This window comes from Leucopleurus acutus (assembly GCF_964270905.1).
Source record: "Leucopleurus acutus genome assembly, chromosome: 7".
Lineage (NCBI taxonomy): Eukaryota > Metazoa > Chordata > Mammalia > Artiodactyla > Delphinidae > Leucopleurus > Leucopleurus acutus.
Window position 1 is genome coordinate 8,894,087 of NC_139150.1, and position 142,921 is coordinate 9,037,007.

Sequence of the window (142,921 nt, forward strand, 5' to 3'; positions counted from 1 at the left end):
GAGAAAGTAAAAATGAGAAAGGGCCCAACAGATGGAGACAGAAACTGACAAAAAGGATAGGAGGGGACCAGAGACAGAGGCAGGAGGGAAGACAGAAGAAGAGAGGCAGAGGCAAACTTTGCATATTGAGGATGATTTGCTGTCTGCTGGGAGGCTGCCACCAGCGGGTGGCAGACTCCCCCTCCAGTGGGAACTATCCTCCCCCTCCCCCCCATGCCACTGCAGGCAGAACGCTCCCCCCCCCAACCTCCACCCCCGGTACCAACTAGAAATCAAAGGCTGAGGTATTTGGTGCAAGTATTCCTCATTCAGAACAGAACCATTAATGTATTCTAAAAAGCTTTTTAGCTGTGGCCTGCTCTGCATGTTATTAATTTCTTTATTACAGATCTTGTTATTTTCAGAGTTCCCCAGGGACCCATTAACAACGGATTTTTATGGGAAAGAAGTCGGTTAAAGTGGTGGGAATAACTGCTCCTCAGCTCTGAGTCAGTAATCGGAGTTGCACCGAGGATAATGTAGACTGTTTTAATTTCCAAAATAGCAACAGTTCAGACATTTAATTGCAGATTTATGCCCTTTTTTTCATGCTGCCGAGTGTAAAATATGTGACCAGTAATATATAACGGCTAACCACTGAGCCATAGACTGACCAGGCTGCCACATCTCTCCTGAAAAGGGGAACAGAGAGGAAGGAAGGAAGAAAGGAAGGAAGGAAAGATGGAAAAGGGGAAGGAAAGGAGGGAGAGAGGGGAAAAAAAGAAGACCCTGGGTACGTTTCGCTGAGCTCAAACCACTGTACTGGTTCAGTCCTCCTCACCTCGCCCTGTTTCACATTCTCCAGCTCTGTATGGTAAATTTGAAAACTTCATTTTTCCCTCCCCTTTTTCCTGTTGCCTCAACGACCCCCACAAACATGCTGTGAGCACCGGCTCAGGGGACCACAGGGGACCAAGGGCTCCAGGGTGATAAATTCGGGCCTCCATCACAAGTTCCGCCTCCTTCCCATTCTTCCCTGACCAATGGAATGGGCGTAATGAATGCACCAATGAAAACGCACGCAACATTCAATCGCACCAATGAAATCCCCTGGCGCCATTTCTCGCGTGTGCCTCCACCCCCTCCCCAGATAAAGGCACTTGTCTCGGGTTCTCGCTCGAGCTGTGCTACCTCGGCGCTCCTCCAGCGTGACCCGTCTACCCGTGCAGTGACTTTGTCTCTCGAGGACCTCTGGATATAAGAAACTTTGTTTTCCTGAGCCGCCCCCGTGTCCCCTCTTGTGGCCGCGCCTAACCATCGCCTAAAAGAACCCAGAACAATTTCCTAGCGTGGCAGCTATCTCGGAAATCTTTTCCGAGGGAACGCGCGAGCCCCTCCCGTGACGATGGGCGTGTGGGGCCGAGGGGTCTCAGCACGCCGCTGGGAACCGTTGGGTCTGTGGAGTTGGAAAGCTGCTTGTCCCGGTCAACAGAGGCCACCTGAGCCCAGCAGGCCGTCTTTTTTGGAGCTGCCCGTGACCTGCAGGGCACTCCTGCTGCCGAGCGGGGACGGTCATTGGAGTCCGACGCCTTGTCCCCACCCCGCCCCCTCCCGCCCCCTCGTGCCGGGAAGGCACCCAGGGCCTCTGCGGGAGGCAGCTTCCCAGGTGTCTCTCCTCAGCCGACTAACAGGCCCAGCCGGGGATGGCAAAGCCAAGGCGTTGCGTGAGCTGTGGCTTCAGGAAAACAGGTAACTGTGTGGAAGGGGGGTGGACCTTGGCCTCGCGGCGTGGCCTCCAGAAGTCCCCGCTCGTGGCCCAGTCTGCTTCTCCAAGGCCTGGAGCCGGGGCCCATCCCAGGGTGGCCCTCAGGCCCCGGGCCCTCCTGGCCTGCGGGATAGGCCTGCCCTCGCCGCCGGCCCGTCCTCCTGGGGCTGCGGGAGCCCTCAGTGCGCCGGTGATGAGGAGGTTTGAAGGGGGCTGACTGTCAGGCCCCATGTGGGCCTGCTGTTCCTATGGGACTAGCGGCCTGACAAGCCTTTTGTTCGAAATCCACAGGTAAAAGTAATTCTTTGCTTGTGAGGTAGAATTGATTGTAAGATACTTTGTTAACGTGAGAATAGATTTTTGGGGACAGGACAGAATGCAGGTCTCTCTGGTGGTAGCTCTATTCCAGGAAGAGGCCCTCTATCTACATTCTTTTATGCAGTTAGTGGGGAGGTCAAAGTTTCTTCCTGAGTCTTTTGGGCCTTGATTGTTTTCAGCTGGAAGTAATTTGCATCCCAAGAGACATTTTGGGGTGACAGATTTTGTTCCCCTGCAACCTCATTGTAGTAGTTCCCCTGAATGAAGTCTACCTTACCGTCAAAACAAACAGACAGACAAAAGCTACTTGTCCCTTGGGCATCACCAGCCTCCATTTCTTTTCCAGTCCCTTCTTCCTGGGGGTGCCAGGCCCCAACCACTTAAAACCTTCTAATCTGTAAGCACCAGGAGAGCTGATAAGGCACTAGTTCCCAAGCCTAATACAGTGTCTGGCACATGGTGAAAATTGCTTGGGTGGATGACAAGGGTTTTCATTTTTCTCTTTGGTTCCTGCCATCTTGGCACCCAAGGATGGAGTGGAAGCTCCTCCCATGGACACAGCTGTACCCTCTCTGTGAGCAGGTTACCTGCAACTCCCCAGTGTTCTCGATTTTACACGGTACCAGTTGAAGCAGTTTGTGCCTGGGCTATGCATGAGCTCCCTTCTCTGAGGACTGCCTCTTGACGCCCAGCGGAGGGCCCCCAGCCATGCTCTCCTGTGTGACTTGTGCCCCTAGGCATAGCTATTGGACCAGGGATGGACACACGACCCAAGCTGAGCCAGTCAGAGTCTCTTTTCATGCCATTTGGAGGTTTGACAGCAAATCAGTCTCCATCGATGGCTGAAATGATAACTTGTGTATTTGTGAACCGTAGAGCCATTCTATTCCCTGTGTTAGAAAATTGTATTGTTAACTTGGTTAAGCTGTGAACACCTCTCCTAGAATCTCCTTCCAGGGTAGAGTTGACTAAAAGAATTGGGAAGTGGAGGTGCAGTAGCTGCCATTATTGTCTGATGGTCTTTGTGGCTAAAAATGGTGACAGACAGATGCTGAGGTATCCAGTGGGTCCCAGTCTGTCCTTCTTCTTCTTTGCTCCACAACCTGTGTTTGTTCCCGTTCACCACGAGCAATTCCAGGTTCACCATGAGATGCTTAGCAATGGACTCATAGGGGAGGTAGCCACCCAGAGGCAACAGTATCCCATAGACCTCCCTACAAGCCCCACTTGGGAATCCCACTTCAGTGGCTCCATATGCTTGGCCTCCAAGATTCCACCTGAACCAAAGCTTCAGGCATATTGTTTAGTGACTTTGCCTCTGACCCTCTAATTCCCTCTCTGGACCTGTACTTCCCTAGCTCCGTCCACAGTTGTGTCAGGCCTAATCCCTATAATAAATCCATATCCTGTAACACTCACAGTGGCTTTGCTTCCCTGACTGAACCCTGACTGACGCAGTTATTAGTAGTGGTGATGCTTCCAGGGGAGCAGAACTGTAAGGATGGGAATCTGACATTGGTTCTCTGAGTAGAATTAGAGGCATTAAGGACACTGTTTTCAGGAGTAAAGGGGATACCGGTGGTCCATAGCATGTGCTGGTGAAGCCGTTATTAAATTATCACCTTTAGACCCCTGGAGTCAAGACCTATAGAAAGTGAGACTGACCAAATAGCTACTACCAAGGAACATTTCAGTGGCAATAAAGGGTATTAGGACTGTGAGGTGGGTTGGTTGCTTCTTAGTGCACTGGAAAATTTGGATAAAAAAGGTGATGAGCTTAGGGCTTTAAATTCCCAAATCAAGATTTGGGTCAAGATCCAGAAAGCATTTATGTCTGCCCTGAAAGAACCTTATCTCCTGGAGCTGCAGGTTGAGATTTCTGAAAGCCAAACCCAAAGTCTATTCGTGTGGATGGCTGAAGGACAGTTCCAACTGAATTCACACCTTGGAAGGTCTCTTATTAAAGTTAGAGGGCTTTGACTGAGAAGGAGTGGGACCCTAAAAACTGGGATGGAGACACCTGAGCAGACTCTGATGAAGATGAGTATCATGAACTCCCAAATCTTACCAATCTTTTTGCCAGTAGAAGCATCCCATCCTCCCCTTCTGAGGAGGTTACTCTCTTGGTACCTGGAGAAACTCTAGTGGCCTCTTGAGGTGATGTTCTTGTTGGGGAAAGGTGATCTTCATCAAGACCTGCCCCCCACCTCTCATTGCTGCTAGATCTTTTACTAGACTCAAAACATGGCAAGCTTCAGGGGGTCAGGTACAAAGTGTGATCATGAAGAGGCATCATTACACCAAAGAATTGCAAGATGTCTCCAACTTGTATCAATGTAGGATGGACCCAAAGGGTGTTGGCTCATGGTGGAAGGAATATAATGTTGGAGCTGGCTGAATTGATTGATATGAATGTACTAAGGGATTCTAGATTAGTTATGGTAATTTGAGTGGCTTTGTATTGGTCAGGGTTCCCCAGAGAAACAGAACCTTTAGGATATAGATAGATTTAGATAAGAGGAAATTTAGTATAGGAATTGGCTCACCCAGCTATGGAGACACAGAGTCCCGCAGTCTGCTGTGTGCAGGCTGGAGAACCAGGAAAACCAGTGGTATAATTCAGTCCAACTCTGAAGGCCTGGAAATCTGGGGGGCCTGATGATGTCAGTCCCCATCTGAGTCCAATAGCCCAAGAACCAGGAGTGCTGAGGTCCAATGGATGTCTCAACTCAAGCAGAGTGAATTTACCCTTCCTCTGCCTTTTTGTTTTGTTTGGGCCCTAAATAGATCAGATGGTGTCTGCCCACATTGGGGAGGGATATCTGCTTTACTTAGTTCACCAATTCAAATGTTAATCTCTTCCAAAAATTCTCTCACAGACACACCCAGAAATAATAAATGACCAGCTATCTGGACATCCCTTAGCCCAGTCAAGCTGACACATAAAATTAACCATCAGAGGCTAGGGTGGCTAATAGTTTGCTCAGTTGGTTGGTTGAAACCTGGACCCAAATATGAACTCCCCTGAGCCTAAATGAATAAGGCTGAGATTTCAACTTCCCAGATATACTATAGAGGGAGGCATCCAAAAGCTTAGGAAAAGCAGAATGCTAGGATGGATTTATTATATAAGACCTGCTCACCTACCCCCTCACTGTGTCTCCTAGGAGGGTCCAGAGGACTGCTCACCAAGGCTTTGAGAAATACATTGGTGAGGGGAGTTCCCAGCATTCTGAAGAGCTCTGTAATGTTGATTCTCTGGAGGACAGGAATTACAGTGGGAAATGACGCCATGAAACTGAGCTCCTTGAATTCAGTGGGGACGATGGGATCCCAGGGAGGCACTTAACTGACAGAGACAAGGTGGGTGTGACTACCATAATTCAGAATAGTCTGACCTGAAGAATGTTTTAGCTGTGGCTGTTTGACTGTGGTGTCCCTAGGATTGAAATAGATGGGCAGCCTACTAAAGTCTTACTTGATTTGTATAAACCAAAAGCTCTAGATCTGGTGAACAGAAGTCTGGCCTGAATCAACACAATTGAGAGGTGCATTCTCCAAACCTGTTCCTAGATTTGAGCCATTTCATACACCCCAAACCCTTTGAATAATGGGGAGACACTTAAGGAAGGAATGCTACACTGACAAAAATGTATACTGTAGCTCTTTTTTATCTTTATTATTATTGAAGTATAGTTGATTTACAATGTTGTGTTAGTTTCTGGTGTACAGCAAAGTGATTCAGTGATTATACAGATATAATCTCCCGAACTCCCAATTTATCCCTCAATCCGCCATAACTCTTCTTTAACATACTGGAACTCTACCTCCTAGCATTCCCTAAAGGGACCAGCAGCCATTTACCAGGGTGACTGTGCATGGGGGAATGGGAAATAGCCAGACTTTTGGGGATCACTGTATGCGAAGGAACCCAAAATGACATTGTGGCCTACCAGCCGTAAAGGGGATTATGGTAATTGGGTGATTAATGGAGTTTTGGCTTGAGTCAGTTTCCATGTGGACTCAGTGGTCTCCAAAACAATGCTGTGGTTATCCACATCATCGTATCACATCACTTCATCATCCAGTGGAAGTAGTTTATGCTAGATTGGGCTTGATGGGTCTGGAAGGCACAAGTAAGTTGGATGAGTATGTAGCTCTTCTGCTGTTTTGCTTTCTCCCTTTTAGTCTATACCTACATTCTTATGAGAAGTTTCCCAATGACCAATTAACAGAGGAAGAAAATATTGAGGATTTGAAAATGATTACGCATGACATGCAGGAACCACCTAAAAGTGGACCAGTGTGGCACTAAGGCCCTACTGTGGGGTGGTTCTGAAGAGCAGTGGTGACACAGAAACCTTCCAGTGGGCAGTTGAACAGTACACTTCATTGTTCATCTTGCCTGGAAGGAGAAATGGCAAGAGGCACAGGTTTACAGCGATTAATAAAAGTTAATTGCAGGAAGTGGCAAACGGTTTGGCTAGATGGTCAGGGACTTGGAAATAACAGAATTGGAAAATTGGTGACAAAGAGATCTTGGAAAGAGCTATGTGAATAAACTTCTCCAAACTGTCACACTGTGTGAAGATATCTGTGTCCCATGTAAATGCTCATTAAAGAGCAACCTTAGTAGAGAAGGACCTTTATACTCAGATGGACAAGATGACCCATTCTCTGGATTCCAGTTAGCCTCTTTCCCCAGCCACTTTTGTCCTTGCTCAATGGACTCGTGAACAGAGTAGCAATGGAGCAGGAATGGAGGTTATGCATGGGCTCAGTAACATAGACTTCCACTGAACAAAACTGATTTGGCTACAGTTGCCACTAACTGCCCAGTCTGCCAACAGCAGAGACCAACACTGAGCCCTTATATGACAGCATTCCTCAGGGGAGCAGCCAGCCATGTGGTGATAGGGTGGTTACGGTAGACCACTTCCAACATGGAAGGGGCAGCACTTCGTCCTCACTAGAGTAGACACTGGTTGTGGATTGGCCTTCCCTGCTCACAATGCTTCTTTCACAACCACCATTACTGCCTTATCTGCCATCATGGTATATATACCACACAGCATTGCTTCTGACCAGAGAAGCACTGGTAAGGTAAATAAAGTAAGGTGGCAATAGGCTAATGACTCATGGTATCCGTTGGTCTTATCATGTTCCCCATTACCCTCTAGCAGCTGGCTTGATAAAACAATGAAATGGCCTTTTGAAGACTCAATTACGACACCAGATGAGTGGTAATACCTGTGGGCCCAAGGCAGAGTCTTCCAGGTTGTGGTATATGCTCTGAATCATTGTGACCAATATGTGGTATCATTTATTCCATGAAGAGGATTCAAGGTCCTGGAATAAAAGCGTGGACATGGGATTGGTTCCTCTCACTGTTATCCCAATGGTCCAATAACCATTAAGATGGTCACGTGTGGGCTTCCCTGGTGGCGCAGTGGTTGAGAGTCTGCCTGCTGATGCAGGGGACATGGGTTCGTGCCCCGGTCCGGGAAGATTCCCACATGCCGCAGAGCAGCTGGGCCCGTGAGCCATGGCCGCTGAGCCTGCGCGACTGGAGCCTGTGCTCCGCAAGGGGAGAGGGCGCAACAGTGAGAGGCCCGCGTACCACAAAAAAAAAAAAAAAAAAAAAGATGGTCATGTGGCTTTTGTCCTTTATTCTATTAATATGGTGTATTACATTGTTTGGTTTTCTTATGTTGAACCAACCTTCCACTCCCACAATAAATCCCACTTGGTCATGGTGTATAATCCTTTTTAAGTTGATATTTGCTGGTATTTTTACATGTATATTCATAAGGGATATTGGCCTATAGATTTCTGTGTCGGTTTTGGTATCAAGATAATACAGGCTTTATAGAATGAGTGGGAAGTGTTTCCTCCTCTTTTATGTTTTGGATGAATTTGTGAAGGATTTGTGTTAATTATTCTTTAAACACTTGGTAGAATTCACCAGTGAGGCCATCTGGTCCTAGGTTTTTCTTTGCAGAAAGTTTTTGATTACTAATTTAGCCTCTTTACTTGTTGCAAGGTCTATTCAGATATTCAGCTTTTTAAAAAAGAGCCAATTTCAGTAGTTTGTGTCTTTTTAGGAGTTTGTCCATTTCATGTAGATTAATTTGTTCATAGTATTCCCTTATAATCCTTTTTATTTCTATAAGGTCAGTGGTACTCTCTCCTCTTTAATTTCCGATTTTAGTAATTTGAGTTTTCTCTGGGAATGGGACTTTGAAGGGGCACCAACCCATTCTGCCCCTTCCAGTAGCTGCCAGCCTGCTGGTTTTTACTGTAATTGCAGTGAAAGGGCAACTGCAGAGCCAGGGAGGGGGAGATGAGAATAGTGAAAGTTAAAATGCCATAAAGGTTGCTGTTATTACTGATACTCAGCTATTGGTTTTTTAAAAAAAATAATAAATGCTCCCCAGATTGCTACAAGCCTTTGGTTAATTTCCAGAGTTCTGAAAAAGTTGTTCCTGACAATTTTTGCTGGTGTTTTCACTACTTTTATGGAGAAGGGAATTTTCAGAGGTCCTTACATTGTCATTTTTGCTGATGTCACCCCTCTTTTTTCTTAGAGGTACATAAAGTAATAGTGTTTCTTACAATTGATGACATCTTAGATTTGATAAAATATTGTTAATTCTTAGCTGTAAAACACAACTAACTGCGTAATGGGAGAGTTAAAAGTAAGGTGACACTAAATGCTAGGCAATAAAAATAAATAGATTATGGGCTGATATATTAAATATCTTAGTCCTTATATAATTATGGAAAATGATAGAGATCTTGATTATTAATTCCTGACTTTGTCACATCAGTTATTTATGTTAAGATGTAAGGGTAATTATTCAGATAAGGTAAACAGAATATGTAACTTATAACCAGTAAAAGGGAAAAGGAAAATTATTAATTTAGTGGAAAGTAGGAAAGGACAAAGGAAAACAGTGAAGAGACATACAGACACAAAATAGATGTTATAAATAATCTTAAAATAATAATCACAATAAATGTAAATAAATTCACCCATTGAAAGATGGAATTTTTCAGATTGGTTTAAAAATTCAGCTATATATCTTATTTATAAGAGTTACACCTAAAGGAATGAAACGGGTTGTAGTAAATGTATAGAAAGACATATACAGTAATAAGTAGATACTAACCAAAAGAAAGCTGGTATACCAATGTTAGTACTAAACAAAATAAACTTTAAAGAGCAATATTAAGAAAAGTGGGTGATAATTAATGATGAAAAGAACAATTTCCCAGGAAAATATAACACTGAACTTTATGTAGCCTAGAAGGCATTAAGCAAAAATAGACAAATCCCCAGTAATACTAGGAGATTTAACACATTTCAGATGGAATAAAAAGAGAGAAAACTAGTAAGGATAAAGAAGATATAGAAGACTAGATAACAGAATTTACAAACAATATAAAGAATTAACAGACAATAAACATGTAGAATTCTCAGTGTAGCAAATGGAGAATATACATTCTCTTCATGCATATGTGGAATGTTTATAAATATCAACCATGCTATCACATAAAAGAAGACTCAAGGGCTTCTCTGGTGGTGCAGTGGTTGAGAGTCCGCCTGCCAATGCAGGGGACACGGGTTCGTGCCCCAGTCCGGGAGGATCCCACATGCCGCGGAGCGGCTGGGCCCGTGAGCCATGGCCACTGAGCCTGCGCGTCCAGAGCCTCTGCTCCGCAACGGGAGAGGCCACAGTGGGGAGAGGCCCACGTACCGCAAAAAAAAAAAAAAAAAAGAAGACGACAAAAAATAACAAAGAAGCACTATCTAAAAGACCTCATGAAATTAGAATTTAATAATAAAAGGCTAGCCAGAGTGGGAAAGCATTCCTAAATAACTAATGGATTAAAGAAGAGATTATAACATGAATTACAAATATTTAAAACTGAATAATTAAAACTCTACATGTCAAAAGTTGTGGGTTGCTGCCAAAGTGGAACTTTAAAAATTATAGCCTTAAAATAACTTTATTAGAAAAACCAAAATGACTAAAAACAATTGAACCACATTTTCAATTTAAGAATAGAAAAGTGAACTAGAAGATAAAAGAACAGAAATTAACAACAAAATCAAAAGTTAATTCTTTGAAAAGACTAATAAAATAGACAACTTCTGGCAAGGTTGATGAAGGGAAAAAAGAATTATTTTAAAGGGACATAAGTACAGACACTGTAGAGAAGAAAAGGGTCACAAGGGAATATTTTCAATGCCTCTATGCTAGTGCATTTAGAAACTTGTATGACATAGATACATTGTTTAGAAATCTAAAAAATGATCAGCTTCAGAAAAAAGTAGAAAACTCAAATAGACCTATAACCATTTAAAAATCTGACCTACAATGAAAACATCAGAATTTGGATATTTTTCAGGTGAATTTTACCAAAATTTCAATGAATAGGTAACTGCTGTCTTATTTAAGCTCTTGCATGAATAGAAAGAGAAACAAATCCTCACCTCCATCTCTTTTCTTGTGACTGAGATAACCATGATACCAGAATTGGAAAAAACAGTGTGAGGAAGAAAAATGATAGACCAATCTCATTTTGGAACACGGATACAAAATTCCTTTTAAAATGGCAAAATGCATCTTAAATTTCATACTAAAAATACACCAAGACTAAGTTGAATTTATCTCAGGAAAACAAGGATGGCTGAATATTAGTAAATCTATTGGTGCAATTCACCACATTAATAGATTAAAAAATAAGATCATTTTAAATCTCAATAGATGAGAAATAAAAATAAAATATTTAAACTCTTAGAAAACTATGAATATAAAAAAAACTTTTAAACCTGATATAGTGAACTTACCAGAAATCTACAAAGATTATAAGTGGTGAAATATTAGAAGCTATCCCTTTGATTTTATACTGAAAAGAAATATGTGCAACACCAAAGACATGATGGAAATAATTGATAAGCTGGACTTCATTAAACTGAAAACTTTTGCTCTGCAAAGAAAATATCAAGAGAATTAGAAGACAAGCCACAGACTGGGAGAAAATATTTGCAAAAGATACAGCTGATAAAGGACTATTATCCAAAAATATACAAAGATCCCTTAAAACTCAAAAATAAGAAAACAACTTGATTTTAAAGATGGGCAGAAGACAACAAAAACAAAAAGGGCTTCCCTGGTGGCGCAGTGGTTGAGAGTCCGCCTGCCGATGCAGGGGACGCTGGTTCGTGCCCCGGTCCGGGAAGATCCCACATGCCGCGGAGCAGCTGGGCCCGTGAGCCACGGCCACTGAGCCTGTGCGTCTGGAGCCTGTGCTCCGCAACGGGAGAGGCCACAACAGTGAGAGGCCCACATACTGCAAAAAAATAAAGTAAAATAAAGATGGGCAAAGACCTTAATACAGACCTCCCCAAAGAAGATATACACATGGCCAGTCAGTATATGAAAAGATGTTCCGCATCATATGTCACTGGGAAAATACAAATTTAAAAAATGAGATACTACTAGACACCTGTTAGAGTGGCCCAAATCCAGAACAGTGATAACATCAAATGCTGATGAGGATGTGGAGCAACAGGAACTTTTATTCATTGCTGGTGGGCATGCAAAATGGTACAGCTACTTTGGACGACAGTTTGGTGGTTTCTTACAAAACTAAATGTGGTCTTGCCATACGACACCGTAGTCACATTCCTTAGTATTTAGTCAAAGGAGTTGAAAACTTATGTCCACACAAAAACCTGCACACAGATGTTTATAGCAGCTTTATTCATAATTTCCAAGACGTGGAAGCAACCATGATGTCTTTCAGTAGGTGAATAGATAAATAAATTGTGGTATTTATGGAATAGAATATTATTAAGTATTAAAAAGAAATGAGCTATCAAACTATAAAAAGACACAATGCATATTGCTAGGTAAAAGAATCCAGTTTTAAAAGACTATGTACTGTATGATTCTAACTATATGACATTCTGGGAAAAAGCAAAACTGTGGAGACAATAAAAAGATCAGTGGTTGTCAGGGGTAAAGAGAGGGAGAGATATTTTTCTTAAGGCATTGAAAATACTCTGCATGATATTATATTTATGGACATAGGTCATTATACATTTGTCCAAATCCATAGAATGTACAACAAGGGTGAACCCTAAGGTGAACTATAGACTTTGGGTGATTTTGACATGTCAGTGTAGGCTTATCCTTGTTAAAAAAACACGTGTCATTCTGGTGACTGATGTTGATAATGGGGGGGCTATCCATGTGTAGGGGCAAGGAGTATATGGGAAATCTCTGTACTTTCTTCCCAATTTTGTGGTAAACCTAAAACTGCTCCAAAAAAATAAAATCTCTTAAAAAACAAAAGAAATACGAGGCATAGGGAAAAAAGGAAGAACTTTGACACTTTTGTAAGAAAAATCTATTGAGCTATGTACTGGGGGATACAGAAGTAAGCAAAACAGTTTCTATTCTTACAGAGTTTACATCCCAGTGGAGGAGGCCGACAAAAACAAACCAATTTATAGTATGTCAATTCTAAAAAGCAAAAAGGGGGGAGAAAGAAAGAGCACTGTGTGTGTGCATGTGTGCACACAGTGGTCAGGGAAGGCCTGACTGATTAGATATTTGAGCAAAGACCTGAGGCTGTGAAGGAGTAAACCAGGTGGGATAAGGGAGTTCCAGGCAGAGGGAATAGAAAATGGCAAGTGGAGGCAACTTTTATATGTTGTATATCCAAAGTATGCACATTATCAGAACTAATAAGAGAATTTAACAAGGTTGCCAGATACAAGATAAATATTCAAAAACCACTCGGGTTCCTATATAGCAGCACCCAATTTGGACATAGAATGTGAAAAGGAAAAAGATTTCATTCACAATGGCAACAAAATCAACATAACTATGACTAAAAGTAACAGAAGATACATGAGACCTATGTATAAAATAAATTATATATCTTTATTGATCTAATAAAATCTAAATAATATCTAAATATATGGATTATGTTTATGAATGGAAAAACTCAATATTGTAAAGATGGTAAGCCTCCACAAATTAATGTAGAAATTAATTGGAATTCCACACAACATTGTAAATCAACTATACTTTAATAAAAAAGAAAGAAAGAAATGAAATGGAATTCCAACCAAAGACACAGCAAGGTTTTTAAAAGGAACTTGGTAAACTGATCTTTTTGGATAAGGGCCCAAAATAGCTAAGACAGTTTTGAGGAGGAAGAACAAGGATACAGGGAGGTACTTAGCCATACAGTATTAGGATGGCACTAGCTGCTGAAACAAACCTCAACATGTTTAAGGCTCAAATGTGATAAAACTTTATTTCTAGCTTGTTTAAAATCCAGATCTGATGTTCCTGATCAGTGGGCAGCTCTCCTTCAAGCAGCCATTCATAGACCCAGGCTTCTTCCATTTTAGGCTCCCATTTTTCAAGGTCATCATGCATATTTGCATCAAACTGGCAGAAGGGGAAAGAGAAGGATCATGCATGGGAGGTTTTATAAGCAATGCCTAGAAATAGTGTACATTGTTTCCATTCACATCATTGGTCAGAATTCACCCGCCTACTTGCAAGGGGGGCTTGCAAGGGGGTGCTGTGAGATGGAGCCCAGCGGTCATCCTAAGAACAAGAAAAAAGAGGTGTAGCAAAGAGTGAACCAGTCTTTGTCACATCTGCCATGTATCCAGATTTCTTATAATCCCACTATTGGGCATATATACCCTAAGAAAACCATAATTCAAAAAGAGTCATGTACCAAAATGTTCATTGCAGCTCTATTTACAATAGCCAGGACATGGAAGCAACCTCAGTGTCCATCATCAGATGAATGGATAAAGAAGATGTGGCACATATATACAATGGAATATTACTCAACCATAAAAAGAAACGAAATTGAGTTATTTGTAGTGAGGTGGATGGACCTAGAGTCTGTCATACAGAGTGAAGTAAGTCAGAAAGAGAAAGACAAATACCGTATGCTAACACATATATATGGAATCTAAGAAAAAAAAAAAAAAAAGGGTCACGAAGAACCTGGAGGTAAGATGGGAATAAAGACACAGACCTACTAGAGAGTGGACTTGAGGATATGGGGAGGGGGAAGGGTAAGCTGTGACAACGTGAGAGAGTGGCATGGACATATATACACTACCAAACATAAAATAGATAGCTAGTGGGAAGCAGCTGCATAGCACAGGGAGATCAGCTCAGTGCTTTGTGACCACCTAGAGGGGTTGGATAGGGAGGGTGGGAGGGAGGGAGATGCAAGAGGGAAGAGATATGGTAACATATGTATATGTATAACTGATTCACTTTGTTATAAAGCAGAAACTAACACACCATTGTAAAGCAATTATACTCCAATAAAGATGTTAAAAAAAAGATTTCTTATATATAAATATAATCATCAAAACTGTAGTGGCACAGGGATAAATGAATAGATCAACAGAACAGAAAGCAGAACCCAGAAACTGACTTACTCATGTATAGGAAGTTTGTATATGACAGTGCTCACTTCACAAATCAGTGGGGAAATGGGAAACCATGTAACACAGGGTGCTTGAACAACTGGCCATCTATATAGAAGACAATAGAAAATAATATATAAATAATAATAAATATATGGAAGGCCATATATTAAAATCTAGGTGACTTGAAGGCTAAATGTAAAAAAAAAGTAGGGACTTCCTTGGTGGTGCAGTGGTTAAAAATCCACCTGCCAATGTAGGGGACATGGGTTCGATCCCTGGTCCGGGAAGATCCCACATGCCGCGGAGCAACTAAGCCCATGTGCCACAACTACTGAGGCTGCGCTCTAGAGCCCATGAACCACAACTACTGAGCCTGCGTGCCACAACTACTGAAGCCTGTGTGCCTAGAGCCTGTGCTCCGCAACAAGAGAAGCCACCGCAATGAGAAGCCCGCCCACCGCAACGAAGAGTAGCCTCCACTTGCTGCAACAAGAGAAAGCCTGCGTGCAGCAACAAAGACCCAACGCAGCCAAAAAATAAAAATAAAAAGGCAGGCTAAAAATAACTGGAAGAAAGTCTTAGAGAATATCTTGTGGTGTTGTTTAGGAAAAGATTTCTTAAACGTAGGGGAGAGAGCAAATGAGGGGGGGTGGGGGGAACAAGAACCAACCATGAAGGAAAAGAGTGATAAATTTGTGCTTTCTGCTCCATTGTTTTGCCTATTCCTGTGCCAAAACCACCATATACAAAGGCATCCTAAGTTTAAGATATTTAAAAACCACAAAGTGAATGAACATATTTTCAAAATAAAAAAACTGTAAAGGATTAATATTCAGATTATATAACTTCTTCAATTCAATAAGATAGAAACAACCAGCAGAAAAGTGGACAAAAATACATCAACAGGTAATATACAAAGGAGAAAATGGAATTTCCCATAAAAAGAAAAGATGCTCAACTTCACTAATAATTGGGGAAAGACACAAAAATGATCAGCAATAAGACACCGTATCATATCCATCAAATGGGCAAACATTTAAAAGTCTGGCAGTACCAAGTATGTATTAATAAAGATGTGGGGAAATGACTCTTGCAAACTGCTGGTGGGAGGGCAAATTAGTAAATTAGTGCAACAACTCTGGAGAGAAATTTGGAAACACAGCTTGACAATGTACACACCCCAGGACCCAGCAATCCCACTCCCTGCTCTATTAATCAGAGATATTTTGCTCTTACACACAAAGAGACATGCACAAGGATGCTCATTGCAGGATCATTTGCAATTGCATAAGAAATAAGAAAGTAATCTGTACATCTACCAATAGTGGAGGAAATTTAAAAATTATGATGTTTTCATACAATGGGTTACTCTTCCTCAGGTAAAATGAATGGACCAGGGCTACATGTATCAACATAAACAAATCTTATAAAACAGTGTTGAATGAAAGCAAGTTGAAAATGATTCCATTTATGTAAATCTGTACATAATGGTATGTGAAACTTATTTAAATATTAAAAACATATAAAATAATACTATATTTTAATGGACACCTCTATAGTAAAAGTATAAAAATGTGAATAGCAGATACACACCAATTTAGAATAGTAGTTACCTATGGGTAAGTAGCAGTGAAGAAAGTAATGAAAATGGATCAGGAGGAGGGCAGAATCAGATAGACATAATACTATGGCAAAATGATTGCTAAATATGGGTGATGAGCAGAAGGTTTTTATTATATTACTCTATTCTTTCATATATATGAAATATTTTATATTTTAAAATTTAATAAAATAACTTTTAAAAGTCCCAGGGAAGGAGTCTAATTGACCTATCCTGGGTCAGCTGTCCATTTTTGGACCAATCAACTGAGTCATGGAAGAACATGGCTGCTCTTGCTCTAGCCATGTATTGGAAGGAGGCTGGGGATGGAGATAGTGTCCTTGAGAAGGAGGGCATCTGCACAGAACCAAAGATACCGACTGAGTGCTGGTCCCAGGGGCATAGCAGCCAGGATATATGGGAAATTAACCAGGATACACATTAGAATCCCCTAGGAGCTTCTTTCAGGACTCAAACCCAGACCTGCTGAGTCAGAATTTTCAGGCATTCACATTTCAAAAAAGCCTTCCTGTTGGTTCTGATGGGAAACCCTAGTTAAAGAAAATCACTTAAGGCCTTGGGTTCAAACCACCAAGTTGAAGCCCCTGGCCTAGGCGAGCGGGCCTTTATGCACTAGATAAAATAGTGCATAATAGTGACTCTCTTCCCTCCGAGAGTCAGCCTGTGGACAAAGGAGAGGACGCACACAGGTGGACTGGTTTCTAGGAAAGCCCCACTCCCAGGCTTCATCCTTCAGTAAGTAATACCCTTGGCCTGAACCACCCGCCTTGGTTCCTCTGGGGTTTGGCTTTAAGAGGTAGGTTAGTGAGGAGAGGGACTTGAGCTTCCCTTAGAGGCCAGAAGTTTTAATGTTGGTGATTTTCCAAAGCCCCTTTGCATGGTTTAAAATGACAGTAGTAAAAACATTGACTTGCTAATTGCCGGACACTGTGCAGAAATGATTCGTCCAAAGTCCCTAAGCTAGGGGCTGGCAAAGTCAGGACTCAAACCCAGGCCTGTCAGACTCCCAGATCTGTGCCCCGGGGGAATCTTGGGTCACTGAAGATTCTTCATAGTGTGGCAGCAACTGGCCTTCTCTCCTTACTGCCTGCTCTTGACACCCCAGAGTACACTCATCTCCCAGCACACCAAGCACGACCTGGTGGTCAGGTGATGATGCTGTCAATGGCTTCACACCCTTCTGATTGTTGCCCTCTTTGCATGGTGTCCCCTGAGTATCCTTTCTACCAAACCATCTATGTGGCAAGTCCTCATGGGTCTTCAAGGCTTTGCAAAATGTATTGGGTAGGCCAAAAGGTTCATTTGCTTTTTTTCTGTAAGATGGCTCTAGTAGCACTTAGTTGTCTTTAACTTCGTTCAAAACCATTTTTTTAGATTGTATGTGACAGCTGTCGTATCAGCGTGCATTTAAAAAAAAAGACTTATCAAAATTGTGAATTTTTGTGTAGCCATTTTAATATTGAAGATGGAAGAAAAAAAGCAACATTTTCAGCATATTATACTTTATTATTTCAAGAAAGGTAAAAACTCAACTGAAATGCACAGAAAGATTTGTGCAGTGTATGGAGAAGGTGCTGTGACTGATTGAACGTGTTACAAGTGGTTTGCGAAGTTTTGTGCTGGAGTTTTCTCCTTGGACGATGCTCCACGGTCGGGTAGACCGGTTGAAGTTGGTAGCAATCAAACTGAAACAATCATTGAGAACGATGAACGTTATACCACGCGGGAGGTAGCCTACATACTCAAAATATCCAAATCAAGCATTGAAAATCATTTGCACCAGCTTGGTTATGTGAATCACTTTGATGTTTGGGTTCCACATAAGTTAAGTGAAAAAAACCTCTTGACCATATTTCCGCATGCGATTCTCTACTGAAATGTAATGAAAACATTCCGTTTTTAAAGCAAATTGTGACGGGCGATGAAAAGTGGATACTGTACAACAGTGTGGAATGGAGGAGATTGTGGAGCAAGCGAAATGAACCACCACCAACCACACCGAAGGCCGGTCTTCATCCAAAGAAGGTGATGTTGTGTAAACGGTGGGATTGGAAAACCAAACGATTAATTCCAACAAGTACTGCTCCCAGTTAGACCAACTGAAAGCAGCACTCGATGAAAAGGGTCCAGGATTAGTCAATAGAAGATGCATAATCTTCCCTCAGGATAACACAAGACCACATGTTTCTTTGATGACCAGGCAAAAACTGTTACAGCTTGGCTGGGAACTTCTGATTCATCCACCGTATTCACCAGACATTGCACCTTCGGATTTCCATTTACTTCAGTCTTTACAAAATTCTCTTAATGGAAAAAATTTCAATTCCCTGGAAGACTGTAAAGGGCACCTGGAATTGTTCTTTGCTGAAAAAGGTAAAAAGTTTTGGGAAGATGGAGTTATGAAGTTGCCTGAAAAATGGCAGAAGGTAGTGGAACAAGAGGGTGAATTTGTTGTTCAATAAAGTTCTTGGTGAAAATGAAAAATGTCTTTTATTTTTACTTAACAAACCAAAGGTACTTTTTGGCCCACCCAATACAATACTGTTGGTTGCTTACCTCTCATCTTCCCCATTCCACTGTGCAGTCCCAAAGCGGGGCACCGAGTCACTCATCTCTGTATCCGGAGTTGATAAGCAGAATGTGAGGGGATGAGTGAATACACAAATGAGTGAATGAATCAATGGTAATGGCAATGGCAAGCAAATGGTAGCAATGCAGAGGAGGGGAGTGCGGGGTCTGCAGCCATAGTAACAATGATGTTGCTGTGTGATAGTGCTAGGAAGATGGTAACCATGGCAACACTGATGGTGAGGCCTCTTTAGACAGTACAAGTGCTGCCCGCTGTCCATGCCAAACCTGACCCACTCAGTGGCCAAACAAGATGATGAGTACAAGTAGCAACTGTTGTCCTGCTCCCTGCTCTAAGACCCCGGCCCAGGGCTGAGTTTCACAGTGGTCACACCCTCTTCTTGAGTGACCCATGAGACTCTAGGAACACTGTGTTGGGGGCAAGGAGGTTCAGCTTGCCTGGGTGTGGGTATATGTGCACAGGCAAGAAGCAGTAGGATGGGCAAATATATAAGGTGTGATTTGTTCTAAGGACAATCTTCGTGTGTGCACTCGTGCCTGCTGCGAGTGTATTAGGGGAAGAGGGACAGTTCCATATATGTGTGTGGGGCACGGCCAGATGTGTAGAGGGCTAAGTGTGTGGGAAGGGGGAGTCAGCCTGCCGCGTGTGTGGCTGCAGTGTAGTGTTTCTGGGAGGGCGCCGTTGTGTGGGGGGGGCCGTGTGCGCGCACACGTGCGCTAGCTAGCTTGAGCTTCATCGTGGGGGGCGGGGTTCCGGGGCTGCGGGGCCGGAGACCCTCGGCCCCACAGCGTACGGGGTGGGGGGGGGTTGGGGGGGTGCTCTGCCCATCCATCGCCCCGAGCTCAGCGAGCGAGGCGGATATCACAGTGTCACAGGGGCTCGGCTCTCAGATCTTATCCTCTTCATTTCCGCCTGAGCCAAGCCGGCCCGCACTAGCTCCCTGAAGGCTCCATCCATCATCATGGAGGGAAAGATGAGGGCTGGACGGGGGTGGGGGTGGACTCTCAGATGACGAGGAGAGGGAGGGGGTGGCGGGAACCCGGAGCACCATCGGACACCCGAGAAAGGCATCGGGACAAGTTGGCGGGGGTGGGCATTTTGGGATCTGCTCTTCCCCGTGGGGGAGGAGATGCTCTCTTGGCCCTGGTCGGGATGAGGGACAGCGGCCGGACTCAGCCCTAGCCTGGAACACCACGCAGGTTGCTGGGGTCCGGATCCCTGGTGCCTGGCCTCGCTCTCCCAAGCTGGGGGGCAGTGTGGGGAGGGAGCGTGTCTCCATTCCAGCCCTAGGGAGAGGGGTGTGTTAAGCGAGGGTCCGCACCTGGACCCTCCGAGGTGGCTCCGGGCTCGGGGCGGCGTAGGCGGGGGCGGGCGCCCCGAAGGGAGGCCTTATTTCATTTCTCCGCACTGCTGAGGTTTCTGCGAAGTGTCTCTCTCACCTCTTTAAATTTTACGGTGCTTGGCTTGTGGCCGCAGGCCCCGCCCTGGGCAGGAAGTGGGTGCTGAGTCTGGGAGCCTCCCCGGCCAGGGGGTGACTCCACCAGGCAGGGCGTGGGTCAGGCCCGGGGTGCCCGGACTCTGCGGGGCGGCCAGCCTGCGACCCCTCTCTGGTTCCCCCGGGCCTTCCTGGAGGGGGTCTGGATTGTCTGGGACCAGGGGTAGGGTTTACCTCGTAGCTTCTCAGGCCTGGCCCCGCCCCCTTTTCCAGGCTCCTTCATAGGCCACACCTCCCTCCTCCAGCTCCCAGTGAGTGTTGGGGTGTGCGGGGTCGAGGAGGGATCCTGGAAGAGGGAATAAGAGGACCAGAAGTGGATATCAGCCTTGGGGCCCCGATCTAGGTCAGGTACACCAGTGCAGTCTGCAGGTGAGGCAGGTAAGCTCTGGTCCCTGATGGACGGGCCTGGCACCTGCTGGGAGATCAGGTTGGGGGCTGGAAATGAAGGGAGGGGGCATGGGGAGGCAGCTGGGCCCCAACACTTCCCTCAGGAGCCTGCTATGACTCCTTACCAGGATCAGTTAGTGGGGGCAGGAGTGTGGTCTTGCACTGGAGAGGATGAAGGAGAACAGGAGATGAATGTGAACAGGAGTGGGGCTTGAGGGAGGAAAGAAGTGTGAGCAGAAGGGCATGGAATGTCGGAGGATCCCGTTAACTGGGGGAGGCACTGCCCATAGACACCCAGCCAGTTAGAGTCAGGATTTGAACACAGTTATGTCTGACTCCAGAGCCCCCTTTTTTTTAAAATTAATTAATTAATTAATTAAATTTTTGGCTGCATTGGGTCTTTGTTCCTGCGTGCAGGCTTTCTTTAGTTGCGGCGAGTGGGGGCTACTCTTCGTTGCAGTGCGTGGGCTTTTCATTGTGGTGGCTTCTCTTGCTGCAGAGCACGGGCTCTAGGCGCGTGGGCTTCAGTAGTTGTGCCACGTGGGCTTAGTAGCTGTGGCTCACAGGCTCTAGAGTGCAGGCTCAGTAGTTGTGGCACACGGGCTTAGTTGCTCCGTGGCATGTGGGATCTTCCCAGACCAGGGCTTGAACCCGTGTCCCCTGCCTTGGCAGGTGGATTCTTAACCACTGTGCCACCAGGGAAGCCCCAGAGCCCCTTTTTAAGATTTGTAATCATCACCTTGATTTCTCTACAGTTTACTTCTTATTGATACAGCCTCAGACTATCCAATCAAGCAGCCACAGACATAACTTTGTGACAGGCACATAACCAGAAGGAAACAGAAAGCACAAAACAGAAATTTGGCTCCACTGGCCTGGGAGATGTGGAGCCAGTGGCCCAGCAGGGAGAGACACTAGCCTCCCAGATTGCCCCTGGTCGGGGGCTCTGGGACACCAGGGCTGGTTCAGTTCAGAGCAGGGCATGGGAGTTGGGGGCAGAACTGCAGCTGAAACTGCCCGCCTGGTAGTTGAAGCCTGCTGAAAAAGGCTTTGAAACATTCTTTTTCTGCGTTGACCTGGAGAGGACATGTCCTGGATAGCACACTCCAGGGAGCTCAACCACCAGCATCTGTATGAGGAAAATTGGTCACCTCCGCATGACCCGGGAAGGGTCTGTTGTGGCCGCCCCTCCCCTACTCCCACACCTGCTCCTGGCTAACGCTCCTGTCTTTTCACACTCCTCACAGCCAATCTCTCACCGAGTCCTATGGATTTGCCCTTCTAAACATCTCTCAAGTCTGTCCCCTTCTCTCTTATCCCTGCCACCTCAGTCATCGTACTCCTTACTGTGGTCTCTCCTTGTGTTATTGCAACGAGCTCCTATCCGTCCTCGATACTATGATGACAATAGAGCCCTGTCATACCCTTTTAAAACCCTTTAAGGGCTGCCGGCTGCTCCCAGGATAAAGCCAAAGTTCACAGCGTTGAGTTCAAGCCTGCCCTTCCTGCTTCCCTCACTTCGTTTTACGAAAATAACCTTACCCCTTCATGCTTCTGAGCCTATTGCATGTGGCGCCCTCTGCCTGGAATGCCCTTCCCTCCCTTCTGTACTGGGCTAGATTTTTGTCGCCCCAGGCCCAGCTCAAGTACCTCTGCTCTGGGAAGACTTCCTGGAGGGAATCCCTCTTCTGTACTCTCATGGCCTCCGTGCTCCCTTGCCCCCTGGTTATAATTGGCTGTTAGGGTCTGTCTAGGTCTTGCACTAGACTAATTGCTCATAGAGGGCAGGGCCCTTATTTCACATAGGAGCCTGAGAACCTGGCAGGAGGAGTCAAGAGGGGATTGCTATTGAATGATAAAGGGGAACTGGTATTGTTTGGGACCTAGCACCAGGCTGCCCCCAGCCTGTTTCTGGACTTCCCTGGACATGGGACCCTAGGTCCATGATACTTGGGGTGTGGGTGAGGAGGAAGAGGCTGGTGAGTGGCATTGTGAGCTTGTTTGAACATTATCCCTTCACATGAATTCTGTTTCCTCTGAATCCCTCTCACACTGCCCCCAACGCTGCAGAAGACCTACCTGTAATGAGGACTGAAGATTCAGGAATGTTCCAGTCACTGCCTGTGGCTTTTGCGTCTTATTGAATAGGGTGACTGGTTGTCATGGAAACCCGAGTGCAGGAAGCTCCTTCTGGCTCCCTTCCCAGGGTGGAACTGCGGGCTGAGTGCCCTCTATGGCCTCTGGCTGAGCTGCTGCCAAGCTGGCAGCTGGTGCTGGATGGCTGGGGCCTACCCACTCTGGGCCAGACTGGGTCTCATCATTCCTTCCTCAGTAGAAGTTTGTGGGTTCATCCCAGAGTGTTGACCCGAGCCTGCACTACACACTTCAAGGCCATAACCCTATAAACATGTTTCTTCTCCTTTGGGGACCAGCAAACCCCTGGATAAACTCAGGTTCAGGTTCTGGAGTCAGACAGCATGGGTTCTAGTCTTGACTCTGCCACTGCTTGTGTTGCTGTGTAGTCTTGAGCAAGACATTTAATTTTCTAAGTCTCAGTTCCCTCATCTGTAAAATGGGGATAATAATAGCATCATGAGATTTCCACTTTTGGTAAGATGGTGAACTAGTGCTCTAAAAGGCCCTCCCACTAAAATACAACTAGATTCTGCATGAATTACAAAAAAAAAACAAAATAAAACAAGCCATTATTTTTAATGCATTGCTGGGTTTGTTAGAAAGTAAGGGAAATCTCTAAGGACTAAATATCCTCTGCCAAGAAAAACTCAACAAGACAGTGAGTAACTAAAACTAAAGCATGGAGTCATCACTAACAGGTAAACAGGAAAGTCAGGCTAAATGTTGAAATAAGCACTGTGATAGGCAAATTAAGTCTAGGGCAGAGGCAAGGTGAGAGAACTTAACTTGAGACTCCTGAATTGTGCCCAGGTCTCTTGAAGGTGGCTAAAGTAGCCCCAGATTAATAGCAGCCCCGACTAAATGCAAATGCCTGATGGTATGAATGTACCTCCAATTTAGGCCCTCAGGATTCCCACAGGTTAAATTAAAAATATGAGCTCACAATCAGTGATCACCAAACTACAAGGAAACAAGCCACTATGAGTGAGAGTCAGCAATTCAGTAAACAATACGCTGAGACAATACGCCCTTCCTGAATACTTTGGCTATTGGAATTACCAAATACAGAATATAAAACAATCATGTATAAAGTGTTCAAAGAAATACAAGATGGAATCACGTCGCAGAAAAAATGTGGAATAAAAACCTGTCTACAATGGCCAGAAGATCTGAAAATAAACCGAATAGCACTTGTATAAATGAAAATTATAATCAGTGATATAAAAATCTCATGAGATGGACTAAATAGATTAGATGCAGCTGAAGAGAAAATTATGAACTGGAAAGTAGATCTGAAGAAATTACCCAGAATATAGCACAGAGAAAAAAAGAGATGTAAAATATAAAAGGAGGTTAAGAGAAATGGAGACAAGAATAAGAAGGTCTGCTATGCAGCTGAAACCCACAAGGAAAGAGCAGAGAAAGCTAAGGTGAGATTATATTTGAAGAGATAATGGCTGAGAACTTTTCAGAACTTCTAAGAGAAGTGAATTCACTCCTAGACACATTGTAGTAAACTTGCAAAAGACCAAAAATAAAGATAAGAACTTAGAAGCAACCGGAGAATAGAAACAAGCTGGTTATAAAAGAATGGCATTTAGACTAACAGTAAAATTATCGATAGCCACAATAGAAATCCATAAGAAATGGGAAACTATTTTCAAAGAGCCAAGACAAAATAATTATTGACCTAGGTTTGCATACTCAGTAAAACTATCTTTTGAGAATGAGAACAAAATAAAGTCATCTTCACATGAACAAAACCTGAGGGATTTTACCACTGACAGACTTTCATTAAAGGAAAGTAAAAATGATCCCAAAAGGAAAGTCTGATATACAAGAACAAATGATGCGTAAAGAAGTGGTAAACAAGTAAGTAAATTTAAACAAAAAGTGTCTGTATAAAATAGTGTTAATAGCATTAATAATGTCTACTTTGTGGGCAAAAAAGAAATAAAAAGGTAGAACTCAAATACTGGATGTCAGTCACATACAAGTTGGGAGAGGTGATTGGAATCAATGTGGTTTAAAGTCCTTGAATTATCTGGGGATGGCAGGGGGACTAAATAATTATTAACCCTAGACTGTTTTTAAAGTTTGAAAAATAAAAATTTAAGGGTAATTTCTAAAAAATAATAGAAAAGGAGTATGTAACTACCAAATCTGTAGAGGAAAAGAAATGGAGTAAAAGGGGAAAACCTCTCAACTTTTAAAAAAGTGAGAAAGGGGAAACAAGAACCATGGAAAAGATGGGTGGATCAAAAAGAAAGTACAAAATTAGATGGCAGATACAAATCCAGATTTATCACTAACTGTAAAAACTGTAAATGTGCTAAACTCTTTAGTAAAGAAACAGACATAATATTTGAAATATTAAATATTTTTAAAATCCAGCTGTATGTTGTGTACAAAAGTCACTCCTAATACATAAGGACACCAAAGGGCTGAAAATAAAGGCATTCAAAATGATACATGAGGGGACTTCCCTGGTAGCCCACTGGTTAAGAATCCACCTTCCAATGCAGGGGACACGGGTTCAATCCCTGGTTGGGGAACTAAGATCCCACATGCCATGGGGCAACTAAGCCTGAACCCTCTAGAGCCCGCACACCACAACTAGAGAGCCCACGTGCCACAGCTACTGAGCCTTCGTGCTCTGGAGCCCGCACGCTGCAACTACTGAGCCCGCGTGCTCTATAGCCCACATGCCTCAACAAAAGATCCTCCATGCTGCAACGAAGATCCCGTGTGCTGCAAATAAGACCTGACACAGCCAAATAAATAAATATTAAAACAAACAAAACCCAAAATGATTCAGGAGAAAAAAATATCAACCAAAGGAAAGCTGGAGTGGCTTTATTACTATCAAAAAAGTAGTCAATAGGGCTTCCCTGGTGGCGCAGTGGTTGAGAGTCTGCCTGCCGATGAGGGGACAAGGGTTCGTGCCCTGTTCTGGGAAGATCCCACATGCTGTGGAGCGGCTGGGCCCATGAGCCATGGCTGCTGAGCCTGCGCGTCTGGAGCCTGTGCTCCGCAACGGGAGAAGCCACAATAGTGAGAGGCCCGTGTACCGCAAAAAAAAAAAAAAAAAAAAAAAAAGTCATTAAGTTAAATATTATAAAAGATAAAGAGAGTTCCTAATAATGATAAAAGTTTTAATGAAACTGGAAGATAAAACAATTCAATTCATAAAATAGTCTCAAAACATACAAAGAAAGAATGGACAACTACAGAGAAAAATTGGTAAATCCATGATTATTATGGAAGATTTCAACATATCTCTTGTAGTTATTGCTATGTCAAACAAAGAAAAAATTAAGGTATAGAAGATTTTAACTACACAATTAACAAACTTGAACAAATGGATATAGATAAAATCCTGAATCCAACAATTAGAGAATACAAATGTTTTCATCCACACAAGGGAAATGTATAAAAAGTGACCACATACTAGAACATAATACAATTCTTAGTAAATTATAATATCCGGTATACAGATCATGTTTCTGTAACCTGCAATGCAACTAGGTTAAAAATCAATGATAAAACAATGAGTAAAAATTTTTCCATGTGTTTGTGAGTTAGAAAAAAATCACACTGGAAAATTTTAAAGCCCTTATGAGTGAAAATGTTGCATATCAAAACTTTTGTAATGCAGTGTAAGTGGTAGTTTTTGGGAAATTTAGAGGCTTAAATGCTTATATTTTTAAAAAAGAAAGCTGACGAAAGAAAGCTGATAATTAGCTAAGCCTCCAGCTTACAAAAATAGGAAAAGAATAAAAGCTCAATAAAAGAAAAGGAAAGAATATCATAAATTAATAAAATAGAAAAATAAAGATACAGTAGAGGGAATCAACAAGGCCAAAATTAATTCTTTGAAAGACAATAAAGTAGATAAACATCTGGCAAAGTTTAAAAAGAATTTTTTAAAGGCATAAATCAATAATATTAAGGATAAGGAAGGAAATATTGCTATAGCTAGAGCAGAGATTAAAAAGATAAAAAGAATATTTTATATAACTTTGTATTAAATAAATTTTAAAACAGGCAAAATGCACAGATTCTTTGGAACACATGACTTCTCAAAACTGGCTTAAGAAAAAAAAAATCCTGAATAGTCCCATAACCACTGAACATAATTAAATAGGTTGCTAATCCCACATAGAAAACATCAAGCCCAGATGATTTCAAACATTCTAAGAACAGATATTACAATTTTATACAAACTCTGTTCCAGAGAATAGAAAAAAGGGAACACTATCAGCTCACTTTGAGAAATCAGTATAACTATTATACAAATCAGGACAACCTCATTCATGTGCCTAAATGCAAAAATCAAGAAAGAGTAGAAGACTGAATCCAGCAAGATATTTAAAAATCATGACCAAACCAGGTTTATACCATGGACCTAATGAGGTTTAACATTAATATATATTATATATTAATATAATATTAATATTATTACTATATTATATATTATTGTGTATAGTAGATATTATGTTACATATTAGCATGTATTACATGTTCTATAACAGTATTAATATATATTAAATTGTAAATATGTGCAGTGACATTAACAGGTTAAAGGAGAAGATCTATGTAGAAGAAGCATTTAATCAAAATCAACATTCTTTCATGATTAAAATTCTTACCTTCCTAGGAAAATAAGGGAATTTTCTTAACTTACAAAATTTAGCAAAATCGTACTTATTAATAAAAAGTAAAAAGGATTATCCTTAACAAAACACGATAAGGATCTTAATATCCTCCTAATCAACATTTTATTGGAAGTCCTAGCCAATGTGTTTAATATTTTTAAAAGAACAAGAAGGAGAAGAAAAGGAAGGAAAGAAGAATAATGATTAGAAAGAAACAAAACTATCATTTCCAGGTGAGATGATTATCTACATTAAAAAATCCAAAATAATATACCAAGAGATTATTAGGATTAATGAGTTTATGAAGGTGGCAGGATATAAGATAATATTCAAAACTAAATGGCTCGTCTCTATACTTATAAAACAATTCAGAAAAAGACAACATTTAGAATAGCAACAGAAAGTAAGGAATCTAAAAATAAATCTAATAAAAGATGTGCAAGACCTGTTGCAGAAAATGTTACAACCTTATTGAAAGACGTCAGAGAAGACCTAATAAACAGGGAGATTTATCCTGTTCAGTTCTCCACATATTGATCTATAGAGTAATTGTCATTCCAATCAAAACCCCAATAGGATTTTTAAAAGTACTTTACAAGCTGATTCTAAGTGGAAGAACAAAAGCCCAAGACTAGCCGTACCCTCCTGAAGAAGAAATGGTGGTTAAACATGCCTAAATGCAATCAAGACTTAATATCAAGTGTTAGTAGTTAAGATCACGTGGTATTGGCATGGGATTAGACCAATAGACCAGTGCAACAGTAATAAAAGTTCATATGTGTAGAAAGCTGACATACGATAGAATTGGCTTTTCAGATGACTGGGAAAGTATTAACTGTTTGATGTAAGGTGCCTGGATACTAGATTATTCATATGGAAAAATATGAAGTTGGATCCTTATCTCACCTGTACTCCAAACTAAATTCTTTTTTTTTTTTGCGGTACGCGGGCCTCTCACTGTTGGGGCCTCTCCCGTTGCGGAGCACAGGCTCTGGATGCACAGGCTCAGCGGCCATGGCTCACGGGCCCAGCCGCTCCGCAGCATGTGGGATCTTCCCAGACCGGGGCACGATCCCGTGTCCCCTGCATCGGCAGGCGGACTCTCAACCACTGCGCCACCAGGGAAGCCCTCCAAACTAAATTCTTAATGGGTTAAAATTTTAAATGTGAAAGTCAAAACTTTAAAATTTAAGAAAAAATGTAAGAGAATATCTTTCTGATTCAGGTAGTGAAGGATTTTGTAAATAAGACACACAAAAAAAGCACAAACCATAAATGTATGATGAATCAGGCTACATTAAAATGAAGAACTTCTATTCCACAAGCTGGAAAAAATTATTTGTAGCACATAAAACTAGTGAAGGATTTGTATCTAGAATATATATATATTTTAAAAACCCTAGAAATAAATAAGAAAAAGACAAACAACCCAGAAGAAAATTGAGTGAAAGACGTAAATAGGCATTTCACAAAAGGGAAAACACAGATGGAGAATAAACATATGAAAAGATGCTCAACCTCACTAATCCTTTGGGGCAGATCCAAATCGATAAGTACTGTCACGGATGGGGAGCGACGGGAACTCTTCTTAACTGCTGGTGAGAGTGTAAATAGTAAAATCACCATGGAAGATACAGACTTTGTCTGACACAGCTGACCCTGTGCATATCCTGGCAACCCAGCAACTCCCCACCAGGTTATATTCTGTAAAGACTCTCGTATGTGTGCGTTAGAAGTCATGTAGATGGACATTCATTGCAGCATTGTTTGTTTTAATGAAAAATTGGAAAAACCCAAATATCTGCAATAGGAAAATTAAAAAATAAATGGAATATTAGATAGCAATGAATAATGGTCACAAGCGAGAATGTGGGTGAATGTTGGCTACAATATTGAGTAAAAAATGGAACTAGTAGAAGACTATGCATAGTATATTACTAGCATAAAGTTCAAAACATGGAAAACTGAACAATAATTTTATGGGATCAGGAATTCGTTTTTATTTTTAAAGCAAGGCAATGATAAACACAAAATACAAGAGAGTGGTTATCGTCAGGATGAGGTAGGAGAGGGATGGGCTGGAATACTCAGGAAGACTCAGTGGTCTTGGTAGTGTCCTAGTTTCTATCTTTCGTAATGCTCTAGTTGGGTTCACAGGTGTTTATCTTATGCTTCACAACTTATATCAGTTATAAGTTTTGTGTATGTATCAGGTATAACAAAAAGAAAAATGAACTCCAGTTACACACTTTAAAAAAAATAAGATATAACCAAAAAAGAACAAAGAAAGATTATAAAATAAAGGGCTGGACAGAGACAAAGATAGTAGGTTAAGGCACACACACAAAAAACAATGTAGGAGTACCAACCTTATTATCAAAGTAGAATTCAGTACCAAAAGCATTGAACAGGACAGAGATAGACATTAGCTAATGAAGAAAGATACATTCCCTGAGAAAGATAAAATAATCATAAACCTTGTACCAAACAACACAGCAGCCAACTAATATAAAGCAAAACTCCAGGGGGAAAAAAATCTCAGTAGTTGTCTTAGTATTCTTCCTGTTTGGTGTTAGTAGAGTCCTCCATGCAATGGTGCTGCTAGCCAGGCCCCCTCTTGAGCAGTGCCGTGGCTTCAGGAGTCACCTCGGAGACAGTGCCCACCTTTCCCAGTGATTTGGAAAGGCCTCAGGGAGTGTGGCCAGGCTCCCAGGGGTCCCAGTCCAGACTTCCAGCCCAGCTCCTGCACCTGCTTCTATATCTGGCCTCCCCATGGATGATGCCTACTTCTTCCTGCTGCTTCTCCTGACCTGCCTGATGTTCATCAACTTTCTAGGCTCCTAAGCTACAAGATTTCTTCCCTGGACTATCCTGGTGTGGGGGGCTTTTAATCTGTGAAAATGGACCCACCCTTCTCTCTTCCCTTCCCCATCTTCCCATCTGTGCCAACTGGCTGTGTGAACTTAGCAAGTGGCTGACCACCCTGAGTTCCGCCGTTCCCTTTGCATAAGGCAATGATGCAAGAGGCACAGACCATGCCTGTGATAGACGGGGCTAGCCATGAGAGGGAGGGTGGCTTTCTGGCTGTCAGTCTCCCTTTCTCCCTGCTTCTCTTGTCCTGGCCTGTATGAGCCAACCTGCTGGCCAGCACCTGGGAGGCAGCTTAAGACGGGCCACACCTCTCGGCCTTGCTGTTGAATCCTCACTCCTGTTGCCTTGGGATGCGGCCTCCTTCTCTGTCTCTCAGGCCATTCCAAGGCACTCCTTGGCTTGGAGCCTGGTCCGGTGAAGCCCGCTCCACCCCTCAGAAATGCAGAGTTGCAAAATATTTGGGGCTTTTCCTGTCTGTCCTGGCCTTCCTTCTAGGCAGAGTTGCTTGTTTACAGTGGTAAGTTGCTCTCGGGATCTGCCACTCACTAGCTCTGTGACCTGGAACAAGCTCCTTCACCTCTCAGAGCCTCAGCGTCTTCATCTGTAGAATGGGGGTGACAATACTTTGAGTGAAAATGAAATGAGATCATATCTGAAGGCACTAGCCTATGCTAAGTACCCAGTACTCAGTAGCTATCGTTATTGTCCTGGTCATCATCACTATAATCATTATTGTTCGTTGTTGGCAGAGTATTTTATAAGCAACAAGACACCTTGTAGTAAGCTGCTTTCTTCCAGAGTTGCAGCTTCACTTTGCTTTGCGGAGCATGACTCCAGGTTTCTGCTGTTGTCACAGTCGCTCTGTTTGTGGTCATTTTTGTGGTGGGTATAACTTGATTGTTTGCTTATTAGTAACTCAGCACCAGTAATTCACTTTTTCAATGGACCTCTGTTGCTTATGAAGTACCCCACTGCCTGGCCCTGCGGCACAGCTTCCCAGTTCCAGCTGTGGGTGAACTGGAGGGGGTTCCCCTCTGTGTGTGTGGCACCAGAGGGGGCCAGGCATGTGCTCATGGCCAAGAGCTCAGATAGCATAACGACCAGCATCCCTGTAACTTGTGCCATGAGACTCAGGCCTGGCTGACTGTCTGTGCCTCGATGCCTCCTCTGGTGTGGCCCCTGAGGTCATGGGAGGCCCAGGTGCCTGTCAGCCTCCGAGCATGGGGAAAGGTAGCCTGGTGTCCCAGGAAACCCAGCTCCTGGAAGCTTCCCTGGCCTAAAGGGGAAGGGGGAGCCTTGCCATTGTCAGTGCTAAGGGCCACCCCCCATCCACCGCCTTCAAGGCCCTTGGGCTCCTCTTGGTTCAGTGTTCTGGGCTGAGTTAGCTTCCTGGGTAGGCAGAGTGAGGAGCGCCCATGAATAATTTTAGCCGCACTGTTTGAGCACCTGAGGTTGGCTGAACCCTGTGCCTGGTTCATTTGCTCATGTGACCCTCATGATGGCTCTATGCTTGTCCCTCTGTTTACAAAGAAACCAAGGCTTGGAGTGGTTAAGTGACTTGCCCAAGGTCACATGGCCGGCATTTGGCAGAGCTGGGACTGGAACTTGACTTCATCGCACTTACCCCCATTCTCTGAAGCTTGATGGGATGGGATACCCTCAGAGCCCCAGGCCCCCACCAGATCAGTTGCCCCCTATTGGTAGGCCCCAGGGGTTGAAATGATCAGAATGAAATACTGACCCTTGAATCTGGGGCTCCCAACTGTGACCTGCATCCCCTGTTCTGGAAGCATCCACAAGGACCAGCACACACTGAGGGTGGAGCTGGATCTTGCACAGGTGAGGGAGCCCCCATTTATGTGCCTGGGGAACGAGGCTTCTCTGGGTACTGAAGGAGGGGTGGAGGAGAAGGGGCCAGGCGTGACTGTGGGGGGTGCCTTGCAGTCTTCTATTCATCCCCTGCGCTCCTCCGTCTGGGCTCAGGGAGGGTTGATTCCCCAGGAGCGAGGGCACTGAGGATACGAAGACTCCCTGAGCCTCAGTTTCCTTATCAGTAAAATGGAGGTAGTGCCAGTAACTGCCTCATAGGTGAGTGTGAGGAATCAGTGAGAAGGACAGACAAGGCTGGAAGTCGCTGAAGCAAGGGCTCAAGGAAAGGCTGCTATTTCCCCCCTCCCACCTCCCCTTGTTTTCCTCCCCCTTTGTCTCTGTCACTGCCCCAGCTCTGGTTCAAATCGCAACTTTGCCATTTCCTAGCTGTGTGGCCTCGGGAAGGTTCCTTAACATCTCTGAGCCTATTTTTCTGTTCTGTAAGATGGGAATGCCGAGGAATGCATGGTATCATCCTTGTAAAGCGCTCACACAGGGCCTGGTGCACAGAAGCCTCCCAGAAGGAGAGTTTCTTCCCTCCTTCCTTCTCTGGCCATGATCTGAAGCCTGCCCCATCTCTGCATTGTTTCTTGAGCCTAACTGATGCTTCAGCTGTCACCTGCCTGACTCCCGGTGGCCACCTCGTGGCCTGATGGGTGACAGCAGGTTCAGAAGCAAAATTCAAACTAGCTTCTGGTCTGTGTTGGGGATTTAATAGCAAAGCACCCCAAGGGAGGTAAGGAGTGAAAGTGGGGTGCTGCACACAGAAAGACGCCTAGATGTTCCGTGCAGACAGGAGATGCTCTAGGGGCCGGCCCCCTGCCACTGGGCCCGTTCTTGCTTGATTCTGTGCTGAGAACTTCCTGCACTTCACTTCGTTGCAGATTTGGCTCCGATTTGAATCAGAGTTTTTCAAATGAAGAAACGGGCTTCTGGGACCATGGTGGGGCACATCAAGGGCTCCAAGGAATTGAAAATGTACGTTTTTGGTACATTTTTGTAACCTAGGGAGCGGATACAGAGGGTTTTGGGTTTTATTATTCCTCTTTAGGCCACAAATAGGTACTTTACATATACTCCTCTCTATTATTCAAAATCTCACAGTGTGCTCACTTCATTCTCAGCTAAATCAGAGTATGGGATGTGTCAGTTGTCCTGTCACTGCCAAGGGCCTGGCATGCCCAGTGTGGGCATCTCACCTCCTGCTGTCTCTGGCCTTTGGATCCTGAATTTAACCTGGGTGTGCCCCGCCTCCCTGGTCCTCTGAGGCTCCAGCCTCTGAGCACTTGTTCTGGCCGTTCCCTCCTCCAGGAAGCTTCCCCTGATTTCCCAGGCACAGCTGACGAACCCCCTCCCCCAGCTTTGAGTCCTTTGTGCTTGTCTCGCAGCTCCTTCTTAGCTCTTGCCAGGCGGGCAGGGTCCTGGGAGGGTCTGCCATGCAAGGGATGAAGACCAAAAGGGATGAGCAATCCGGGGGCCGTCTCCATTCTCCAGTCAAGCCCCAGGGGTTGCCCTGCAGTCAAAGCCATAATAGAGCCCCCTGTCCATCCGTCAGTGCCCGGGGTCAAGGTCTGCCTGGCATGGGATCTGGGACACTCAGAGGCCAAAAGGGGGCATCTGAGGCAGAGCAGCGCTGGCCAGTAGGACAGGAGGAACAGCAGAGAGCAGAGTCTTCACTATCAAGTGGACATTAAATTGTTTTCGCCCCATGGGGCTTTGAGGAGAAAGTGGAACGAGATATGCAAGGCTTAGCACAGCGTGGGGTGCACGGTGAGCATCCCTGAAGGCTGCTCCCAGAGGCAATGGGTGGAACCCCTCAGCTACCTAATTCTCTGCCTCAGTGCCCGTCGAACCTTCCAGCAGGTCAGCCATGGGCGAGCAGGCCAACTGCATTGCCTGAGCCCAGGGGGTGCCCCTCTCATCACGGTGGGGGACTGCAGGACTGTATGCAGCCACCCTCCTTCAGACCATCCTCCTAATGCCTGTTGGACTGCCCATCCAACCGCACATCTGTCAGGTGGATTCGCATACCACGTAGCTGCTGCAGAGACCTCACCTTCTCCAATCCAGCCTCACAGCCCGCAGTTTTCTCAGGGAAGGCAGCAGTGGTGAACTCCAGAGGCAGGACCAGGCCGGGCCTCAGACCCTCGAAGACAAGTTTCGTAGGGTGAGCTCAGAGTCGCGTTCCTCTCCTGGGACCACCCCTCTTCTCAACTCCCACAGAACCGTGGTCTAGACCCTCTCCAACCCCAGGTTCCTGGGAGGAATCACCCTGGAGCAAGATACTTCTCTTCAAGCCTCAGTTTTCTTATCTTTGCAATGGGATAATAGCTGTTCTTAGTTGTTGTGAGGGTCAGTGAGCTAGAGTCTGTGACTGGCAGTGGCAGGGACTTGGCTACTATTGGTCCTCTGGAAAGAGGGGCCTGGAGGGAGACCTTTTCCTACACCCTCTCTTGTCTCCATACTCGGCCTACATTTCCTCCCCCTCCCCTGACTTCACTTTCTGGGCTGTGGGGAGAAGACAGGCAGGAGAGAGGGGAGCAATGGATTAGCACAGCCCCTCCCCTCCACCCCCCCAAACATTTTTTAATGACAGAATTTTGTCGGCAAGAGAGCTGGCAGCCCACTGCTGGGAGTGGGGTGGGGGGTTTGAGCTGAGAGTCTCCTCTCTCAGAAGCCTAGGCCTGGGCTTGGTTGGAGGACCCAGTTTAGTCCTGCCTCTGTGCTGTGCAGTCTAGGTCAAGTGACTTAATTTCTCTGAGTCTCAGTGAGGCCACTCTGAAGGTAGGAGAGAGTTTCCTTGCTCCCTGGGTCCCTGGGTCTGACCTTGAAGGACCAGGTTGCAGGACCAGAGAGTGTGGGCTTAGGGAGGCATCCGAGGTGGTGTTGAGGCCATGGGTTTACAGCTAAACCTGGTTTTGAGCCCTGGTTCTTCTGCCTCTTGTTGGCTTTGTCATATTGAACTGGTCATTTCCTCCTTCTGAGCCTTGGGTTTCGCTTCTGAAACATGGGACCTTGACATCTGCCTTTCGGGGATGTGTGGGGTGCAAAGAAAGCGATGAATGGAAGGGCCTCATCCAGAAGCCCCTGGGGCTGGGAGTCACCCGCGGCTGCAGGAGAGAGTGGGGCGGAGCTGCCCCCAGGGGCGCTGGTGCCCCTGATGCACAACCAGGCAGATATGTGCAATGATACACCCAGGTGTGGTTGTGTAAACGTCTTCACTGACACATGGGCACAAGTCTGAGACACCCAACTCCATACATAGATCTAGACAGCCAGCTGCACACCATAAACCAATACGTGCAGACTCCCAGCTTCCTACACAATCTACCCAGGCAGACTGACCCACAGAGCTATTTCCATAGACACATGGGCACGCACGCACACACACTGATACTACCCAAGGTACTCTGAGGAAACTTGAGACCTCAAGGAACATACTTTGAGAACCACATTCCTTGAGTCTCTGCCATCTCCACCCCCCGGCCCCACCCCCACCCCACCCCCATCTCCCCTGGATCCCAGGGCCATGTCCAGCCCCGAGTCCTCAGGATTCCTCAGGATTTGGCCTCAGCTTCTCCCTGTCACATTCCCCTGGGTGAGCTCGCCCACCTTGTGCCTCAGTGACCATCCACCTGGTTGTTGAACACCTGGATACTCAGATCTGGTCCTTCTGAGGCTCAGCCCTGTCCAGGACACCTCTTGGGTGCCCCAGAGACCCCCAGCTCCACGTGCCTCAGATCAGAGTGCTCCAGCGACCCCATCACAGTGATCCAGGTGCCCTGACTCCCCTCTCGCCAGTATCTCCGGGATCTGCCCCCTTCTTTCTCCCCAATTTTACCACCCTAGTCAAAGCCATAGTCATCTGTCGCCTAGGTGACCGAGTTGACCCCAGTCTCCAGTCCATCTGACCTAATTGGATCTATTCTCCACTCAGCATCAGGACCCTGGATGGTCTGGCCTTGCCTCCAGCCTCACTGCTTCTCCCCCAGCCCCAAACTTAGCTATTCTTGCAGTTCTTGCAGTTCAAGAGACTCACAAGATTTTGCCAGCCCCTGAGTTTTTGCACAAGCGTGGAGCGCTCGCAGACACTCCTCCCCATTCAGTGCCCCCATGCGGGCTAACTTCCCATCTCAGCTTAATATGTAGCTGCTTCCAGGAAGCCTTCCATGATGCTCCGCCCCTCCAGATGAGGTTGGGTACTCCTATAACAAGGCTGCACTGTACCTCAACTGAGTTCACATCACACTGTCTACCTCCCTGAGGCAGGGACCAAGCCCCAGTTCTCAGCCTAGTGGCTGGCGCTTAAGGGGCCCTTCATATTGGTTGGGTGAATGAATGATTGTGTTGGGGAAAGGGATGGAATGGGATGGGAGGGATGCATTTGTTTCAAGGATGGAGATGGGTCGGGGTTGGGATAGGAAAAGGTTGGGGAGATGACAATTATGGGATGGGACAAGGGAATGTGTTCGGCTAGACCAGGGACCCCAGGCTCTCCCTTCCTGACCTGCTGTCCCTGGTGCCCATTGAGAAATCTGCTGACATCTCATGCAGGACTGGCTCAGGCCCCGCACAGCCTCCCCGCAAGGAGAGGCACCACAGGCGTGTACAGGTTGGTTTATTTACAAATATACTGATGTCTCATCTTTTTTTTGTTTCCATTTTCTGCTTTTGTGGGAAGAGGCAGAAGGTGAGAGTGGAGGGCAGGGTGGGGTGGTGATGTAAACGCTAATAAATAATTTAACAATGACAAGTTATTAAATAAAATGTGTCTGGGGATGGCGGGTGGACAGTGAGAGTCTGTACAAGGAGAACAGCAGTGGCCGGTGGCCCAGTCCCCACACCTGGCTGGGCTGAGCTCCCCTGGGACCCTGGAGGGGGCGGGGGCACAGCAGACACGCCCATTGGAAATGGCACCGTCCAAGGGCCAAACGTTGGAGGGTCCCTCCTGCTCCCCTGGCCCCCAGGCGGCATGTCTACGAGTGTGGGTCCGTGAGCCTTCATGTGTGTCTGGGTGTGAGTGTGTCTGTGTGCGTGCCTGTGAGCGTGGACCCCCTTCCCCATGGGGCAGAGTGAGCCCAGAGCTGCAGGTTCTCCCACATGGGAGATGAGACTCTCACCCCAGGTGGTGCCCAGAGCTCAGGCTGGGCCCAGGCAGGGGTCAGCCACTTCTCCTTCCCCCAAGCCTCACTGCTAGGGCCCTACTCATCTGGACGTGGTGGACCCCCTTAGCTCATCCTCTCCAGGAAGCCTCCCAAGATGCCCAGCCCACTGGCACTGGCCCCTTCTCTACGGGCTCTGCTGAGCCCACAGTCTGACTCTTAGAACCACAGCGTCCCTCTGTGTGGCCTCCCTGGAAGGCTCCACGGGGTAGGTGGTAACACTCGCTGTGTTACCTGGGGCATATTCCTTCCTCTCTCTGAACCTCAACTTCCCCAAAGGGAAACAGGACTCGCCTTTTCTCCAGCACTCGCCCTGCCCACCTCTTACTTTCTCCCTCTTCCTCCAGAGACCAGACTGCTACCTCCCCCTTCCCTTGGGCTTCCCACCCAGGCACCATGTGATGGTGATCCCATATCACGGCAGGGGCGGGAGTGGTCCTGGCTACGCACGCCCTCCACCTCAGGTCAAGGCTGCACTTCCTATGCGAAGTGGAAAGAGCCTGGCCATCTCAGCTAGCCCCAGACCCCAGCAAGCCTGCTCGGTTCTGTGTGCTTCTGCTGGGTGACCTTCTCTGAGCCTCAGGTTCCTCATCTGAGAAATGGGTCCCCAACAATGTCCAGACAGGCTTGGGGCGGAATGTGTATGCCTCTTCTCCTAGGAGAGAGCCCCTCAAGGCGGGGGGGGGCCTACATCTTGTGCATCTGTGTCCCCACACCTAGTCCAGGGCTGGGCAGAGTGGGCATCAGAGCCTGGGGACAGCGAGCTGCAGTACAGCGAAGGTGCTACCTAAACTAGCTGATGGGGCATCTTTGGCACGAGGGGCTGAGGTCCCTCTTGCTTTGACAATCTGTGGGTCATCAGCATGGGTGTCCTGTACCAGTTCCTGGCAGGGAGCAGTGTAATGGCAGAGGCAGAGCCCAGGCTGGAGTTGGGGTTTATGAGGCCCCAGAATGGCAATTTTACCAAGACAAGTCATGCTCCGACCTGGAGGTCGTTCACCAGACACAGAGGATGAGAAGCTGGCGTGGTGTCCCTATTCTCTGCTCCAGCTCTGTCCCTGACTAGTTGAGAGAGGCCTTGTCCCTGCCCCTCTCCTGGCCCACATTTTCCAGCTGCAGAATAAGGGGTGGACTAGTTGACCCATTCCTGAGGTTCCTTCCAACTTAAAGGGTCTGGGAGAGAAGGGCCAGGCCTACTGGTGGGGGAGAACATCTACCCCTGGACCTGCCCCAGTGCCCCTGGCATGATTTGACTGTGTGGGCATAAGAGGAGAAAGGGGACCATCTCTCAAGAAACCAGAGTGGCTGCCTAAGGGACAAGTGGTGACCCAGGACCAAGAGATGGCACAGAACCTAGGTGGGCTGAGACTGCAGAAGGACTCAGGACATCAGCTAAGACCGTGTGGAAGTTCTGTGTAGAACAAGAAGAGCCCAGAAGGGCCAGGCTGGCTGCTGGGGCCTGAGGGCTGACCCTGAGCCGCATCTCAGCTCTGCCAGCTCTGCCGTGGTGAAGAGTGTGGCAAGACGTGTGTGCAGAAGCCCAGGAGGGGCGGGGAGCTTGGCCTAGGATGCTCTGGAGGGACTGAGGTCTCCCCAGAGGACAGAGAAGCAAAACCACAGAGGATGTTGGTGAACTTTGAGGATCCCAGGAAGGGCCAGACAGAGGGGCCCTTCTCCAGACGGGTGGAGAGACACCCGTCATCCCATCAGCTCAGAGGCTGGACCAGGCAAACTTCTGCAGCCTAGGGCTCAGTGTTAGAATGGAAAGCAGGGCCATGAGCACTGGCTGAGGACACAGTGGCCTCCAGGGGCCAGCAAGGGGTCACTGAGAACAGGGCCCATCAGCCTGGCCTCACTTGCTCTTTTGACAGGGTTAGTAGTTGGGTAGATTGGGGGCAGAGGTTGATACAGTGTATCTGGCTTCTAGCAGGGCGTTTGACAAAATGGTCCACATGCCTTAGGTGAGACACACAGGGCCGACTCCTTATATCGGCAGATGTGCTGAGGAGGGAGAACAAACCAGTGGTCCCAGAGTTGGGGTGCAGAGAAACTCCACAGGCTGGAATGAATCAAATAAGAGGAAACGTAACAAGAAAAAAGTCAAGGTCCTTCACTGGCTCTCCAGGGACCGATAAGTGCCCCCTCCACACACACAGAGAAGAGAGTTGTGGCTTAGCTGTCACACACGTGTCAGGGTCAGGGGCTCTGGTTACAAAAGGGCAGGGTGAGTTTCCAAGGTTATGTGCCCTAAACCATTCACTGGGTCTCAGGCCACATTAACAGAGGCAGGGTGCCTAAAGTGGGGGAGGTGATTGACCTGCTCACTTTGGCTGGCTGATGACAGTGGGAAGACTGGGTTATATCTGTTTCATACCTTTAGAGGGAAAGCTGGAGCCAGGCTGGGTGGTACAGTTTAAAAGGAAGAGCTGGAGAAGCTGGAAAAGCCTGGCTTTGAGAAGCGAGGACTCAGGGCTGAATAGAGCAGAGGTGGAATCAGCAGAAAAGGCAGCTGACTTGGGGCCTGATGAAGTCACTGAAGGTTGCGAGGAGAGGCAGAAGTGGCTTGGGCAGGAACCAAACATCCTACGGAGTGCCAAGTGGGTGACTTTTGAGATGCTTTTCCGCCTGGAGGTTCTGCCATTTGGTCTGATTCTACCTGGTTCTGCGGCCTCTGTCTCTGCCCAGGCAGCCCCCATCTGGACAGAAGCTAAGACACATCTGTGTCCACGTGCTTCAAGCTCACCTTATCCTCCTCACTTCCTCCCTCCCCTCCTATTGCTATCAGAGGGGCTCCCTGCCCCTGTCTGGCCGCTTCCCGCTTCCTGACAGGGCAGGGCAGGGCTGACCCGCAGAGGCCTGTCTGTCTCTTTCAGCACGTCTATGTATCTGTGTGCGTTTCCGCATGGGTGTGCCTTTAAGTGTGTGCGTTTGCATGTATGTCTCCATCCCTTTGAGTCAGCCTGGGCTCAACCTACCCGTCCCTGGTCCCGCCAGGATTGCCCCTCAGGGCAGAGCTGCGGTGGGCTTGGCCCACCTGCCAGGCTCTTCCCTACTCCTTCTCCAGGCTCCAGCTGGAAGGGGTGATCCTAGGCTGGTGGGCCTGCCCTCAGAGGCGGGGGAGGTGGGCACAGTGCAGGGCACAGGTACACACACATCTCACACCCACCATCGTCTGGGGGCATGCACGGGGGCCCTGCCTCGACCTAGGCCCATGCCATGGAGGTGGCCTGGACAGAGAGAGGACATTTAAAAAAATAGAGAGAATTTAAGCTTCCCATAAAAGAGATGGGGAGGGGGAAGGAGGTGATGGAGGCCGAGGTGGGGCTGGGAGATGAGTGGCTGTCCGAGAGCTCTGGGTCCCTGGGGGTGACAGTCTCTGTGGGCAGGACACAGCCCCTGCCCAGGCTGTGCCCGTCTGCCTGTCTGGCTGTGCCCAGTGGGCACTTTAGCCAGGCCCAGTTGGCCGAGGGGAGGGCACCGTATGGCTGTCTGTAGAGTCTGTGCGGGTGGCAGGGCAGCCTCTGCGGCCTGCAGTCCCACCCCAGGGCCCTTGCCCAAGCGTCCGTGCGGCCCGGCTGGCTCTCAGGAGGCGAAGTAGGAACTCTGCATGGAGTAGAGCCTGTCAATGGGGTTCCCCACGCGGGCCTGCAGGGAGCCCACATCCGAGGAGCCGAGGAAGCAGTCGCTGAGGCTGGTTAAGGAGGTATCACTGTCGATGTCGTGGAAGATGGAGTCGTTCCCTGGGGGGCAGAGGCGGTGTCAGCACCGGGGTACAGGCTGGGGCTCCTGGGGACCCTGTTGGCCCTACAGGCAGTGTGGCTGGAGGTGAGGGAGGGACAGGATGACCTGCCGACGGTGCCCGACCAGAGGGGTTGGGGGCTGTGGGTGAGGTCTCCAGGGCGCCCCCTTCCGGTCAGGAGGAGGCAAGTGGGCTGTGTCGGAAGGGGCTGCCGGGGTTGGGGGGGGCCCTGGGGCGGGAGGTGGCTTTTTCGGCCCCAGGCCTGCCAGGTCAGGCAGGGGGCAGGGGCCGTGCTGGGGCAGCAGGGGGTCGGGCAGCTTACCATAGGGGTTCATGTGGTCACCTGGCATTTGGGGCGGCGTGAGGCCCTGCTGGAAGGGGTCGCTGCTGCCGTAGGGGCTCTGCTCCATGGCCACGATCTGCTGCTGCGGTGGGGCCAGCGGCGTGTAGGAGGCCATCATGCCTTCCATGCGACTCGACAGGACCTCTGGGGACAGAGCACGCCCTCACTGACTGGCCCTGCCTGCCCTGTCCTGGAGACCTCACAGATGTACCCCAGGAGTCCCATGACCTCCCTCACGACCCCCGAGTCCAGGCTGCCCACTGCGGTCTCTCTGGCCTCCTCCTTCCCAGCCCTGCCCCTGCTGAGGTTGCCTGTGGCCTTCTAGGGTCACTGAGCCTACATATCTGATCCCCCAGCCCACCAACCTTCCCCAGACACACAGTCCAGCGTCTCTTCCAGAAAGAGCCCTCCCTCCCCACCTCCTCCCTTCCTCCTACAGCCCTGCCCTCCAGGAGCTCCCAGCCTGGGGAAGACAGAGGCTTCCAGTGAGCAGCCAGTACTGATTCGACAACATATGGGTGCAGTGAGTGCCCTGCATCTGGGAGCATCAGGGTGGAGCCTGCACCCCGGCCAACAAGGCTCAGGGAAGGAAGGCTTCCTGGAGGAAGGGGCCCACCACCTCCATGCAACGACTTAAACAACCAGCAGAGGTTCAACCAGCCGAGCAGGGGGCAGGCATGCCAGGCTGAAGGGCAGCAAAGGCAGAGAAGAGAGAAACTGCCCTGTGGGAGCAAGGAGCCCAGTCCATGGGGATGGAGCGTGAGGACAAGAGAAGGTTGTGCCTGGGGAGAGAGATGGCTCCTTGGGGACCCGAGCTGAGTGGGGGCTCCCCTGAGGCTGTAGGAAGCCATTGGAGGGTCTTAGCTGTGGAGCAGCTGTGGAGAATGGCTGGGAGGGTGGAGGCCAGAGGAGGAGACCATTGGGAGGGGTTGGGGTCCGTATTAATGCAGATGTGGGAAAGACTAAGAGGGGCATGAGGGACATGGGACAAGAAACCACTGCCTGATTTGGTGACTGAGCAGATGCAGTACGTGTAGGACAGGATGGGGAGGTGACTCCTGGGTTCCTAGTGTGGGTACTGGGTGGGTGGTAGTGCCATTTGCTGAGACGGGGCAGGGGAGCTGTAGGGGGTGTTTTGTGCATGTGGCAGCAGGGGCAGCGGTATGAAGTGTAGTATGGGCTGTGATGAGCTCGAGGGGACCGTGGAACATTCCTGGGGAGGCTGCATCCAGGGGGCAGCTGGGAACACCGGAGAGTGAGACACAGCTTGGGAGCAGGTTGGGAGACCTGAAGCCGTGGCTGCAGCCCCAGAAGGCTGGGCCGTCTCGGGAGAGGGGGGCAGAGAAAGAAGACAGGAAGAGCTGGACTCTGAGGCCACGGCCTTGAAGCCCAAGGTCCAGCCTGGGACACTGGTCTGGCCCTAGAGTTCTGAGGAGAAGGGCTGCCCATCAGTCCCTTGGCAGCCGCCTCAGAGACCCCGGCTCACCTGGGAGCAGGCAGCTGAGGCCCCTTCCCCAGTTTAGCTGACTCAGGGAGCTCCCAGTGCCCTCCCTTCAAGACCTAGAAGGCTCCATGTCCCCATGGGGCCGGGGAGGCCAGCCCCAGCCCAAGTTGTGGAAACAGCATCTGGGCAAAGCCCAGTCCACGCTGGACTCCTCAACACCTTCAGACTTTCTCTGGAGACTTATGCGGAATTCTGCTGTGGGCAGTAGGGTGTATGGTCATGTTAAAAGCACAGGCTTAGGAGCCCTACACTCCGGGCTGAAGCCTGGCTGTGCCCCTTACTAGCTGAGTGATCCCAACAAGTCCCTTAGTCTCCCTGAGCCTCAGTCTCCTCATCTGTGAGATGGGATGTAACGATGCCCTTCCTCTCAGGGATCTGTGAGAATTAAGTGAGACGGAGCGTGTGGAACGGTGAGAACAGTGCCTGGCACACCGTGTCGCTGTTTTGAATATGGAAATTCTGCCACCCCTCTGGGCCACCCACCCTGCCATCTCCCCTCCTGTGTCCCACGGTCCCCACTGCCTGTCTCCTTTACTGATCTCAGCAGGTTCCAAGGCAGCAGCTCCCTGAGCTCTGATCACCTTGGCGGGAGGTTTCTTGGGAGTCTAGTTACAGAGACTGAGCCCCACCCTGGGCTGCCCTGCTCACCTTGGCCCAGCCGCTGGGAGTTCTGCTGCTCCTGTTGCTGCTGGTGCCGCCGTGCCAGCTTCTTCATCTGCAGGAGACACAGTGTGTGCCAGTCTCCGCCTCCAGCCCCCCTTCATTCCCACGCCACCCTCATCAGGCCCCTGGTCTTCTGCCTGCACCCCCTCCCCATCCCACCCCTGTCCAGCGGGGTGGCAGGTGCCTGTACTCACCTTTGCTCTTTGGTTCTGAAACCAGACCTGGACCACACGCACGCTGAGGCCCGTCTCTGCTGCCAGCGTCTCTCGGACCTGCCCATAGAGAAGGAGACAGGTCAGGCCTGGCGGTAGGGGGGCAGCAGCTGGGAGGCAGCAGGTTTGGGGGGATGGGCGGGGAGGGGAGGGACGCCCAGCCCCCAGCAGGAGCAGAAGGGGTGGTGTCTGGAAAGGCAGTGCATTCGGGGCTGTCAGCCTCCACCCCACCCCAGGTGCCCCTCACCTTCCGGCAGGGCTTGGAGGAGACCTCGAAGGAGGCCTTGAAGGCTCTTCGCTGCTGCGTCGTGAGGATGGTCCGGGGTCGTTTGGGCCTCCGCGGGTCCTTCCCGTCGTCCCCACTGCCCTTACTCTGGCTGCCCTGTCCCTTGGCTGGCTTCATGTCCCCATCTTCGTCCTCGCTCTTCACTGTGGGGGACACACCCCAGCCTGTCAGCCTTGTATCCTCAGGCAACTTGCTACCTGATGGGATCCCATCACTTCCTGCTAACACCTGCCACGACTCCCCAGTGCCCTCGGGGTAAAGACCACCCCCTTCCCCTGACCCATAGGCCCTGCCTATCTAGTCTTTCATCTCCCATCCAGGCCCTGTGTGTCCTCTTCCTCAGCACACACTCCTCACTTTCTTAGCTTGGACCCCCAGGGAGACCTGAACCAAGGCCCCCAGACCTGCTCTGCTGACAACACACAGGCAGACACACACAGGAAGGCACCCTGGTGAGCAGGCAGAGACACACAGGCACGCATGCATTGCACACTCAGATGCGTACACATTCAGAATGGTAGAGATACAGGCCCACGTGGGGACAGGTATGGGCACTGCAGAAGCACACAGGTGTACACATGTGGTTGGACACACTGAAGGGAGCATAGGATGCTCACTTGTGGCCGATCTGCTGTCCTCATCAGGCCCATGGCCCACCTGAGGAGAGATGCTGGCATCTGTGTTCATTCTGGCCCTGGGCTTCCCCTGACCCATCTTGCCTGGGACCCACCTTGTCCCGCTGGCCTCCGGTGCCCGGAGGACACCAGCCCAGCATGTTAGCCTTTGGGAAAGCCAGTTCCCACGGCACTAGCCCAGCACTAGCTGGGCCTCATGGCCCAGAGAGGAGGCTACCAGGAGCCTGCTTCCTTGGAGCTTCCAGGGACTAAGAATTGATGGGCAAAGACGCACTCTCCAGACGTTCTCACGCAGGAGTACTTGTGACCATGACATGTGCACACGTACACACACACACGTAGAGGTGCATGCTCACAGGCAGGGACATACAGACATGTACACATCTGAACAGACACACACACCTGCGTGCAGAAGCGTGTGTATTCACCTGGAGGCACACCCACACCCACTTCCATGCCCGAGTTGTGGGTCTCCGAGATGCCAGCCCCAGACAGATAGCAGAGCATCCCTCCCACCCCCCATGCCTCCTGCTGACCCCGAGTCTGAACTGGCCTCCTTTCTCCTAGACCATCTTCCTCTGAGCATGACCCCTGTGGAGGGGACCTCCCTCCGAGAACCCCTCCCTAGGCCTGGCGTGAACGTGCCAATGGCACCTGGCTGGCCTCTGCTCTCCCACAGCAGCCCAGGCAGCCTGGCCGCCGTGGTGCCCTGCCCAGGGATGGACAGAGGTACAGGTGGTGGGAGCTCACACCTCCTCCAAAGGCTCTGGCAGGGACAGTGCTTCTTCGTGTGGGCAGGTCCTGTGACCATGGGCTCCAGGTTCCCCACAAGGCCCGGCAGATCAGGGCACCTCCTCCCCACGCCCCCTGCTCCAGTCCATCTTCACCATCCCCAGGAATGACAAGGTGCCAGCCTGCTCCCTGACTTTTCCCTCCTTAAGACTTGTTCCCAGCTGGCCCTGCCCTTCCTGCCAGGAGGGCTCCAAACTGGTAAAGTCTTTTGGGGGCTGGAGCAGGGTAGAGAGGAGGCTTCACCCCTGGAAACAGAGTCTTTCCCTCCACCACCGAGGGCCCCAGTCTCCCCATGCAGCGGGGAAAAAGGAATAGCTTGGGGCTGCTGCTCCCCACTGCTGAAGGCTCTGGGGGGCGATGCAGAAAGGCTGCATCAGATCAGACACCTGCAGCCTGCAGGCCCGGTGCTGGGAGAGACCCCTGGGATGCTGTGCTGTCGGGGTGGGGGGGCCACAGCAAGGATAAGAGCAGGGGGAGGGTGGTGGGCCAGAGAGCAGGGGGTGTGGCAGCATGTGTGTGCAAGCTACAGTACATGTAAGCATGTGGATGAACGTGTGCAGCCACACGCATAGGTGTTGACTGCGTGAGTGTGCTGGGGCGTGCGTGCACATGTTGTTTACATGGGTGTGGGCTTCTGCATGCTTGGGCATGTAAGCACATGTCTACACATGGACATGTGTCTGTGTATTTACACTCCTGGGCATGGGTATCCACACATGCATTTTATGTGCTTGTGTGTGTGCATCTGTGATCACATGCACCTACACCTGTGTGTGATAGTGTCCAGGTACATTCGTGCGCCTGTGAGGCTGTGCACACGTCTCTGTGTGCACCCCACATGTGCACGTGTGTACTGAACCCATCAGTGCGCGTGCGTATCGGATGTGGGTGCAGTGTCTGTGTATAGTGCAGGTCCTGGGGTCACGAGTGGGCTTCTCCTGCAGGGGCGGCTCTCCCCACCGCCTGCCCCAGCTCCAGGCGCAGCTCACCGGAGTCAGACTCGTCGGGGCTCACGGAGCTGAGCAGGTCCTTCTCCTTCTCGTAGTCACCTTTGCACAGTAGCTGGCCCTCCTTGAGCACAAACTCGTCGCCCTTGCGTAGCTGCCGCTCACACACGCAGCAGCAGAAGCAGCCCAGGTGGTACACGCACTCCAGCGCCCGCATCACAAACTCAGTGGGGGCGATCTTCTCCATGCAGCCGCTGCACTTGGCCGCGAAGAGCCTGCAGGTGCAGAGTGGGCACATTGGCTGGGCTCAGTGGTCCCTCCCAGAGGCACTGCCCACAAAGCACCTCTTCCTCCCGCCACACTGACCCTCTAGCCCAAGTGGGAGAGGCCCTCCCTGAGCACAGAGCCAGACAGTGGGAGCCCTACCCCCTTGGCTCACAGGGCCCTGGCGGCCTCATGGTGGGCACTGGGCAACCTGCCCGGAGGTGCCTTCTCCTGGGAGCACCAGCTCAGGGTCATTCCCGCTTAGAGACACAGTGGCCACTAGAGGGCAGAGTGCAGGTTCAGCCTCCGCCTTCCCTGGGAGCCAGGTGGGCCCCTGCCCTGAGGGGAAGGCCAGGCAGCCCACAGGTCCCATCTACCCTTACTCTAGCACTGGCTCTCCTCCTCTCTGCCCCTGCCTCTCTCCCCCACATCCAAGCAATCCCCAGCCTTACCCAGCCTGGGTCCCTCCTCTCCTGCCTGAGGGCTGCCCCAGTGCTCTCCCTGGGTTCCTGGCCTCTCCAACCCTTCAACTTACCCTCCAGGATGACAGCCAGAGGGATCTGTCTAAAACACACATCTGATCGTGCTGCTTCCCTGCTCCAGACTCTTCCATGGCTCCCTAGTGCCCTCCGGAGAACCTTCAAGTTCCTGAGTCTGGCACTCAGGCCCTTCACAGTCCTGCCTCTTCTCTGACCCCTCTGCTCCCCGAGCCTTCGGCCCCATGGAACAGCCTGCAGTCTCTCCAGAGCACCATCACCTTGGCTCTTCAACATGTTCTGGGCCTTGCCTTGGCTACCACCTGCTTATCCCTCATCTTAGGTTAGGAATCTACACCGGGAACAGATATTCACAGAGCACGTATGGCGTACCAGCCGCTCTTCTAAGTGCTCTGCATGCAGAAATGCGTTTCATCCTTGCAACAACCCTATGAGGCAGGAAATATCCCATTTTAGAGATAAGGAAACTGAGGTGCTGGGAGGCAGAGTCACGTGCTCAGGGTCACGTGGGTAGTAAATGATGGAGCCGTCTCTGTTCCCGGGCCTGATCCAGTCCCTCCGTGACAGGGAGGATCCATCTTCCATCTCCGGAGACAAAGCTGGGGGTGGGGGCAGGGGTCTTCGTGACTCCGGCGAGTGTGCAGAAAGAGTCTGAGCAGCAGGGCCCCGCCTCTGCCTGCACCTACTGACCGCTCCTCCCGGCCCCCCGATCCCTGTCACGTGCCCTGCTCTGTGGGAACAACACTTTGATGGAAAAATTTATGAAGAATCAAATTATTGCTGCTGGGAGGGAATTAAAACCATTTTTCATTCCCCACGTCCCCGGGCCACGTCTGCGGGCGCCACCTGGGGAGCACTGTGCACATCCCATCCCTCTTTATGGCCCGCCATCACAGGCACAGATTACAGCTGCAATTCTCTACTAATCGGTTCTGGAACAGAAATGGCCATAAATGCGAGGCTCTCGGCCTGCCTCCCTTCCCGAGGCTGCCATCAGCACCGCCCACGGCAAGCTGGTGGGACGCAGTGGGCAGGGCCATTCCGAGCTCTGCCTGCTGCCCTGGCATTGGCCAGGGCACTCAAATTGGGGACACCCCAGCAACCCCTGCCACCCACCTCTAGTCTAGCCAGCAGACTCCTACTCATCCTGCAATGCCCAACTCCAATGCCACCTCCTCTGGGAAGCCTTCTTTGATGCCCCAGTCTGGGGGAGGTGGCATCCTCTATGCTTATCTCAGGCCTCAGTTCCCTCTACTATAAAATGGGGATGTCAACAGGACCTCCCTCAAAGGGCCGTTGTCAGGATTCAATGATACTGAGCATTTAATTCAATGAATGAGTACCACATCAGAGTGATGGCACATGGCCCTGTCAGCTCCCAGTTCTACAGAGGTCCACCTGATCCTCAAGGAGGCCTCAGTGTTTGAAAAGGCCATGAGTGAAGGCTTGAGGAGGTGCAGAGGCTCAGGCAGACAGGACCCCACTGGCCCACACAGTGCATGCCTTCACAACGGTATATGAGATGGATGCAGCTCCAATTTGGCCCTTTGGCTGGAGACCTTTGTTCAGGGTGCAACCCACTCAGCTGTCCATGTACCCTAAGCAGAGGCCCTTAGGAATCTGGCTGGCCCTCCAACTCTGCCAAGGGGCTAGGGAAGGAGCCAGGTTTGCAGAACCTGCTGCTCTGACATGGAGGACACTTCTGCCTTGCCCCTCTCACTGCCTCCTTGTCCCTCTCCCCACACTCTACCTCCTGACCTGGCGGCCCCACTAAGGGCTGCAGCCTGGCCTCTGTGGCCCACGGGTGGACAGGCAATGACTGCATCTCTGTGTCACCATGTCAGGGCCAGGGCCCCAGGCTGGGTTGGCACACCTTGGGCGGTTCCCAGAGAGGAGGCCCTCTTAGTCAGTGGGAGGGGGCAGCGGGGGGGGGGAGGGGTGTGTGACCCGCATTTGTAGGCACTGCCACCATGCAGGCTTCGTTCAGAACAGCCCCGCTAATGCCTTGGCAGCAGGGGGTCGATTGCTACTTTCTCCAAACTCATCAACACAATCTATTATTAATACTTCTCCAAAGCCTCGGTGCCGCCATCACAGAGGCAGCGCCAGCCACTCGGGGCATCATCTGTTATCTAGATTGCAAAAACTCGGGAAATAAAACAAACTGCACACTTTATAAACAGAATGTGCCATTCGTTTGGTCTCCAAGCATCTCTCCACCCAATAAAACATCGGGGGGGGGGGAACGCATGAAATACTCGCTCCCAATTATGGGGCTGCCTTTGTCTACCGTGCCAGGGTGAGAGCTACCAACTGCATGCGTGGGAGGGGCTGGGGTGCCAGCGGGGTGCCCTCCTCTGCGAGCCCCCCACTCCCTCCTTCGATCCCTCCCACCATGAAGGATCGGTGGAACCAGCCATTGAGAAGCAGCCCCAGCTACAGGCGGGTGGCACTGGAATCAGATGGACTCGGGTTCAATGCCTGTTTCCACCACTTGCTCGTTTGTGACTGAGCAAGTAATTTCCTCTCTCTAAGCTCACTTATCTGTATAATGGGCTCAGCAACACTGCCTGTTTCTCAGTGTGAAAATGCAGTGAGTTGTCAGGATAAAGCTGTGAGCACAGAGGAAGTGACTGGGGGCTGGGGCGAGCCTCTCCGTGAATGCTGCCCAGAAGCTGCAAATACTGACCAGAGATGTAGAGTTGCTCAGGCTGAAAAGCTCCGGGCCACCCCATCTCCCTTCCCCTCCTGCCCCAGAGACGCTCCAGAGCCTGATGTGAAAGGCCCGGAAAGCATCGAGGGCACTGGATTTGGAGCCCTGGTCCTGCTCTCCATCCTGACCGGCTCTGTGACCCTGGGCAAGTCTGAACCTCACTTTCCTCACCTGTAAGATAGGGACAACAGTCCCCACTCCCCAGCTGGCCTGGGGATTCCAGATGGGTGTGTTGCTGCTTCCCACACTTGGGCTGGGAGGCCAGGGTGGGGCAGGCCCCGGGGTCAGGGGACGATAGGGTGCTGTGGGGCAGCTCCGAAGCTCTGGCCGGGGGTGGGGGGAGCTCCCTGTGGCTTTCCCTCTAGCTGCCCTGCCCTCTCGGTGCCAATCCCCCTGCCCTGGCTCCTCCCCCAATCCAGAAGCTCCGAATCTAGATGGCAGCTTCGTGACCACAACACAGACACACAGGCTTGCTGGCAATCCACACAACCCCCTCCCCATTTTTCGTGTAAACCGCCGACCCTTTTCTCCTCAGGCTGTGACTACAAGCTAGAACGCCATTCCCCCTCTCCTACCCTCTGCCTGGCAAATATCTGTTTATGAAGGATTTAGCTTGGGCATCCCTTCCTCCAGGAAGCCCCCTTCTCCTCTCCAGTCTCAGATACTTCTCCTGACGACTGCACTTTATGTATTCCAGGTGCACCTTCCCCGTGGTCACCTCTGTGTCTTCAGTGCTGAGCCTAAGTCCCTGTACACACTAAGGTGAGCAGTGAATGTTTGCTGAATGAATGCTGAACCGTCCAATATAGCCCTGTTCAGCCCGTGAGGCAGGGCAAGTCAGTCCCCACCCCCAAGCTGGTCTGTGGGAAGCTGGTCTGTGGGAGCCTCACCCACCTGCCCTGGGGAGACAGGACCACCTGGGAGGGGAGCTGTGTGGGGGGTTAAAGCAGGCAGCCTGGGGTTCCCTTCTGGCTTCATAACTTTTCCCTGTGTGACTTTGTTCAAGATAGTGAGCCTCAATTTCTTCATCTGTAAAATGAGAATGATGGTACCTACCTATGGGGTTGTTGGGAGAGCTGAATGCATGTGAAGCCCTCGGCCCTGTGCTGGCGTGAAGAAGGCATCTCACAAGAGCTGGCTTCTGCCTTTCTCTTGTTCCATGTGAGTCCAACATGCTTTCATTGATTATCCTCGCTGGGGTCTCCCAGGGGTCCCTGGGAGCAGCCTTCCTGATGCAGGTCCCAACCATTCCCCCTTCTCATGACCACCCTGGGTTCTCGATCCATCCTTCTAGCTTCTGTCTGGCCTGGGCTGGACAGTGCACTCCTGGCTCAATTCTCTGTCTGTCTCATTAATATCATTGAGCTCAGTTAACATCTAACTGCATCACCCCATTAAGTCCTCACAGAACCCTAAAAGGAAGATGTTTCCACCTCCGTTTCACAGATGAGCACAGGAAGATGCAGAGGGCAGGTTCAAGGTCACATGGCAGCATCACCATATACTCCCTCCCTGCTCTGTGCATCCAAATGTTTCTTTGTTCATCAATTACCCTGGCCCTTTGCTCTGAGTATCATGCCCACGTCTGTCTGCCCTCAAGGCTCTGAACACCCCGAGTTCTTATTACTTGGCATAAGCCCAGCACCCAGTTTCTTAAACCAAACTGAACATCTCCCCCTCCCCCAGGATCATCTGTGATTGCAGCTTAAGAAATTCCCTTTTTCGGGATGTCCTTCTCTTAAAGAGTCCCAGGCTACGACAACATGTCTCCATCTCCTTTGAGTTTTTATTGGCTTATTTATTTAATGCTCAATTTACTAAACTCATAAAGCTAATAAACAAAACTCAGAAAGCCAATGTTTTTGGGAGCATTTGAACGTGGATTACAAAATGATTAATTAATTTCTCTTAAACCATTGACACCTGCAGTGATACATGCAGTACAGCTGATTCTCTTACCTCTGATAAAACTGGTTTCCTAATGTCCCGGGGCCCCTCCAGCCTCTCCTCGCGGGTTTTCATCCCCAGATCTTGGAGTCCACACAGCACTCATTAGGCTTGGAATCCTGGCTCTGTCACTTCCTTGCACTGGAAGCTTACACAAGTCCCTTCTCCTCTCTGAGCCTCAGTGACCCCATCTGTCCAGTGGGGATGATGGCCTGGGCGCATCCCCCCAGGCTCAACACGTGGTGATCATGATCACTGTCATCATCTCTCCAAGACTGTCCAAGCACCAGTTCACTATCCTTGCTGAGTAGAAGCTCCTCGGCCTCCTCCTCCTCACTGTACTGCCATTCCCAGACCCCCATCACTGCACTTTACAGTTTATGTAGCCTCTTGCTGGGTTCTCAGTCCAAGAGCTCCCAACAGTTTTAGGATAAGCCCAAAGATCTAATTATGGCATTCAAAGCCCCACTCTACCCCTGTCACACCTGGCCTCAGATGTTCTGCTACAGCTGCCACACTTCTCATTGTTCCCTGAACACAGCAAGTCCCTTCCTGCCTCCTTAGCACCTAAAATTCCAACTGACTCTACGACCAATCTTCTCAACCCCTTCCCTTTACTTCTCGTTGAACTCCTCTTCATCCTTCAAGACCCAATTCAATTGTCACCTCCTCTGTGAAGCCTTCCCTGATACCCACAGATCCAGATACTTGTGTGTCTGAAGCCCCCACTGACTTAGAAATAAGGAACTGGGTCTAATTCAATCCCCTACCCTTTGCTCCAGCGTTGAGTTGGTGGTTAGTGACTATTTGTTGAGTGAGTGAATAACCTTGGAAAAAATGAAATGGGCAGCCAGGTAGGACAATAGAATATTGGCTCCTCTGCTTCTGGGGGGGTCTTAGAATACTACCAGTTAACAAGATAAGTGAACTTGCCCTCCCGTGCCCCCTCCACAGCTAAACAACCCGGAATCCAGTGTCCCAATTTTTTGTCAACGAAGTTCTATACATCACTCCTGTTGGGCTGGGAGTCCTGCAGTAACACCCCCAACATCCGCACTGCACTGGCATCCATAGCTCACAGGGAAAGCCCTGGGAGTGCCAAGTTGGTATAAAATGACTTCCCTGACCTTTAAGTGATTGGGCCAGGCCTGGACACCTGACTCAAGGTGGGCCAACTAGACCCTCTGTCCTGTGTCTCCTCCTTCTCCTGCTCATTCAAGGGCCCTTTTAACAGCCCCCCACCCCCATCCTCGTCCTCAGAGGTGTGACTTTCCACATCTCCAACACCAGCTATGTGGCCTTGGGTCATTCACATCCCTTCTTTGAGCCTCAGTTTCCTCTTCTGTAAAATGGGGGTGTTAATCCTTCCCTCACCTGGTGATGTGAGAAGGCCTAGTCCAGAGGGCATCTCGGCAGGTGTGTGGTCCCTCTCCCTCCCCAGTCTAAGTGTCACGTGGTGCCCAGTGCAGGCTCTGGAACCTTCTCTTCTGCACCTCCAATTTCAAGTCTGAAGCCCCCATCACATCGTTGGGTCTGAGTTCTCCCTGAGGTATGAGCTTCTGTGAGACCCTCCCCCAGGGCCACACTGGGGACCAGGGAGATTCTGGACCTGGTTTCCCTTAGGGCCTCTCCAGGCCCAAGTCCCACAGTTCCTGGAAGCACTCCCTCCATGGGGACCACGAGGCTTGGCACCTGGAACTGAAGGCCCTCTGTCCCCACTGTCCACACCTTCACGGATTGACCCAGCAAACACCCAAGGAGTCTGACTCTGTGCCAGGCTCGTGCAAGATGTTTGGGGAACAGTCAGATCATATCTCGTCCCATGGGAGCTGGCATAACGTGACATGTGCTTTGACGGGGTACACTCAGCGGGCTGCAGTGGGCATAGAAAGGCATGATAGTCAATCTGGAGGAGAGCTGGGGACTTCCTGGGAAAGGTGACATGACACAGAGTTAAAAGAACTTGGTCCTGGAGGCAGAAAGAATGGTCTGAAGAGTCTCAGTCCCAGCTCTGCCACCTACCAGCTGCCTGACCTTGGGGCCAGCCACCTCTACTCTCTGAACCTGTTTTCCAGTCTGAAAACTCGGACCGCAATCCCCACCTAACATGTGATCATGGCCCCATGTTTGCCCTCTCTGTGCCACGCCTCCACAGGCTGGCGTGGGATCCCAGGATGGAGTGGCCGCAGAGCACTAGGACAGGCCCCCATACAGGAAGTGCCCAGGAGGTGGCTCGTATTAGTATGGCTCCTGGGACTGTGGCGTCTATGATGATGCTGGTTGAGAGATGAGCTGGAGTTCACAGGAGCCGAGGGGACAGGACTCCAGACACTCTTGGGGGTCCAGCTGCTGCTGCTGGAGGCTGCCTGTCACTTGCAGGAGCTGATGCGGTGAGAGCAGGCAGAGGGAGCTGCCTGGCCGCCTCCCTCCCCGACTCGTTGACATCTCCCCCACGTGCCTGCCGCGTCCTTATCATTCCGCGCGTAGCTGGTTTTTATTTTGAGACAAAAAGGGGCCTGTTGATGGGGATCCAACTCAAACCAGCTGCAAACATCTGCTTTGATGCGGCGGCGGCGGCGGGCCAGGCGGGCGGCGGCGGGAGCCGCAGGCGGGGGCCCCGGTGCGCGCGCGTCAATCACGCGGCTGGAATGCTTGGCGTGGCCGGTCGCTGGGACCGGCGGCCGCCGGCGCGCGGGCCTCTCCGCAACCTAGCCGCGCCGGGGCCGGCCTGCCGTGAGGGCTGCCCCGGCGCTTCCCGCGGGCGCACAGACCCAGCTGTGCAGGGCCGCTGGCTCCAAGGCCCTTTGATCCCGGCTCGGGGCGCTGTCGGGGAGCCCGCAGCCGGGGCTCGAGGTCACGGGTCAGGGGCAGGGAGGGACAGGCCCAGCTGGGAGCCCGGGGTACCATCCAGGGGCCAGCCTGGCCAGGCAGGCACACATTCGGTGATTCCACACATATTTATTTGGCACCTACTACGTACCAGGCACTGTCTGGAGGCTGGGGATAGAGCAATGAGTCAAATGGACAGTCTCTCCCAACCCCGCCCCACCAGCTTCCAATCTAAAGGGTGAGGGACAGGCAACAGATAGATCTCTAGCAGACAGAGTGTAACAAGTGGTAAAAATGATGAATAATAAAGAGGCAAAGAAGAGCGATGGGGCGGGGCAGGGCGGGGACAGGGTGTGTGTGTGTGTGTGTGTGTGTGTGTGTGTGTGTGTGTGTGTGTGTGTGTGTGTGTGTGTGTGTGTGTGTGTGTGTGTGTGTGTGTGTCCAGGAGATTTAGAAAGAACAGGCAGAGGCCTTAGTGAGATATCTGGGGAAAAGGGGTTCCCAGCAGAGCGAATAGCAAGTGCAAAGGTCCTGAGGCCTGAGTGTATCTGGGGTGTTGGAGGAAAGACAAGGAGACCCATGTGGCTGGGGCAGGTGACCAACAGGGGAAGGGGCTAGGAGGTGCAGGTAGAAGCTGGGGGGGGGGCAGGTCACGTGGGGTTTTGGAGGGAGGGTTTTGAGCAGAGGTGGGGTGTGATCTGATTTGCATTTTAATCAGGTTCCTCAGGCAGCTGTGTGGGGGCCCAGAGATGCTTTGGGAGTTTATCTCAATAATCCAGGCAAAAGATAATGTCAGCTTAGACCAGGGAAGGTGCTGAGAAGTCACCCTACCTGGGATGCATTCTGAAGGTAGACAGGGACACGAGAGGATGTGAGAGAAAGGATAGAGGCACAGGTGAGTCCAAGATTTGGGGGCCTGAACAACTGGAAGGATGGAGTTGCCACCAAATGAAATGGAGACCGAGGTGAGGTGGGGGAGGGGAGAGTCAGGAGTGCAGTTCAGGACATGTTACATCTGAGCTGAATTCTAACAGCCATGTGGATGTGTCCAGAGGGCAGTTGCATGTACGAGTCTGGTGTTCAGAGAGAGGCCCTGGGCTGGAGACACTGGGAGCTGCCAGGATGGAGACATACACGCTCACACACATACACACTCCTACAGAGTGAGTTATACGTGGCGTGGCACCTGATAACTAGTCTCTCACCTTTGGGGCTCTGACCCCTGGGGGTTTAGGGGCAAGGCCCAGACTCTGCCTCAGGAGTTGCTTTTCCATTTGGGGATATTGGGGCTTCTCCGGGGACCAGACCTCTCTTGGTGACATCAGGGAGAGACAATCAATGGTGCAGGGCAGGTGGAAGGTGGAGCATCACGCCCCTCTGATCATCCCCCACCTGCCTCTTCCTGCCCTCCAGCCAGGGCCTACAGCAGCAGAGGTCTATGTGCTCCAGGCCAGGCCCCAAGCTAAGGGCTTTACCTGTATTATTTCATTAACCCTTGGGTTGACGCTCTTCCCTCTTTTTTCTGCCCTTCCCTGGTGAATTCCATTCATTTGATAATTAATTTATTCACTCATCCATCAACATTCACTGAGCACCTACTATGAGCCAGGCCCTATGCCTTCTCTTCCCACCTGCTCATCAAACCCCTCTGAGCTGATCCTAGGTTCCCTTCCCCCATTCTCACTTAGTCACCAGCTCCAGGTTGCCAAATCCAGCAGCCATTATTATTATTAATTTTCTATGTTTGATTTTATTTAATTAATTAATTAATTTTTTTGCGGTACGCGGGCCTCTCACTGTTGTGGCCTCTCCTATTGCGGAGCACAGGCTCCGGACGCGCAGGCTCAGCAGCCATGGCTCACGGGCCCAGCCGCTCCGCGGGGGGGTGGGATCTTCCCGGACCGGGGCACGAACCCCTGTCCCCTGCGTCGGCAGGTGGACTCTCAACCACTGCGCCACCAGAGAAGCCCTATTTTATTGTTTTTTTGAAACATCAATTTTTATTATTTTTTAACATCTTTATTGGAGTATAATTGCTTTACAATGGTGTGTTAGTTTCTGCTTTATAACAAAGTGAATCAGCTATACATATACATATATCCCCATATCTCCTCCCTCTTGCATCTCCCTACCACCCTCCCTATCCCACCCCTCTAGGTGGTCACAAAGCACCTAGCTGATCTCCCTGTGCTGTGGGGCTGCTTCCCACTAGCTATCTATTTTACACTTGGTAGTATTTATAAGTCCATGCCACTCTCTCACTTCATCCCAGCTTACCCTTCCCCCTCCCCATGTCCTCAAGTCCATTCTCTGTGTCTGCGTTTTTATTCCTGTCCCAGCAGCCATTATTATTGTTATTATTACTTACTAAGATTTATTAAGTGTTTCCTACATACCAGGCCCTGTGCCTTATTTGCACACATACTCCTCCCCCATAAGACCCCTTAGAGACGGGCTCTGGCACTCTTTTCATAAGAGAGGAAAGTGGTGCTTGGAGAGGGTAACACAACCGCTCAGAACTGTGAGAACTGGGATCGAAGCTGGGACGGGCTGCAGAGCACACCCTCCCAGCCTCGCCTCCTGGCTTCCTGGACCTCCCTGTGCTTGAAGCCCTCTCTTGCCTCAGCCTCATCCTCCCTGCCCGCCACTCGGAATGACTCTGCACTTGCTCGGTTCATTAGCTTAGCGCTGTGGGCCCATGACCTGGGCTGGGCCTGGGGGTGCCGAAGGTACAGATATGAGGGGCTGAAAACACAGGTGCAAGATAAGAAACCCCACACACCACAAGATGTAGAGGCCTTTGGATTTCTCTCCAGGGTCCTGAGAGGCCAGAATAGGCCAGGCCCAAGGCTGTGGCCTAGGAAGGGCTGAGCGATCCAGGACAGGGCCTGAGGAAGTGTAAGGTCAGTGGGGTGGGGGAGAAGGACTGACTTCCTGGAGGAGGGGGCTATAAAGAGTGTAAATAATTGAAAGGGGCAAGTGCTGGCTGGGATGCGAACAGGAGTGTGTCCAGTCCCAGTGTCTGGGCTCTGGGTAGGCAGGGACAGAGGAGTAGAGAGGCCGTTCTGGGAGGGAGGGGTTGGATAAAAGCAAAGCCATGAAGAAAATGGAGGCCATTTTCAGGGTCAGGCAGACAGTGGTTCAGAAAGGTTGGAGCTTAGGTGAGAAAGGAGAAGGGTCAAGCCAGAGGCCTTGAATGTTGGGCTAAAGAAGATAAGACAGGTCAGGTTTCTTTTGTTTCCATCTACTCATACACACACACACCCATGCACGCAGGTCTCCATCCACCCACCTGCTGGGCTATCCACCCATCTCCCACCCATCCACCCTTCTCAGCCAGCCATCCATCCATCCAACGTATACTCAGGCACTCGCTCTGTGCCAAATCCTGAGCCATGATTCCTCCTCTTAAAAGCAGAAACTGCCTTTTAAGGCTTACTGGAAGGCTTGTTGATTCTGTAAGCATTCACCTAACACCTACCATGACCAAGTGCTGTGCTAGGTGACGAGGAGTCAATGGGGAACAAGATATTCCAGAGGAAAGAGGTCTCAGAAGGAGACATCCAGGGCACCACAGAGCCTAACAGCTGACCTCACTGATGTTTTGGCCGCATCATCCTGACCCCAAGGATTCTGGACTCCCTATACATAGACCACAGCATTTTAATTAGGGTTATAACAACACTGATAAACTCCCTTTGAGCAAGTGTTTTCTGGAACAGACTCCATTAAGGCAATTTAATTTTTTGACCAATTTTCTTTCTAGTGCAGTTAAATAATTTACAAGTTTTTCCATTTCCATTTTACTAAAATTATTTTCATTGAGATGAACTATTTCCCATGAAAAATTTTTGATAAAGATTTGCTTCACTGTCAGGTTTGTGCCTGTATTGTATCTTACTGATTATCGGGATTTGACTCTTCGGTTAATTTGTAGCCAGTGACACATTTTACCATGAGCAGTTTCACTGCTGTCAGTTGCATTTTGTACTGCTTAATTTACCAAGTTAAATTTACCCCCAGGCTCAGGTGGTTTTTAATGTTAGCAACAAAATCACCAAAGTTGATGACCACAAATTTTACCAGGCAGCCAATGAAAAACATGCTCAGGGTCAAAACTACGGGTCAAGACAGCCTTGTGGTATCTTATGTTGGGTGCGAAATGTCCAGCTTCAGCTGGGACCCCATGGACTGAGTGTGCTCTTTCTTACTCAGTGATCTCTCCCCTGACACCTCCCTCTCCCACTTAGAACCCCCAGGTTCTGGTGGCTGCTTCTCTACACTCTGGTCACGAGCCTGAGTTTGTCAAAACAGCCCTTAACGCTGGCACCCAGCAGCCCACTGCTCAGCACAGACCTCCATGGGCCAGAAGAGCCGTCTGCTCCCTTATTCCGTACCGTATACTCCTCTTAAAGCAGCCAGAGATAACACTGTTAGCTCAGTCACTGAGGGCTTCACTGCCCAGTCTCACGAGATCTGGACCACCACCCCCCCGCCCCGCCTCCCAGATGAACATACACACACACCTGTACTCTTGCTGTCCAGTTTCTGAACTGCACACTGGCATACGTTCCCACTGTCACACTCACAGGAACCACACCAGCCCTGTGCTCATAGCTTCACAGGCAGGGGCTTCACCAGTGCCTCATGACCCCCCCCCCTCAGAGGCAGGAGTCCCTTCCTTACCAAGGTCACTCAGCTGGTTTAGTAGAGGGAGGGCCCCATCCCAGGCCAGCCTGGCCAGTAAAACCGCCTCTCTCCTGCCTTCCTGGAGATTAGGAAGCTGCCTGGGGACTGGGGAGCAAATGTCCCAGACCCGCTCTCGGCCAGTGGCCTGTGCCCGGCTGACACTGCAGGGACACAGCCATAGTGCATGGGCAGAACACGTCTCCCAGCTGAGGGGCCTGAGACACGATAACCCGAGAAGTGGGTGCAGGAACAGAGTGGACTCCAGGCCCGGGGGAGGCCGGGGGGAAATGCTGGAGGAGGAAGCCCTCAGAGGAGTGGGTGGCATTTATTCCCTCCCCGCGGCCCGGGCCCTTGCCAGGGAGTAAAAAGAGGCTCTGGGAGACCGCCTCCCCGGGGCTCCGCGCCCGGGCGCTGCAGGAGGGTCTGGGCCTGGGCCCCGCCGCGCACCGCGCTCCTGCCCCGCCGCCAGGCCGCCCGTTTAGTGGGTAACTGATCACCGCGCGCCCCGCCCCAGCAGCCCGCAGCCCGCCCGAGCCGCTTAATCACCGCCCGCCCGGCCGCATTAGCATAGTAATGGCCTTTAAATTGAGCCTCTTTGTTTTTTAATTAAGCTCCCAGCAGGTACAGAGAAGAGCGATTATTGAGGAAGCTGCCAGCGCTAATCGCCCGCAGTCATTTGACAATTAAAAAGCGCCCGGCTTTAACCCTTTCCCTGCGCCCACAGCAGTTCCCTCGGCATTTATCCAGCGCCGACTGTGTGCGCGCCTTCCCCGTGGCCCCGCCCCTAGAACTCCGAGGGACCCCTGCCAAGCCTCGATTTTGCTAAGGAGCAAACTGAGGCGCAGAGAGGGCGGGTAATTTCGCCAAGACACACAGCTCAGCTTGAGCGTGGAGAGCGGGGCTGGCAGACCGGGTGCGAGAGAGAGAAATCCAGCTGCCTGGGTTTTGCGCCTGGCACTGCCCTCTGCTTGGTGCCCGGGTGCCTTGTGAGTCAGGTGGGCAAAATCCTCCTGCTTTAAGGCCCAGGTGGGCACCTACCAACCTCCATGGCAACAGCCCCCTCTCCTTGGAATTCTCAGGACATCCTCTCCCGTTGCTAGTTCACCCATTCCCCAAATACCGATGTGGTGTTTACTGTGTGCAAGGTGCAGTGCTGGGCACTGGGGACAGCTGTGGACAAGGCAGAATTGGGCTCTGCCCACATGGCCCTACAAGCCGAGAAGGGAGACAAGCGAATAGGAAGATATCGCAATGGTTCATTAGCCAGCCCAAGCTGGGGGGCGCATCAGAGAAGACCACTCTCCTGAAGACAGAGGTTTGAGACAGAGAGGAAGGAGAATCAGCCAGGTGAGGATGGGAAGCGATGGACAGTCCAGGCAGCAGAGGAAACAGTGCGTGCAAAGGCCCAGAGACGGGACCAGCATTAACCAGAAATAAAAGCTGCGGAGATGCGTGTGTGGCAGGGGACAAGAGGCAGAGTAGCAGGAACCAGCTGGAGTGCGCAGGGTCTCGCAGACCATCTACTTTTTAAACTGGGGGTGTTTTTTAAAATAATTGGACGTATTTTTGAATAGGCAGTGCACTGCATGGTCTAATATTCAAATGTAAAGAAGGCTGTTCACTGCTCTCTCCTCTACCCCGTCCCTAGTCCCTAGTCCCTAGCCATTCAGATCCCCTCCCCAGAGACCAGCCAAGTCTTCCATTCGAGCCACCTTCCTGAGATAGCCCATACACAAGCCTGTGTAGGTCCATTATTCCCCTCCCTCGACTTTTTTTTTTTTTTTTTAATGAGGACTGGTTGGGGGGTTTGTCCGGTTTTTCTTTTTCTTTTTTTTAACGCAAACACTACCTTACACACTGTTCTCCTTGTGTCCTGCCCACCCCTCCCCCGCCCTCCTGCATGACTGCTGGAGAGGACTCCACGTCTTGGCCTGGAGCACCTCCTTATACAGCTGCTCGATACTCTATTGTATGAGCAAACCCTAATTTATTTAACCCGTGCCCTGTTGATGGCCTTGCGGGCCATTTAAAGGATTTTTGTCTTAATCTCAAGAGCCATGGGAAGCCATTGAAACGTTTTAAGTGGGGAGTGGCTGGAGCGATTTACATTTTTAGAAGATCATTTTGGCTGCTGAGTAGGGACCCAGGGTAGGGGGGAGTGCAGAGTGGGAGCAGGGAGACCAGCTAAGAGGATCACTGTCGGTGCCCTGCCAGTGAGAGGTGCAGGGAGTTCCACCCAGGGGTGCAGGAGTGCGAGAAGGGGTTAGGTTACCCAGAGCGATGTAGGGCGTGAGATGGACTGGGCTCTGGGCTGGGTGGGAGGAGCCCTGGGGTGGCTCCCTCGACCTGACCCTGTCCGATACCTGGTGAATGGAAGAGCCAAGACCGGGATGAGGACAGGTAGTGGTGGACGGGGACGGCGTGGAGACCCCAGGTCCGAAGTTACCCTGGTCTGACTGCACTGACAGCCAGCGCAGCGTCTGATTCATCACTGGGTCTGGGATCTCCCCACTCCGGATCTGAGCCCGGCTCCCCAACAACCAGCCTCAAGCCCCATCTCTGCCTGCTCTCCCTTTAGGGGGCCTGCTGCTGGTGGCCCTGAACCCCTCCTTCATCCACGCCACGCTGAGGCTGTGTTTCTGGAGACAGGGCAGCCCCGAGAAAGCCTGGCAGCTGGCTTTTTAATAAAGGTAGAGGAGGCTCCTTAGAGCATGGATGTGGGCGTGAGAAGGGCTCTGGACAGATTCTGCCCCTGGTCACCACTGGGGAGGGGCACATCTCCTCTGCCCTTCGCTCCCTAGTGGGAGTGGGGCGTAGACTCTCCACGCCCCGGAGCCCCTAACCTTGTCCCTGACTCAGAGCAAGAGGTGTCCTCCCAGAGAGGAGCTGTGCTGGGGCAGCCAGGACCACCCTCTGCCCCCTTGAACTCCATGGAAGGAGGCAGGGAGCACTGCAGGCAGCGAGGGGTTAACAGTAGGCCCACCCCCATCTATCAGCCAGCATCTCCCAAACAGACGGACAGACAAGGCAGCTGTCCAAACAGGCCTGTGTACCTGGCCACAGCCGCAGAGAGGACAGGGCAGTGGCTGTTTACTCTGCTTCCCTCCCCCATCACAGTCTCTCTCTCTCACACACACACACACACACACACACACACACACACACACGCGCGCGCGCGTGCGCGCGCGCGCAGCCTTGCAGGGCATTTGCAATCTCCTCCTGGGGATGCGCCCCCCACCCCTGCTCCTCCCACCACCCCAGAGAAGATTCCTAAATGTTCAACTCTGAGAAAAGGATGTCCTTGCTCAGGGCTGGGGGGGCGGGCGGGGGAGCTCCAGGAGTTGGTGACTGAAATGGGTGATTGGCCCAGATGGGCCACAGTCACCCGAGGCCCTGCAGAGCTCACTCCCAGGTGCCCACTCTCCGTCCAGGGGACTCCCGGCAATGCTCCCCGATGCCCACTTTCTGCCAAGAGCAGAAGCTGAGTGTCTCAGAATCTGGAGACCCGGTGAAGCTGGTGTGTCTGGGGAATCACCTTCTCAGACCACCTCCTGGGAATATGTCTGCCCAGGGCTCCCAAGGGGGACTCTCCAGGCTTCCTGGGCCCCATGCCAGGCCTGCCCTCTGCCCTGTCCCTCACAGCTCCCAGGCAGCTCCAGTTCAGCGTCCCAACCATAATGCCTCAGATGGCTCAAGGGAAGCTGACCTCACTGACTGGCCTCCAGAATGGTGTCTCCATATCCCTGAGGCCACCAACAGCCGCCCTGCACCGTCTCCCTCGCCACCCGCACCCACATTTGACTCACCATCAGGTTCCTATTTGGCTCTCGATCTGACCCTCCTGTCTGGTGGTGAGCTGTTTAGGGGAGCTGGGTGTGTTAGGTGCCCACAGTGCCTGGCCACCAGCATGCCGCACCCTCCCCCTTCCTCTGCTGGTGGTCCCACTCACTCTCCCGGGTCCCCTCAAATGCCTTTCAAACCCTTGGGAGGTGCCCCCACAGGGTCAGGCTCTCCCCCTGCCCCAGCACCAAGAGCACTGTGTACTGAGCACCTGCTGCGTGCCTGGCCCTGGGCTGAGCTCATGCATTCTCTCTCATTTCCTCCCAACCCTGTAAGGCAGGGGAAACGACCACCCATTTCACAGATGAGTAGACTGAGGCTCAGAGAGGCAATGTGCCTTGTGCCAAGCCTCGCAGCTACAAAGTGTCAGAGCCCCAAATAAGAGAGAAGGTTGGTGTGTGATTTGGCAAAGGACAAAAAGAGCTGCTTGCTTGGGATGTGAGCAGGGTTCCTGGCACTGTGCCTGGCACAGGCTGGCAGTGGGAAGTGCACAACTCTGACCAAGTCCCTGTTGCAAGGCGCCCCATGGGTCTGTGGACCTCATCACATCAGGCCATCGCTGGACTCACAGCTGGCATTGCTGGGGTGGAGGGGTGCGTGATAACAACAACGCTCCCGCTTACCCAGCGCTCTCTGTGTCCTGGTTTATGGAGGCCACCGAGGCTCGGAGAGGGAAGCCCTTGTCTGGGCTCATCTTGCCGAACACGGTGCAGCCAGGATTCTGTCTCAGGCTGTGTACACTCCTCCCCACCCCCGGAGGCCAGGCCCTGGATCCCTCCTCGGCACCCCACCCAGTGTGACATCTTTACGGCACATGCTGGGCCTGCGAAGGCCTGGATGGGGTGAGGGGGAGGTAGGACACCTCTCAAGTAACGGATTGTAAATTCCTAGGCCCGGGCTTTCCATCCCTAACAACCTCCTCCCCGGGCTCACAGCGCCTGTCCCTTCGCAGCCAATTTAAATGAGGGGTCCCAGACCCTGGGCGTAAAGCATTCCAGACTCGGGAGAGGGGGCAACTATTGTTTCTCTAAGAAAAAATAAAATAAAATAAAATCAACTGGGTCTCTGCAGCTTCTAATCACTCTCACATGTGCTGCATGGCTCCTGCCGAGGACAGCCCTCTACAGTGTGTCAGTCCCTCAGGGGCACAAACCCTGCTTCTCCCCAGAGCATGTGAGGAAGCCCCCAGATCCCCATTATACAGTGAAAGAAACTGAGGCTGGGGGAGGGAAGAGAGAGCCACCGTGCCCTGATCACCCACTCACAAAGCGGACAAGGGGACACCTTGCTTGAGGTCACCAGCCAGCACAAAGACGAGCCAGGACCTCCTCAGGCCGACAGGCCCCATGGGATTTGAATCCCCACCCTTCGGACTCCAGAGCTGGAGGCCTTTGCCCTGTTCAGCGTGGTCTCCCCACACGAGGAGCGTCGTTGCCCCCTCGGAAGGGGCCTGGTCCCTACAGCCCTACCCTGGGCAGGTCCCCACACAGCCTGCAGCTGGGGCCTAAGAGCATCGAGGCTGGTTTTTAATAAGGAAGATGAATTTTCTTGGAAGCCCAGGCTCTGGAGGAGGGGGCAGCAGAGGCTACGACCGAGGCTCTCTCTGCCCTTCTGGTGGGAGAGCAGCGGCGGCCTGGCTGCTGGGAGCTTGGGCTGTGGGGGACCACCGCCCCGGGCCTAGAGGGAGCTGGCTCTGCGCGGTCTGAGCTCTCTCTCCGCGTAAGCCCACAGGATATTACACTGCCTTTGTGTGCCGGGTGACCCAGCTGCTGGTTATTGAAAAATTCCACCGCTCGGCACAGGGCAGGCCCGCTGACCCCTCATCCCGGGACTCGCCTATCTTTCAAAAGATACGGGATTAGAGCACCAGACCCGACCTGGAGCAAAGCCCCGTCTGGGGTGTCTGTGTTTTCGTGGCCTCTCGGGATACTGGCTGGAGTGGGCTCTTGGCGCAGGATTTAATTAGTTGGAATCAGCCTGTGATTACTGCGGCGACTATTTACCCAGCCACTCTGCAGTCTGAGCCCCGCTCGGAACAAAGATGGGCCCCTCGGCCCCACTGGCCGGCCCAGGGGCCCCAGCTGAGCCCAGGCCCAGCTGCAGGGAGGGGAGGGCCGTGGGCCTGGCCACCAGGCCTTCCGCTGGCACACCTCATTTAGCTGGTATTTGTGGGTTTTCTCAATGCAAAACATCTAAGTGAAGCTTTTAAAGAATTAAAGCATCTCAAGAAATTTATGGTCAATTTCCGAGCCTGGTCCCCCTACCCCCGCCCCGCTCACGGCTCCGCAGCAGTGGTGGAGCACAGCCGGGTTTACTGGGATGGGATTGAATCCTGCCCATTCGCAGGTGAGCTGGGCCTGGACGTGTGCCCGGGATGTCCAGCTCTGCGAGTGTTGGGGAGGTGCCCTCGCCCTGAGCTTCCGTCGCCCCCAACTCTGCCACCTGGACGCCCCCTGGCTGTGTGTCTGTCTGTCCTGCAGTCCCCACCAGGCAACCACTGTGCTAGCAGCGAGCTTGGTCAGAGAGAAGAGGTCTACGTGTACACAAGTCTGGTGTGAGCCCGCCTTCCACCACGGAACACAGGACTCCACACGTACACACACCTCCCTGTACGCACTCGTGCGTGCACGCCTGGGTTGCATGCACCAATAGTCTACAGCCCCCCACATCCACCTACCCAAGCCTGCCAATACGGATGTGTATGTTGGCACTGCATAGGCACACATCCATACACACTCACGTACGGCCACACACCCACCTGAACATCTGTATCTGCCCCACCCTGCTGTTCATGCCTGCATAATACACACGAGTGCCTGCGCCACCGTGCACACACATACTGTCCGCACATATTCACATACACACTAAGACGTGCCTCCTTTTATGACTGCACGTGTGCATAACTACATCTACAGGCTGATCTCTGAGCATGTTCACACGTTCTACCGCTGTGCATGACCACGGATGCACGTACATTCCTACTGGCGGAGACACTGTGTAGGCGTGTCTAGCCATGGGAGGCCATTGGGGCTGTTTCAGGGGTCTGCCCTTAGAGGGGTGTCACCCACGTTTGCTCCAGTGACTGCTCTGGGGGACACAGTTCTGCTGGCCTCCGTTCTGGGAGGTTGAGGCACAGGCCAGAGGTACTCTTAGGAATTCAGATCTGGGAGACCTCCCAGTGCCAGGTTTCTGGAGGAGCTGCCATGTTGGGGTCCCTGTCAGTCAGGCAGCTCCTGCCTGCAGCTGTCATCAATCTCAGGCCCGGGAGCCCTGCCCTCAGCTCCTCTGCAGGCATCCTCCCTCTCACCTGCCTCCCTCACCTCTGCCAGGGTCACTGTGGCTCCTGTCCTGCCTCGTGGTCCTGGGGGTTTTCGGGGGGCGGGCATCCTGGGGGCAGGGAAGTGGGCTGTCCAGTTTCCAAGAGACTTTGGGCTCCCTTTCTGCCCTGCCCTAGATACAACTGACCCCCTAGCCCCAGTGCCACATGGCCTCATAAGTACACACACACACACAGGGACACTCGTAACACATGTACACCTATGGACACACATGGGGACACACAGTCACACACACCTAAGGTGACTAGGATGCCATCTACTTACCCAGGGAAACCTGAGGGCACATACAAAGGTATACACAGGCACCTGCAGATACACGGTGTGTACAAACACACACAGAGCACACAAAAACCCAAGCATACACTAGCACACAAGAACTTAAGAGATGCTGGACAAATAAGGACACAAATCGACACACAAAAACAGAGACACATAGGCCCACACAGGTGGCAAGGGACACACCTAGACATACAGGTATACACGCACACACGCGCGCACATACACACACACACACACACACACACACACACACAAACTACAGGCCCAAGTGAAGCTCTTTTTCAGAAGAAAACGTCTAGGAAGTTCTGGCTCTCCTAAAAGTAGCCGCAGGGTTAATGCTGGGTGGGGCAGGAGGCCAGGCCGAGAGGGAAGAGGCCAGCCCGCAGCCGCAGCCCAGGCTGCTGGGTGGCTCGTTCAGGGCCCCCAGCTCGCTGACTGCCTCTCCTCCTGAGCTGCAGTCTTCCCCGGGCCTCGCACCCTTGCTGGCCGTCCACCCCGGTTTCTGCCCTATTGGCCCAGCTCCAGCTCCCCTTGGCCTCAGCCCATGTCAGACACATGAGCTCCCAGCCCTCAGCTGGACCCTGCTCTGCTTCCCTGCTGCTCCTTGCACACACTGTCACCTCTCCACCTTCACTCCTGCCTGCTGGCTCCCTGGAAGGCCCGCCCATCTTCTCTGCTGTGCGAGCCTCACTCTTCCTCCCCAGCCCTCCCCGCAGGCTGCAGGGCCAGGGCCGCCCAGTGCCCAAGGTGGCCAGAGAGCCCCTTGGCTGGACTGGACCCCAGGACTGTCACCGTCTCTGGGTCCATTTCTAAATGGCAAATAAATCTGACTGCATCTCGGGTTTTTTACCCAACAAAGCCTCCATGGTGGTTTAAGAGAGGAGGAAAAATGCACTTACCCCGCTCTGTGGGTAAAGGGAGCCAGCTCCCCTGGGGCTCCTGGCTCTGTTTGAGTATCACTCCTTGATAAGCGCCACCCCAGGAGGGCCCGGGTGGGAGTAGGGGGCACAGAGCGGGGAGAGCGGGGGGCTTCTTTGGAGTCTGTAGGATGTGGATTCATCTTAGCTCTGTGACCCTGGGCTCATGACTTCCCCTCCAGAGGCTCAGTTTCCTCCTCTGTAAAACGGGAGATTATCACCTGCCTTCGCAGGGTTCTGGTGAAGAAACAAGGAGAGGGTGAGTGCTGAGAGCCCAGGACGGTGCTCAGGAAGTGACTCCCACACCCCCTCCAAGGCCTGAGCACCTCAATACTGAGGTCCCTGTGGACCCCTGGCCTCACCAAGAGTCCCTGTCCCTGAGCCGCAAACTCCCTCAGCATCTCTTCCTCCCCCTCCCCCTCCTAACCTGCCAGGACACTCAGCTCCCGGCCCCCTCCTCAACCTGCCCACCTCTCCCCATCCCTGGCCAGCCAGGCTCTGAGGAGACTGTCCACACCCACTGCTACCTTAGCCTCACCTGCATCCCTCCCCACGCAACCTGGTTTCAGCTTTCTCCACTTGCCCCAAACTACCATTCAGCTGAAAACACACAACACCTTCCAGACCTAAGGGCCTTATTCATTCATTCATTCACTCCTTTAACCACCCAGTGTTTAGTGAGCAACTTCTATGTGCCAGGACTACGCAAGGGGCTTGACAGCCTCCTCTGCCATTTACACCTTTCACCATCCCTTTCTTCTGGTAACTATGAAGGCACATGGTCTTGGTTTCCCCCCACATATTTGCAGGTTCCTGGTGCGCCACCTGCTCTTAAATGCTAGGACCCCCAGGGCTCTGTCCCTTTATGACTTTGATTGTCACTTTGATGCCAAATGCCCTCAAGCCACCACCTCCAGTTCTGCAGCACTGATCCCTCCTTCAGGGACCCCCTTCCTCCCCTGGGCTCCAGATCCCTTCGCCCACCTGCTTCCTGGGCTGCTGAGAGGAGACGCCCCCAGGGCAGCACCGCCCAATGTGTTTACACCCCAGTTCCCGTCATGCGGCACATGTGCACAAAGATATATGTACCAGGATGTTTGCTGATGTATTGTGTGTGTGACAGTGAAGCACTGGCTACAGCCCAAAGGGCTGTCAGTGGGGGAAATGGGTTAATAAATCAAAGCTCACCCATTCCTTGGACTGTTATGTCGTGGTTACGAGGACAGAGGTAAACCCACATGCACTGCAATGGGCAGATGTCCTCAGCACGTTGCTAAGTGGAGGAGGCAAGTGCAGAGCAGCGCAGCGCAGAGAAAATAACGGATTCCTAAAGAGGAAAGCCAACTGCATGTGCACGGGACATGCTTGCAGAACATGCTCGCACACATGTAGGAAAGGTCTGGAATGTTCCCCATCAGTCGCTGACGGCCTCTGAGAAGGGAGTGGGGGAAGGGATGAGGACTGTCCCATTTTGCTTGACTTACCTCTGCTTGGTCTGGATTTATTAAACAAGCAACAAAGACTTATAATATAAAAAAGAAAAGAACGTGCCGCAAGCCAATTCGTTCTTCTCCCTAAGCTCGGTTCATCTGCCCAGCTCTTCTAGAGGTGACACTCACACCCCGGGCTGAGGTCCAGGACCCCGCGACCTTGGTCTACTCCGCTTCCTATTCTGCCCACGTGGCACCTCTGTGGACCCCTGTCCCTGTACACCCACCCTGCCAGCCCTTACACTGGCCTCCTGGACCTCTCTGCCTCCTCCTGGCTCTTTGGGAATGAAAGTCAAATGGTGTCACGCTGCTCAGACGTCTTCAGAGTCCCTCCCCTGGGCAGCCCGCAGTCCTCCTTGGCCAGCCCGAGCTCTCCATCCACACTTTGAATCCATGAAGCACCCAGAGCAGTGCCAGCGCAGAGGAAAGGCCAGACACCTGAGCTGTGGTCCTCCTGATCGCGGCCGCTTCGACAACTTCTCTTGCCCACTTCCCTCTTCCTTTTGCTGTTTCTTTCTTTGTCCTCAGTTTTCTGCCCTCTCTCCCCCTCACTGCCTCTCCTTCCTCTTTCTAGGAGTGGATCTGAGGCTCCAGCCGCACAAAGGCAAGCTCTCCCTGATCTGACTCCACTCACTTGATCGGCCTCACTCTCGAGGCTACTGCGCACTCTGAGATTCTTCCTGGTCCACCTCTCTGCCTTTGCTTCCCCCATCCCTCCTCCTGGCCTGCCCAGGGCCCCCTCCAGGGCTGTTGGTTGAATGCTTTCTGTCCTTCAGGGCTATTCAATGGGCGCTTCCTCCAGGGAGCCCGCCGGCACCCCTGGCATCCTCCTTCGGGCTACCATAACACCCTGGGACCCTGCAAGGTGGGGAGCCGAGCAGCCAGACCTGGGTTCAAATCTGACTTCTCAATCCTCAGTTTTCCCATCTGTAAAATAGGGCAAATACAGCAGCTACCCTCATGGGTTGTCAGGGGGATTCCTGAGCTCCGGGGCACAGCACCTCAGCCCAGGGCCGGCTCAGGCGCCCCACACAGGGCAGCTCCAATGGAGATGCTTCCTCTCCTCCCATCTCTGTTTCACAGGCACAACACTGCAGCCTCTCAACGCACGGCTCCTTCTGGGTTTTGGTCAGCGTTTGCATTAACCCTGGAGACAATGGTGCAGCCCTCAGGGAGGGCCCACGCCCCGCCTCGTTGGGTGTGTGAAGGTCTCCGTGCAGGGGACACAGCTGAGATGCCCCAGGCTGGCATGAGCTGGCCTCGCCGAGGAGGCGGGCTGCTGGGGGCAGGTGGGGGGCAGCTGGTGCCTGATCTGTTCAAAGGGCAGCGATTCTCCACGCCTGTGAGGGGCGGGGGTGGGGGGGTGGGTGTCAGGCAGGCCTTCTCCTCCTGAACACACACCACCTCGGGGGGGAGTGGTCCAGATCAGAGACTCGGCAACCCCGCCCTTGCAGCCCAGTACGGGGAGCACCGGAGGGGCCTCTGTTTCTCTGGGAAAGAGAGGCCGCCCCCCTTCTCCAGACGGCCTTCCTGGAGCAGCCCCACTGCCGCTGCTGGAGGCTGCACCGCCCTGAGCTGGGCAAGCCTTTTTTGCCAACACTCAGTAAATACTCAGTACTGCACTAAGGCAATAAATAGTCATTTTAAGGAAACCGAGACTCAATTTAGCCACCAGAGTCAGGAGCAGCGGTTAGCAGGGCTGCGGAATGTCACCGCGCAGCTGGCAGCTACCCCGCCAACCGCGTGGCCCCAGCTCCAGGGGGACCCGAACAATGGGCCGTGCCAGGCTGCACCGCCCCTCCCCCCAAATCAGGTTACCCTGCCAGGGGGTGGGGTGTGGGGGTTGTGGCGTCGAGGAGGGGGACTGGGTTCAGGCAGCAGCTCCCTGAGCTGGAGGAAGCCAGAGAGGCAGGAGGGCCTGGCGGGAATACCCCACCCCCAGCTGGGGATGATGATAACAACACAGGAGCAACACTGAAAGCATCGCCACTGAGTGGGCCCTTGCTCAGTGCCAAGCACCCTGCTAAGCACTGTACATGCATCATTTTATTGAATGCTTCATCCCCTCTAATAAGGTAGAGACCTTTATCCCCATTTCACAGGTAGAGGAATCGAGGCTCAGCAAGGTGAAGTACTTTGGTCAAGGACAGGAAAGGTTCTGCACAACTTGTGCATTTATCAAGCACCTAGTGTGGGCCAGGTCACACGTTCTGTCTCGGGACACATCCCCATTCTACAGGCAAGGGGAGTGAGGCTCCAAGAGGGGAAGGGGCTGGGAGGCGACGCGGCCCGGCTCCCCGTCGATGGCCCCTCGGCCTGGTCCAGAGGAGGAGCATGCTGCCCCCCGTTCTGGGCCCGTCCATCTGATCAGGTTGGGGAGTGCGCCGGGCTGAGTGGGGGATTTGGGGGGCCGGGGCCTGTGACATGGTTTCCAGAGTTATGCGTACAAAACAAACAAGGCTCCTCTGTGAAGCACTAGGGGATTTGTGTTCATTGCCATGGAAACCACACAGAGCGTGCGGGGGAGGGGAGCGTGGCGGGTGCTCTGAGACCCCCACAGCCTCAGACCTGGGGCCAGCTGTGGGTGGCCCGGAGGCCGCTCGTGGCAAATGAGAGGTGGCTGCACAGGTGTCTCTTCCTCCTGGTGTCTCCCGGGACTGGGGTGGGAGGCAAGGCCCTGGTACAAGGTTCAGGCCAGGTTCTGTGGGAGCTGCTGGTACAGGAGGGCAGAGGAGCCTCATCAGTCAGGACGTGCCAAAAATACCAGGAGAGAGAAGAGCAGCAACTCCTACCCATCCAGCTAAAAACAGTCCCACGCTGGGAGGCAGAGAGGCCGGGAGGGGAATTCCCCACAGATGGCCTGGCCCACTGCCCCTGAGCTGTGGGTGGCCTGGTCTGGGATGAGCCCATTTCACGGGCAGGGCAACTGAGGCCAACTGAGGCCAGGGCCCTAGCACGCTGTCTCAGGAAAGGCTCTCTCAACAGTGACCGTCGGCTCTGCGCCAGGCAATGCCTGGCAGGTGATGTGCAGGTCTGGTTTCATCCAAAACAAATTGGGATGATGGCGATAATAATAGCTGCAGTCATTACCATTTATCGCACATTCATTCCCTGCCAGGCATCGTTTGTTTCATCTCATTTTAGAAATGAGGAAAGGATTATCATTATCCCCACTTTACAGATGAGGCAGCTGAGGCTCACAAAGATACCTTGCAAAAGGCACACAGCAGCTGGGATTTGAACCCAAGTCTCTCTGACTTCAGAGTTGTTAAACCTTAGGTTGTTCCCTTGAGGTCACCGAGGCTCAGAGAGGGGCAATCACCTGCCCCAGGTCACACGGCCACAGAGCCAGGATTGGAGCCCGGGGTTTTCTGCCTCCCAGGTCCAGGTCCCACGCGGGTCACCACAGCTGACGCCGTCCTCCTTGCCAGCAGCATGTGGACTGTGCCTGTTCGTTCTTCCCGCTTGGCAGCCCTGCCCCCACCCGAGCCTCCTCCGTCTGTCTCTCTGAGCTGAGGACACCAGCCTCCCTGCCTGTCCCCTGTGGCACAGCCCCGCCCAGAGGAAGCCCAGGCCAGGGCCTGGGGCTGCCCTGTCTAGACACTTCTCGAAACTCGGGGCCTAGCTTGGCTGGGCCCAGCAACAATGGGCCCTCTGTGCCCAGCTCAGGGCCTGCTCCAACAGGCTGCCCACCGGCTCCCAGCCCAGCCCCACACACTTCCGCAGTACCTCCCCAGGCCCCTGTGCTCACCCCAGGCGCAGGCATCCTTCCCCCTGAGGGCAGGGCGTGGGAGTCGCACGCAGCTAGATCAGGGAACTGGTTCTGCAGAATTCCCAGGGCTGTGCTCCCAGGCTGGGAGCCAGGAGGTTTCTAGGGACAGGAACCAGGCCAGCCGCCATGCACAGGCTGGGACATTTCGGTCCCTGTCACGACCCTCAAGCCAAGAGGCTCCTGGCCCCACTTTACAGCTAGGGAGAGTGAGGCTGAAGGGAATTTCCCTGGCAAGGGTCACTGGGAACTATAAATAAATGAACGCTTCCTGGGCAGGTATAGTCATAACTATTATTATTAGGCTCCCATGCACTGAGCAATCACTCATGCCAGGCCCCTGCTAAGCACTGCACGTGGGCCATGTCTCTCAGTCAACACAGTCTCAGAGCACAAGGTACCATATTAACCCCATTTGTACAGACAAGGAAAACCCAAGCTGGGAGAAGTGAAGTGACTCTCGTAAGGCCATGCAGCTGGCAAGTGAGAGACGGGCCGTGGTACCCAGGTCTGTCTGACTGCAGCCTTCTTTAACCTGCAAGGTGCTGGGGGTAGGAGCCTGAGGCGGGAGGGGGCCCTACTGGCCCGCGGGTACCCTCTGTGCCCAGTGGGCCTAGCGCTGGGAGAGGCCTGTCTCTAGCCGTTCTGCCTCCACAATCCCCGCATTGTTGATTCATTAGGTAATTTCCCTGGAAGCACCAGCTGTTCGGAGGGTGGGAAGATGAGTGATTGATGCGGCTGGGGGCTGCGAGGGCCACCGGGCCGGGGGCGCTGCAGGCCTGCCTGGGGAGGGCAAAGGTCGCGCCTGGCCAGGTGTCCTCCTCCCGGCTGTGATGGCCACACCTTGCAGGGACCCCTCTGAGGATAGTGAGGGGCAGGCCAGCCCCTCCCACCGGGACCTGGCATCTCCAGGTGCCTGCTCAGGGCTGGGCCACAGCCACACCACAGGCTGGGGGGCGGGGAGGGGCAGGCAAGGACCCCACAGGGCCCCACAGAGCCCCAGGCTCCGGCGGCCCAGCTGAGCTGGGGCGGCTGGGGCGGAGGGAGGGCCTCCCTCTGCTACGGCTCCTCTGAGGGCTGTGTCTCCATGGCCTGCGGGCTGGCCCATTAAACCTGCTCCGCTGCCCAATAAACAGACAGCAACCATGTGCTGCGGCTCAGCTTCAGTGCCCCCCACGCGCCAGCCCTCCCTCCGCCCACCACCCGGAGCAGCTGCCCTGGACATGTCTGCCTGCCTCGTCCTGGGCTGCCCTGTTCGGAACCCGCCCTGGCCCTGCTAGCGCTCCTGGCAAGAAGCCAATGGAACTGCAGACGCGGCCCTGCATTGGGGCGTCCACACTGGCCTCAGAGGTCACCCTGCGTGGGGTGTCTACACTGGCTGCAGAGGCCACTCAGGGTTAGTGTATCTACGTTGGCCTCAGAGGTTGTCCTGCGTGGAGAAGTTTTTCTACTCTTCTTCCCTGGGCTACCTCGTTCCCATCTTAGATCTTAGATCTTGCTGTTTCAGGGACCCCTTCTCTGGGGTCCCTTAACTGGTTAAGCTCTCCTGCTCTGACTCTGCAGCAGCTGCCTGTGTCGTCCCCCATCACGACACCCACCAAAGGCCCCGACGCTGCCTGTTTCATCCCCACCCAAGAACCACAGCAGGCACGGACCGCAGCTGGCCTGGCTACAGCCGCAGCCCCGGCCCACACACGAGATGCTCAGGGAAGACTAGTGTTAGACTGAAGGAAGGACAGGATAGGCAGATAAATCCATTAAGCAAAGATTGCCCGAATGTTCACACGAGGCTGGAAATCACTCTGACCTCTTGTATTTCAAGCCCTGCTATGGTGCTGTGTTCTAGGCTTTGGTACAAGCCCTTTACAAATAATATTAACCCAGTTAATATTGTTACTACCGTATTTACAGATGAGAAAATTGAGGCACAGAGAGGTTAAGTAACTTGCCCAAAGTCTCACAGTGGTCAAGCTGGGGTTTCACCCAGGCCACCTGGCTCCAGAGTCCATGCTAATCACTTTATTATTAAACTGGCCTCAGAAATCCCTTCTTGGGCGGCTCCAAGAGGGTCTACACTGACCACAGAAGACTCATATTGCCTTGGCCACACCAGGACAACCTCTAAGGTTAGCGGAGATGCTCACAAACAGGACAGCCTCTGACGCTAGTGTAGACCACCCCACATAAGACAACCTCTGAGGCCAGTGTAGACACCCACCCCCAGGACCGTCTCTGACGTCAGGCCAGTGTCTGCAGCCAGATGACTGAGCAGGACCCCTGCCCTGACCTGAACGTGTAGGAAGCTGGATGGGCCAGGGCTGGCCCCGCTCGGGCGGGGAGGACGGCTGGGCGCCTGCAGGCCTAGCCAGTCCCTGGCCCAGCTGGGGCGCAGGAGGGCCTCCTGGGGGCGGCGTGAAATTGCCATTCGTTACTGAGGGGCTGCTGCTGGAGGGAGCCTTCCGGGCCCAGCTGGGAGGGGTCAGTGGGCGCCCCTGGACATGTTCCGCCCAGGCCCGGAACCCTCCTCACCACCTGCCGCCAGAGCACTGGTGGCCAGCACAGGAGCCAGACAGGCCTGGGGCATGAGTCGCCTGAACCTGTCACGCTCTGCAGGGGTAGGGGGTCCATTCAGGCCTGTGACAGGGCCCTTCTGGGGCCAGACAAAAGGCACCAATGAGCTCCCAGCAACAGAGAGTAAGGAGTGTGTGTGTGTGTGTGTGTGTGTGTGTGTGTGTGTGTATCTGTGGGAGCGTGTCTGTGGGTGTATGAGGAAGAGGGGGCCCTGGCAAACCCACCCTAACACCCCGGCTCCAGCCCCAGGAAAGCACAGCCCCTCAGCCCCCTGAAAGGCCCAGCCCAGCCCCAGGTCCAGCTGGCCCTGTCCCATAGCGGGGCCTCTGGGTGTCTCCGGCTGCCAGGCTGCCAGTACAGACTTCCCACCCCTGCCAGGAAGTCCTCGAGCCCCACCCCGCCAACGAGGCCTGAGAGAGGCAGGGGGCTCTCTCGACTGGGATGCCCGGCCTTTACTGCTGCCATTAATGCAAATGACTTTCCAAGGTTTTGGCTTGATAATTTGATTATTTGTTCGGCATTTATCTTAAGCAAAGTGGATGACAAATAACTGCAAACTAATGTGATAAAAACCATTTATAAAGCTGCCTTGTTCGGGGGCCTTCCCCTAACTATTTATGACAAGGTAATAATGCTGCCGCGTGCGTCCGCCTGACTTTAAATTGGTTACTTAGAGGCATGATGGATGAGGGGCGAGGCCACCTTCTTCTGAGGAGAGCTCCTGATTTCTGATCTCGTTTTTGAGGATAATGAATTATATCTAATTAGTCCTTCCCAAATCTAATCAGGAGGTGGGAATTTGGACCAGAGGGAGGGGGCTGGCAGGCAGCAGGGAGGGCAGAGGGTCAGCAGGCAGGGTGCCCCGAGGCCAGCCCCTCTTCTGAGAGGATTTCTCCCATCCCACTGCTACTTCCCCCAAGCGAAGCCCCACGACCCCGTGGTCATCCCTTCACTAACTGTTAGCCCACGCCGGACCCTGATACTAAATGAAAGTGGCACCCCTTCTTCTGGCCAGACCAGGTGAACAAAGTACAAGATAGATTTCAGTCTCCTACTCACCCCCTTGGCTGGGTGCCCTTGTGCAGTGAACAACCTATACAACAGTTCATCAACAGCCCTGGGAGCTCTCACAAAACTGGGAGCTCCCTTGCTTATCTTTGTATGTTCCATGCCTGATATGGCGGCTGGCACACAGCGTGTCCTCACTAACTGCTTGCTGAATGACGAATGCATCAAGATCCTCCCACTTCCAAAATTCTGGCTCAGGAGCTGCAGGGTATCCATGCCCCTGTGCCAGTGGCAAGGGCTCCACAATGAGGACGCCCCGCTGCCCTCCCTCAGGAGACTTCTGGGATCCAAAGCCCATGGGTCTCTCCCTCTCGCACGGCCCCCACCCCTGCCCGCTGCAGGCAGGCAGCCCCTGGAAACGAGTCACTGTTCGGTGGCAGACTTACACATACAAGCAGAGTTCTGTCTGCAGAGAATTAAAAGTGTGGTCAGATTCCCAAGCACACTTTGCCTCTTTTGTGCATTTTGTGTGTCATACAAAAATACCTGCCCAGGCTTTAAAAATGCTCTCCAGTGTTTTGTTTTGTTTTGTTTTGTTTTGTTTTGCGGTACGCGGGCCTCTCACTGTTGTGGCCTCTCCCGTTGCGGAGCACAGGCTCCGGACGCGCAGGCTCAGCGGCCATGGCTCACGGGCCCAGCCACTCCGCGGCATGTGGGATCTTCCCGGACCGGGGCACGAACCCGTGTCCCCTGCATCGGCAGGCGGACTCTCAACCACTGCGCCACCAGGGAAGCCCCTCTCCAGTGTTTTTAACGTACTACCATGTTCGTGTTCTTTAACATCATTATTTTCCTTCACAACCAGTCTTTTGTCCACTTTGTCAAGCTGGTGATGTCTACCTTTGTGAGAAGACTGTTTCTTCTTACTAGTGGTAGCGCTTTTATTTTGACCATTTCCCACTTGTTTTACTTTTTTAAAAGCTCAGAACGAAATGTAATAAAGTAGTCCCCCCCCGCAAAATGCATACACATCGCTTAAAACGTGGCCATGGGGCCAGGTGAGTGGCTGGGAGGTGGCCAGTGCCACCTCACAAGAATGAGATTCCTTCTTTCATCGGGTGACGGGCAAGAGCTGGATCCAGGATGGAGGGCGGTTTGGGGTATCTGTGCACAGCATCTCCCAATGTGGCCACACCAAAGTGTAAGGTCAGAAGGTCTGGTGTCTCTCCAACTCAAGTGGTTCTCCACCAGGGGCGATCTGCTGCCCCCCCAGGGGACATCGGCGATGCCAGGAGGCATTTTTGATTGCCACGGCTGGGGGTGTGGTGCTAGTGGCACCTTGTGGGTAGCGGCTGGGATGCTGCTGAACTTCCGACAATGCACAGGACAGCTCCCCGCAACAAAGAGCAGTACAGCCCAGGTTGAGATACGCTGCGTCTAACCGTGGTTTCGACTCTCGCCAGAGAGCTCAGCACTAACGAGCTGAGGGCAGGGAGACCTCCACCCTCCTGTTAGGCTCCTAAGCCCTACCTGCCCCCAGGGCCCTCGAGTTCCCTGAGGCATCACACCCCTTCCTTCCCCGACGTATAACCCTCAGAAAGGCCTTCAAGCGGCTTCCTCGCCCTTCATCTTGTCTGTCTGAAACTATGAGCTGGGAGGAGACGGTCTCCGCTGGAGATCTTGTTCAATATTTCACTTCATCAAAGGTTTAATGGGAGCCTCTGATGGGCAGGCACAAGGCAAGGGCTGGGGATTTGACACCTGCCCATTTTCCATTCTTCATATAAGACACCTGCAAAAAATGGATTTGGTAACAGGAAAAGAAAATCTCTCCCAATGAACTCATCAGCCTTCAGTGGTCAGACCAGGGGGATCCTCTACTCCATCCTATATCCCCTTCTGTCTTGGCTGCTGGGATGCTCAGAGCTCAGTGGAATCCTCGTCTTGGGAAAGTATGCGCTTGGGTGCTTGATTTGCTTCCCCTGCGCTCTCCAGGGAGCCGAGCCACTGCTTTTGTTTCAAGAATCTGGGAAGCTGGCTCCCAGCCTTTGAGGAAGTAGCAGGTGAGCACCATAAATGGAGAAGCACAGCCCCGTCCCTGAGCAGAGGAGCCAGTCACTTTGGAGATCGCTCACCCCTCGGTGTCACATTCAATGACCAAGCAGCAGCACAGACCTTGCGGCTATGCTAAAAACCAGGGATTGCACACTTTGAAATGGTGAATTTTATGTGATGCGAATTATATCTAAAGCAAAACAAAACTGCAGCAATATATTCCCATTTCCCACCGAGGCTTAGAGAAGTGACGTGATTTGCCCAAGGTTGATTCAGTCATTCAACAAATATTTTTTGAGCAGCTACTGCTCTGGGTACTAGGGATACACACATCGGTAAACAAAATAGCAAACCCCCCCCTCCACGCCGCCTCCGCTGCGGAGAGCTTCTCAGCTAGGAGGGGGCAAAGCCAGGATTCCCATCTGGCACACCCGTCAGCCTGGAGGGCCCCCTTCCGACCTGCCTGTCCGCCCTCCTGGGGCAGAATTCCCCTGCACTGGGCAGGTGACCCCCAGCTTCTGGCGCCCTGGGCAGCCCCCTCAGCCCCACCCATCACTGCCCCCGTCTTGCTTGTCCCTGTCAAGAGAACCAGCTGGGCGTCTGGGGCAGTGAGGACACTTAGACCTTCCCGTCAGTGGAGGCCACCGCAGGAGGGCTGAAGGGCAGGGTGGCAGGATCCTCAGGGCTGAGCTGGGGACAACCTCCTGGCTTCGGCCCCAGGCCAGGGCACCTTTGGGGGCCTCCGAAAAGTTAACTATCCCACGACAAAAGCACAGCTTTATCCCATTCATGCCCACTGCTTCCCTGGCTCCTCCTGGGCACTGCACACAGAAGGTATTATCGTAACCCACCATTTCACAGGAAGGGACACCATTTCACAGGGTGAAGGGACTTGTCCAGGGTCACACAGCAGGCAAAAACAGACCCAGGACTGTGTGTCGCAACTGCCCCTATTCCCTACTCTTCCCACTGGCCCGCCCTGTTCCCTGTGGCATGCTCGCCGCCTGGCACGCAGAAGGCACTCAGTAATTATTCCTTTATTTCCTTCTCCAGAGCCAGCCGCTCAGGGCTTGGCACTCAGGTCACAGGAGAGAAGACAGAGGTCACGGGGGAAGGCCCTATTCTGCAATGGTTTGGCAACAGCGAGTCTCTCCCTCCACTGGCTCCGACCCCCGGCTGTCTGTCCCCACCTGGGCACCTACCATCCACCCACTCGTCCACTGATCATTCATGCAAACTTGATTCGGGTGCCTGCTCCCAGCCATGCAGACACCAGGCTCCCGGCGCTGAACCAGACACAGTCTCTGCCTTCAAGTTATTTGCCGTCTCTGGGGAAGACCAGTGAGTAAACAGATCACGACAATACGTGGGATGGGGGCCAGGGTGGGGGAAGCACAGAGGGCTGCGGGAGCCCAGCCAAGGGGCAGCAAAGCCAGGCAGAGTGCTGGGGAAGGCCCCCAGGATGTGGCACTCCAGCTGAAACCTGCAGGAGGGCAGAGTCACCCAAGAGAAGGAGGCAGCCGTGCGTGCTGGGCCCCAGCAGAGGGGATGGCTTGGGAGGGTGGCATCCCGGGGGCCCTGTAAGTAGCTCAGAATGACTGGAATACAGAGTGAAAGAGAGTGGGGGCTGGAGGCGGGCAGGGCAGAGCCAGCCACGTGCTCCATGTTCTCATCCTAACAGTGGAGCTGCGGGACCTCTGAGGTATGCGGTGATGGGGCTGGTGCTGTGTTTGAGAAGGAGGGCCCGGTTACAGCTACCGCTGTGGGGGACGGGCAGGGCCCAGACTGGAGGGGGAGAGCCCAGGCCCAACGGAGAGATGAGCCAGTGAAGGGAGAGGGAAGAGGAGGGGAGAGTTCCAGAGAGGACTGGCGTTAGGCGATGCCCAGGCCTTGACGATTGGATGCACAGGATGAGCAGAGACGAGGGGCAACAAGACAATACGCTGCTTTGCAGCTTGGGAGCCTGGTAGATAGAAGTGCCATTTTCTAAAAGTAAACAGAGCAATAAAGCCCAGTGAGTAGGGAGAGGGGTGTGGCTATAGAAGGACAACAGGAGGGATCCTTGTGATAGAACCGGTCTGTACCGCATCTGAGGTGGTGGGTACAGGAATCTACGCGAGTGGTAAGATTGCGAAGAACACACTCAAATGCACATAACATGGGAAATCTGAATTGATGTCAGTATCCTAGTTGTGATATTGCACTTTAGTTGCGTAAGATGTTACCATTGGAGAAACTGAGTAAAGGCTACCGGGTATATCTCTGTATTATTTCCTACAACTGCATGCGATTCTACAATTATCTCAAAATAAAAAATTAATTAAAAAACATCTACCTGAAAAAAACACCAGGGAAGCAGGGGTTTGGGACGGCGGATGGGTCTCAAGCTAAGTCAACTCCTAGCACAAAAAACCCCAGCCCCACGGCACCCTCGGGCCCACTGCTCTGTTCCAGCCTTTGGGCACCCTGGACCTGTAGCTGATTTCCCTCTGCGTCTTCCCTGGCCCTGGGCTGGACCAGTTCCCCTCACCCGATTTGGCCTCACCCTCGGGTTCTTTCTTCTCCATAAACATCCCCAGGGCCTTACCTCAGCATCATGCCCCTCCCCACTCATCCTGTCCCTGCTGGACCATGAGTGCCCTGTGACGCCACTTACCTACCCATCCCCTGCTTCCCACAGGAAGGTGCAGACTGGCTAGGACCAGCATCACCAGGGAAACTCGATCCCAGGCACAGATGTGAGGCCCTTCCTTCGGTCCTCTGCGCAGAGCATGTCTGCTCCGTGCCCATCCACGTGCACAAAGTCACGCACAGGTGGAGATGCAAGGAACCGGCACGGCCACGTGCACACACGGAGACAGACACAGAGGGCACGCAGACCTGCGCACGCAGAGACCGGGAATGTGCGTAAAGATGTGTGCGCGCTCACGGATCATGGGGACACGTGCACCCTGGAGCCCCAGACCCGCCCAGGCTGCCTCCCCCACGCCCACCTGCAGGAAGGTTTCCCTGCCAGGTGCAGCTCTCACGCCCCAAACAAATCCCAGCTGATAAGGACACTGCCTTTGAACCGGAGCCCTCCCCTCGGCTTCGATCAGATAAGCACACGGGGAAGAAAGAGAAAATCCCCTCTCTTTCTCCTCCTCAGGTTCCTGCTGCGCTGCTGCTCCGCGCAGAGGGGCTGCCTGCGGGCCCTGCCCACCCCCCTCAATCATGCCGGGGATCACAGGCCCGGTGACAGGCCGCTCCTCCGGTTTGGGTTTCAATCGGGGGAGCTGCAGCCTCAGGCAGCCTGGCTGGGGCCCCTACACCTGCGTCTGATGGGCCGCTGGGGGCCTCTGTAGGGATCCCGCCGCAAGGGTCCTGGCTCGTGGGGAGCCCCAGGCCTCAGGCACCCTGGCTTGTGGTTTTTGTTTTTCGTCTCAAGAACCCTGGTTTATAGGATTCCCCTATTTTGTGGGGTCCCCTTGGTTTCCCAAACTAGATCGTGGGCTCCCTCTAAGACCCTGGCTTGTAGGTCCCCACCGCGCCCCCAAGGGCGCTGGTCTGCAGGATCTGCGGGTGCACACCTTGGCTTGTTAAGCCCTCAGCTCAGGGCCTGGCTTTGGGGACCCTCATTTCAGAGACCCTGGGGACATGGTCCTGTTCTCTGAGGCTCTAATCTCTGAGCGCTCCATCTTTCAGAATCTGGGTCTTCAGGACCCCGTGCCCCCTCCCTGCAGAGCCAGGCACTGAGACCCAGGAGGCCTCGGGAGAGGAAACTGGGACCTGGGGGAGAGGGGTCAGGCGGGCAGGTTAAAGGGGCAGCATTCCCACGGCCCTGCCTGGGGCTGAGGCATAATTAGAGGTCTCAGGTGTGTGTGTTGTGAGGAGGGGCTGGGCCAGAAAGGCCTTCATGTTGTTTATCTTTCACAAAGACCCCCACCAGGGGGCCACTGTCCCCCTTGAGACGACTCTGCATCTCAGCTCCGGCCGCCCCCAGTTCCCTGCATTCCTCCCCCTCGCCTTGCACCTGCCAGCTGCCAGGAGGATAGCGGCCCTTCAGGGTTCCAGGGACCTGCATGGGGTCCGGTGGCCGACAGGCCAGGCTGCCCTGGAGCCCAGGGCGGGTCGGAACTCTCTCCCGATCCTCCCAGCCCTCCTTCCAGGTGCCTCCCCCAGCTCAGCTGACTCGACAGAAAACCCCATGATTTATTTATGCCCAGGAGGTGCCTCTGCCCAGGATGCGGTTGGAGGAGGAGCCATTCAGGCCCAGGAAGGAGAGGGAGACGGGGCGGGGGGAACGGGGGAGATGGGGGGAGACGGGGGGACAGGGGGGACGGGGGAGAGGGAAAAGGAAAGTTGGGGGGAGGAGAGAGACACACACACACACACACACACACACACACACACACACACACACACACACGGAGTGAGAGGGGAGCAGGCCTGTCTCCACCCTGGAGCCCCTTCCAGGCCCCTGTCTCCATGCCCCCCACATCCGACTGCATCCTTCCCCATCACTGCCTCATCTGGGTCTTAGCAGACCCAATTACTTATAATAAACAATTCCGTTTATCTTTATCAGAATCATTATCTAAATTGGCTACATGACACATACTGTTCTCTAAGTGCGCCCGGGGGAGGAGGGGCCATAAAAGCTGGGTTCTGCACTCCGTAATTATCCCTCTATGGGCCATAAACCATTACACTGGTGTTTAAAATAGGTATGGCGAGCAGTTTCCCAGCCTGCCGAGGGCCGCCCAGGGCACCCACGAAAAGGATGCACTGGAAGTTTTGCTGTGGCTACAACTTCGAGCTGCACGGCAGCTCCTAACAGGGCTCCCGCAAGGCCGGCCATGCTGTCCTGGGGACCCAAGGGTGTGAGGGGCCAGGCCCAAGCGCTGGGCAGCGAGCAGCCAGCCAGGAGGCTGTGCGGCAGGGCCATCTCGGGGCTCCCCCGCTGCCCTCCTGGCATAATGAATGTACTCCCTCCAAGACCGCTGGCCCTCTCTCCCCCGCCACTGCTGACTTGGGTTTTCCTCACTGTTTGCAGAAGCGCCTCTACCGCCCGTGGGGCTGGTCTCCCCCTCACCGTCCCCAGGGAGGCCCACGTCAGCATCTCGCTCGTGATTAAAACAAAACACTGGGCGGCCCCCTCGGAGCCCGCCTGCCTTTCAGCTGACCGGTCAGAGCTGCGGTTCTGGCCTTGTCTTCCCAGAGGCCTCTGCTCCCTCTGGCCTCTAGGAGGGATGACCAGGGTCTGTGCCCCACACACAGTCCAGACCCCTGGCAGACAGGTTCTGTGCTTGACCTGCCAGGACAAGCTGCCCTGACACTTAGGCAGGGCACAAAGCCCATTATCTGAGGCCTCTGATGCCTGGCCCTCCTGGAGGTTCAGAGGTGGTCAGACAACAGCTCCTGGTCTGTGGACCAACAGGGACAAAATGATGCTGTAAGGGCTTCCCTGGTGGCGCAGTGGTTGAGAATCCGCCTGCCAATGCAGGGGACACGGGTTCAAGCCCTGGTCCGGGAAGATCCCACATGCCGCGGAGCAACTGGGCCCGTGCGCCACAACTACTGAGCCTGCACGTCTGGCGCCTGTGCTCCGCAACAAGAGAGGCCGCGACAGTGAGAAGTCCGCGCACCGCGATGAAGGGTGGCCCCCGCTCGCCACAACTAGAGAAAGCCCGCGCACAGAAATGAAGACCCAACACAGCCAATAAATAAATAAATAAATAAATAATTCTAAAAAAAGAAAAGAAATGATGCTGTAAGAGAGGGGCTCCTGGTGGGCCTCTGCCTGGGCACACGGGGAGAGGATGGACAGGGGTTCACCAGGCTGAGAAGAGGAAGAAAGAATAGTCTCGTGAGCAGGCACAGCTGGTGCAATTCTTTAGAGGCAAGAATGAAACTGATGTTTGTGAACAGTTAAAAAAAAAAAAAAAGTTGTGCCTGGAACGGTGGTTCTCAAAGTGAGGTTCCCTAGAACAGTGGCCTCAGCCTGGAGGCCTGGAATCTTACTAGAAATGCAAATTTGCAGGTTCCACCCCAGAGGTATTGAATCAGAAACCCTGGGGAAGTGTTTAGTTTAACAAACTAGTTTGTTGGTAGTTTGTACCAATTGTAGTTTGTGGTTATTTTAACAAGCCCTGGGGGGTGGTTCTGACGCCTGCTCAGGTTTGAGACCCCTGGCGCTAGAGCATACATAGGAGGGGAGTTGGGAGGATGCAGGCAGATACAGCAGGTGAAGGCCTCTAGGAGGTTCCCAGGAGGTCTTGAATCCCTGGAAGGGTACTGGAGAGCGTGGAAGGTTTTTAAGCAAGGGAGTGATAAAGCCAGATCAACATTTTAAAAAGTGCACTGACTTCGGGGTGGGGGCGGCAGCAGGCAGGCAGGCAGGGAGGCCAGGAAGAGGCTGAGGCAATGGTTCCAGGGAAGAAGGATGGGAAGGCCTGGGTTGGGGATGGCCAAGGGGACGGAGAGAAGGGAAGAGGTTTGAGTGACAGTCAACGGGTCAAACAGCCAGGATGTAGGAGGTGAAGGAGAAGGAGGCATCAAATCTGACCTAAGTACCCGGAGGATGACAGGTGCCTCTCACCAGGATGGGAAAGAGGGTTTGATGGGTGGCGGTGGGCACCACGACTTCAAGATCCGTGGTGTCTCAGGGACCTGCAGAGCCCTCACGTGAGGAAGTCAAGAAGTCTGATGCCCCATCCAGGTGGAGCTCTGGGTCGGGAAGTTGCTGATGTGCAGAAAGGGTTGGAAGTCATGGCCTCCCTCCACCTAATAACTTTTGGTCCTTATGGTCACAGCCTCCCCAGTCCTGGTGACCTCATGGTCCTGGGAAGCCCCATTGCTCACTCCCAAGGCCTCCACTGGCAGCTCAGCATCTCTCCACCTGAGTCCATCATCATCTTCAGCAGGCGAGTCATCCACCTATGCATCTGTCCACCTATCTGGCTACCTGGCTCGCTGAGCCACCACTCTGCCCATTTCTGGGCTCCTGGCTTCATGTGCATTATTTTTCTCCCACTCCCTAAGCGAGGGATGATGAACACCATTTTGCAGATGAGAAAACTCAGACTGAGAGAGGCCAAGTCACCTGCCCAAGGTAACACAGCAAACAAATGAGAGGAGTTGAGATCTGAACCCAAGTCCTGCCCCCATCACCCCATCAAGATGGCACCCGTGTTCTTCCCCAGCAGCAGAGCTGCAGCCCTGGCTGGTTCTCCCAGGGGAGGAAGGAGCTAGTGCCCACGGCAGTGGGCAGACCCGAGGGGCTGGGACCCACCTTCGAGGGAGGCCCAGGAGTCTCGAGGCCTCCTTAATGTGCCCATAACTCATTCCCTGGGTTCACTAATGTTCCCGGCTCTTAGTGCTGAGCACAGCTAAGCAAACTACAAAATATTCCTCTGACTCAACAATCAATTTCCATATTGTTATAAATGGAGTCCATGCCTACCGCCATGGTTCATTTTTCTTCAAGGGCCTTTTCTTCCCCCCTTCCTTCTCTTTACCCAGTACAGTGAGGAAGTCATTACCGAGTGTTATGAGTTTCACAACGTGCTGAAAAAATAAAAATGCATACCACATCGCGTCAGGGCCACATGCTGGAAAGCTGCCTTTCCCATCACCCAAGGAGCTGCCAGGGTCAGGAGAGCAGGAGGGGGAGGACAGAGATGACAGCTCCCTGGAGACAGCAGGATGGAGGGTTGGGGGCAGGTATCGGATCTCTGGGGAGAGAAGTCTGTGTCCCCATGAGCTCACGCAGTCCTTTCCCAGGACTGCCCTGGGGTGGCTGCTCCGAAGGACGCAGGGTAGGCTCGTGAGGCTGGGCCTGGGGTTGTGTGAGACCTTGGGGCTTCCCCAAGAGGCTGGCATCCTCATGCACGGGCAGGGCTTCAGAGTCCTGAGCAGGCGCCCCAAGCCCTGAGCCTCCTCTTGGTGTGGCTTCCTGCGGGGATCAGTCAGGTCACGGATCCCCCCAACCAAGGCACGCAACACTTCAGCCCCCTGGAGCCACTGACCAGTCCCCGGACCAGGCAGAAGCCACTCCATATCTGTGGGTGTTTGCCTTTCCCCGCAGGTCCATCTGGCGGTCCCCTGCTCTCCCAATCCACGGCCACATCCACTTGTGCATCTGTGCAAAGCCGCTGAGCAAGGATGTTCACCACGGCAGTGTTGGTAATAGTGAACATCAGATGCAAACCCCTTGTTTATCGTTAGGGGCTGGTTAAAGGAACTCCGGGCCAGAGCACAGTGAAGATGGGGCACCAACAGGAAAGGAACTGCCCAGTAAGTGAAGAATGCAAGTTGCCAAGGAGTATGTGCAGCACAGTTCCATTCTATCCCAAAGTAATGCGCGAAGAACTGAACATAACTGTGTAGAACGTGTCGGGAGGAATCTGTCCCACCTCTAAGGGAGTTTATCCCCAAGGGGAGGGGGCAGGAGGTGGGGAGAGAGCTTTCACTTCTTTGCTTAGACATTCTATATTTGAATTTTTCCTAGCATGTATTGCTTTGGTAATGATAATAACATTGAAAGGATATTTGTTCAAAAGAGTAATAAGCCCATTAGGTTCCTCTTACCTAAGACCTTCCCTGACCCACCAAAGCGAAATGTGTTTGTCCTTCCTTTTCGCAAACCCCGAACCTTGACTCAGGTGCTATCGGGGCACATATCACAGTCTGTCTGTGTCCCCCCCTTTAAACTGTGACTTTGTTCAATTCACCTCAGCAACTGCATAGCCAGCATGAGGTGTGAGCATGCCCCCCCTGCCCCCCACCAGGGGTAGGGACCTTGCCTGCAGTGTCCCAGCACTAGGGCGGGGTCTGGCACGGGGGAGGAGCTCAAGAAGTATGTGTGGACTAGACCAGAAGTTTGATTCCGGGATCACTGGCTCTAAGAGCCGGAATCTGCTCATCCCCCAGAAATGGACCCCAGCAGCCAAGGGGCTTGTCTTAACAGATGTCCACGCTGGCCCTGGACTCATGGGACTGGGGTCTGCTGCACCTACTCACCAGTTTCCCCCACTGGGCTGTGAGTCCATGAGGGTAGGCTACGTGTGTAGGTTTCACTGCCATGTCTTCATGTGTCTAACATGGGGTCTGGTATGGAGTGAACTCTCAGTAAATATTAGATGGATGGATGGGTGGGTGGATTCATGGAGGGATGGAAGGATGTGTGGACAGAGGACAGATAGGCAGACAGATGGGTAGATAGATAGGTGGGTGTGTGGACGGATGAACAGATGGATGGGTGAATAAATGAATGGGCGGACAGATGGATGGCTGGCTAGATGGACAGGTGGGTGGATGGATGGAAAGGGTGGAGTGGATGGATAAATGAGATAAGAGGGGTCAGCATACCTTCCTGCTTTCCTAGGCACTCAGACATGCCTCTTGCCATCCACATTCTACTCTGGGGTGTCACCCCATGTCACAGGGGAGAAAATTGAGGGTCTCTTCCTCTTTTCAATAGGAAGAATAGAGTTTAGCCCAATGTTTTGCCCCACTCACATTGCCAAGAAGCCAGGAATCTCTGGCCTCAAATGAGAAGAACTGAGCCAAGATTCTAACACTCTCCCCTGGGTCAATAATCCACTCAGGAAATACTGAATGCGTACCAGGCTCCAGGGTCTGTACTAAGTGTGCAGAACAGGCCAGGGCAGGCCCTGCCCTCACGGCGCTCCCACCCCAGAGCTACAGTGTTTCCCTAAAGCCCCTCTCGCATTGGCACACCCTCCCTGAAGCAGCTGGGGTGCTCCCTTGCTCAAAACCCCTCTGGACTCTACAGTCAACTCCAACTCTTAACCATGGAACCGAGAATTCTGAGGACAAGCCCACTTCCCCTCTAGCTCCACTTGGAGCCATTCTCCACCAGCATCATGCCCTGTCCTCCCTTCCTGTGGCTCAAGGGCCCTGGGGAGCCGATCGTCCACCCTTCAGCCTCGTGAGCACCATCTCTGAGTTAAAGGGTCTACGTAATTGCCTTCTCCGGGGATCTCCCGGGCCGCCCTGTATGCTTGTGTAGGTTGTTCACTGAACAGGATGCTCCTCAGAGCGGGGAGTGGGTTGAAATTCAGTCTGTGCTCTGCTTGCCAGGCATGTACCATGTGGGGAGCGCTGGGTTAGACGTGGTTCTGCTCCCTGCTGGGCCACAGGGCATCCCTCAAGCACAGCAGGGATCACCCTGGGTTTGGTACCACCAGTGTCCATATCTGTCTCCCCTATCAGACTGGGGGCTCCCCGAGGACAGGGTCCCGGTCTGAGCCCTCCCTGTGTCCCTCCACAAGGCCAATTGGGCCCAGAGGAGGTGCCGATGAGGGGTCTGCCTAGGGCCAGGTGCCGAGTTCTGGAGCGAGGTGCCCGCTGGGTGGGGGGCTGTGCCTATTTGAGAGGTGGGCTCCCTGGACTGAGGAAGGCTCTTCAATGGGACCTCCGGGGGGTGGGGGTGACCCAGCCACGTGAACACAAATTGGGAGCGAGCCGGAAGAATGCAGCGAGGGCAATGCCTGCTGCCGCTGGGGCCAGGTGGGCTGGGAGGGCAGGAGAAGCCCCCGGGACCCCGTCCCTGACAGCTCTCATCAGGGATTCTGAGGAACTCAACGTAACTGCCGAAAGGGCCAGTCTTGCCCCAGAGAATCCCAAGTGAAACCTGCCCATCTCCACCTGACTCAGGAAGGTTCACCAGGAACTGCCCTCAGCACAGACATGAAGCCCGGCTGCGTGTGTACCTGAGTGTCCCGGCACAGGCACCCTGCATGGTGGGTAGTGGTCAAACGAAGCTCAGGAAAGGAAGCTGAGGCTCAGGGAGGGGCAGGCGCTCGCCCCAGGGCCCACAGCCAGGAAGTGGCAGGGAAGGATTCTCACCCAGTTCAGCTGGAGGGCAAAGCCACTCTCCCTCCCGCCCTGTCACAGCGAGGGCCCTACCCTGCCCATGTCACAACACAGTTCCAGAGATGCAGGTGGCAGAAACAGGAAGCTTCCAAAGTAAGGAATAACTGATCCCCAGAGACGGCTGTCCTGAGGGGGCAGGGGTGTCCCCATCCCAGGGAAGGGGACAGCTCAACAAGGCCCAAGCAAGTTATTTAGGGGAGGGGACTAGGCAGGGTGGGGGGAGTTAACATCTCTCCCTCCCTTTCTGTGCCTGACCCCACCATCCTCCGTCCGCCAGGGAGCTTAAATGCTGACTTGGGAGGAGCCTTCCAGTCGATCAATAGCTCACCCAACAAACAGGTTTTTCAAAACCCGCAGCTTATAGATTTCTCTCTCCATCTCATTCTTTAAACCTGACAGCTGCTGAGCTGATGGGGGACGCCCTCCAGCCGGGAAACCAATTCTGCAGATGCCCTGCTGGCGGGGTACAGGACACCAAAGGCCTGGGAGGTCCATGCGGGCCCAAAAGCCGGCGGCCCGGTTACCTGGCAGGGTGAGATGGTCCCCACCTGGCCTCCAGATGGCCCTTTATCGGCCCAGCCTCCTCTGCCCTCAGCTGCTGGGGCAGAGGAACTGGCCTGACCTGGTGAGAATGTGGGTAGTGCGTCCGGTGGTTACATCTCCAGCTTGGGAGTCAACCAGACCTGCTTTCGGGCCCTAGTTCTGCTCCTTCCTGGCTGTGAGACCTTGGCAAGTCACTTGACCTTTAGGCAAGTGGGCATAAAAGTGGTACCTATCTCATCGGGCTATCGTGACAATACCATGAGAAAACACAGTGCCTGGCAGGCAGTAAGTGTTACACAGTATTGTTTTTAGCTAATCCCAGGAGCCCTTTGCCTACCAACAAGCAGTAGAGAAAGATATGGGAGCCCAGTGACACACCTTGAGATGCCTTGGCCCTGACCCGTGGAAAAGTGCTTCACGGATAGGTGACTATAGATCCCGGGCTGCCTGGGAGGGTCCTGGTGTATATCTGTGGCCTCAGCATAATTTTTTTTTTTTTTTTTTTTTTTTTTTTGCGGTACGCAGGCCTCTCACTGTTGTGGCCTCTCCCGTTGCGGAGCACAGGCTCCGGACGCGCAGGCTCAGCGGCCATGGCTCACGGGCGCAGCCGTTCCGCGGCATGTGGGATCTTCCCGGACCGGGGCACGAACCCGCGTCCCCTGCATCGGCAGGCGGACTCTCAACCACTGCGCCACCAGGGAAGCCCCCAGCATAATTATCAGTAACATCCCCTTTCACTCTGAAAGTGTCCTGGTTTGGACAATGAATGGCTTGGTCACCTAAGTTCTGATTTGCTTCACTGTGTCAGGGCCAAACAAGATGTCACTAAATCTTGTCAACAATCCAGGAGTAGGAGTTGTGCTCCCCAGTGACAGAGTAGGCGACTGAGGCTCAGAAAGGGTGTGTGGTTTGCTCAAGGGCACACAGCTGGGAAGCGACTGCGCTGTGGTCTGTGTGACTCCACTGAACTGCACTACCTGCATTCATCCGTTCCCCTGGGATCTACTGAGATGCAGTTGAAGGCTCAAGGATCCAAAGTTGGTGCTCCTGGGGGCAGACAGAGGTCTTGGGACCCCGGTTCCTCCTGCAGCCGTCTCCACACAGCCCCTCAGCCCTCCCCAGGCGGGTTACAGACAGCAGATCCAGCTACCTGGACAGTTCCCCCCAGCCATGCACACAAGTCAGCCTGACCCAGGATAACAAGCTGTGAAGATCTTATCGGGCCCCTGATGGCGGACGCTGATGCTAGCAGGTTACCCCCCCCACTGCCCACTGTGGCCGCGGCCTCCTCCCAGGCTGGGGAATCCTGTTTTCTTTCCTAAGTGGGACATCAGATTACTCAGGTCTGATTTCACTGCTGATTGGGTCTGGGAAGGGAGGAGTCCACTTAACACCCAGACAGCTCTCAGGACAGGGTGAGGCCGAAGCGGGCTGCTTATCCATCACCTGCTGACAGTGCCCCTGTCCACACTCGGGGCCAACAGAGTTTCAATCCATTTTCCCTTCCACCCCAGGGTGGGAGTTGCTGGGTGAGCAGGAAGCCAGTTTGTTTTAAACCTCCAGCCTGGGCAGGGGAGTTATCTGAGATGCCCCACAGAAGTGTTCCTTCCCCTGTTTCCTTCTTTTATTCACTCATTCAACAGACCCTCCCCAGTGTCTGTGCTATAATGGGAGACTCTCCCTCCAGGTTATGCCAGGGCAGCAGGGCACAATGGCAAAGCATGACCCGAGCTGGGTCATACAGGCTGAGCGGAGTTCGCCTGGTGAGAGAAGGGGAAAGCTATCTGGTGCAGAGGACAGTGTGGACAGGGGCACAGAGGCATGAAAGAGAGTTGAGTGTCCAGGGAAAGTGAGACTTGGGAGGTGAGAACTGGACATCTGGGGTGGGGCTGAGGGGCTGGCGATGGGACCTGAGGGGTATGTGGCAAGAAAACTATGAAAACCTTGGTATCTGGCATCCAGACCTTAATCTCTCCTGAAGGTGCCAGGAGATCTTAGAACGGCTGGAAGGAGAGGTCGAGAGTATGGGCTCTGGGCCTTCACTTGTCCATTCATGCATTTGTTCAACAATCTTTCTGGGATCTGAGGGGTGCCAGGCCCCGTTACAGCAGCAGACAGACTATGAGCAGGACAGACCCAGCCCTTGCCCTGTCAGGCCTCTGAGGCTGGCTGGGGACACATACATGAACACAATTCGGTGGCATGAGACACAAAAGAAAGCTATGGAATAATATAATTGTTCTAATTGGAAGGGATGTTGAGGGAAAGCTTTGAGTCGTACTAGGCCCTTAGCCGGAATGTGTCCTCTCTGATCCTCAGTTTCCTCATCCGTAAAATGGGGATAACCACGGTCCCTGCTTCATGGAGTTGTGGGGGAATGCGTGGGAAGTGCTGGCCCAGGGCCTGGCCTGGAGTAGGGACTCATGAGCGTGAGCTCTTACTGTAACTGCTCACATTTAAGCGGCCAAGAAGCTGGCGGGGCTGGCATTGTGGACAGCAGCCATGCAGAAGATGGACTGGACACAGCAGAAACCTGGGAGAGGTGGCAGGGTTAGAATCCCCCAGGAGGATGGGAAGGACAGCCATTCCTTTCCAAAAGGTACAGAATTCTCCCCAAGACAGAACCCACCCCCTGTGCCTGAGCCAGCAGCCCTGTGGATTATGGGGGTAGCCTGGGCCAGGGACAGAAACCAGGGTCAGCTCTGCTGAGGAGGAGGGCCCAGCTCTCCCGGCGCAGACATGCCCAGCCTGGCCCTGGGAAGAACGTACTATCAGGCTCGTGGTCAAGACCGGCGCTTCTGAAGCGACACACACCTGGGTTCCTGTTCTGGCCCTGCCGTCACTGTGGCCTCAGGCAGGTGTTGTGAAACTCTCAGAGCCTCAGTCTATGCCTCTGTGAAATGGGGATGACACGATGGTGCCTGCGCTTCCTGCGGATGCGATGAGATGAGGTATGCAAAGTGCTCAGCGTGCTGTTCGGCACACAGTGGGTGTCCAGTAAAGCGCAGCCGGATTAGTTCTGCATCTCCACACAAGCGGACTCCAGGTCCCCTTGTGCTCCAGGAAAGGGCACCTTCCAAACCAGAGCTTGGGGTCTGCAGGCTGCAGGGAGCCTGGACAGACCCTCTGGAAGGCCTGAGGATGCGCTCCCTCCTTGCTCTCTGGGCCAGGCTGCCTGGCCTGCCCCGTGGAGCCCGGGAACCCAGGACACAGGAACTCCGCCTACCCGCCTTGGACCGTTTTCCCTGCTCACTTCCAGGCATGCCACTTGGAAGAGCTTCCTGAGCTTTTCTGGACTCTTTTTCCCCAGAAGATGTTTTTAGAAAATCTAGGGCATTTGCTGGTAGACCAGCCCAAGCTGTCCTGCTACAGGCGGGCAGCTCCCAGCAGTAGGCTCTCCCAGTGTCCTCCATGGCTGTACCCCACTAACCAAGGGCAGAAGGCCCCTCCTGCCCAGAGCTCAGCCTGTGGACTCACTGTCAGGAAAGAAAGTGGCTCAGCTCAGGGGGACTGCCCCAAGGAGGTGAGGGTCCTCCACCTTGCTCCGTGGACCTCAGCTTCCTCTCTGCTCTAGTCCAGCCTTGAAAAGAACGAGCACAGCCTCCAGGAACCCAGGTCTGGGCTATGGGGCAGCCAGGGCCTGCCCTGGCCATGCGCCCATGCCTAGCCTTCCCAAGGAGGCCAGGAAGGAGAGGTGCATGCAGGGGCCGAAGTGGGGACTGCCCTGACCTGAGACTTGGAACTTGACACATTTGGTGAATGTGGCTGAGGCCCCACAAGAACGTGTCACACAGATGACAGGCAGGTCACAAAATCACCCCTGGTCTCAAAGTCCCAGGACTGCTACAGCCCCTGCCCTCAGATACAGGCCACAAAAACTGGTGGCAGTGGTAGGGCTGGCCTCCCTGACTCTGCAGCTGCTCAAAACCGGACAGGGCAGTGACCTAAAGCCACTCAGAGAGGTCTTATGACAAGGCCTACAGGCCACGGGGCTCAGGGCAGCGGGAGCAAAGGACTGCGTGCTGGGCCCTCTGCCTGAGCCCCGGGCACCGCCAAGAGCTCCCCTACATCTGAGCCCCAGCTCCTCACACCAGCATCAGAGGTCACCACCCCGAGGCGGGCAGGCACCTGGGCTCCACGGCTCAAAGGGACATCTCCCTTCAACGGACACGTCCCGAAACATATACAGGGTGTGTTCTGTTCTCTTCTTTCTATACATTGGACTCTAAAATCTGGGCCATCCCACCACCCGCATTAACTGCGTTAAGAAGAATTATAAAAAGAAATCAAATTTCCCATAGCATTTGAACGCCATTAAAATGCCAAACAATAAACTACCAGGCTGCAAATTAGATCAGTGGAAATATCAAACACACTGAGGTATAAAATCCGTAATTGCATTTAGTGGCAGCCATCCCTGGAGAGGCCCTGCTAAAGATCATCACACCCCACATATGAAAAGCTATTGACAGAAGAATGAAAATCCACAGGCCAACCAAGTAAACCGCACAGGCTTCATTAAATATTCAGCAACAGGAATTTGACTATCCTGGACCTCTCCCCTTGGTCCCATCCGGAGCCCTTCCCTGCCCAGCTGGGGGCTCAGCCCCTGGCCCGCCCCAGATACCAGAGGAGGGGGTCAAGTGAGGGTGGTCGGAAGCGGGCTGAGGCTACAGCAAAAATGAGGGGGGGGCTCCACCAGGATTATTATTGTTGGGCGGGTGTTATTAGCTTTCACCCTGGAGTAGGTGTCCCCTCCCCCCCCCAAGTCTTTAATTAGGTCATTACAGGGGTAATTTCCAGGGAGGTTTTAACTCCTTAGGAGCTGAAGAGCCTCCAGCCTGAGCCACATGCCCGGCAGGGTTTAGGGCTTGGCCCTCCGGGTGGGTAAGAGTGGGGGACGGTCCCTGAATCCGGGGCAAGGCTTTGCTGGGGGCCCTCGGAGGATCGGGTTCACCTGCCCTCCCTCCCCCGCAACAGAGGAGCCTCCCTTGCCCAAACCTGGTGGGCCGGCCCCGGATTCAGGGGGACCCTCATCGGGTAAAGCGGGACCCCAGCCCCGCTGGCCTCCAGCCCACGGGGACCCCGCCCTCCGCAGGGTGGCTCCTGGCTCTGGCCCCCGCTCCGCCCAGCCGGCCCTTTGCTCTCCCCTAGCGCCCCTCCTGGTTCTCTCCTCTCCACTCCTCTTTTCCAACCATCTCTCCCTTCCCCTCCTCTCCTCCCGGCCTCTCCTAGTCCCTTCCTCTCCTCATTCCTTTCCTCTCCAATGATCCTCCAACTCTCTTTCTCCTCCCCTCTCCTCTCTCCTCCCCGGATCTCTCCCCTCCCCTCGCACCTAGGGGCCCCCTGCCATGTATAATGCATGCAGTGGAAGCACCCAATAGGATTAGGCACCTCCGCCCGTCTTTGCGGAGAGAAAGTTTATGTAAATGACTGATGACAGCGCTATTGTGTGAGGAATATCAATGGAGTAATTACAGTTACATCGGGCGCCCGCGCCGCCGGCCCGTGTTAATTTTTCACCGGCTCCCCCGGGAGAGATCGGAGCGCGCTCCGAAGAGCACAGCTAATAATGGGAGCTCGGAGCCGCCGCTGCGCCACGCGCCCTGAGGTCTTTCTGAGCAGACTGCTAAGCACTGGCTGTCTCCCCGGAGAGCCGAGAACAGAGATAAAATGATTAAAAACTGCCAAGCGGGCCTGGCAATCACTCGCTCCGCTGTCAGCCCCAGACAAGACAAATCTCTGCGATTTTTCTCTTCCCTCCTCTCCCTTTGTGAGCCCCTGAGCTGGGACGTGGGGGGCCGGGTGGGGTCAGGGTCACCTCCCTGGGGTGGCCAGGCTGCCGGTGGGGCAGTGGCAGCGGTGGGAGGGCCCTGGCCTCCGGGCCGGGGGTGGGTACTGGGAGCCCTGGAGGCTCAGCCACTCGCCCCACGGGCCCAGCGGCTGGCTCCGCTCGCTCCTCCTGGGGAAACTCGGTCACACCTGTTGGGGGCCACAGGCTGGGGCACACCTGTGAGGACACACACCAGTTGGGGCACATCCACTGGAGTGCACCTGCCGTGACCCACCTGCCAGGGACACCAGCAGGGGCTCACCTGGGCTGGGGGCTCCTTGGGCTTCCAGGCACCTGCCCCCTGCCCCGGCCCTGTGCCGTTTGACCCCTTTCCCTGTGTTTCCAGGCCCTGAGGCCCCAGCCTGGGCACCCTGATGAGGCTCCTTGACCATAGACCCAAAGTAGACCCCGGGGCAGGGCCATGGAACAGGAGGGGGGAGTGTCTGTCTCCGCCCAGGGTCTGGGTCTGACCTCCGGGGAGGGTGTCCCGGTATCCACACCTTTGGCCCGGGAGCTAAGCCTGGGCCCAGCACCTGAGAAGAGAGAGGAGGGAGAGAGGAAGAGGAGGAAGGGGCCTGAGAGGAGCTGCCGACTATTCCCAGCTGGGAAGGGAGTGAGGAGGGCGCTGCCGGCCCGCTGCCGCTGCCGGCAGCCCCAGAGCACCATCCGTCATCACACCCCACCCTCCACCCTCCTGACCCTGGCAAAAGTGAGAGGAAATTCTTGCCAAAACCTGGGCTGGGCTCTTAGAGCTGTGGCCATGGACGTCACACACCAGGAGGGGCCATCTGCCGCTCCACCCATCGCACCCAATCCCTGTGTCCAAACACACACAGACACACACACACGCAGTGCCCTCACTGACGTGTGTACGCCCTCCCTGTGTCCTGCCATATCAGCCCGCTGTGGCCAACACCCACACCTACACACGGCATCCCCCCATGTGACACGTGCACACACCACCCGCCATGGAATTACCCATGTCCACACACACACACGGAGACACACTCGTGGCAGCATGCCCTCCCACGCTGACACACACAGACACAGGCAGACAGGTACAAACGTGTGTGTACCCTGAGACCTGAGCTCGGTGACACGGTGACGGGTAGGCACACTCTCACGGGCACACAGGACAACGTGCAGGCGCACAGCACGCCCAGACGCACAGCAGCACATGCAGGGACACACACACACACACGCGCACACACACACACACACGCACGCGCACACACACACACACACACAGGCGTGTCCCTTCCCACTGCCGGCCCGCCGTATGCACTGGCATTCAGATGTAGGAGAATAAGCCAGGGTCCCCGAGGAGGCTCCGAGCTTGCCTCTCCAGATGCTGCCTGTGCCAGAGCGCTGCGCCCACCGCCCGCCACCCGCCTGCCATCAGCTCAGCCGCAGGGAGCCAGGCAGGTACTGTGGCGATCAAACTGCTCGGGACAATTTACAGCAGCGATAACCCCTTGATAGATGACATGGCACTAAAGCTAAGCGGAGGCGGAGCTGACAGCCTCTGGCCAGGGATGGGGTGTCAACACCAGGTGGTATCTACCCGGGCTGGGCCGGTCCCACCAACTGGCCCAAGGCTGTCTGGGGCTCTCTCAGACAGCACAGTTGGACAGAGAGCTGCCGCCTCACAAGCTGTCATGTGTGCACATACACAAATAGCCTTGAAAACACACAGGGACGGACCACCATCACTGACGGACTCACACAGATGAATGCCAGGTACATGTACACACAGACGTGGATGCCTGGTGCCTACTGACACGTGTCACCACATATTCACCGAGTCCCCCTCATGGAGCGCAGGTCTCTTGACACCCATGCAGATGCCCGTGGCCATCTGTGCTTACAGCATCTGCATTCAGTGTGCACACCTGAACACGGCCTTACAGGGCCCCCTCCCTATGTCCACAGCTCCCTCTCGGGCCTCACCCTGCTCCCCCTGCAAACCACGCAGCCATCAGAGTAAATTTCCTCATTCAAATCTGACCATGACACTGCCCTCCTAGAATCCTTGCATGGCTTCCAGCAGCCCCCCAGTAAAGGCCAGACTCCTAGCACGGCCTTTAATAGCCTTTGTGACCTGACCTCTCCCTGTGCCCCCAGCACGGCCCACCTCCAGGCCCTGGCACATGCTGTCCTCCCTGCCCAAAGCTGCTCCCCTCCCCCTTTACCTGGATAATCCCTCTGCTCTCAGTGCAGACAGCTCTTCCTCCGGGAAGCCCTCCTCCACACCCCCTAGTCTGGGAGAGAAGCCCTGTCTCCAGGGTCTACCACGTCCCACTCTTCCTCCATCAGAGCCTTTCCAAGCTCCTCGTGCCCCGCACCCATTCCTGGGCCGAGGGAGTGAAATGCCTCCCACTGTCCACCACCGAAGGGCTGGCAGCCCACAGGGCAGGTGCTGGCTCAGACTGCCTGGGTTCAAATCAGGCCTTGGGCTCTCCTCCCCTCCTTTCGGGGGGAGGCAGCAACCCACCACACCAAGAGGTACAGCCCCCAGGCCTGAGTCCAAACCACCCACTTCCCAGCTGGGTGACCTCAGGGCAGCCACTTAAAACTCTCTGAGCTCCAGTTTCCTCAGCTGTAACTTCAGAGACTTTTATTGTCATTATTATTGTTATTACTGTTATTATTATTACTTTAAAAATAGCAGTTACCATTTCTTCATTTGCTGAAAATCCTGATCTGGGTTTTTGGATTGCCCAATTTATAGGTAAAGAAACGGCAGTTAAACGGCAGAAAGGAATGCGACCAAGATCAGGACCACCAGGCTCTGAAACACACACTTATTCCTTTGAACCTCCAAGGTTGGTTTTGTTTTTGTTTTTTTTGCGGTACGCGGGCCTCTCACTGCTGTGGCCTCTCCCGTCGCGGAGCACAGGCTCCGGACGCGCAGGCTCAGCGGCCATGGCTCACGGGCCCAGCCGCTCCGCGGCATGTGGGATCCTCCCGGACCGGGGCACGAACCCGCGTCCCCTGCATCGGCAGGCGGACTCTCAACCACTGCGCCACCAGGGAAGCCCCCTCCGAGGTTTGGATGGGGTCATGTCATCAGCAGCGTGTACAGAATTATTAGTATGGTCGGGGCTTGCCAGCCTCTCTGCCTCTGCCCAAGCAGCCCCCTCAGCCTGGAGCGCCCTCGCCCCAGCATCTCCTCTGATTGCAAGTGGGTTTTCAAAAACTTCTTGTGTCCACCTCCGCCTGTACCTGCTCCCAATCTCCCCAGTCCCAAGAGTCCACACACCCTCGTCTGTGTATGAGCCCCAGGAGGTCGTGCCTGTTCCGCATGTGACATGACAGGCGTGGGCAATGAGCGAGTGGATGACAAGCAGTTGACTAAAAGGGGAGTGGAAGGGATGGGGGAGGGGCAGAGGCTGGAGTCAGACCCGGTTGTGATGCAGCCGTGTGGTCTTGGGCAAGTTGCCCACCACTTCTGGGCCTCAGTCTCTTTACCTGTAAAATGGGAATGATAATCACACCTACCTCTCAGGTGTGTCATTGGGCTTCACAGGGTACCTGTGATAAGCTTAGCCAGAGTCTTGCCTGTAGCAGGTGTTAGACCTTGAACCAAATCAGCCAAACTGCACTCACTGATCTGAGGCGAGGACAGCCAGGGACAGGGCAGGAAGGGAAGCGGAGGGAGGGGATTCTGTGCTTCACCTTCCACGCCTCCAGGCCTTGGCCCTCACTATTCACTGAGCCTGGAAAGCCCCCCTCCTGCGTCTCCCAGCTCTGTCCACATGTCCCCTGCTTAGTAAAGGCTTTCCCACCTCTCCAGGTAGCATTACTCCAGGTGCCCCATCCCTAAGGACCCTCCCCTCACCACAGCCCTCCACTCACAGGATTATCCTCAGCATCCCTGTCCTTCCCTGGCTCTGTCTCCTGTGAGGCTGGAGCTCCAGCAAGGTCTGGACCAGGTGAGTCACCTCTGTTCCCTGTGCAGGGGTGGGGGTGGGAGCAGAGATGGGGGCTGGCCCTGAGGAGGTGGGAGGGAGGGGAGAAAAGGAGCTCAGTCAGTGTCTGGAGGGCTCAGAGGGGGTAGACTGGCCTTCCTGTGGTTTGTTTCATTAGAATTCTTATTAATAAAATGACCAGAACAACAGCTGTAAGGAAACATTTCTTTGCTCTATTTTTTTTGAGTGATGAGCTTTGTGCTAAGCACTTCACGTCCTCTTATGGTTAATCTTTCCAACGACCTGGAGAGGAGGGAAAGTTGCACCCATTTTACAGGTAAGGAAACTGAGGTTCAGAAAGGTCAAAGGCCTCATCCAAGACAGCACTGTCACGGCATTAGGGAGGGCCTGGAGCTTGGCCCTCTGGAGCGCTAATTAAAGGGGCTGTTGTAGCAGGTGGACAACTGAAAAATGTCATGGGAACAGTCCCTGAGCACCTACTATGTGCCAGGCCTGCTCCTGGCATCTGTACTTGTCTTCCCTTGGTTGGACCCCACTCCACTCAGTTCCCCAGGGCCTGCCTGGCTGGGTCTCCACCATGCTGTCTGCCCCCTGGGTCATGAACTCCCCAAGGACAAGGCTTGCGTCTGTCTTGCTCCCCAGGCCTTCCCAGTGCCCACACGGGCCTGGCATGGAAGGGGCTCCACTTTTGATTCTGGAATGCCATCTGTGGAGACTGGACCATCCAGGCCTCTTGACAGAGTCTGGTCACCACTGGGCAAGGAGGCTTTCCTGGTCTTGTGGTCCACCACGGAGCTTTCTGGATACCCCCTCACAGCCCACCTGCCAGAGTCAGCAGCTCCTCCCCTGAGTTCCCCTGCGCTCCCCGACCCCAGGCACACCGGGCTGTGATGGTCCGGCTCACCTTGGGTTCGTGGTGCCAGCCCAGCCCTGCCTGGAGCAGGGGTCCCTCCGGTTGGATGGGGGGGGGCTGGGCTTCCTTCTACTCTCCTTCTCTTCCCCAAACACTCACGGAGCATTTGCTTTCCTGGGATATCACAAACAGGAGCCACAGGGGGATCGGGCATCTCAGAGGCCAAACGTGGAGAGACTGAGCTAAGCTGTGTGGCTTTGGACAGCTGGCTTCCCCTTTCTGTGCCTCAGTTTCCACATCTCTGAAATGGGAATAATAACAGACCCTGCCTCATAGACCTGTATGGGTTTAATGAAATCATTCAAGTCCTTAACTCAGTGCCTATGCAGTGTAACGAAATAAAACCTAAAGCCCTTCACCTCTATCATGCTGTTATGATTGTGTGCATAGAGAACCACACTGGGAGCAGACCGCCCTCTAGGAAGAGGGGGGGGGGAAGGGCTCTGCCTACTTCCTGTCTCCTAGAGGGCACAACCCACAGCCTGGGGTTTCAGGGGGAGGGGAAGAACCCTGGCCCAGCCAGAGTCCCTAAGATGGTCAGGTGTCCTCCCAATCCTCCTCCAGATCCACACTGGCTGCCATCCCACCACCATTTAGAGTCACCCACTGATGCCACTCCACACCAGGCAGCAGGCCGGGCCGCAGGGAGGCTGCACGCATCGAGATGACAGCCAACCACAGCTCATTCACTCACTTGGTAGACAGACACGGAGCACCTCTCCAGTACCAGGCCCTGTGCCAGGCTTGGGGGTACCTGGGGCAGAGGTTCTCAGAGCCCAGTGTGCACAGGCAACCCCAGGGGCCAGCTGGGAATGCAGATACATAGGCTTCACCCTGAGAGCTGGAGTAGGAATCTGCATGTTTAACAAGCACTGCAAGACAGACCCGAGCTCCCCTCCAAGGGGAGTGGGGTGGGATGGACAGAGCCAGGGAGACTCTGTGACACTGGTGACTCCTGTGCCAGGCCTTCAGAGGACTTCTCCAGAAGAAGATAGGACGACAGAGGCCAGGGACACATCCTGCAACAACCAGTACAGCTTGAGTAAGACCTAGATGTGGACAAGTGTCTGAGATGTGTGGGAACAGCAGGTGAGCTGGTGGCTGAGGTCAGAGAATGAGAGAAGAGGCAGGGCCTGACTGAGGAAGGCTTTGAAGGCCAAGCTGAGAGCCAGCAGGAAGAAGCCATCTGAGAACAAGCCTCGGGCCAACGGTAGAGAGGGAGGTCTCCTTAGTTCCCATAGGCCTGGTTCTAGCTTGAGCCCTCCCAGGCCTCAATTCCAAGAGCCCAGAGCCTGAGACTTGCGGACTGGGACTAGCTACATAATTTGCAGAGCCCAGCACAAAACGAAAATGCAGGGCACTTGTTCAAAACATATTAAGAATTTCACGAGGGCGACAGCAGAGCATTAAACTGGGTGCAAAGCCCTCCTAAGTGGAGGGCCCGGTTAACTTGCCCACGAAGCTGGACCTGGCCAGGACCCAGCCAAGTGGCTCACCCTTGCTGTGTCCAGCCCAGAGTGCTCAGAACCTGGGGGTTCCAGTCACCCCAGCGCCAAGCCCCAGGCCCCTCTGACTCTCCCTTTGCCCAGCCCCCCCCCCGGCCCTCAGAGCTGCCTCCTCAAGTTGGCTTGAACCTGTCCCCTCTCTAGTCCCCTCCACTGCCCTCGCCTCCCAGGTGGCAGCAGCCTCCCCCTGCCTGTCTCCAGTCTCCAATCCTGTGCACACGCTGCCAGTGTCATCTCCATAAAGTGCCTCTCCAGTCCTGTCACTCCCCTGTCCAATAACCTTCAATGGCTCCCTCCTGCCCACAGGATAAAATCCAAACCCCGTTGCATAGCTACTGGCCCCCGCCCCACTCTGCAGCCCCAAGTCCCAGCAGCCCCCAGGCAGTCCCTCCAGTCAGACTCACTGTCTCAGCCCACTTTTCTCGGCCCACCAATTTAACCCCTAATATTCCTGCTACCAGTGCCCCTACCTGGAATGCCCTCTCCAAATCCTCCTTGGCGCCAGCCTCTCACCTCACAGGCACCTGCCCAGGGTAACGCCGTACACAGACCCTTGCTGTCTTGCATGATTAACCAGACCCCTGCTCGTTGCCCTTCTCGATAACAAAAACAGCTCACATCTACCAGGACAGCTCTTCGCATGCATCATCTCATTTAATACAACAACCGTAGAAGCTAGGGTTTTGATTATCCCTGATTTAGCAACAAGAGAAGCTGAGGAACTCAGCTAGAGTTCACAGCTAAAAGAAGGGTCACACAGCTAGAAAAAGGCTGAGCCTGGAATCCAGCCGAGCCAGTCGAGCCACGAGCTAGTCCCCTATACTTTCTTCCAATACTAACTGAGCACCTACTACATGCCATGCCCTGTTCTAGCCGAGGCATGGTGCACACAATGAACTCTGGCAAAGAGACTGCCTGATACGTATATCCATAGCCAGATGCCTGTTCAGACCCAACACAAAGGACTATGGGAGCATCAGTAACAATATCAGCAAGAGCCACACACATAACCTGAGGACGTTTCACCTGCTTCTGCCTTTAAAATCTCATCATCACCCTAAGGCAGGTGCTTGGTCCTCAACAGACTTTGAGGGAACTGAGGCACAGACAGGGAAAGCACCTAACCCAGCGTCACACAGCCAGTAAGTGGCAGAGCCTAGATTGAACTCTGAACCCTGAAGCTCCAAAGCACTGGCATCTTTCCTCTGTCTACTTGGTTAAGAGTCTGGTTAAGTTCTCGGCCTCCCAAGGAATCAGTTCTGGGGTCACAAAATCAGAGAAGAGGCCAACATTTCCAGGCACAGGGACTGTGCTGACATGATTTCTACTTAACTCTGCCCCCACCCCCAGGACACCCATTGAGCCCAGGAGCTCTCTGAGGGCAGGGCAGGTCTGCCCCATCCTGGCCCAGCTTAGCCAGGACCTGGCTGAGTAACTAAAAGGCCCCTAGCTGGGTTCCTGGTAACCAGCTGCCCAGGTGCACCCGTTTCTTACCTAATACCCCTCCTGACTTCCTGCCACTGAGTAGTCACCAAGCAGGGCATGTGGTTGATTCCGTGACACTCCCTGTGCCCCAGGGCAAGATGTTTCCTTTTATAAGTTATTATTATTATTACTATCATTACGGTTATTTTCATTTAAATCTTTGATGTCGGGGAGGCGTTTCTCTGCAGAAACAGAGCATGTCTGTGGGAGCGTGGCACCTCAATGACTGGCTTGAACTCTTGCCACGTGGGACGGCTGGACCAGTGGGCGGCCTGCTCCATCCTCCTCCAGGGGTCTGTGCTGCTCACTTATCAGGCTGACATCCCACAGGGAGGCTGCCGCCCTGCCCGCCCCTCCGGCTCCAGGCCTCCCGACTGGAACCAGACCTGGAGGGGTGGGCGGGCAGGGACAAGTGGGAGGGGGCCGGGCCCTCACCGCAGGCCCCTTTGCAGTTCAAAGTGACAGGCTCAGGCGGCTGTCCCCTTCAAAGGGCAGACAGAGCCTGCCCAGAGCTGCTGTACCGGCAGCCCAAGCCCAGGAGGCAGGACAGGAGTAAAGGCAGCCCTGGGAGAGCTGGCAGGGATCCCATCCATGGGCTGGGCCTGCTCCCCTGTCCCCTTGCCTAGAGCAGGAGGGCACACCCTGGCCGGCTGTATCTTGCAGTGTGACACTGGGAAAAGCACCTTCCCTCTGGGAACCGCCCTGCTGTCACTGGGTGTTTGCAAAGCACTCAGGAGGCACTCGGGGACGGTCATGCGTGATGCTGACAGTGCTGACGGTGAAGATGGTGAGTCAGTCTCTCTGAGAAATGCTGCCTCAAAGCCGGAACACCGGAGTGTGATTCTCCTCAGCTGCTCGCTAGCTGTGTGACCCAGGGCAGGTCACTTAAGTTCTCTGTGCCCTGGTTTCCCCATCTGCAAGGGGAGGCTAGGATGGGATGATGCCATGCCCGCTCAGCACGAGGCAGGTCACAGACAGGCTTCTGCCATCATGGCCAAAATATGCCCCACCTACTGCCAGGACAGCTGTTCAGCCCAAGTGAGACCCACCAAGAAGGTCGGTCCCAATGCTCCCCCGAGCCCGGGCCCCTCAAGGCTGAGGAACAGTCAAGTCTTGCAGCTCCCCACTGGCTATGTGACCCTGGGTACGTGGTTTCACCTCTCCGAGCCCCAGTTCTGTCACCTGGAAATCTGGGTAAACAACAGAGCTTTTAAGAATTCTCACTAAGGTCTGGGGTGCCGAGGGCTTAGCCCTGAGCCTAGACGTAACATGTGCCCAGGATAGACGGTAGCTCTTATGGCTACCTGAAGCTGCGTGACCTTGGGGAAAACTGTTGCACCTCTCAGGTCAAGGCTGCGAAATGGGAAATGATGATAAGAATACCTGCCACGGGGCAGTGAGAAGATTCAATGAGCTGATCCCCCTGAAACCTTTACCACAGGCAGCATGCTATGAACACTGGCCTTTAATTATGAAGCATCCATTCAACAAACAACATTTAGCCTGGGGCCAGGCCACAGCCAGGGCACAGAATGCAGCGAGGGGCCACAGTCTGCCTCCCAAAGGGCTGCTGAACGTTTTCTCCTGACAGAATGCCTGGGCTCCAATCCCAGTTCCACTTGCTAGCTGTGTGACCTTGGGCAAGTTACTCATCTCCTCGGTGCCTCTTGCCTTATCTGAAAATGGAAATAATAACAGCACCCCTGTCATAGCTCTGGAAAGAATGTGAGGGGCTTAGAACAGCGCCTGAGGAACCACAACCCCTCAACAAGCATCAGCTGTGGTTATTACTGTTGCTGCCGCTATTGTGTGCTGTCTGGGCTGGGCCTGCCCGTCAGCAAGCCCCCTGCAGCCAGGCCCCCTTCTGCAGCTCACAAACTTGGGAAGTGTTAGCTCCTGAGAGGAGCTCCGAGTACCCTGCAGAACAGATGCTTCTGTGGGCTTCCTCCCTGGTCTGTTTCCCCAGCAGCTGGAACACTTAGGAAAAAAAGCTCCCAGCCTGCTGGGCTTGTCAAAGCAGGGCCAGATTTACTAGAACCAGGCTTGGACGGTAATTTTGCGGTCATAACAACTATTTTCTTTACATGCTGCTATAGAAAGGGGAACCCCCGGCTTTAAAAAAAAAAAAAAAACCTAATTGAAGACACCATCGAGCGTAAATATGCTGGAGTTTTTAATAAAAACATGATGGAAGAAAACATTCAAAGCTCAATAATCAGAAGCAATTTGCGTTGTGAGGGGAGATGTGTCATTCCCCCCCCCCCCCCTTGGCTGTGCTCAGCGCGGGACTGGCTCTGGGGCTGGCAACTTTAGACCTATGGCAAAAAATAATGAACAGCAGTGAGGCTCGGAGATAGCCTGAAAAATATCCTGGAAAAGAAAAACATATGCCAAAGAGTGTGGTGCAAAAGTCATATTTCATGCCTGACTTTAGAGAATGTTAATAAGGATTAGAACCATACTCCAACAGAACAACTATCAGTCAAGACGGGTAATTAATTCTGCTTCAGATCTCTGCTTGGGAAAATGAAAGCGGTAAGTGTTACTTCACAGCATAGAGATCCCACCGCACTAGAACAACTCAAAGAACTTCCAGAGCTGTGTCCTGCTCCCAGCTGAAAGGAACCTGCCTGTCGCTGGCAGTCTCTCTTGATCTGTTGCGGTGTAGATTTGGGGATCTTTTCCGAATTGTAACAATATCAAACTCTTTTTTAATTTCAGGATTGGTTAATAAATATGATTAAGATAACACGTCCCAAACCACATGTCCTCTGTTCGGCCTCCAACATGTGGAGGACAGATGTGTCTTCCGTGCACAGATGACCCAGTCGGCTGCTCCCCCAAGGCAGGGACCCTGGGAGACGGAGCCCTGAGAGGTCCTGGCAGCCCAGTGGCCCTCTGTGGCCCTGGCCAGGCTGCTGGCCTCCCTGTGACCTGCTGTAGGGAAGAAGGGCCAAGCCCAGGGGGTCTGGGAGCCTGACATTAAGAGGATGGAGAGGTGGTGGGATGTGGCGCTGTGCTCACCTGGCTCTTGTCCCTCAGTGTCCTAATTGAGAAGATAAAATTCCCAAACCCACATGCTATACAGAAAGCTCGCAGAATCATTTCATCATGGAGGCCTGTTACCCCCTCTCAAGAACCAGAATCATAGGACCTTCCCCTCTCGGTGACCTCAGCCCAGGGGGACAGACTAGGTCACTGATAAAGTCAGAGTTTGGAAGAGGGTTCTAGAAAGAATTGTGGAGTTGCCACATAGACTCCTAACCTGGCAGAGGGCAGACTGAAGTTCCTGCTTCTGTTCCGCTACAACTAAGATTTGGGGCAAGTCCTGGCTACACCTGGGCCCCACTTTTCCCATTTCTACAAGGATCTTGAAGAGGCCTTCAGCTGGGACATTCTAAACCAGCCCAAGGTCCTGGTGGTGGGTGTGGCGCTGGTCCTCCGAGGTCCCTGGAGGACAGGGAGAAGCCAGGTCCTGGAGACCAGGGCAGGGAAGCCGGGCCATGCTGCTATCCACAGCAGGACTCCAGCTCTGGGGGTGGGAGGCAGCAGGCTCAGAGCCAAGGCTGGTGTGGGTAAGCACCTCTCCCACCCCAACCAAACAAGGCTCTGGGCCAAGGTAGGAGTGAGCCTCTGTCTTAGCTTTCCCTTGGAGCTAGGAGGGAGGAAGGAGTTAGCCCAGGCCAGGCAGAAGGGCTAAGGGTGCAGAGAGAGGAAGGGCATTCTACATTCGTGGTAGAATGAATGAATGAGTGAATGAATGTCAGAGAGAGAAGGCGGCTTCCCAAACCCACCACAGCAGGCAGGCAGAAGACAGGGCACCTCCTGGAGAGGAAAAAGGCTACTAAATGGTCCCTTGGGGAGGGGCACTATGACCTGGATGAGCCCCAGCTGCTGCAGGGCAGGGGTGGGGTAAATTCTGGCCTCTTGGAAGAGGCGGGAGGGTCTCCTTTCAAGATCACTCCCTTCTCCGAGGCTACTCAGGAGGTCTGGCTCCACCTGAGCTGGATGGGGTCAGGACTGCCTGGTGGAAGAACTGTGTCACTGGCCGCCTGGCCTTCTTTCAGCTGGGGCCCACTGGCCATTGACTGCTGCGTTTCTGGCCCCCTATTACCGCTCAGGCCTTGGCCTCCCTGTAAGACCCCAGGCCTCTCCCCTGCCGAGAAGCCCAGGCTAGCGGGCAGACGCTGCGAGCCCAAGGCTGGCCCGGCCCGGCTGATATGAACCATCTGCGTTGTCTTAGGCCGCCCCTCTGCCCACTGTCCCTCTGAACTCGGCCGGTTCCCGCGGGCCTTTTGATGCCTCGCAGGGTCACAGACCCCCGCACACAAATCACCGCCGCGGGGCTGGGGGTGGGGCGGAGGCGCTGAAACCTAATCCGCAAAGTTTGCTCTGCTGCCGCCGGCTCGCTCCTTCCCTCCTTCACTCGACCACCAACCCCCCTTTCCAAACAAGGCTTATTTTTCTTGCCAAAAAAACAAAGTTGGTATCAAGTGTTTCGAGGGAGAAAGTCTCTCCCCCGCCTGCCCCCGGCCTGGAAGGAAGGGCCAGAGATGCTGGCTGAGCCCAGGACTGCGGAGGGGGCTCCGGGAGAGCACGGGCGGGAGGTGAGCTCCGGATCCCCAGGTCCGTTGGTCCCCTTCCCAGCTCCGGCGGGTCCCCATGCCCTGCTTAAGAGCCTCAGACCCGACTGTTTTTGACCCTGCCCTGTCCCCCTGGTTGTCCCCTGCCCAGATGGGGCTCCCTCCTTGGGGCTCTCTGTCCCAGAGTGGCCAGAGAGGGAAGCATCACTTCCTGCCCCTTCTCCCTTCCCATAAAATAGCCCTTGCCTGTCGCTTTTACGAGGTGACACCCTGCTTTCAGCCCGATCCTCCCCACGCCCGGAGCCTGGGCTCGAGAGGGAGGAGACTGCGTGCAGTCAGGCATCTCTGGAGCGCTCCCAGGGCGCACTGGGGTCCCCGGGAGGCTGCCCCGGAGCATAGCCTAAGAGCTTTAAAAGGAGGCCAAGGAGTCGGGTGTATTAGAGGCAAATTCCTACGAAGTCCCCCCTCCAACTCCGTGGACTCCGGGGCTTTGGGTCTGAGATCCTAGAAGCCGGGCGGGAGGTCGCCGGCCTGGTCCTCTGGAGGGGGTAGCGGAGCCCTGGGGGTGCGCGGGTTTCATTTGCTGGGTGTTGGTTTTGCTTTTGGTTTTTTCAGCCTGTGCAGCGACCCGGAGTCGTGCGCGGCGGCTTCTCCACACCCGCGTCTTCCCACGGTGCCCGGAGGCGAGTGCCAGCAACAAAGGTGCGCGCCTGCGGCGCCCGCTGTGGGGCTGGAGTTCTAGTCGTCGGAGCTGGCAGCCAGGGCTCGGGCAGGGAGGCGACCTTGAGGGCCTGGTTGGTAGACCTGCCTGGATCTGGGCGGCCCGAGCGCCGCAGTAAAGATCTGCACACTGTGGGACAGGGGTGGCGGCGGCGGCGGTGACGAGAATAGAGGCGCCACTGGCCCAGCAGAGAAGCAGGTTTCTGCAGGGGTTGAACAAAGGAATTCGCCCTCGAAGAAAGGGGCCCAGCGAGCGGCCGGGAATGGTCAACTCGCAGGAGTACCAGCATGGCGACAGCAGTCCCAGGGATCCAACGAAATCCGCCCCGCCGAGGACCCCAGGCTGGCATCTCCATTCGACCTCTCCCTGCTTCTCAATCCTGCTTTAATGGGGATGGTGGGTGTGCACTACCCAATACCACTTTTCCTGGGAAAAGGGGTCAGATGGGGCCTGTGCTCTCCATCAGTGGAGGCAAAAAATCCCACCAACCTGTATCCTCTGTATCCTGAGTCCTCTGCCCCATTTTCCAGAAGCTAACAATTGAGGCTCCTCCAAAGCAATCCCTTCCCCCACCTTTGGTGCAACGCCTGGCGGCCCGGGAAACCCAAGCGCGATGGGAAATGAAAGGCACGGGGCGGGGGTGGGGGGCCAGGGTTAGAGCCCCCCTCCTCCCTGAGCCCTCGGAAGGGGTGGAGGGGACACGGTTGTAAGGTGCTCGGCTTCTTTTCTCTGCTTGACATGAATAAGGGGATTAGGACGGCAAGTTTCCGTCGTTCACTCCGTCGGACAAAGGGCCCCGCGGTTTGAGCGGCGCAGCCTCTGATTAAACGACAGAGCCCTGTCACTCAGCACCATCCTAGGTACTTGTGTTCGTGACATAATCTTATTAGAAGATAAAACCGGCGAAATCCTTTTCATAATGAAAAGTTACATTTAATGGCTGGACTCGCCCCCCACTCCCTCCCCGGACCCTGCTCGCCTCCCCCCCGTTGCTGTTGGATATGGCTCGCCTGTAATTGGCATTTAAAGCACCAAGTCCGGGAGAAAAACGGGGTTTAGGGTTTTTGTAATCCCCCTAAACTGTCTTTGTTCGAAATCTCCACAGATACAAGTCTGTTAAGAGTAAATATTTGTGGATTGATACAACCCCATTTCCCCCCTGCAAACCGAATCTGAAAAAAAATCCGCCCTCCCGCCGTGCTGCGGCGGGGGCGCCGGAGGGAGGGGGCTGGGTCGGCCCCAGTGTCCGCGCCGGGAACTCGGCTCTCCGGGCGCCTCGCCGCCTCCAGGAGTTGAGGGACTTTGCACATTTCTCAGGCGGGAAAAAGGTCTTAGACTCTTTTTTTCAATTTTCTATTCCCTCGATAAACAAACCTCCCGATCTCGCCGCTTTGGGGCCTGCCCGAGGGGGTCGATCGGAGGGCTTGGGGAGGGGCGAGGGCTTTGCTCAATTCCGAATGAAAATGCGAACTCTCTCCGCCAGCCTTGCTCCCTTCCAGAGCGTTTAAGTGGCTCGGAGGGAACTCCTGGGCCGCGGGAGGCCCCGCCCTGCAGAGCTCCCCGAGTCCAGCCCAGGAGAACACCCGCAGCCGCCAAGGGCCCCCGCAACGACAAACAGCCCCGAAGGCTGCCGCGGGGGCCCCGGGCTCCCGACTCCAGCCCAGCCCGTCCCGGGATCGGATTCCTTCATAAATCAGCGGCTGGGTGAAAGGGCTGCGCTTTAGAAAGGGCAGGACCGTGTGCGCGTATTAGAGCCCCCGGTTCCCAAATCCGGGCTAAACCCCTGGTGACACCGAAATTCATCAACCGCCGCTGGCGCCCGCGGCTCGACCAAGGAGCCCGGGAGCCAAGGAGCCTGTGCACGGCGCTGCCCCACTCGGGGGTGAAGGAGAACGAAGAGCAGGAACCCTCCGAGAGGTGGGCCTGGAGGAGAACGCAGGTGGAGACCGCTGAGAGCCCTCCCGCCCGCGCGCCGGAGGGGAGGCGCTGAAGGAAGCTCCCTACCCGGAGAAAGGCAGTTATTCTAACCTTTTTCCTTCTCTGACAAGGACTGGCCTTACTGGGGGCGTTCCGGCGGGAAAAGGGCAGTGATCCCCCCACCCCCTGCACACACACACACACCCACCCTTCCACACTGGGTACTCTAGGGAGAATCACTACGACTGTCCAAAGTGGGAATCTGGGGCTTCCGGAAGTAAGGGGGTGGCTCCCATCCGCTTTGGCAGTTAGACCTGCTGCGGGTGGGGGGAGAATCTGCTACAGGAGTAACTTCGGATCTGAGGGAAGTGACTTAACTCCCTCAGCCTGGGTTTGCTCACCTACACATGGAGCTAGAGCAACAAAGGTCAGTGCACATCCAGGCACTGGAGGAACACCCATTCCTTTCCTTCTAGGTGCACTGCTGTGGCTTGCCCCTCTGGGCTTAGTGAGGCTCTGCTCTGCCCATTCACATCTACACCGGCCACGCTTAAGAATCTGTTGGGGAAAATTGGGGACTTACGTGCTTCAGGAGTAACGGGGGCCCATCCACAGGCTGCTGGCTGCCCACCTCCAAGGACCAGTTTCTGACAGCCAAACCTGCCCCATTCCTTTTGCAAGGAAAAAATTCAAAAACACCAGCCTAGACCCGGGTGAGGAGCGAGAGGGTGGGCAAGGCTGCTCCAGGAGGCCTGTTGAGGAGGCTCCACTCTCTGGGCCTCCCACTCAGGGCAGACAATGCATTCCTGCCGGGCAGGGAGCCTCCGGCTTACTTCCCAGGCAGGCAGGAAGGAAACATACATTGACTGAATGCGGAAGGAAGCCTGGCATCTTTGGGTTTGTTTCACTTTGCTCTGAGCAACCCTGTGAGATTGGGATTATCACCCCTGTTACATAGAGACAGAAACTGAAGCTTGGGAAGAGGCACCAGCTTCCCTAAATGCCCTTGGCCTGTGTCACCGGGAGCCAGAGACATTTTCAATCCAGATCTGTAACTGCAATCTTGCTATTTCCTTTGAGAAAATGTGCCCCGCTCAGAGGGCCCTCCTTTTAGAGGAGGTGGCCCCAGAGCACCGTGGTCCTCTCCATCTCCACAGGCTCGGGCAACTCCAGGCCTGGGCGGGTGCCCACACCCAGGCAGCCCAGCAACTATGGCAATTCAGGAGTCACGTGACGACAGTCACTGAGTCTTGGAGGATAGCAGGAGGCGGGAGGGGGGAACAGCAGTCACACCCAGCTCCTCCCCTCTCACCATCGTGGCTGCTGCAGCACCGGCAGAGGCACCTGGGGGTGGGGAGGCACCTCTGGCAGCACAGTGTTCCAGCACGCTCACTCATCTTCCTGCACCTAGCCAGCTGCTCGGTGGTCTCCTGACTCCTGTCAGCCCTGGTGGGCACCTCTGATGCTCTGGGCAGCCTACAGGACCCTCCCCGCTGGCAACCAGCTCACAGTTCCCAAGGAAACCTCTTACAGCACGGCCGGCTAGGAAGCAGCAAACATCTTTGTTTCTTCTGGAACCAGATTCCAGGAACCGGGTTCCCCCCCCAGTTCACCAAGTGCCAGGCCAGCCAGGTGCTCCGCCATCAGCCGGCGCACTTGGTCCAGGTCTGGGCCTGGCTCCCAATTGGGACAAAGCCCCCTCCCCCCAGACCCCTATACTCCCCCACCTCCCTTCAGGGCTCCGGGGTCCACCAGGCAGGTCCAGCAGCTGCCCATCAAGAAGCTGAACAGAAATGGATACAGGGACTTCCCTGATGGCACAGTGGTTAAGACTCCATGCTCCCAATGCAGGGGGCCTGGGTTCGATCCCTGGCCGGGGAACTAGATACCACATGCATGCCACAACTAAGACCCCGTGCAACCAAATAAATAAATATTAAAACAGAAAAAAAGAAATGGATACAATATTGCCCCAGAAATAACAAAGGAAGGGCCCACGCAGAAATTTATTTGTACTGATCAGGCCGGGGAAAGGTAAAGGGCAGCGAGGAAGTGCTGTCAGCCAGGCCTGAAACTCAAGAAAGTTGCCATTCAGAGCACAGTGGTCCCTTATACCCCTCCACTGCCAACACTGCAGTAGTTAAAGCAAACACTGGCCCTTCACGGCCCTGTCAGTTACACCTTCCCCCCGAAAATTACACAAACTTTGAAAGATTTTTCTGAGAGAAGATGGATGCTTCAGGCGACTTGAGGTCAAGGCTAGGCTGTTTAAAGTATATTATTAACAAATAAACATTTACTGCACATACAAAAAAAAAGAAAAAAAAAAGGAGAAAAACTCTATAGGCCACTGGGGAACCAAATCATGTTGCTTTTGGCTTCAAATGACAGGAGACATTTATGACATGAATGGAGAACACCAGCCGGTTGATGAAATGGCAAACGTCTGCCACTTCGCTTCCTCTGCCTTCGTGAATCAACTTTTTCAAATATGGTTTTCAGCCTTGCCTTCCCCTCAATACCACCGCCTCCCCACTTCTGACTGCAGTGGCAATAAATGTATATAATTTTGGTTTTGCTCTCTGCTGCCATCAGCACAGAATCTGGGGGTTGGAGAGGGCTGGGTCAGCCAGAGAGCCAAGGGCCTTGGGTCCTCCTGCACCCTCAACTGAATGACAGCTCACAGGAGCTCCCTGGATGAGTGGACCACCCCTCTCTTCTTCCCTCCCGTGAAGCTGGGGCCTGACTGTGGCGTCCAACAAATTGGAAGTTATAACTCACGTCATTGAGAGTATCCTCCGTCTCTCCGCCTAACTAATGCCAAAGTAGGACTGGGTGGTTGTGAGTGTGTGTGTTTTCCCTTTTCTGTTTTAAAAACCTCACAGCTGCAGGGTAGAGGAAGTTCCTTGGGGAAGCACTGCCAGCTTTCGTGGACCAAAAATACCTCCTTGGGCTGGAGGAGCCTCCTGACTGCCCAGGCTGGTGTCTCTCACCTGAAAAACATACAAATCCTTGGATCTCTCCCTCACACACCCCCTCTTCTGACTCTCCCCTGCAGCCTCGGAGATGTCGGTTGAGCTTTATTTTCTGTCATTTGAGTCACAGAAACAAATGAGCATGAACAGTTTTCCAAATATTAAATTATACTATTGTGTGCTTTTCCAAGTTATATGCAGACCAGGTAGATTCCAGTTGTTCCCCAGTGGAAAGATCTTTGCTTTAGTCCAACCTCCAACCCCCAAGGAGAAACAGGTCAGCACACCAGGCCCACCCTGCTGCCTGCCCTTCCTGCAAATGCACAGTGGGCATTTGTTTTCCCTCATGTAATCAGAAGCTTTTCTGCCTCTCTAGAAGTGCAGGAGAGGATACTGGATCCCATGAAGTGTGAAACATTTACTGAAACCTCCCCACCCCCACCCAGGTACCTTGTGTAATCCTCACAACCACCCTGAGAAATATCATCACCCCCACTTTGCTGATGGAGAACATGGGGCTCAGAGATGGGCAGCCACTTGGCTAAGATCACACAGCTACTGAGTGCTGGGCTGTGAACCCAGGTCTGTCTCACACTGTCCCACGCAGGAAAAGGGAATGGTTTTCCCAGGGTATCCCTCATCTTCCCTGCACAGAGGCTTATGACAAGCCTAGCATGCCAGCTGCCCCTCTCTTTGGCAGGGAACCCATGGGCAGTTTGGTGTGTGGCCTTGGAGACAAGGCATTCCTTGCCACGCTGATGGTGATAAAGTAACAACAATAATTTCCAGAGTATTAACAACATGCCAGGCAAGATGCCAGGTCCTTTGGGGCATGTTATCTCCAATCCTTATAAGAATACTTTCCCCCGGGTGGCTCTGTCCCCCATTTTACAGAAGAGGCTCAGGTAGGTGTCAAGGCTCTGTGGTCCTAAGCCTGGCTCCAATGGACAGACAGGAGGGAGCTGAGGGTCACCAATCACATACCCCAGAGGAGATCCTCACAGCCTGCTTCCCCCACTCGAGAAAAACCCAGCAAACAAATTAGGCTATACCAGCCCAGAGCCTAGGGAATACAGGGTGAGCCGGGAGTCAGCTGTGAATAATGTCTCTGTTCAGCAGCGGAGAACTGCAGCCTCAGGAAGGCCTTTGGTTACCTTTCCGCCTACAGCCAAGGTGCTAGGGTTAAATGCAGAGGTGCCCTCCCAGGAGCCAGAGGGTCCCCAGACTTGGGCTGGCAGAGTGAGCCTTTCAGCCCTTAGATCTCCAGGAAGAGCACTACGGAGGCCTTTTAATAAGGGAAAGCGCTGGCTCTTCCTTCCAAGGACATCCACTTCCAGGACAGGCCCTCTGGCCCAGGCTGTGGGCAGGGGTGTCTGCAGCTCTGAATTGGTCTGATGGGGGCCATGCCAGCTGGGGTACCCACTGGTGGAGGGGATGCTGCTGGTAACTGGCACCCTACAGCAGGGCCTAAGGGAGGTCTCCCAAACTGGGAGAAGCAGCAGGCAGAAAAGGCTGGGGCCTGACTTTGCTCTACCCGTGCGCCACACCCGCCGCTCTGAGGAGAGGTGAGCCTCCCAGGAAGGCCTTTCCCGGTGTAAACACTTCCCAGGAAAGGAATGTGCTGGGAAGAGCTGGTTGGGCCACTGGAGCCACAGCCAGCTGGGGTAAATTTAAAAGAAAAGAAAAAAAAAAAAATCACCCCAGGACTCAGACGGCTTTTTGTGAAACTCAATCAAAGCTTCGCTGCCCCACTCCTGCTGCAGTGGGCGCATCCTACCTGGGCAGGCGAGGCCCAGGGGACCGGCGCGGGCTCGGCGGCGGAGAGGCGAGGCCGCCCGGGAAGGCCCGGTGGCAGAAGCGCACCGCCAGCCCGGGACGCCGAGGTAGGCGCAGGGCGCACGCAGGCTCCGGCTCGCACACCGACGAGGCTCGGGGTCGTCAGACCTGGGAGCTGTCTTACAAGCGATTAGGCTCCATTTTGTGACAGATTTTTGGACTCTCCACCGACCCTCCCCCCTTCCGGAGCCTCCTCCCGGAATTCGCCACCTCCTCGGGATAGAAAGATAGAAACCCTTTCCAGACAAGCGACAGACGGCAGGAAAAGAGAGTTACATAATTCTATTTGGCCAAGCGGCAAAGAAAAAAAATGAGGAGAGGGATTTATGTTGTCATTTTTTAAAAATGCGTTCTCCGGTGAAAGAAGGAGAGAGGTGTTCGTGATTTTGCGTTTGGAGGCCGCGTTTCCTCCCGGTTTCTAACCGGGTTTTCTGTCCAAGAAGGAGCTCGGGCTGCCGAGGGGCCAGAGGCTCGGGCATAGGAGAACTATCCGACGATTTTTTTTTCCCCCTGAAGGAGCCCCCGAAAAACACGTACTGAGAAAAAGGAGACTTCGAGTTATGCGTGAAAATGCACAAATGCCGTGGTGGCCTGCGCTCCGCTTTGCAGGTCCAGGACGTGCGGGTGGATTTTATCAAACGCTATTAAATGCACCCAAACGTCAATTAATCACCCCGTGGTGCATAAAATAACGCTGTGCCTCTGGGTCTGTGTCCCGGATCTCTAAAACAAATCGAAAGGAGGAAGAGGCGCTTAATAAAAATAGCAATCTCCTTCCAAGGACCGAGCCCGGCAACTCCTATCGAGACGAAGAAACATTTTTCAAAAGTTATGGCGGGGGTGTGTGTTAATTTCCCAATACCGCTGACGCACAGACTCCACAAAATTGAGAAGGCACGTTCCTGCGCCCACTTGCCTGGATTCTCGTCTGAAAAGCATTTACGCACAGATGCAATAAATATGCATCTGCGATCCTCAAAGAAAAAAATAAATCGTGAAATACATTTTTACTGTGCAAAGAACATCGCTTCCCAGTGAGCCCCCGCCTGCGTCTCTGCGCTGGCTCTCCCAGAGAAAAGCTGATGCGAGATCCGACTGGGTATTTGTCCCCAGAATTGTCTTGATAACAACAATCCCCCTTCAGCCCCCAACTGGCCAGCCTAGTGCAGATACCTAATTGGCATTATTGGAAGAAGGGGTGGGGGGCGCGAAAGAGGAAGGCACTGTGAGAGGCATGAATAATGCCCGCCTGCTGCCCTCGGGACCTAGACTCGAGCTGGAGATTCGCCCTGAACCAAAATTCACCCGCAAGCACACCCCTAACTGCACCGAGGGAGAAAGCTCTTAGGCGCCCTTTTTTCTTTTTTAAACAAACATATTTTCGGCAAAGCAACCGCTGTTTAATGTTTAATTGTTTTGTAAAATGAGGGAGTTGGCCATTCAGCTTTAAGGGATCATCTAGCTCAACATTTGTGACTTTACAATTCTGTGCTCTGAAGAACCAGGGGGCATCCTCTCCTTGTTTTAAGGAAAAGCTCTGTAAATGACTGAGGGGTGGGGAGGAGAGAGTGAGCAGATATGTACAAGAGGCTGGAAAGAGTCTTTACAAAATGTAAAAAAAAATTTTTTTCAAAAAATTGCACAAATGACTCGGAGGCCCATTTCCAGTTTTCTGGGCCTCCAGCCCGCACGTGTTAAGTGATCCAGGCTGAGCTGTGCGGGGAGTGGCACTGCCACAACCGCGCTCGGGGTCAGGCAAACAGAGCAAGGCGAGGGGTGCAGGACAGCAGGATGTGTGTGGACTTAAGGCCGGTGAGCCCTGCTGAGGGGCCAGCCCCAAGCCTCCAATCACATCTACCCCAAACTACTTTCATCACTTTATGCTGCTGTACGCCTGCCTGTGGCTGAGCTGACCGGTGGCCTCACTTTCTCCTGGAAGTAGAATCGTATCAGTCTGGGGCACAGCACAAACACGATCAGTGGCAGTGTGCCTAACCTGGGGTGGTCCAGAGGGGGAGGTCTCTGGGACCACAGAAGAGCTGACTCTGAACAGGGTCCCAGTTCCTGCTCTCACTGCCCCCCAGCTGGCAGGAAGTACAAGGCAGAAAAAGCAGCTCCTGCTGAGCCCCCAGACCAGGGGAGCACAGTCAGAATAGGTGCTAGCGTAGGGCGCACACGGAGACTTCTGAAGTAGAACCCGATGCCCTCTCAAGGGCTCTGGCCTGCAGTCCCACCTATTTCCAGGTCTCGGCCAAGCTGCTCCACTTCCCATCAGGGCCGGGATTTAGGGACAGTCCCTGGGCAGAGCAGGTAGGCTGCACTTAACTACCAAGCACTGGCAGCCCAGCCTTTTCCCAGAGGCTTGGGCACACACAGCCCCCCTCTGAGGCCCAAACCACTCGAGAAGCCTACCCACCCTACAGCCCCATCTGAAACGGTTTTCTGGGCTGTGCTAGAAAGTTCTCACAGGCACCCACTTGTCTCCAAATTGCTGCCCTGGGCATCCCCACACCCCTCTTCCTCGTGTTGCTCCTCTCTGCCTCCCTCTTAATCACACTGTCAGGCACAAAACTCAGAGGGTCAAAAGAAAAAAGAAAAAACCAAAACCTGGATCTACTCTTATCTGCCAGGAGCCCCCTGCCAGACAAACCCACAGTCTCAGCAAAACGCAAAAGTCAGTAGGTAGAGCTCAGCCCAGTTTCTGGCCTCAACGCTGAGGCTTGGGCTCCGCCAGGGTGGAGCAAGCCATCCTGCCTCAACACATACACATGGCAAGAAAGAAGGGCTGCTGGGGAAGGTTGACTTGGCCAGTTCCTCACCCCATGGGGAACCCAGGTTGTGGTTTCCCACCTCTTAAGGTCCTCTTCCTAGACAGCTTCTCCAGCCAACAATTATACGAGCAAAATTCCCGCATGGAACGGTTTGGAGAGAATGCACACCCTTTTCTCTCCATCAGGGACTGAAAGTGCAGCAGGAAGCCTGGCAGGAAGGGGGCATCCCTGGCTGCTTGGGCACTTCAGCACCCTGCCATTCCACCTCCTTGCTTCAAGAATCCCAAACCAACACAAACCCTGCCTTTGGGCTGGGGAAGCACACCGCCAGTGCCCGGCTCCCTAAAGCACTGCTTTCGTTTGAAAAATCAATTCTCGGTCCCCAATGCAGGCCTCAGTGAAGCCAGCCCCTGTCCCACGACTGCAGCATCGTACCCCCTCGTCGGCCCAGGGCCTTGTCCCGCACCCCGACTGAGCGGCCCAGCGCAGGTTTCCCGGACTAAGGATGGCAACGGGGGCTGCCGGAGGGTCCTGGCTACCCCACCAGTGCTGGACGCGCTGGGACGGCTCTGCCCTGCCGGGAGACGCGCAACCCGCGGAGTTCTCGGAGCTGACGGGCCCAGCGGCGCGCAGGGCCGGCGGCAGGGCGGACGCGGGCCCGACATGGCAGGGGGGCGGCCGGGCTGGAGTGCCGTGCGGCTGCGGGAAAGGAGAAGGACGAGAAGCGCTTACTGTTGGTAGTCTTGTTTGCAGTACAGTTTCCGATCCCGGAAGTAGCAGCTGGTGGTGAGGGCTTGCTGACACGCCGCGCACTGCAAACACTCCTCGTGCCAGGACGACTCGTTGACTCGCATCAGGAAGCGGTCGGAGATGGGCCGCTGGCAGCCCTCGCAGACGGCGGGATGCGGGCAGTCGGAGCCTGCAGCGCACAGGGCGAGAGACGGGCCGTCAGCGCCGACCAGCCCGGCCCAGCGTCCCGATCGCGCGGTGCCCGCAGCTCCGGCCCCAAAGGCGAGGGCAGCCCGGTACCGCCGTCCGCCGCCTGCGCTTCCCCGGCCGCCGCGCCAGGGGCCGGGCAGCCTCAGCTAGTTCGTCCCAGTCAGCGGACTCCGCCGCGGAGAGGCCGCGGGCCTGGAGCCTCGGCTCGGCGCTGCGCGCTCCCCTTCTCCGGAGATCGAGCGCTTGGTGATAATATATATGAGAACGAGCACGGCGCGGGGCAGCCGGCTGGGACCGAGACAGGAGAGGTGAGGCTTAGGCGCCCACTGGCTGACACGCCCCGCGGTGGCGTTCGTTGTCTTCTCTCCCTCATCTCCCCAAAATCTGTGGTTTAGCTGACCCAGGGAACATTTCCCTCTTAGAGACTCCCTCTCCCCAGGTGACCTGGCACCACTCTCAAGCTTGCCAAGGTGACTGACTACTTGAGTCCTCCATCACCCCTGCCACCCGCCTCCTACCTCTCGCCCGGAGTGGCAGCTCTGGAACTGAGGCCCGGTGAGGATGGGGGGTGGCGGCTGGAGCTGTCCTGTCCTCGCTCCTCCTAGGTGGTGTCCCTGCATACCTCTGTCCCCTCAGGATGCCTGTCTAGGCGTGCCTGCCTGTTGCCCCTCTGGTGATCACTCCAGGAGTTTTCTCTCTGTGTCCCCCACGCCCCCATGTTCTGCAAACCACTGTCTTTATCCGTTAGCCTGGAACCCTGTGTCCACCTCGGAACGAGACCCCTGTCCCCTGCCCGTGACCACTCGGGCGTTCCGACCCCGCACTCACCCAGCAGCACCCCTAGAGTGGCGGGCCCGGGGCGCAGGGCGTGCTCCTCCATCTTGATGCCGTCCAACATCTTAGCGCAGTCCGTCTGCCCGCGGGGGAAGCACCTCTCCAGCGATTCGGGACCTGTTGCTATATCCATGGGACGCGGGGCGCGCTGCGAGCCCCGCCGGCCAGGGTGCTCACCCGCCCGCCCGCCTGCCGGCTCGCCGCCGCCGCCGCGGCCCGGGAGCCGGGGAGGCGCGGCCCCCGCGGGTTGGGGGCTGCGGCTGGGGCCGCCGGCTGCCCCGGCGAGCGCGGAGCGGCGACGCGCTGGCCCCGGGCCCCGGCGTCGTGCGGGAGGGCCGGGGCGGCTGCTGTCCGCGCCGCGCTCTCCCGAGCACTCGTAGCCACGCGCGCCGGCTCTTCTGTCACCTGCTTGTCAGCCCCGGAGCCGGGCTGCAGCGGCGGCGGCAGCAGACGGAGCCGCGGGGAGGAGACGGCGGCGGCGGCGGCGGCGGCGGCGGCGGGCGGGGGAGGGGGTGGGGGGGTTGCAGGGGCGTCTCCGCGGGCTGCGGGGGGGCGCGGGCGACGCTGCGGGGTCCCGGGCGGGGCGCAGCGGGCCGCGGAATTCCAGGCGCGTTCCCCGAACTACTCTAGTGCCATAGTGCGCCCGAGGAGCCGCTCGGTTTAGAGCTGGAGCTGGCGGCGGAGGGATACTCCAGCCGGGAGCCGCCTCACCCCTCCTCAAACTTCCTGACATTTGAACTCATTGGTGCGCCTCGTATCCCTGCGCCGGGATGAGCCGGAGGCTCCACGTCAAATAGTGCCGTCGCTGCCCCCCCGTTCCCCGCGGGAGGGCTCCCCGCGCCCCCGGCTTGCGCCCCGCGCCGTGCCCGGCCCCGAGTGCGGACCTGGGCGCCCCGGCCAGGCCGAGCGCCCCGCTGGCCCCTCGCAGAAGTTTGGGTCGCCTTCGAAACAAATCCTTCTGCCCCACCCCCTTGAAAAACTGACTTGGGAGTTGGGGAATGAAGGCTTTCTTTTTTTCTTTCTCGCCTTCTTTATTATTAATATTTTGTAAAGCCTCAGCGCTAAGAGGAGTGGCCCTGAGCGAGGCCAGACTGCACGGACGGCGGGGAGCGCAGCGGCTCCACCAGGGGACGGCGCCGGCCGGGAGTGGCCGCCCGGGGACCCCGACTGTTGGCCGAGGTAGGTCGCACCAGGCTGAGTTGGCGTCCCCCGGGTGGCGGCGCCTTCCCGGAGCCGGTTTCGTCCGTGGAGAGGGCTGGCTGCCTGGACTGAGGGACGGGGACTGGCAGGAGGGGAGGGCTGCTGGCTCAGGATTTGCCAAAGTCCTGGCTCGGGGAGAGGGGGATTTGGCTCCAGATTTGGGGTGTGGGTCCGGGAAAGCGTCAGGCGTGGCAGAGATTGGGTGGAGAGGTGAGCGAAGATCCCGGAAGAGCCCCGGGATCAAGGATGGGAACACTGGGAAGGCAAGAAAGGTGAGGCCCGGTTTCAGGCGACCTAGAGTTTAGAGAATGATTAGGTGTGAGAAAGGGATCGCGGGTACGGGTGGGGCAATGGACGAGAACCTGGCCTCACAGGATTGGGAGTGAGGGCCATGGGTAGAGAGTGGTGGCTCGAGGGTCGCGGACTGAAGACCCTGGAAGATGTGCGTTGGGCTGCTCGAAGGAAACCGGATTGATCGCTGGGATAGGCGACCTTTGGTGGCGGAGGGACCCTGCCGGGGTCGGTAGGCCGTGCCCGGCAGGGACAGGGCCCTGGCCAGCCTGGGCAGCGTGGGCCTCGGCACTGGGGAACGAAAGGCCGGAGAGACCGAGCGGCCGAGTCCAGCGCTGGGTGCGCAGGCCGCTGCGTCGGCTGCAGTGCACCGCGCCCGGGCCGGCTGTGTCTTCGGCCTCCGGGGTCCGCATGGAGTCGCGGCTCGCCCGGGAGCAGGGCGGCCGATGCAGCCCCGAGGCAGGAGCAGATTGACCCTGCGAGCCGCTGCGGGGCAGCCCGAGCCCCTCCCGGAGCGGAGCATTGGCGCGGAGCGGGGCGGGGGCGGAGGGCAAGGGAGGCGGGTCCCCTGACCCCGCTGGAGGCGAGAGGGCAGATCGGATTTGGAGCCTGCGGGAGGCTTGGTCAGAAGTGGCCCCCTGTGCCGCGGGGCCCCGCGGAGGGGCCCGGCTTTGTGGAGGATTAGAAGCTCCCGTCCCAGCCCAGTACCTGCGTGTGTGTCGGTGGGTATCTGTGTGTGTCTGTGCACATGGATGCTCCCGCCTCTGAGGCTCTTCATGTCTATGCACCCGTGTCTCTGTGCACACACACAATTTTTCCGCGTCCCTGCGACAGTCTGGGCTCCGAGTGGCTCCGAGTGTGTGAATCTGTGTCCCCTGCATCCGTGTGTGTGTTTGGATGTGAATCTGCTGGGCCTTACATACCTCCATCTCTTCCGTGTTTTTGTAGGTCTTTGTGTGTGTCCCTGTGTCTGTCACTCTATGCGGGTGCCACGGTCTTTGTGTGTCTTTCATCCTCCGTATTGTGTCTGGGATCCTTTTCTGTTTATGTGTCTGCGTGTCACCTTTGTGTGTCTTTGTGTACCTCCGAGTTTCCGAATGATTCTGTGTGCTTGTGTGTCCCACAGTTTTGTTCGTGTGTGTGTCTTTGTGTCTCCGTGTATTTCTTGATTTCTTGGCGTTTTTGTATCCAGGACGGTGATAAGTAGATGTGGAGTTTCTCTCACACGCCCTTGGTCCCCGGTCCTTGCGCAGCCTGGAAACCCCAGGCCTTGAGCTCCCGAGGCTGGGCCTTGGCCGCCCGCTCCGGGCATCTGGGACGGGGGCGCGACAGCTGCCGGGAGAAGCCAGGCGGACGAGGCTCGGGCGCGCAGAGCCGGGCGGCGCAGAGCCCGGCGCAGGGCTGGCGGACCGATCGGGGGCATTCTGCCCTCTGCTGGCAGCGCTACGTTCTTGCACCCGCTGTCGGGCGACTGCCTGCAGGCGAGAGGGTCCATGTTCCAGGCCCAGATCGATCCTCTCTTCTCCTTCAGAGCGCACTTAGGAATCCTCTTCCATCGATTAGGAATCCTATTCCATCACAGGCCCTGCAGACCCATCCCAGACTCCAAATTCCCGGTACAGCGTTGCATCCCCCTGCCCCTGTTTTCCACTCCCCACCTTCCGTGTGCCGGGCCTCTTCTCCACACTTCTCTTCTCCCCTTTGGCGGAATGGGGGCCTCTGTGGCCCGGCCTCTGAGGCTTCTCTTGACTCCCTGGCTGGCGTTCAGAGTCGTCGAGACTGCCCAGGGTCGCATTCCCAGGCCGCCCAAAGGCCGGGTCTCCAGGCAGAAGGACGTGCAGGCGGCCCCCTCGGATGCCACGGCACAGAATCTTGGCATGTCACCCCGTGCCCCTGCCGGCGTCACAGCCCACACCACCAGGGCCTACATCAGGAGGGCCAAGGCAGGTGCTCAGAGCTGCCCGCAGCTGCCGAGGTGCGGGTCTGGACCCAGGCAGCTGGCTGCTCTCTCTGGTCTGGAAGTGGGGCTGCTCAGGCCACGAACCTGGGGTCCCGTCTCCTCGTCCTCCCCGCTCACTGTGCATTAATCCCCACCCACCCACCCCGACTCTGAATCAACCCATAGGTCCTGTTCCTTGCCCTCTGTCCCGGCTCCCCGGTCCCTCATTACCCCAGCTGAGTCGGCGGCGTCCCGGCTCCTTCGCACACGCGCTCAGACGCCCCAGGTCTCTTTCAAGCACAATCGTGGCTCCTGCGCCTCCCGCTTCCCCTGATGAAAACGTGGCAGACTGAATGGTAGAAACAGGGCCTAGGCCCGAAGTCGGGTACTGCCTATAGGCGGCGAGTGGCATCTTGCTGCGCCTGACGGGAGCCGGTGCGATCCAGGACCTGCCGATTCCCCAGGGCAACCCCGGGCGCTCCGGCCGATACGGGATTCTCTCTGGCTCGGACTAAAGCGTCAGAAGCAGCTTCAGATTTTCTCCACCTAAGGAAAGACCGAGTCGGCTGTTTGGAATCACTTGGGAAGAAGCAAGATCTGAGATGGAGGCTCTAGGGCGGGAGTCAGCTCCCCCAATTCTGCAGACACCCCATCTCCACTGAGCCCTTCCCTGTGCCTCCTTGCTCCTTTCCGTAGGGCTTTGCACTCCCGAAGCCTGCCTTCGCTACCAGCGGCCCACAGGCACGGCCCTAGGACCCCCCTCTCCCCCCAGCGGAGGCCTGTCCGTCCTCCCTCGAGCGGTGCTTCTGACCAGAGCCAGCCGCGGGGTCCCCTCCCAGTTTACAACCCCAGCTGGAAGTGAGAATCCTGGGCAGGGGTGGAGTACAGGGAGCTGCCCAGCCGAGTGCTGTGCAGCGTGAAGGCGCGGGCGCTGAGCTGCAGGGATCCGCGATTCCACCCTGCCAGCAGGGAGAGTTGGGGCTGCCAGAGCGCCCAGACCCGTCCCGCGCTGCCCGCCCACCACTGGCCCTGGGGATCCTCAGATCCGCGGGAGGGAGCCAGGCTGGACCAGAGCCGCCCCCAGCCAAGGCCCGGGCTGGGGGCTGCTATTCCCAGGTCGTAGCCGGGCTCCGGAGACCTGCGTGCTCAGGAAGTGGAGCCGGCCGGCACTGGAAGAGGGCGGGTGTCCCGGCCTTTGGAGCCAGTGGTGACCACCCTTGGCTCCTTGGATCGCATCTGTACTTGACCCCAGGACACATGGGTCAAAGGCTCAGTCCCCTTCTCAGCTAGCAGAGAGATGGATGTGTGTGATAAGTAATCCGGTCACCTTCCCACAGCCCAGGGAAAAGTGTCTGTGGTCTTCCTGTGTCTGTGGAGAGCTCAGAGATCCTGAGCCCTGTGGAGGTCCACAGAGAGGAATGACTGGGGAGATCCAAGCTGGGGTCCCTCTGACTCAGGACTGGAAGCATGTTCTCACTCTCCCATCTGGAGTTTTCTAGGCTGAGGTGGCAGGGAACGAGATTTTAGTCGGACCTTGCTGATGAGGCCCAGTGTGTGTGGCTCTGAGGCTGTGTGCTGATGTGTGTCTGTATGCAACGTCGGGACCGCCCAGCTCCAGCAAAGTCCTTCTGCCCTCTCTGCAGCCTAGCCCCACCCTCAGCCAGCTGGTGGGGTCTCTGGCCACAGACTCATGACTTCTCAGCACAAGGTCTGGGTCATTAGTCATGGGATTTCTCCCTGGTGGGTCAGGAGATCAGGCTCCGTCAGATCCGAAGGCTGCTTTGAGCCCTCGGGGCTAGCGTGGCTAGCCGCCCTGGCCAGGTGGCTCAGGGCTAAGGTCTTTCACTGGCCGGGCAGTGGTTAGAAGTGAGGTCAAGAGCAGGTGTCAGGGAGTCACCAGATCTGGCTCAGGACCTCTGGGAAGTCCTGCCCTCTCTCTCTACCGCAGCTTTCTTGTCTGTAAAGTGGGCATAATAATAGCATGTATTCCCACAGGGTTGTTGAATGCAATTCAAGTGCTCACCACAGTGCCTGGCACTTAGCAAGTCTCTACTCAAATATTGGCTGAAAGAGAGTCCCCAGGACTTAGGGAAATCACAGCTGCCTCCTCCCCCTCCAACCAGGGCCAGAGGGGAACCAGACATACGCTGAGCTCAGCAATCTCTCTTCCTTTAGGGCAGGTGAAACTCAGGTCCAGGCAGCTGTGGGCTGGGCACAGGAGCCCCCCAGGCGGTGCCTGAACAGCCAGCACAGACGGTCTGAGCCCCCACTACTTGCTCGGGCTGTGGAGCCCAGGCTGGGGTTTTTGGAAGGCAACAAAATTAAGGGCTTCAGCCAGTGCATCAAAACTGTATATGTGGGACTCTCAAGGTGCCATTTATATTTATTTCTTAAAAGGCACTTTCCTCAAGCATCTGTGCATTGCTTGCCAAATGGATGGGTTGGGTTATTTCAGCAGCTCATCTAGAACCAGGGGCTTTCCCGACAGAGGACCTGAACCAGAACAAAGAAGAGGCCAAGGACCATATTTGGAGCCATAAAACCCCCATTAGGACACTAAGAATAACTCGCAGAAAGACATTTTATATGAATTGGACACAAATTCACAAAAGCAAGAAAGTTCATTCGTCTCCACCCTGAGGGTCCATGGCTGGGGAAGGGGACTGGGTGTGATATGGGGGTGAGCGCCCATCCAATTTGATCTTTATCTTAAATCCACTTCAAAAGCTGGGGATCGGCAGAGTTGGAGGTTTGCCTCTTCCTGTAATTATTTGGTGTCTAGTAAAGTTTTTATGAGTGTCTGTGCAAATAAATGCATTTGATGTGCATTTGCCTGGGCTAGCGCCGCTTTATATAGGAGGCGTGTGCGTTTTCCGTTGGTCCTCAGAAAAGAATGAGAGTGAAAATAAAATCAAGATATCCGGCCCAGGGCGAGGGGCGGAGCCGAGGCAGCCCCACTACAGACCGACAGCAAGGGCTCGTGGGCACCGGGATGCCGCCAACTGAGTTTGCAGCCTTTGGGCTTCCTGTGTAGAGTTGCTCGGGGCTGGGAGGTGGGCTTGGTGAAACACAGATTCTAGGAAGGCTTCTTTTGGAAACAGAACTCTGCCTGTCTTTTGATTACTGTCCTCTGGGTATCCTTGGTGAAGAAAAATGCATAATAAACAAGGGTGAGTTTTGGGGTTGTCACGTTATCATTTAAGTGGCAGGGTAAACCTACTTCTCTGGAATTTGAGCTCAGCAGAATCTGGTGGCACGGCAGGTTGAACGGAGATATGGCTCCCCGGCCCTCTCCGGACAAGGTGGCCGGGGTGGGACAGGATAGGTGTTCCTCCTGTGTGGCTCGGGAAAGCAGGGGTGCTCCGTAAGGGCCAGGAGCCAATCCAGGGTGTCAGGGGCTAGGAGCATCCATGCCCGTCTCACGTGTCCACCTGGCACCCAGGATGCAGCCTGCAGGTGCATTCAGTTTAGCCCATGCTGGGTTGTCTCTCCTCCCAGCACTGCAGTCTTGATTTATTTGTTCTAAAATTATTTTAGCATTTTACTGAAGTATGATATACATATAGAGAAGTGCACAGTGCATAAATTTACAAAGGGGACACGGTGATGTCCCCGACGCCCCAATCAAGAGAGAGAATGTTCTGGCTCCCCAGAATCTCTCCTCATCCCCCCCCCACCTCCAGGCACTACCCATCCCTTCTTCCAAGGAAACCACTCTCTGGTTTCTAACACCATACATGAGTTTCATCTGTTTTTGAATTTTATATAAGCAGAATCGTAGAGTATATGTGTCTTACCAGACTTTAATCATGAGATTTTGCATGAAAATATGGATTTTTCTCCTGAAACATCAGAGGTCTGATCATCTTGGACCCTCATTCCAGCAAGGTGTTGATAATCTGGGGCTGAATTGTGCCCTTCCTCCCTCCCCCCAGTTAACCCCCACTCCCACCCTGCTCCAGGCAGGACACCTGCCCTCTTCAGTGTCTGTCTTGGTGACTCCTGCTGTAAACCTATGGCTTCTCCCGTGATCTTCAACCCCTCCTCAAAAGGAATTAACTGTGTGTACACTGGGGAAGTACATCCTGAATCTTCTCTTATCTCAGTCCCTTCATCTACATCCAGTACCCTCTGAGGTAGAAATCATGAGACCTTTTAACAGGTGAGGAAATCAGCACCTCAGAGAGGTGAAATCACTTGCCCGGGGTCACACAGCATTGTAAGTGTCAGATCCTGGATTCAAACCTGGATTGGCCAGACCCCAAACCTCAGGCTCTTGTCACCTCCCCACATGGCTCCCCTGGGCATCCAGGCCCAGGCGTGAACAATCCCCTTCTGCCTCCTTCTAGCGGGGAGGAAGCTGGACTTTTTCCAAAGGAAACGCTGGGAAACACAAAACCCAAAACAGAAAACAGGGCAGGGATGGTTCCCAGGCCCCGGCAGCCTAACCTCGGGTGATGCAAGTCTAGTCTGGGACGGGCTGGTCTGGACTGGTGCAGCCTCCCCAGATGCAGCAAGGGAGGGTTGCATCGTGCCAGTCACTGAATATCCACCATGTGCCAGGCACTTCCTGTATGTCATCTCCAAATGTTCACAAGGTGCCTATGAGGTAGGTATTATTATTTAGCCCCACTGTACAGATGAGAAAACTGAGGTTCAAAGAGGTCAATGTCTTGCCTTGGACCACAAATGTATGAGTGGTATGTCTTTGTTCTGTACCACATTGGCTCAGTCTTCTTATTGGAGCCCCCTCCACTCTCCTGTTATGATGGGGGTGCAGCCAGGTGCTTCCTCTTGGGCGCTCAAAGATTCTGGAGTCTGGCTGGCATGGCCTGGGGCTTAGTTTCAGGAGCCACGTGATAGTTCATAGGGCCTCAGTTTCATCGGGAAAGTGGGGATAATATTACTACTTTTCATGACTATTTGGAGGTTCAACGAGGTCTGTGGGCTTTTGAATCTGGAAGAATTAGCAGTGGTCTGTTAGAGGGGGCAGGAGGGTCACTGGATGTGCAAAGGTCCTGAGGCAGGAGAGAACTTGATCCATTGGAAGCCTGTATGGCTGGGTCAGAGGAAGGATGTGACTGCAGGTGTGGGCAGGAGCCTGACCTCAGGACGTTATAGGTCACAACGAGGAGTGTGGACTTGAACCTGAGGGCAGTAGGGAGCCATGGGAGGGTTTAAACAGCATCGTGCCACGGTCATGTTTGTTTTTTAGGAAGATCTCTCTGGCTGCGATGAGGGGTGAGACCACAGGCAGGAGGCCAAGTGATAAGGCCTTTGGGTTTCAATATCCCTTTTGTATGGAATGAGGTTGGGCGGTCCGCAGAGCAGACCTTATCCTCTAATTTCCCATAGAGGTTGTGTTTCCAGATTCAGGGTTTCATGTTACACAGAGTTATTCTTTCTGGAATGTGTCCCCCAAGCAACCCCGCTGGACCCTCTGTGGAAGGAGGGGCTCTTCTGAATGCAAGATGCGCATTTATGCAAAAAAGTAGAGCATCGCAGTCCCGGGGCTTGGCAGTGTCTGTCCCTGAAACAGTCCAGCAACCAACAGATGGAAGAGCGTTTAGGAGTTGGGACAGGCTGCAAGCATCAATAATAACAATAATATTAATGATGACAACGATTAACCTTTATTGATGACTTACCATACCAGGCCTTTGTGAAGTCTCTAACATCTGGGATCTCATGGAATCCTAAAATAAGCCTGTGAGTTAGCTGGCACTGATACCCATTGTACAGATGAGGAAAGCGAGGCCCAAAGTGGGGAAGTGCCTTGCTCATGGTTACTGCGGGGCAGAACCAGGCTGCCACCTGTGGGTGCTGGGCCACTTCAGGAGGGAGGCGAGCTGACGTGTTGTTGAACTTTCTGGGATCCAGACAGCCCTGCAACTGTTCCCAGTGCACAGAAAAGCCAGAAAATTCCAAACCCAGCATCCTGGCCTCCATCTACACTTCAGCCCACACAATCTGCCCTACAAAGTTATTCTCCCTGGAAGAACTTGGTAATTCAGGCTTTTCCAAACCCAGGAGAAGCTTCCAAGTCTAGAATCCTCCCAATGGCCTCTAAGGCCTCTTGGCCCTTGTCCCCCTCCCTGGCCTCATCCCTACCTCCTTCCCCTCCAGGCTGCACTACATGCCAAGTGTACTGGCCTTATTTCAGCTTCTCAAGCAGCTCCTGCTCTCTCCTGCCTGCAGGCTCTGAACAGGCTGTTCCCTTTGCCTGGCAGGCTTTCTCCACTCTATTCCTAGCTTACTTCTATTCATCCTTTCTGTCTCAGTGTAAATGTCACCACCTCCCAGGAGGCTTCCTTCACTCCCTATACTAGCTTAGGTCTGTCTACCTCTTATATGTTTTCAGCAACGTGTGTTTCTCCATCATGGTGACATGGGTTATCTGTCTTCCCCACCCTTCTCCCGTCCCCGTGTGGTCTCAGGAAGGAGTGATAGGGAGCACATCCTCAGTGTCAAGGCAGTGAAGGGGATCTGTAAGACGGGGAGGGGACAAGTGGCCTTGAAATATAACACGGTCCACATTGCGCTTGCTCGGTGGTTGGAGCTATGCATCTCCCCTGTAGACCAGCTGAGGACTCAAGGCAAGAAATGACTTCTCACAGCGTAAGATGAGTCTGATTTCTTGTACTGAATGAGCATCCCATTTCGTCCCCCCTTCGCTGCCTTCCCTTCTCCGGGGGAGCGCTAAGAATGGGGAAGAAGAAAGCTTGGACTCACAGCCCATGCTGGAGAAGATGCAAATGGAGACTTGGGCCTGCTAGATTCTAGGGGAGGGTAGAATGATCTGGGGAAACTGAGGCAGCAGGGTCTTGGGGATGGGAGAGGAGCTAAGGGGCCTCGGGGAGGGAGATGGCAGAGGGTGAGGAAAGGAGAGGCTGTTCTCTGTTTCTGGAGATTCTTTTTTTTTTTTAATTTTTAAAGATTGAGGTATAGTTGATATACCTGGGGATTCTTGATGGCAACCATAGAGGCAACTCCTGGGGGCGCTGTGGTGTCTCACGCAGTGCAAGAGGACAAGAAGAGGTAGCGGGGAGCCTGGTCTCCATCATAAGCACCCAGTGCATGGTGGTGACCGTCAGGGCTCCAACCGTAAGGCCTCAAGCCCTTGTCTGCCACCCCTGAGCGGAGGCCAGATTCCCATGGAAGGAGGTCATTGTGTGGGCAATTGGAAGGTGACAGCCCTGAGGGGACCCCGCAAAAGGAAACCTGTGTTTTCAGGGTGTTAGGGCATGGGAGCAATTTTAAAAATCTGTTTTCAACCATTTCTTTGAGAAGCTCATTTCTTTTTAATAAAAGAATGTTAAGAAGTGTAACACAAACAAGAGCCTTTTATTTATTTTTATTTTTTTAACATCTTTATTGGAGTATAATTGCTTTACAGCATTGTGTTAGTTTCTGCTGTATAACAAGGTGAATCAGCTGTGTGTATACATATATCCCCATATCCCCTCCCTCTTGTACCTCCCTCACACCCAAACAAGAGCCTTTTAGACAATAAATGTTTTCTGCATTTAGGAAGCGCACCTTTGAGGGGACGGAAGTCTTCATGGGTCTTAGGGCCCTGAGCTCTGAGTTCTAGGTTGTGTGGGAGCCCAGAACAGTCCAGGCTGCCCAAGGAGCGCGCCGGGCTGGGGGACCGTGGTGATGGGAGATGATTCCATTATGCCCTGAACATGTGAGGAGGGATGGAGAACACCCTGCATCTGCCTAACAAGAAGATATTCCCGGGCTTCCCTGCTGGCACAGTGGTTGAGAGTCCGCCTGCCGATGCAGGGGACACGGGTTCGTGCCCCGGTCCGGGAAGATCCCACATGCCGCGGAGCGGCTGGGCCCGTGGGCCGTGGCCGCTGAGCCTGCGCGTCCGGAGCCTGTGCTCCGCAAGGGGAGAGGCCACAGCAGTGAGAGGCCCGCGTACTGAAAAAAAACAAAAACAAAAACAAACAAACAAACAAAAAGAAGATATTCCCAAATGTTTTTGGCCAATTTGAGTATAGAAACTCAAGACAAAGAAACTGTCCAATGCCTACTTAAAATATTAATTTGAGTTGGGTATTACCGGAAAAATTATAATAACAATTTTTATTATTATAATTTTGGATGTTTATAACAGTAACCTGACAAATGGGTTAAAAGGAGATAGTAAATATAAATATTGTTTTTTTCTTGCAGTTTCTGAAACAGTTTAGTTTCAGACTCTTCACTTGCATTTCTTCCTTTTTTTATTATTGTTTTTAATTGTGATGAAATCCACGTAACATAAAATTTACCATCTTAACTATTTTTAAGTGTACAGTGGCATTAAGTATATTCACACTGGTTGTACAGCCGTCACCCATTTCCAGAACTCCTCTCATCTTGCAAAAGCCAGGACATGGAAGCAACATAATATCCATAGACAGATGAATGGATAAAGAAGATGTGGTACATACATACAGTGGAGTATTACTCAGCCATAACAAGGAACGAAATTGAGTCATTTGTAGAGAAGTGGATGGACCTAGCGTCTGTCATACAGAGTGAAGTAAGTCAGAAAGAGAAAAACAAATATATATAAACGTGCATATGTGGAATCTAGAAAAATGGTACTGATGAACCTATTTGCAGGACAGGAATAGAGACGTAGACATAGAGAACGGACGTGTGGACATGGGTGGGGGAAGGGGGGGTGAGATGTACCGGGAGATTGGGACTGACATATATACACTACCATGTGTAAAACAGATAGCCGGTGGGAACCTGCTGTGTAGTGCAGGGAGCTCAGCTCGGTGCACCGTGGTGACCTAGGGGGGTGGGACTGGGGGTGGGAGGGAGGTTCAAGAGGGAGGGGATGTATGTGTACGTATAGCTGATTCACTTTGTCGTACAACAGAAACTAACACAACATTGTAAAGCAACTATACTTCAATTTAAAAAAAAAACTGAAACTCTGTCCCCAGTAAACAATAACTTCCTATTCTCTCCTTCCCTGACCCCCTGGCAACCACCATTCAACTGTCTGTCTCTAGGAATTTGACTGCTCTAGGTATCTTACTTAGGTGCAATCATACGTATTTGTCCATCTGTGACGGCTTATTTCACTTAACATAATGTCCTTGAGGTTCATCTGTGTTACAGCATGTGTCAGAAGTTCCTTCTTTTTAAAGACTGAATGGTATTCCATTGTACATATATACCACATTTTTTTATCCATTTATCTGTCAGTGGACACTTGAGTTGCTTCCACCCCTTGGCTATGGTGAATAACGCGGCTATGAACATGAGTAGACAAATATCTCTTCAAATCCCTGCTTTCAGTTCTTTTGGGTGTATACCCAGAATTCGATTTGCTGGATCATATGGTGATTCTATTTTAATTGTTTTGAGGAAGCGCCATACTGTTTTCCACAGTGGCTGCACCATTTTACACTTCCACCAACAGTGCACAAGGGTTCCAATTTCTCCACCTCCTCTGTTTTTTGATAGTAGTATCCTAATGGGTGTGATGTGGTGTCATCGTAGTTTTCATTTACACGTCCCCAATGAATAGTGATGCTAAGCATTTTTTAAAAAATATTTATTTATTTATATTATTTTTGGCTGCATCGGGTCTTAGTTGCAGCACATGGGCTTTTTGTTGCAGTGCGTGGGCTTCTCTCTGGTTGTGGCGTGCGGGCTCAGTAGTTGCGGCCCACAGGCTTAGTTGCCCCGTGACATGTGGGATCTTAGTTCCCCGGCCAGGGATCGAACCCATGTCCCCTGCATTGGAAGGCTGGTTCTTAACCACTGGACCACCGGGGAAGTCCCAGATGTTGAACATTTTTTCATGTGTTTATTGGACATTTGTATACCTTCTTTGGAGAAATGTCTACCAAGTTTTCCCCTCATGTTTGATGGGGTTTTGGGTTGTTTTGGTTTTTAAAAAATTTTTGTGGGGCTTCCCTGGTGGCGCAGTGGTTGAGAGTCCGCCTGCCGATGCAGGGGACATGGGTTCGTGCCCCGATCCGGGAAGATCCCACATGCTTCAGAGCGGCTGGGCCCATGAGCCATGGCCGCTGAGCCTGCGCGTCCGGAGCTTGTGCTCCGCAACGGGAGAGGCCACAGCAGTGAGAGGCCCGCATACAGCAAAAGAAAAAAAAAAAAATTTTTTTTGTGTATTTATTTTTGGCTGCATTGGGTCTTCGTTGCTGCATGCAGGGTTCTGTAGTTGCGGCGAGCAGGGGCTACACTTTGTTGCGGTGCGCGGGCTTCTCATTGTGGTGGCTTCTCCTGTTGCGGAGCATGGGCTCTAGGTGCGCGGGCTTCAGTAATTGTGGCTCATGGCTCTAGAGCACAGGCTCAGTAGTTGTGGCGCACGGACTTAGTTGCTCCGCGGCATGTGGGATCTTCCCAGACCTGGGATTAAACCCATGTCCCTTGCATTGGCAGGTGGATTCTTAACCACTGTGCCACCAGGGAAGACCCGGGGTTTTGGGTTGTTGTTGAGTTATAGGAGTTCTTTATGTATTCTGGATATTAACCTCTTGTCAAATATATAATTTGCAAATATTTCTCCCATACAGTGGGTTGTATTTTCACTCTGTTGATCATGTCCTTTAAATGCACAGAAATGTTCAATTTTGAGTCCAATTTATCTATTTTTGCTTTCGTTGCCTGTGCTTCCCCTGCATTTGTGAAGCTGTGTCCTTTGTCATTACGGAGCCACTTTTCAAAATGTTCAGCATCGCTTTCCAGAGGACCTCTCTCCACTTCTCTCTAAACTGTTTGACACACAGATTCATGCTTAGTATGGTAATTATCCCAGCCACAAATACCACTTTGCCACACATTATGACAGTGGGCTATACTTATTCTCCTTGTAGGTACACATTCATAATCTGCAGAGCTTCTATATTGCATCATAAAGTGAGTTGTAAAAGGCTTGTTTGCAACAGTGTGCAACCCCTGTGTGTGCCAGGCCACACTCCCAGGAGAAATTCTAAAGCTACACGAAATTACTTGATCTCTTTTAGTCCATTTGTCAGCTTACTGCGATTAACATCCAAAATGAGCACCCAGTGAGGTCATTTCAGGCTAATGCATCTTCCCCAAACAGTGTTCTGTTTGGTCAAATGAAATAATTGAGAGAATGTCCCATAATACAACATGCTTTGGAAAGAGGCAAATATAAGGAATAATTTGGGGGGGAAAAGCTCTACTTTCTATTCTAGCTGTAGAATAATTAATATAAAATAATAACAATAATAATAGCAGCAGAAATAATCAGCATTTGTCGGGAGCCACTCCAGCCTGGCCATGAGCTCACTGCTTCACACACATTCTCACTGAATGCACACACCAGCTTTACGAGGAAGACGCTCGTATTGTTCCCCATCTACAGATGGGGAGATTGAGGCTCAGGCAGTGGAAGACACATGCTGGGAGAGCTGGGATTTGAACCTGTGTCTTTCAGAGCCCAGGCTCTTAATCACTACACGTTTCTGCTTTTATCTACCTGGTTTATGCCAGGCTGTGAGCGCCCGGCACTGGTGTGACCTAGAGAGGAGCCTGCCCAAGTGGTAGTGGGGGTTAAAATCCTCCTACTTTGCTCAAGCAAAGTTGGCTGCAGGGCTGGGGGCCCCACCCAGCTTGGTTCCTTCTGCCTGGTGGTTGGCAGTGCTTCGCAGAGTGCAGGCTGATACTGGGAGGGGGCATCACAGGCGGCCCCTCCTGACCTCTGCTCAGGCACGTTAGAAGCAGCTCACCAGCAGGCACATGGAAGGAAAAGGAGAAGAAAGTTACCAGTCAGGTCAATTTTTTTTTTGTGTGTGTGGTACGCGGGCCTCTCACCCTTGTGGCCTTTCCCGTTGCAGAGCACAGGCTCCGGACGCACAGGCTCAGCGGCCATGGCTCATGGGCCCAGCCGCTCCGCGGCATGTGGGATCTTCCCGGACCAGGGCATGAACCCGCGTCCCCTGCATCGGCAGGCGGACTCTCAACCACTGCGCCACCAGGGAAGCCCTATTTTTTAAAAAAATTTATTTAATTAATTTATTTTTGGCTGCTTTGGGTCTTCTTTGCTGCGTCGGGCTTTCTCTAGCTGCAGCGAGCAGGGGCTACTCTTCGTTGCGGTGTGCGGGCTTCTCATTGCGGTGGCTTCTCTTGTTGCGGAGCATGGGCTCTAGGCGCCTGGGCCTCAGTAATTGTGGCGCACGGACTTAGTTGCTCTGCGGCATGTGGGATCTTCCCAGACCAGGGCTCGAACCCGTGTCCCCTGCATTGGCAGGCGGATTCTTAACCCCTGCGCCACCAGGGAAGCCCAGTCAGGTCAATTTTACACAAAGAAGTGACAACATAAAAACATCAGAGGCACAAGAGACCCTGGGTTGCCTCTGGCTTTGTTAAAAGGAGCTTATATTTTTATTTTTGGTAAGCTTTATTTTTTTTATTATGGAAAATTTCAAGCGTATATAAAAGTAGAGAGAATAGTATACCTATCACCCAGCTTTAACAGTTATAACTCATGCACAATCTTGTTTCATCTACATTCCACCCCAATTCCTCTATCCCAATGGATTATTTTGAAGCAAATCCCAGACACTCTTAACATCTCAACCGTAGCTATTTGGCTGTATCTTTCTAAAAATTAAGAAAATCTTTTTAAAAAAAGAAGGCTGGGCTTCCTGGTGGCGCAGTGGTTGAGAATCTGCCTGCCAATGCAGGGGACACGGGTTCAAGTCCTGGTCTGGGAAGATCCCACGGATCTCCACGGATGCCGCGGAGCAACTAGGCCCGTGAGCCACAACTACTGAGCCTGCGCGTCTGGAGCCTATGCTCCGCAACAAGAGAGGCCGCGACAGTGAGAGGCCTGCGCACCACAATGAAGAGGGGCCCCCGCTTGCCGCAACTAGAGAAAGCCCTCGCACAGAAACGAAGACCCAGCACAGCCAAAAATAAATAAATAAATATATTAAAAAAGAGAAAGGCTATAGCCATAATACCATTATCACAGCTGGAGAAATTATCATCACACATATCTAGTCATTGTTTACATTTCTTTGATGGTCTCATAAATGTTTTTGTACCTTGTAAAAAGTCCATATATGTCCCTTTTAATCTATAATCCGCCCCCCCATCTCTCTGCCCTTGTCATTTATTTGTTGAAGGAACCTGGTTGTTTGTCCTGCAGAGTTTTCCTCAATCTGGACTGTATTCCTGTGAGTTCCTTTAACATGTTCCTCTGTCCTCTGTATTTCCTGTAATTAGATTTAAGGCTTGATGAGGTTCAGGTTCGATCTTTGGCCATAATACTTCACGGGAGGTATCCTGTCCTTCCATCAGGAGGCCCATAATGTCTTGTGATCTCTCTTTTTGTGAGGTTAGCAGTCATTGATGTCCATTGCCCAAGTTCATTCTTTCATTGGGGATTGCAAAGTGATATTCTAATTCTGTCTTCCTTCTTCATTTATTAGCTGGAATACTTGTAAAAGCGAAACTTCTCTTCATCAACTCTTCAGTTACCCCAAGGTACAGTACAATATCCTTCATACCTACAATACAGATAGTACAAAGACTTGATTCTTTAATAGTTCTCACATACTGAGTTGGTTTCCTGACATCCTTGGAGTTATTTTTTATTGAGTTATTATTATTAATTTTTTAGTATCATTATGAACATAGGGATTTAATGTTATTTGGTGTGTTTCAATCCCCTGCAATTATTATCCTTATTGATACTCAAATGATCCCACAAGACCAGAGTGAAGCTCTTTGGATTGGCTCCTGCAGCCTTTTGACCTCAGTAGGCTTTGATAACTTCCTTGCTTTCTGGAATAGCAAGATGCCCAGGTTTGTCTTGGACATTTTCTGCCCCAGACCTGGAATCAGCCATTTCTTCCAGGATCCCTGGTTTCTTGGAGTGCGTAGTGGTATTTAGAGACCACAGTTAAGGTTTAAGGGATGCTTATTGCCATTGGGTTGGTCATTGTTTCTGGGCATTTTCAGTGGACAGAGCTAGGAAATACATTTGTTTTTTTAAAGATTGAATATATCGTGAGTCATAACTACCCAAACCTGGAAGCAACAAAGATGTCCTTTAGAAGGTGAATGGATAAACAAACTAGTATATCCACACAATGGAACGCTATTCAGTGGTAAAAAGAAATGAGGTACCAAGCAATGAAAAGACATAAAGGAGCCTTAAATGTATATTGCTAGGTGAGAGAAGTCAATCTGAAAAGGATACATATTGTATGGTTCCAACTATATGATATTCTGAAAAAGGCAAGACTCTGGAGACAGATCCGTGGTTGCCAGGAGTTGGGGGGTGGGTGGGAGGGGTGAATAGGCAGAACACAGGGGATTTTTAGGGCACGGAAACTATTCTGTATGATACCACAATGGTGGATACGTGTCATTGTATGTTTGTCACAACCCTTAAAATGTGCAGCACCTAGACTGAATCCTAATATCAACTATGGACCTTGGGTCATAATTATATATCAGTATTAGCTCATCAGTTGTAACAAGTGTACTCCACTAATGCAAGATGTTAAATAATGGGGGAAATTGGGGGAGGTGGAGATGAAGGGGTATATGGGAACTCTTGGTACTTTGTATTCAATTTTTCTGTAACCCTAAAACTGCTAAAAAAATAAAGTCTGTTAATTTATTTTCAAAATATGAGTTCAATTGACATTTCTAATTTAAATTCAGGGCTATAGTGTTTTTACTTAGTCTCATCCATCTTACATCTGCATATCCTTTCTCCCATGCTGTGTGTCCTTTCTTCCCAGTTCCCAGCGAAAGATACACTCATTTGCTAAGTCCTACTCTACACAATACTCTCAGATGAGAATACCAATACCACCAAAAATGCAATTATTGATTTTTTTCTTTTGCAGTTTATTTATTTTTACTTTGCCTTTAGGGAATACCTTATTAGGGATGGACAGTCAAGACTGCTGTGTTTTAGTCGCTTGGAGGAATTCCTCTCCATGTGTTTATCACCAACTTGCCATAAGTCAGCTTTTTGTTTGTTTGTTTTCCTTTTGTTATTTGGAATTTCTTTTCCAAACATTTAACATGTTTAAAATATGGTTATGGAGAATATTTGCCTGGTTTCCAACTCAGGTCCACAAATCATGGAATATTACAAGTAGTCTAGCTTCTGTCTCCACCCCTCTACCCTGTTCCCTTCCTCTCCTGTTAGATAACTTTTGCTGCTTCAAATTTTTCGTTTAGCCTTTCATTTTATTTATTTCTTAATGTATATTTATTTATTTTATTTTATTTTTGGCTGCGTCGGGTCTTAGTTGCGGCACGCAGGATCTTCATTGCGGCATGCGGGCTTCTCTCTAGTTGAGGCGCACAGGCTCAGTAGTGGTGCCGCATGGGCTCAGTAGTTGTGTCATGCGGGCTTAGTTGCCCTGCGGCACGTGGGGTCTTAGTCTCCTGACCAGGGATCGAACCCACATCCCCTGCATTGGAAGGCGGATTCTTAACCACTGGACCATCAGGGAAGTCCCTATCCTTTCATTAGGTAATTCTTAGATAAATAAGAGTATAGTCTACACACTCTTCTCCAAATTTTAAACCAAATTTCTTTCTAGTCAACCTCCAAATACTGGCAGAGGAAGGCCTGACCCCAGACTTTGTACACCGTCAGAATCCACCCAATTTCAAATACATTATTTCTGTTCTTTGTTGAGGGCCTACTGCTATTTCCAGGTTTGTATAAAAAGATTTCTGTGTGTTAGTTGAGCCTTCAGACAATCCCATGAGGTAGGTATTATTCCTCTATTTTGCAGAAGTGGAAACTGGAACTTAACGAACTGGGATTTGAACTCCTGTCTCCCTTATTTCACCCATTTGTTCATAAGTATTTCCAAAGTTCCTAACTCTGTTTCAGACCCCATCCCAGGTACTGGGATACAGAGATGAACCAGGCAGGGTCCTGTCCTCATGGGGCTCACATCTAGGGGATCATTCATGTCTGAGCATCTGTTCATCTGTCGGTCCACCACTGCACAGGGAATGCCTCAAGGGAATCTGTCTGATCCACTCGAAGTGAGAGCCCCGCACAGCAGAAACCAGTGGATGTTTGTTGAAAGAATAAATAAATAAATGAAGAAAGAAGGTTGAAAGAAGAACAAAGCTTGTGGTTGTAATGGAAGTCTTATGCCTCTTATACTCAGAAACCTTTGTTAAAAATTTAATAACTTTTAAGTTATGGATATAATGCACCTCATTATAGAAAATTTGGAAACTATAGAAAAGCGCAAATGAGAAAATAAAAATAATCCATAATACTAGCCTCCAAAGTTAGTCTTTTTCTGTATTCCTTTGGGCTTTTTTATGTATGAATATCTTTTTTTAAGATACAACATTTGGATCTTGCTATATATCTATCTCTATATATAGATAGATATATCTATATATATATAGACATAGATATATCTATATATAGATAGATAGATATATCTATATATAGATAGAAAGATATATCTGTAGTTTGCATTTAAAAACCTCACTAACGATGTATAATGAACATTTTCCTATTCGAAAATCTTTTCAAACCTAAGTGTCTACTTAGAGGTTGGATTTATTTTCACCAGTGACTACATCCTTTACCATAGAAAATAATTATAAGCTCAAGACTGAGGTTAAGTCATAATGGGAAGCATATTTAGCAGGTTTCTAGGCAGCGCACTGGGCCCCAGCCATGACCATACAATCTTTCCCCAGCAAACGCCCAGGGAAATGCCTTGAGAATGTCAGCTGGAGGCGTCAGCCTTCCTTGGCTCCTTTAATACTCGGAGTTATATTATCAGCACATTCACTTTCTACAGTTCTGATCTCTGCAGGTACCACTAAAATTCTCTCTTGGCTGCAGAGGAACTGTATACAGGCATCAGAGTGTGATTAAAGGCTGTCTCTGGAGTCAGACTCACCCTAAGCCCGGCTCCACATGAGATGGCTCTGTGATCTCGGCAAGGACATTCACCTCTCCTGGCTTCAGTTCCCTCATCTGTAACACAGAGCAGCACGTGCTCACACCTCCACTGGCGGTCACGGGGACTCAACAGCACAATGCCTGGCACATGATAATCACCAATAAACATCAGATATTATAACTTGTGTTTGGAGCGGTTTCTCTTCTATCCAAGTGGCATTTGCCATTCTCTGGTGTGAGGGTTGCTCTTGACAACTCGTCTTGATAGAAAGATATGAAGCAACTGGATGACCAACCATCTTAGAAGGAAGCATTGGACACAAGGGTCTCAGGTGTGCCCTGACCCCACCCTGACCTTAAGCGGTCAGGCATCCTAAACACATTGACAGGGGATTATGACTTTATTTTGTTTCTAAATTCATCAAAATACTACACAAGTAATCATGGAAGCCAATATCACACAGTAACGAAGTTTCCGGTCTTTGGAGCTGACAATGAAGGTTCAAATCTCTGCCTCCTTACTTACTATCTGTATCATTTTGAACAAACTATTTCCCATCTCTGAGCTGCAGCTTCCTCTTAGTAAGTTGGAGATAACTGCAGTGGACAGCTTTTCCCCCTCCCATCCAGCATCCATTACCCTGCTTTTGCTGTTGCTTTGGGAGAACCAATTCTCTCCTACCCTGAACTATGATTTCACTCCCTGGCTCTGTGACTGGGGCATGTGACCTGGGCTTACGCCAATCAGTGCACCCATCACCTGACCACAGAGATTGGTTGGTGGGTGGTCATGTGACCCACGCCAGTCCAATGGAGTAGCCCTTAGGGCCTTTGAGAACCACTTCTTTTCCATAGCCTTGCAGTTGTGAGGGTGCGACTGGCTCCTGCTTCAAAGCCATCTTGCTCCCAAATGGGAACATGCTCCAGGGGAATAGAGTCAAAAGAAAGCAGTTGTGGACAAATTTTGAGCCCCTGCTTGAAGCCCAATCATGATTTTCCATCGACACAAGTGAATTAATCCTCTTTCTTTGCTTAAACCTGTTTGAATTGGGTATTCAAACTGGGTCTTCTGTCACTTTCAACGGAAAGAATCCTGCAGCTGTACCTGGGTCTTCTGTCACTTTCAACGGAAAGAATCCTGCAGCTGTACCTGGGTATTCTGTCACTTTCAACTGAAAGAATCCTGTCTCCCAGAATTGTTATAAGGATTAGATAAGGAAACATATAGAAAGCCCTCAGTGCAGTACTTGGAACAAAGTATGTGCTTAATAAATGGTAGTTATTTATATTGTTGTCATTATAACTTTGTAGAAAAGCAAGAAAATCAGATAAAACAAAAAATATCAGGGAAAACAGTGCACATTATTCCTAATTTCACCTCTTAGGGATAATCAGGTAACTATTTTGAAATATTCTTCCTCCAGACATTTTCATATATATATATTCATAAAAACCAAAATGGGATTATGCTCTAATACTGTATTATAACCTATTTCACTCAGAAATCAAACACAGCACAAAGGTATATCTGCACAGCACAGTCGTTCGTAACAGCGGCATGGCATTCTATGTTTTTGTTGAATACAGATTGTCTCCAAGTTATTTTTGTATTAATGATGTTGTGACGGCATTTTCTATCATCTGTCAATCGGTTGATCTGTATCTTGATGCATTTCATAATTTTCTAATGATCAGTTTCTAAGACAAGGATTGCAGAGTCAGAGTTTCACAGATTTAAAAACCTACCTTGTAATTTTTATTGGAATGTTTAGTTTTTGAATAAAACACGTCTTGGTCTCTTCAGGATGCTATAACGGAATCCCAGAGTCCGAGTGGCTTAGAAACAACAGAAATGTATTTCTTACAGTTCTGGAGGCTAAGAAGTCCAAGATGAGCGTCTCGGTGCCTGGTGAGGACCCTCTTCCTGATTCATAGACACCTGTGTCCTCACGTGGTGGAAGGGGTGAAAGAGCTCTCTGGGGTCTCTCTTCTATAGACGCTAATCCCATTCGTGAGGATGGAGCCCTCATGACCTAATCACCTCCCAAAGGCCCCACCTCCAAATACCATCACATTGGGGATTAGGCTTCAACCTTGAATGTGGGTGGGGATACAAACATTTAGCCTGTAGCAATATTATCCAACATTTAAATGTCTTTTCCAGATGGCAGGGATCCCAATTCTGTGGGCTCCACATCTTCTCCGCATCAGACACTTTTACAGGTCTGATG

The 142,921-nt window shown here is 52.9% G+C and overlaps 1 protein-coding gene across 2 annotated transcripts; it reads right to left on the reverse strand.

Moving 5' to 3' along the window:
* Positions 1–40,923: 40,923 nt before the first annotated feature.
* On the reverse strand, positions 40,924–120,469 carry LMX1B (LIM homeobox transcription factor 1 beta; the record flags this gene model as incomplete). 2 transcript variants are annotated; one of them, XM_082843333.1, is made up of 8 exons in its annotated part: positions 40,924–41,081; positions 41,424–41,567; positions 43,576–43,642; positions 43,785–43,862; positions 44,050–44,231; positions 46,505–46,737; positions 119,296–119,482; positions 120,331–120,469. In XM_082843333.1, 8 exons carry the CDS (start codon positions 120,467–120,469, stop codon positions 40,924–40,926), a joined length of 1,188 nt encoding a protein of 395 aa, XP_082699459.1. The 2 variants fall into 2 exon arrangements, with proteins under 2 accessions (XP_082699459.1, XP_082699458.1); XM_082843332.1 differs by having other exon boundaries at positions 41,403–41,567.
* Positions 120,470–142,921: the final 22,452 nt, after the last annotated feature.